Source organism: Nelumbo nucifera, chromosome 5 (assembly GCF_055504915.1).
Source record: "Nelumbo nucifera cultivar China Antique chromosome 5, China Antique-T2T, whole genome shotgun sequence".
Taxonomy (NCBI): domain Eukaryota; kingdom Viridiplantae; phylum Streptophyta; class Magnoliopsida; order Proteales; family Nelumbonaceae; genus Nelumbo; species Nelumbo nucifera.
The window spans coordinates 29,748,448-29,868,265 of record NC_142653.1 but is presented as its reverse complement, the minus strand read 5'-3'; the positions used below and the strand labels follow the sequence as shown (position 1 = coordinate 29,868,265).

The 119,818-nt window shown below is 37.6% G+C and overlaps 4 protein-coding genes and 2 long non-coding RNA genes across 12 annotated transcripts in view; 3 read left to right on the top strand and 3 right to left on the bottom strand.

The window, feature by feature from the left end:
• Positions 1-12,740: 12,740 nt before the first annotated feature.
• On the top strand, positions 12,741-30,556 carry LOC104600075 (protein CELLULOSE SYNTHASE INTERACTIVE 1-like). Of its 2 annotated transcripts, none has more exons than XM_010262897.3 (8): positions 12,741-13,109; positions 13,936-14,096; positions 16,879-16,952; positions 19,937-22,997; positions 23,236-25,780; positions 26,756-27,210; positions 29,794-29,910; positions 30,051-30,556. In XM_010262897.3, the coding sequence occupies exons 3-8, from the start codon at positions 16,936-16,938 to the stop codon at positions 30,189-30,191; spliced, it is 6,336 nt and encodes a 2,111-aa protein (XP_010261199.1). In that variant the 5' UTR covers positions 12,741-13,109; positions 13,936-14,096; positions 16,879-16,935; the 3' UTR covers positions 30,192-30,556. The 2 variants fall into 2 exon arrangements, with proteins under 2 accessions (XP_010261199.1, XP_010261200.1); XM_010262898.3 differs by having other exon boundaries at positions 13,928-14,096.
• On the bottom strand, positions 28,124-29,885 carry LOC148791357 (uncharacterized). The gene is made up of 2 exons (XR_016075886.1): positions 29,769-29,885; positions 28,124-29,336 (listed from the first exon to the last, which is right to left on the bottom strand). It is a non-coding gene; the product is annotated as an uncharacterized LOC148791357 (long non-coding RNA).
• LOC148791356 (uncharacterized) lies at positions 30,350-33,756 on the bottom strand. The gene is made up of 2 exons (XR_016075885.1): positions 33,334-33,756; positions 30,350-33,210 (listed from the first exon to the last, which is right to left on the bottom strand). It is a non-coding gene; the product is annotated as an uncharacterized LOC148791356 (long non-coding RNA).
• Positions 33,757-44,039: 10,283 nt separating this feature from the next.
• LOC104600077 (aspartic proteinase-like protein 1) lies at positions 44,040-92,474 on the top strand. Of its 3 annotated transcripts, none has more exons than XM_019198200.2 (11): positions 44,040-44,180; positions 44,323-44,628; positions 75,118-75,256; positions 78,102-78,343; positions 78,461-78,688; positions 78,827-78,965; positions 79,057-79,124; positions 79,239-79,341; positions 80,722-80,782; positions 80,897-80,968; positions 92,035-92,474. In XM_019198200.2, the coding sequence occupies exons 2-11, from the start codon at positions 44,333-44,335 to the stop codon at positions 92,277-92,279; spliced, it is 1,593 nt and encodes a 530-aa protein (XP_019053745.1). In that variant the 5' UTR covers positions 44,040-44,180; positions 44,323-44,332; the 3' UTR covers positions 92,280-92,474. The 3 variants fall into 3 exon arrangements, with proteins under 3 accessions (XP_019053745.1, XP_010261202.1, XP_088745197.1); XM_010262900.2 differs by having other exon boundaries at positions 44,049-44,180; positions 78,068-78,343; XM_088889071.1 differs by having other exon boundaries at positions 44,078-44,180; positions 44,328-44,628.
• A 9,498-nt stretch (positions 92,475-101,972) lies between these two features.
• Positions 101,973-103,675, top strand: LOC104600078 (heavy metal-associated isoprenylated plant protein 23). The gene is made up of 2 exons (XM_010262901.3): positions 101,973-102,833; positions 102,931-103,675. Exons 1-2 carry the CDS (start codon positions 102,677-102,679, stop codon positions 103,227-103,229), a joined length of 456 nt encoding a protein of 151 aa, XP_010261203.1. The 5' UTR covers positions 101,973-102,676; the 3' UTR covers positions 103,230-103,675.
• A 15,213-nt stretch (positions 103,676-118,888) lies between these two features.
• LOC104600080 (uncharacterized) overlaps positions 118,889-119,818 on the bottom strand; it is an 11,531-nt gene continuing 10,601 nt past the window's right edge. For 2 of the 4 annotated variants that reach the window (XM_010262903.2, XM_010262904.2), the window contains exon 5: positions 118,889-119,818. This exon is cut by the window's right edge and continues 381 nt beyond it. The gene's annotated coding sequence lies outside the window, so the exon portion shown is untranslated. The other 2 variants (XM_088888028.1, XM_088888029.1) reach the window with 2 other exon arrangements.

Sequence of the window (119,818 nt, the reverse complement as noted above, 5' to 3'; positions counted from 1 at the left end):
TTCTGCCAGTCTCAGATTGGCATTTGTCTAGGGAAGATTCACTAAGACCAATCAGATTGGGAATTGTCTAGGTAGAATGAGGTCAGAGACGAAATGAATGTTACAAAAATTCTGTCATCTTGTATGGTTTGAGAGATAGAGGCGAGGAATGTGACGGGTGGGGAAAACAAGAATGAGAGGGTCTGTGTTAATGGTGCTCAAAGAAGCAATGGTGAAGAAATAAAATAGTTTCTTGCAAAAGCAAGAATTTCCCGCAATCGTTGGCGTCTTTCCAGTCTCTTTGTTTGAGATTCTTCTTCCATTTGAGGGTTTTGGTTTGCTTATTTTTCACCTTTTCTTTTTGGTTTGTTTCAAAAATTATATTATGAAAAACTAGTGGAAAAAAATTACCCTTTAATTTTCTCCGCACATGCATGGAGTGCTTAAGTAAACATGCGTTCGGTTTGATTGGAAGTGCACCCCTGCACACACCCATCCGAGTGCAGGAAATGAGTCTGATCTCCTGCCCACCAAAACTCTACCCACGTTTATCTCAGCCACACATGGAGAACACCTCATCCTTTGCATAGTATTATGCAGGGGGAGATGTTCCCAATTCACAGGGGGTAGTGTATTGTGGGTAGGCGTGGAAAGGAGATCCGGAGTCGCAGGAAATCCGATCTCGTTTTTATGTTTTGTCACTGCCCAGCTGTTTAGCTGTTCTTCGGACCGGTTTTGGTTGTCTTTGGCTCAAGACACAGGGCTAATGGGCCCCTATTTGTGGTCTCTGGCTCCTATAACTTACCATGTCGCAGATGTTGAAAGGATAACTATCATCATCGCATGGCCAAGGTCCCACCTTACAGGACCTACACCTGTACAACAAAGACCAGTATGGCTAGGGGTGATCATGGGCCGGACTGAACTTTGTACCTATGATAAGGGCTATAGTTTGGGCCTGATGCAAGTTTCTGGCCTGAAACATAAGCCCGACTTGATTCTGGGCCTGTAGCTTTTACTTATAAAATATTATATATATATATATCATATAATATGCACACAAACCTGGGCCTGAAGAAGGCCCAAGCCCAGAATTTCTGGGCCGGGCTGAAAATGATCACCCCCTAAGTATGATTAGTTTTTTTTTTTTTTCCTGCCATCTGATCCATCCATTAATTTAGCCCCATGATACAGGGGATGAATCTGACCGTGAATTGATGCCAAATTCACGGGCAGGATGTGATTTATATAGGGAGGGGATACTAGTAGACTATGGGAGGACTGTCATTCAGAAATCTGCATTGGGTTGCAGAGTACTTAACCCAATATTTAGAGGTGTACAATTTGTCCAAGTGGGTCGTAACCACCTGTAACAATTCTAACCATCCATATTAATCCCTTATATTAAAATATATATTGGGGTTGTTCTGGATATATTCATTTTATTTTATCTGTTTTTTTAAATAGCAAAAATCACGTCAGGGAAACGAATTCACTGACATGAGTTTCCAGAAAAGCATCTTAAAAACGAAATTGGTCCATTGAAGAAAAACACCACCACCAACAAATATATTACACAAACCGATCAACAAATTTTGAAAATGAAAATTTTAGCTATGAAAAACCAAACCATAAAATTGGAAAAAAAAAACTGTTGACATTATGGAAAGTAGAATGCGTTTTGAATTTTGGATTTTCGAAAAACATCCGATTTTACCACCTTATGGACCTGGCGTTCTAAATTTGGTAACATAGTAACCTTAGAAAACAATTTAGGCTGATCTTTGCCCAGTAAACCTTTAAATCGAGACCCAGTGAAAGGTGGGTCCTGATAATCTTAATTTACTACAGATAGTTGTCCTAAGCATCAGAAGCCCCAGTCTACATGCTACAACTTACTGATTACAGTCACAAAGGTGAACCCAGTAGCCAGGTCCGAGCATGCCTAAAATTTAAGCCTGACCTGATTTAGACGGAATCCTTTTGCAACACCAACAAATAGAAAGAAACTTTCCCATTGTATATAATTGCATTTGATGAGAGCAGAAAATAATGTTTTAAAAATCGATCTGAAACTGAAATCGTTTTGGCCACCGGTTTTTTTGTCAACCATAACTTTTTGATTCAAATGAATGTCCTCTTTCAATTTAAAAAAATAAATAAATAAATAATAATTAAAATAAAATAGCTAAAAACCGTTGTTCGGATCGATGGATCGAGCACCTGATCGAGTCAGCGGGTCTACCGTTGCTTTGAGTATGAGTACTACCAAAAAATAATTTATGTTAAGCTTTTCCAGCATAAAGACAAACACAACCATGAAAAAAAAAAAAAAAAAACACTTTCACCAGAGTGAAAGAAATATATGTAATGGATCTGGGGTCCATCATCATAAGTGGGCCCTAGGACCCATAAGGCACATGCCTGACCAATCATTAACCATATCCTTTGCTGGATACCATGTTTAACTCTCTCTAGCTTCTGTGGTCCTTGGAGGCTATTGGACTTATTCATCGTCCAAGTCAAAAGATGGCCCACTGATTGAACGATTAGGATTGAGGAGCTGATGGGCCGAATCCACTGCCAAAAAGGGCTGGCACTAGGCACCATGTCCATGAGAGATATGACTGCCTACCTCCCAAATGACTAAATAAGGGAATGCCGTAGGCCATTCATTCAATGCTTTTTATCTTTTTCTTTTTCTTTTCTTTTCTTTTCTTTTTCTCTTTTTTATTTTAAATGGATGGATGGATGGTTGGCCGTCCATCAATGCTTATAGCTCATAATTAGGTTTCAGAAATAGATCTCTCCTCTTTCTAATATTTAATTGAACATTTGAACTACCTTTATTTAATTTTTGGTTATCTTCATTTAGACATTAATTTGCTGTATGAAGCAAAGCATAATTAGAGAAACCCAATTATAGAAGACATGGATCCTAACTCCTAAACTGCCAAAAATCAAAACCTTCTAGAATGATTCAGTCCACTAAATCATGATCTCTTGTCTTTGTCTTGAAAGAATTGACCATGAGCTTACCACATTGTTTTAGGAGTTTTAAATTTTCTTAACAAACAGAAATTGTCGAATCGATTATTCATTGTTCCAATTTTTAAAGGAGAATTCATGATGAATTTAGTTTCCTTTTTAATCTGATATGATTTGCAGCCCTTTGTAGTTCTCCAATCTTCAGTGATGAACTGAATGTGCGGTGGTCACTTGTCCACATACCCAGTGAACCCTATTTTTACTCGATCAATATTGACCCACTACCAAACTGTGTCATGGCCCCACCGTACCCCAAACTGAATCATCAGAACCATCCAATCAATGATTTTTCTTTGGGATAACGTAAATCCTATCAATCAATCAGCCAACGTCCATTACTTTCATCAATGCTTGCTTGCTTTTACAAATGCCTTCCCAGTTCCCACTGTTCCCCTATTTTTTCGAACTCATTTAAAATACTTATTTTTTCGATTTTTACTAAAAGAACAAATAGTAACATCAACAAATAAATGTTAATAAAATATAGGATTAATATATATACTTAAAAGTGAGTTAAAATTTGAGATTAAATAGTTTTATAAGATTTTAAGGAATGGAAAGAAGGTTGGATTGGGCCCAACCCCAACTTAAGGTTAGGTTGAAGGAATTTAGTTAGGATTGGATAGATCAGGTTGAAGGTTGAGTTGGGTTAGGATTAAGGTTGGGGGTTTAGGACTTAGGGTTGGCCTCAATCCGACCTAATTCGGCCCAACTTACAGCCCTACTTTGCTTTCACAAATGTCTTCCCAATGTCCACTGTTCCCCTCTGGTTTTCTTTTTTTTTTTTTTTTCTTTAACCCATGAAAGCCGAGGCCAAACAGTTAAACAAATGAATGAGAAAAATGTCCCTACCTTTTTCATTCAAACCAAACGCAGCCTTAACTAACAAGTCCAACAGATTCGTTAAATTCTCATTGTTGTTATGTATTATTATACTATAATTTCAATACAGGTGAGAAATCAATTTCATTTGGTTGAACTATAACGACAAAATTATTAGGCCCTTTATAATTTCATGAATTTACTTAAATCTATCCTATAGCTTATGTTTTATTAAAACACCCCCTATATAGTTTGTAATGATTTACTTAATTGATCTTTCCTTAATAATCATTTGTATTACTGTTAGAAAATGGTCATGCGACTGCCTAAAATGAGTGAAAAATGTTTAAGGGGATGGATCGAAGGTTTTTTTTTTTTTTTTGTCAAAAAGAGAAGCAGCTTCATGTATTACTTGATAGATAATACCTAGGATTGTAGTTTATGATCATTTGACCTTTACATGCAGAATAAACAAGTGCGTGAACAGCTCTATTGAAACTTCTATTTATATGAACAAAAAATATATTTGTGAAAAGAGAAATAAGCTTTCTGAGCTTTGACCAGTGCAGCTGCTCGATCCATTCTACTGGTGATCCCTTGCTACCCAGAAAATGAACTAACTTCTCAGAGTCACTATTTCTTGATCAGTTAAGGTGGAAGCTGCTTCGAGGCCTGCTGTTGGATCAAAGGTTGTTTACTTCAAAAAATACCCCTATTATATTTTTTAATAAGGGCAAGAATGGCATCTTCAGTTTTATTTTCATTTGATTACATTTGTTTGAATGGATATCTGGGTCAAATCCGTTATTTTACACTTCCATCCAACAGAAGGTCGATTAAGTAAATTATTAATAAATTATAGGGAGTGTTTGAGTAAAATGCAAATTATAGGTTAGGTTTTAATAAATTAATGAAACTATAGCAGGGGGTGAAACACATACACTAATACACAGAGTAGCATCGATCAATATCAATCAACCTGATAAGGAGTAGGTATTAGGTAAGGACTAAGGAACCCTTCTCCCATTTAGTTGCACTTCCCCACCTCAACGCCCATCTCTAGCATGTGCTTATTGTTCCCTGAGGCCAAGGCCTTCTTCACAGGTGACATTCTTGCCACGTGGCATACGATGAGTTTGACAACTGGACTACCTATTTAGATTTTCCATATGTGATGACATCATTTTGAGTTGTAGCAAAACTGGCCTCTCTCACATGCCTCGAAAAAGAAAGAAAAAAAAGTATCCATGAAGAGAAGGAAAGCAAAGGCTCAACTAATTCCAGCTATGATTTTTTTTTCATGTTCACGCAAATGACATTCTTGACAGCTGGTAAAGAGTCCCAATCGACTCTTACTAGGCTCTAACTCTTCTACCCTTCTTACGTCCTCAAATGACCCAAATACCCTTCTTTCTTTGCACTATTTCTTATTAGATTGTCACTGCATGATTGCAAATTACAAATATTTTTGCTGCTTCTAATTCATGACTTGCTCAAAAGTACCAGAGGTGGCACTCTAGAGACCGGATTTACTCTTCACACTTGAGGTGCCTCACACGCACATCCTATCATGTATTGGTAACATCTTTCATATTTATTACGGGAGATATTACTAATGCATGGTGGATGTGCCTGTAAGGCGTCTATTTGTGAGGAGCAGATCCCATTACAGCTGATGGAGGGTGATTTGACTCGACCTTTTAAGAAGGCGATACGTGAACGTGATTCAGCATAAGTAACAGTTCAGCGTGACGACATGGCTACAATTGAGTAAAGAGCTCGTTAAAGTCCTCGCAGATCAGCTCGCCACGGAATGAGCTTGCTACAGTGCGAGCTCAAGGACCCCAATATGCTGAAAGGGAACACTCCAAGCTAAATCTATCCCAGCTCGCAAGCTGAGATAATTAGTTCGCTCCAATACTTAGGCAAGATGACCACCTCAAAGGAAACCTCAGGCAGAATCACCTATGAATATCTCCAGGAGCTCGCTATAAGGTAGCTCACTATGGGATATCTTGCTACAAGGCAGCTCGCTATTGAGCGACGTGGCATTTTTAGGAAGCTTCTTATCTGATAATACCGTACCCGTCAGACTGCACCACATCTCCTGACTGACGGCGCAGTCCCTGCCAGCCCAGCGGACTGCACCCACGTCTCTCGACAGGTGGCGGCATGCCTGTCCTTTCCGGGTCATGTCTCTCATTTGATTGGGTAGTACTCTACAACGGTTACCTGCGCAGCCCTGGCAAATAACGGTTGCAACAGAGGGCCAGTGGTGGTTATGCCTGATTTGACAAGAACATTTGTATTTAAAGGCCCCGGTTTCCAAGGGGCGAAGGTAGTTGAACTAATCTAGTGCTATCTGCACTCTTAACTCTCTTTGCATTTCTTACGGCTCTCTCAGAGTTCTAACTTAAGCATCAGAGTATTCCCACCAGGCGAGCTCCCCGGGAATCTTTCACCTTTCTCTTCTTAGGTACCATCTATCGCCAGTTAGGAGTCAGGCGTTCGCCAACTAGGAGTGCCCGGATCGTGTTGCATCAACAACTATGAGCTATAAAGCCACCGTCCAAGGCCACTGTAAAATAGGGTGTTCAACATCAATATATTTCGTGGTCAATTTCTTGAAAAAAAAAATTGCCACGTCAGCAATTAAAAAACGATGAATACTTGAACAGGTTTGTGACAGATTTGTTGCGTAACTTGCGTTAGAGGACAGAGGCGTTTGGTTTGGATGCTGATTACGGTGGAATACAACACAACGGTAAGAAATGCTGTGTCTGATAAATAAAAGGTAGTGTATAGCGGCATCGTTGACTTACGATTTATGTAACACTGAAAATCTAGACTCACGGATTCACCTATTCACTCTTTTCACCTTATCAGTGATCAAGACGTTGAGATGGGCGTAGTTTCAATTATTGCTTCAATATTCTTAGTAGATGAACAGATGCACATGCAACGCGCTACGGACAAGGTGGGCCCCGTAAGAGGAACGCCAAAAAAACCCATAGCTCAACTTTTGTAGATCCCACCGTGTCTGTAGCGAGTTGCATGTACAAGGACAGTACGAACGCAACAGAGCTAAATGAATAACTAGTGTCTATATATCAGCAGGGGTATTCTGGTCATACTACAGGCATTTGTAACTTTTTAATTGAAAGAAGGCATTTGTAACTTATAATTAATCAATATGATAATCCGAGCCTTTGGTGTATCTGAGTGTATAGATTTGTCGGCCAAGTAAGAGAAAAGAGAGAGAGATGACTTCTAGCTGGCTCGGCTTTGTTTGGTTGGCTACTTGGTTTGGCTGAACCATTTTAGCTCGTGTCGTGTGATCCTCATGGGTTTATTTGGATTTTGGAGGCTTGAAAGGCAAGGATAGCTGTTGATCCAACGCGGCAATACTTCTACTCGTAGTTGCTGATTTGGCGGGACAAACGGTCTATTTTTCCACACATTAGACCACTTATCGGTTTTCACTATGACTATGGATGATGTATAACCCAGGCCCGGCCCTCCATGGCTCTGGCCCGGGCATCCAACCATTTTACACCCTGGTTCAACCTCTACACTATTGCCTAGCCTTACCATTACTCCGTTCTGCTTTCATTCTCCTTATGGGATTTTTTTTTTATGAATAATATGTTTTATTTTTTTGCTAGGAGGGAGTAAAATGTGAGGTGAAATGGCATGGCCCCAAATTTATAAGAGAGAAAAATGAAGGTAAGAGAAAGATTGGTAATTGATTCATGAAAGCTACAATAGATTGAAGTGAGATGATGTGGTCTCGACTAGGGGTGCCACTTGGACTGGATTTGGTCCAATATGACTTTATTATGGATGGATCAGGTCTAATCCAATCCAGTGAGTGCTTTTGATCATTTTGAATTAGTTCAATTGTTCAATTCAATGTCTGGACCGTTCAATTTGTTCAAATTGGTTTTAATTTAGATTGGTTCTAACTCAAACCTAACCATTGACGCCCACATTTTTATCTTTTATCAATGAATTGGATATTGGTTCAACTTACCCAATCCAATATAAATCCATTGCAGATGGATCAGGTCCAATCCAATTCAGTAAATACTTTGGACCATTAAGTCTGGACAGATCCAATTCAATACATCTTATTGGTCTGTCCAATCCGTCCAAATTGATTTTGATTTGAACGGATCCAACTCAAAACTGCAGGTCCATTGAACCCCTATTCTCAACTTATATGAGAAAGATTGTTGGTTCTATAAGATGGAGTGAAGGTGAAGTGAAAAGAGGTGGTGCAAATTTTGCATCCAATAAGAGGTACAAACCATTTTATGAGAGTTATATGAGAAATATTGTGATTTGTTGGTTCTATGAGATGAAATGAAGGTGAAGTGAAAAGAGGTGGTGCAAATTTTGGATTTTGCATAAAAAACAGGAACACATCATTTTATGGACAAAACAGATATAAATGTGAATTAGTTTGGATTTACAAAGGAAGCAAAGCCTAAAGGTACAATTTTTACGAGCGATACCATCCCTTGCTCAATGCAAAGGTGCATTAGATATAGAATAGGCACTTGTTTTTGTTAATTGAAAAGAGTAGTCATATAAAATGCCAATAATTGCAATGACTCTATTAGGAAATGCTCATTGACCATGTTAACTAGCTTGCCAACTTAATTTCATTATTATATACATCACATGCACATGCTCATTAATTGCATATAATGTAGACATTAAGGCTGCATTTGGCATTCTTTATTTTAATGACTTATATCCTTGTTATTGTTAAAATGCTTTTATGAACATTAAGTTTTTAACTATAAAAAGGAAATAAGTTCTTAAAATAAAGAATGCCAAATGCAGCCTAAATTGTAGCTCACATTATGCTTTGTCCTTTCTTTGAATTAGGAGTGCAGTTTGGGTCGGCATGGGTTTGGAATTTGTGAAATTTTCAATGGACCTTGAATCCAATTGCACTATAGGTTTAGTTTGGAAAGAATACAAATGTAAATATGTACCGAGCAGATGCATACAAAATAATAAAAAATATAAGATTTTGTACTCTACACATTTGTATTTGCACTCCTTCCAAACTGAGCCATAATTAAAAAGTTTTCATATCTATTATTTGGTGTATATATATATATATAATTTTTTAATTGTGTCATTGTGATACAGTTGTTGAAATCAAAGAACTATTTGAATGTTTTCTCTTTGTAACTGCGGAAGCCATCTACCGAAGTTTCAGTGTCGAAGCATTTAGGAGTGAGAATAAGCTCTTTTTCCACTTCTCGGAGTGATTAAGATCCTCATATTTCAATTTGAAACTATGTTTAGTTATGTCTTTTTTTTTTTTTTGCTTTAAACCCTAATGCTTTTAGAAAATAAGTCATCAGTTGTTCTTTTCCCAGCTAACCAACAACTGGAATGCGTTTGAATGCATGTTTGTCATCTGGTTGATCCGGGAACCAATTTCATTTCACCCTAAAACTACTTTTGGGTCAAAAAATGTTGATTTAGTCAACGATCCGTTAATCCGGGCAGTTGATTCATCAATATAGACAATTTTTTGGCCTTTTATTTTATTTCTTTTTAATTTTTGATTTTTATTTTTTAAATCGGAATGGGCCGTTTACCTGAACTGAATGATCAGACTGTTTGACCCAAAAACTGGTGGTCAGAACGGTTCAATGTCCGGTCCAATTTTTAAAACCTTACATGAACTGAATTGGTCAAAAGTCAAATTAATCAAGTAGTTAATGGATTGGTTTTTATCTATGATTTTCAAAAACCAATAGGGTAATGGTTTGGTTTAAAAAAAATAGCCTTTAATTCGATTAACCAAACCGTAATCACCCCCACTTGTTTTAATTGAAACAATTCAGTTTTAAGGGTGCAACTTAAGCGGGCTCGGATTGGCTTTGTCAAAATTTGAATGGACCTGATAAAATACTAATTAGGACCAACACTACTAGTTTATTTTTTGTTTTTCTTAAACTCATTTGGAACTTTGGGAGATGAATCCGTTTTCACAAGGAAGTTTAGGGTCTGTTTGGTTTGTAGTCGGAATCGGAATGGTTCATTTCCATTCCCTCAAATGGGGGGATGCCATTCCAACAATAATGGAAATGGGATTCCGATTCCACCCAATCAAACAGTTGGAATCAAAATAGCCCATTCCGGTTCCTATTCCAAACCCCTATTCCAGCAAACCAAATGGACCCTTAGTTTAATGATGCAGGGATTATTTTCAATAGATCAATACATAATTTACAGAAAAAGAAAAAAAAACACATAATCATACGGGCTCTTGCAAAAAAGGAAAGGGTAAAATTGTTGAAATCTCCCCTGCAGTTTTGGACCATTTATATAACCTCCTCTAAAGGTTGATAATTACAATCACCTCCCCCTAAAGGTTGATAATTACAATCACCTCCCCCTTGATTTTTTCATGTAAGCCTAGGGGTGGCAACGAGCCAAACTTTTCACGAGCTGTTCAAGCTCGGCTCGGCTCGGCTCGGTATATATATATATACAATAAAAATATTATAATTATTAATTATTATAATTCTTAATTTTTCAAATATCAAATAAAAAATATTTTTATATATAATTTTTTATTTTTATAAAATATTTTTTCTCAAGGTCGAGCTCGAGCTCGAGCCTTGTAGAACAGTCTCGAGTTGAGGTCGAGCTTGGTACAATTCGGCTCGAATCCACCCCTATGTAGGCCCTTTTCATTATAATCTTATAAAAAGTATCAAAATGTCCATACAGTTACTAGTTAGTAGGAATGGCAACAGAGCAGGGCGGGGGGATCCCCATCCCCGTCCCCATCCCCGCTAACGGGGACAAGGTTATCCCCATCCCCATCCCCGCGAGGATCCCCATTCCCCATAATTTTTTATAATGTTAATAAATTTGTTTTTATTTTATTTAAAAAATTAAAATTTGCAATCTATTAAAAAAGATACAACCATATTTTTAAAACATTAATATATAGACGTATGTGTATATATAATGTATACATACATATACACATATATATTAGTAGGGATCCCACGAGAGGGGATCGGGGTCCCCGCGGGGCGGGGAGTGCTCTCCCCATCCCTGCTAACGGGGATGAAAATTTCCCCATCCCCATCCCCGTGGGGGGAAATCATCCCCATCCCTTCCTCATTCGAGATGGATCCCCACGAAGATCGGGGAAATGGGGAAAATTGCCATCCCTACTAATTAGATTGGTTTCTATAAAAATAATATAAACTTTATGAAAACCAAAAAATAGAATTTAAAGTTACATATTTACCTTTAAGCAAATTGATATAAAGGATAAATTTGAAAAATAAATCAATTTTAGAAAAAATATTAAAAGGGATTGGAGTAATGATTCATATGTAAAAAAGAAATTGAAAGTTAAACATTTTAGTGAAATCACATGAACATGCCTTTTTTAGAGGATTATAACAAAAAGGATCTATTTGCAGTTCAGGGAGGTTATCATAATTATATTAGAGGTTTCAGCAAAAAATTACACAAAAAAAAAAGCCTTAATAATATGGGCGTTTGGACACAAAATCTTGAATAACACATGTCACTTATAGTGACTTAAATAATACAAAAATAAATAATAAAAAAAGAATTCAATTAACATCCGAAAGCCAAAATAGAAAAAAGGACAAGGGCATACAGCTGCAATAGCTTGAGACCTTCGGTCTATTGTTGATTGTCATTTGGATTGAGATTTTCTCTATTGGTGATATATGAAACGATTCTCCTGCTATTAGATTCCAATCCAACACTCAATCCACATTCCAACTCCGGCTCGAGAACTTCAGTCCATCACCAATCACCAAATAATGGTTCATGTCACAATTCCAATCCCACCCAAAGGACATTTACTAAAACATCTCTTATAATTTTATGAATTTATTAAAATACGTCATATTTGTATCTTATTAAAACACCTCTTATATATTTTACCTTATGTTTAATCCATCCATTAGATAGAAGCATAAAATTAGGGTTGTCAATAGGTCGATTTCAATCCAATGGATCAGACATAAACCCTAACTGATTGCGTTGGTTCTCGGTCTTGATGTAGTTTCTCAATTATTATCCACTTGGGATTGGGTAGATTATTTTTGGTTCAGAATCAATTATAGTTAGTACTAAACCGATTCAGACCCAATCCAAATTATATACTATTAAATAAATTATATACATAATTTATATTATATTTAATATATATATATTTATTTATTTATTATAATCTGATCTATTAAGTTAGATCCGATTGTCACAACGACCGATCAATTCGGTTATGAATCTAAAAATTACAGACTCTATTAGATCAGATCTAATTTTAGGTCTCAATATTTTATATTAGGTTAATTCCAATTCTAGCTGGTCCCAATGCAGACCTGACCCATTTAAAACCCTAAATAAAATGAAACGAGAGTTTTAACCCTAACGTCTGTTTACACAAGTTCAAACAAAAAAAAAAAAAAATCAGAATGTTGATTCATCGTTGCAAATGAAGAATTTAGAGAGTTTATATCTGCGCCCCACAATGTCCCATACTATATCCCTGCAGTGTATTGAAAACATCTCCCGATATCAGACCCGATGATATTATTATTGGAAAATATTCTTAATACAAGGCGGGGATGCGCTGTGAACGTTGTGGGGGCGCAGATCTGAACTCGAATTTGGAAGCCATAACTAAACATTTCTCGATATAAAATGTTAGAGCCTAAAGGTATTAGAAGGTTAATTGTGTAAATCAACCATGTTGTAATGTTGTAAGGTTTGGTAAATCTGTAAGAATGTCGGGGTGTTTTGGCAAATGAACCAAAAATAAAATAAATAAATGCGATAGAGATTCTTTCCCAAATTATTTCTACTGGTTAAACTGGCGGCTCGCTTGTGCCTGTGCCCTGTGGGAAGCTGCTAAAATGAGCTGAGGCTGAGCCGTAGATTTGTCGGCGGGAGAAAAAGCCCATTCTCGTAATCTGGAACACTGCACTCTACGCAGGAAAAGCCTCCGCAGATCTTAAATAAAATCCATTTAAAAGAAAAAAGAAAAATCTGGCAAATTGCATCTTCCCCCGTCTATGCTGGGGTGAGAAGCCGCTGCTAATGCTCTGTCCGAAGTCCGAACAAGCACTCGGATACCCCATCTTCATCTAATTCTCTGCAAATAAATTCATGCATTTGAGAAGACGTTGCTTCCATCCGCTGTTTTAGTTCCAAAGGACGAGTCTCAGAAGGTGAGGGACGGAACATTCTCTGTAATATTTAGCGAAAAAAGAACATTCTCTGCAATGTTCAGATTTCGATCTTTCTACATTCGCCGCATTTCAATCTTTGAATCTTTCTCTTTTCTTTTCGGATTTAATACTTGCATTGTTCGGAGCTCGAGATGTAGAATTTCTCGTATTTCTTTATGGTCTCTGAATCTCAGCGACATTGATGACTAATCTGGTTGTTTTGTGAAAGATTTTGCGGAGATTGAGTTGTTGAGTCGGCATGCTTTAGCATTTTTTGTCTTGAGAGGTGTAAATATTATTACTTCTCTTTTATTTTGTTGTTTTGTTTTAGTTTTCTTTCAAATTCTTTTGCGTCACTCGATTTTTTAGTGGAAAAGTCGAAGCATTGGCCTTTGAGTTGGAGAACAGCCTATCTGGTGGGTTTTATTTTTCGGTGAATTTGATCATTTCATTATGTTTCTTTCGAATTTGCTGAGATTTGATGTGGATTGAGAAATCTCTGGGATCGGACGATTTTGTTGTTGTTGTTGCTGTGGGGTAGCATAGTCGAAGGGAAAGTTGTGCTCTTCTTGATAGATGACTTTACTAGGGTTTTGCGTGTCACTAGAGATTTTGCTCCTTCCTCTGGATCTGCCATCTTCTTACTCCAGAACTCGGGATTTTGCAGTCCGCAGTCTATTCTGTCATTGGTTTTGAAGATCAACTTCTCGATTAGATTCATTTTGTTTCAGACTTGAGATCTTTGGTTTTTCTAGCAGTTAGCATTCGATATGCATTTTCATGTCTGTTTTCTTTATTTTATATATTGAATTTTCTAGTTTTTCAGGAGGCTTTTCTTTTTTTGATGGTCGCTCCTCAGTAGATCTGGAGGAGAGCAGTGTTCCGGATTGATTTATTTGGAGGTTCAGAACCGCTGTAAAGCTGGCGACGACACTGACGTGGAGGTTTGCTACCAGCAATGGTAGCAGCCATGGAACTAATGACGCGGTACTTCTCCGCTTATATATTTTCTTTCCGGTTGAATGGTAAATTTTGTTTGGGTGTCAAAATGGAGTAATCTTTATAGGCTTAGTATGAAATGACACTGTCTAGATCTCAAGATGCCCTTATTGGTGCTCAAGATTCCTACCGATAGTCTTTGACTGGGATTGTTATAGTTACACTTCTAATCTAATTGCGGTTTTAATTCTAGCTTTGGATTCTCTTTAGACTCTTGTTTCTTTGAGCTGGTACTTAGTACTCTGAAAAAGCAAACCTATCCATTTCTTCTCAATTGTGAGAAACATATTTTTTGATGTTTATTAATATGTTTCTTGGATTCTCTAGACTCTTGTTTTTTTTATGTTTATTAATTGTGAGAAACATATTTTTTGATGTTTGTATGTGCAAATGCTGAGAATCAGCACAGAGATGGTTTATGTGGACACCATTTCTGGGAAATGACATTTCATGCTGTCTCGCAGATTCTTGTTGTAGAAATGTTCTACCACTGCATGATTACTGTCAGTTCTAAAAAACTGTTTCATTTGCATCCATTTAGTATGGTTGTGGATTTTTCTTGACCAGCAGCTCTAAGGCTCTTTCTTCTTTTTAGGTCAGTGAAGCATTGCCTTTGTAATATTAAATGGCCATGCTTCTGAATGAACTGAATTTCCTATTGGCTTTTCTATAATGGAGAAAATTTCATCAAGATGATGTACAAAGTGGATAGCAGACAAATGGTATGAGTCATCCAAGTTGTACCAGATCAAATCCTTAGTTCTTATACTGGAAGAGAAGACTTGTTATGCACGCTTTCCTGATTAACCCCTGATCTTACCAACTCATCAGCAATGACATTCAGCTTTCTAGGAATTTATCTCAGAATAGAAGGATAGGTACCTAAAAGAAGTTCAATCTCATTAAGCATATATAAGTCTCAATTGTCCCAGTGATTAAAAAGACATGTGGCACACCTAAGAGTACAGGCAAAGCGCATTTCAAGGTGTGTGCCTCACCGAGGACATCCCCTTTGAAAAGGTCGTGCCTTTGCAAGCTAAGTGGCTGAGACCCCCGACCAACCCCCCCCCCCCTTTTTCTAATGTTCTCTCATCCTTCTTAATACAGGGCATTCTTCATCAAACATCATTTGATTCCTAATCCTAAAAGATATGGAATTAAAACTAATATTTTTTTTGATAGATGGAATTGAAACTAATATTACAAAGCCAATTTCTTTATTTATAGACCAAAAATTTAGGGCCCTGACATTGACTTGTTTGGGCTTGCCTCAAGGGGCTTGGTGCAGAATTGGCTTGTAGAATTAGGAATGCAAAATGTTTAACATCACATTAGCTACATGAAGTAATGCATTTAGGAGAGAACACATGCTTGAATTGTTAGGCGCTTGAATATGTTCTGTATGTTATGTTTATATATTTTAATTTAATCTAATAGGTTTTTTAAAACATTTAGTTTCTTTTAAATTTAAGTTTGCATTTTTTGATTAGTACTATTTTTAATTTTTTGTTTTTTGAATTTTAAAAAATTTTACACCTTGCCTCAAAAAAGGAGCATGACTTGGGCACAAAAAGCCCCTTGTGTTTTTTCAAACACTGCATTGTCCTCTTTGTATGATCATTTATGGAGCTTGTCATTCTTTTTGGAGAAAGTTCAATCATATTCTATTTATTTTCTGTCAATGTATATGCAAAGTCTAAAGTATTGGTATTTATTGGCCAATATGGTTCAATACATATCTGTTGAGTATACCAACATGGGGTACAAGTGGGCCTGTATCCTTGTGTTATCAGCTTATACTCCCTTGACTGGTCTACGTTGGGTGTGTAGATGCAGTCCCACTCCTCACCGACACTCGTATTCAAGGAGTTCAAATTCAAATTTCCTCCCTCATTAACTTCTGTTTCTTCCCATTAACTCCTATATTTAAGGCTTACAAATTCAAGCAGTTGCTCTCATTAATTACATAGTTATCTCTCTCAACTATTGACACCCCCTAACATTAAGTGCAGTTATTATTATTATCTCCTTTTAATACCATTAATGGCACCTAATTAAATCTTTAGTTTTTCTATCCCCCTAGTTATCTCTCCTCCCCATGATTCCCATGGTATAGAACTACATGCATTTAGGAAGATTTGAACCTAGGTCTCTTGGTTGAAAGGCAACAAATCCATCACTACACAATGCTTAAATTATTGTAGTTACATGGGTTCTAGATTTTTTAACTTTTTCCTATCAACCAAAAAATAAAGTTTTGATTATTAATATTTATAGATGTTAAGTATAAACGAGAATTATATTGGTTTGCTAAGATATACATGCACCTTTTAGTTCTTCCATCATTTCCTGCTGTTTCCTAATTGTATCTTGATGGTTCACACTTCACATAATCTATTGAAATTGTCTTTCTTATGTATATGTACCTTTTTATTTATTTTAGCCCTTTGATTATGTTATTTATGTAGTATTAGGATTCACATGAGTTTTCCTCATATATCCATGAATGTCTTAATTTTCTCATCATATCCATGCATACCCAAGGTATATCCTGATACATCTCTTAAAACTTCCTTTTCGATACTCTTTGCAATACTGATAATTTGGATGTTGTGCACATGTTTGCTCCTTTTCTCCCTATGGTTTTACCAATCTTACATTCTGTTTTTGATAACCAACACCATATTATGAGAAAATTAGAGTTGGGATAAAATTTTATGCTTTTTTGTCTAATGATCATTCCCATCTTTTTTCTTTCTTATGGTAACAGGAAAGAAATGGGGACACAAAACATCAAGACTCAGAACCTCCGACTCCACGTTCAAGCATGAAGATTGGTACAAGGTAAGTAAAAAGTTCACTTTGATAGAAACATTGACAATTTGGCTAAAGCTGATATATCCTTGTTAGCAACCTCTGCTTATTAGGTGATATATTGTTCCAGAAAAATGTTTCTGCTGTTTTTTTTTTTCCTTGCCCAGAAAATAGAAAAAAAAAAGGTATTCCCAAGGATGTTACCAAACACCACTTAAATTTATAACTGGGCTGGTCTTTTAAGAAAAACGAAGACATGAAGCTTTTGTCAGATACTGTATGGATGAGAAATGCTGGAGACTTATGCAAAGCTCCCTCCCTCCAATTAAAGCATATCATGTTTGCTAACCTTTTTATGGCTCACTGCCAAGATGGACACATTTCCCACTAATGGTAATTTCCATGAAGCGGGAATTGTGGTCCATGGGATGGACACATTACTTGTTAGGTTGAGCTAGTCATCCTCAGTCTAACTTTTTATATCTTTTATATTTGTCTTGTTTTATTTTCTGAATAAATCTTCTTTGATCTATGCTTAACCAAAAGAAAGAATAACCATATGAGTGAATGGTACATAGAAAAAATGACATGTGAATATGCAATGGTGTCTGAAACAGCCAGATTTCTAGGATAGAGTGTGCTTGTTAATAGCTTCCAATATGACATTAGTTTTTACCAGTGATTTAAAAGGCGCGCCTAGGCACACAAGCAAGGCGCATTTTGGGGTATGTGCCTTGCCTAGGTCCTAGTCGCACCCCTTTAAAAAGGCGCATGCCTGGTGTGCCCAGGTCCGAGAACCCCCTATTTGCTAATGTTGTTCATTCATTCATTGCAATAAAATATCTTCTTAAAAGGCAATGGAAGTTATAAAATCATGATTTTTTATGTGAGAAATAAGAATTTCAGACCCTAACATAAACTTGTTCGGGCTTGCCTCGAGGGGCATGGTATAAAGGCGACTTATAGAATCAAGAATGCAATATGTTTTACATCACATTAGCTACTTGAAGCAATGCAATTCAGGAAAAAAAGAGATTGTGGGTTTTACATGCTTGAAAATACTTTATATGTTTGCTTTTATTTTTAAATTTTCATTTGAATACACTTTACATGTTATGTTTATGTATTTTAATTTTAGATAATAGGTTTTTTAAAACATTTATTTTAAAATTTAAGTTTATATTTTTTATTAGCATTATGTTTCTTTTTTTTGCATTTTTTTTAATTTTTGGCAATTTTTTGAATTTTCTGACTTTTTTTTTTGTAATTTTGCACCTTGCTTAAAAAGGCGCGCGCCTCGCCTTGCACCTTGCACTTTTAAAACACTGGTTTTTACCCACAGAAAATTTATTAAATAAAGCCTATTTGAATTTTCCTTTAGGCTCAGTTTGGAAAGAGTACAAATACAAATATGTAGAGTGTAAAACCTTGTATTTTGTATTATTTTATATGTATTTGCACTATACATATTTGTATTTGTACTCTTTCCAAACAGAGCCTTGGGAGTTTATGATATTATTATGGATCTTGGAGAGAATAAGCAGTGTTGCATGGACATTGACATGATAATCATTAATTGGAATCAGAGACAAGGAAGGAAACTTAAGAGCACTCTTCTCAGGACCAGTGGGGAATGGAGACTCCTTAAAGGCAGAATTGTACGCAGCCCTACAAGGTGTACAGATTGCAAGAGAGTTAGGATTGGAAAATTTGGTGATAGAAGGGGACTCCAAGGTGGTGGTGGGTTGGCTAAAAAACCCAGATTCAGTGATCTGGGCTTACAGAAATGAATTGGAGAAATTCAAACGGTTAACTCAGCAGATGGAGGTAACTATACAGTGGGTGGGGAGGGAGGCAAATGCTTTTGCTGATTCTCTAGCTAAACAAGGGGTAACTAGGGAACAGTTATACTGGGCCCAATTGTAAATTTATGATGTTTCTGTATCAATGAGTGAGTCTGCACCTCGCGCCTCATTTTGGGATGCTTGTAACGAATTATTTATCATTTGCTTCTAATGAAATCAATTGAATTTTATCTATCAAAAAAAATCATTAATCAGAATCTGACACATGGGTAGGAGTCTGACTTGGTAAGACAAAAGAACATGGACTTGGCAACATGAAATTAATGTATGTACTATAAAAATACTTAATATAATTCGAATTGTAACATCTTATACCTATTTAAAAAAGGTCTTCAAAAGTAACTTGTCAAAAAAAAAGCCTTCAAGTATATCTTTGTTACTCAGTGAGTTCTATATGAAAAATATCTTTCATTATGTACATTAGCTATGCTATTTTGTGTCAAATAAGCAAGGAAAAAAGGGAAATATCACATAGAAGTGTTCCTCGAGAATACATGGAGTGTCAGAAGCCTACCCAATGTCCAACATAGACATTTCACCTGTTTAGGACATTCCATGCAACACTGAGGATAGTAGTGGGCTGCCATATGAAACACAGGTTTTCCTCTTAGCTGCTAATTCTCAAACTTTCTCATTACCATGTTGTGAAAGGAGCTCACTGCAGAATTTGTTCTTAAAGGAAGTCTGAGATACTTTGGATTATCCATCTTCCTTGCAACTGAATAAATAGGTATAAACCGTTATATAATCTTTTGATATATTGATACTTGGCCCAAGTAATCTCATACTTCTTGTATACCCTTACTTTCACCATACAGTTGCATACTCTAATCTTAAAGCAGTACACCTGGGAATATCTTGTAGCTTTAAATAAAGTGAATTTCCAAGTTATTGTTTTGGAATAACTAAAATCTATCTTGTTAATATGCTTCACTTTATTTTTTATGAATTCATGGTAGTGCTTCTTCTATTGGTTCATATTGAATTGTTTTGTTGGAAAGAGGCTCATTAAGTATATGCTTTCCCAAGTCTCTAGGATGATGATGGTCTTTATCTATGCTCTTGTCCATTATCAGTTCAATTTTATGTTGTCTAACATAAAGCAGTATTTGTTAGTAATTGCGATCTTATTCATTCAATTTCCTACAGGGACCGTGGAACAATGGAGGACCCAGATGGGACCTTGGCAAGTGTTGCCCAATGCATTGAGCAATTGCGGAGGAGCTCTTCAACTGTACAGGAGAAAGAGAGCTCATTGAAACAGTTGCTGGACCTTATTGATACACGTGACAATGCTTTCAGTGCTGTTGGATCTCATTCTCAAGCAGTTCCCATACTTGTTTCTCTTCTCAGATCAGGATCACTTGGAGTGAAAATACAGGCTGCTACTGTATTAGGTTCTCTATGTAAGGAGGATGAGCTAAGGGTAAAAGTCTTGCTTGGGGGTTGCATTCCTCCATTGCTTGGTCTGCTCAGGTCCAGCTCTGCAGAAGGACAAATTGCAGCTGCAAAGGCAATACATGCTGTTTCTCAAGGTGGGGCTAAGGATCATGTTGGATCAAAGATTTTCTCAACGGAAGGAGTTGTTCCTGTGCTTTGGGAGCAACTAGAAAATGGGCTAAAGGCTGGAAACTTGGTTGACAACCTGTTAACTGGAGCTTTGAGAAACCTATCTAGCAGCACTGAGGGGTTCTGGTCTGCAACAATAGAAGCAAGAGGTGTGGATATACTTTCAAAGTTACTCACAACTGGACAATCAAGTACACAAGCAAATGTTTGCTTTCTTATTGCATGTATGATGATGGAGGACGCATCTGTCTGCCCTAGAATCTTAGATGCAGGTGCTACTAAACAACTCCTCAAGCTATTAGGGCCAGGTAATGAAGCCTCTGTTAGGGCAGAAGCTGCAGGTGCTCTTAAATCCCTTTCTGCTCAGTGCAAAGAAGCAAGGCGTGAGATAGCTAATTCTAATGGAATACCTGTTTTGATAAATGCAACAATAGCTCCCTCAAAAGAATTCATGCAAGGTGAGTGTGCCCAAGCATTACAGGAGAATGCTATGTGTGCTCTAGCAAATATCTCTGGCGGCTTGGCATATGTCATCTCTAGCCTTGGTGAAAGTCTTGAGTCATGCACTTCACCTGCTCAGGTTGCTGATACATTGGGGGCATTAGCTTCGGCTCTCATGATATATGATAGCAAAGCAGAATCTATCAGAGCATCAGACCCTTTTATTGTTGAGCAGGTATTAGTTAAGCAGTTTAAACCTCGGTTACCATTTCTTGTGCAGGAACGTACCATTGAAGCTTTAGCAAGCTTGTATACAAATGCCATTCTCTCAAAGAGGCTAATGAATTCTGATGCAAAGCGTCTCCTTGTTGGTTTGATCACAATGGCAACCAATGAGGTTCAAGATGAGCTGATAAGATCTCTTCTCTTACTTTGCAACAATGAAGGCAGTCTATGGCGTTCCCTTCAAGGTCGGGAGGGGGTTCAACTATTAATATCCCTTCTTGGTCTTTCCTCGGAGCAACAACAAGAATGTGCAGTTGCATTGCTCTGTCTCCTATCAAATGAGAACGATGAAAGTAAATGGGCCATAACTGCTGCTGGTGGCATACCTCCACTTGTTCAAATTCTAGAGACAGGGTCTGTTAAAGCCAAGGAAGATTCTGCAACAATCTTAGGAAACCTCTGCAACCACAGTGAAGATATACGGGCTTGTGTAGAAAGTGCTGATGCTGTGCCTGCTTTATTATGGCTACTGAAAAATGGAAGTGAGAATGGGAAAGGGATTGCAGCAAAGACATTGAACCATCTTATCCATAAATCTGATACGGGGACAATCAGCCAACTAACTGCTTTGCTGACCAGTGATCTACCTGAATCTAAGGTTTATGTTTTGGATGCCCTGAAAAGTTTGCTTTTGGTGGCTCCCCTTAAGGATATATTACATGAAGGAAGTGCTGCAAATGATGCACTTGAAACAATAATTAAAATCTTGAGTTCTACGAGAGAAGAAACACAAGCTAAATCTGCATCAGTTTTAGCTGGACTCTTTGATTGCCGGAAGGACTTACGGGAAAGTAGTATTGCTGTCAAGGCTCTCTGGTCGGCCATGAAGCTTTTAAATGTGGACTCTGAAAAGATTTTAATGGAATCTTCATGCTGCCTTGCTGCCATTTTTCTTTCAGTTAAACAAAACCGGGACATTGCTGCAGTTGCTATAGATGCATTGGCCCCATTAGTTGTTCTTGCTAATTCTTCAGTTCTGGAAGTTGCTGAACAAGCAACAAGGGCATTGGCTAATCTTCTTTTGGATAAGGAGGTCCCGGAGCAGGCATTTCCTGATGAAATTATTTTGCCTGCTACAAGAGTATTGCGAGACGGCACAATTGATGGAAGAGCCCATGCTGCAGCAGCAATTGCCCGTCTCCTCCAATGTCGCTCAATTGATTCTTCAATATCTGATTGTGTAAATCGTGCTGGGACAGTTCTTGCGCTAGTTTCTCTTCTGGAGTCTGCTAATATTGAATCTGCTGCCACATCAGAAGCACTTGATGCACTTTCTTTGTTGTCAAGGTCAAAAGGACCTACCATGCATATAAAACCTGCCTGGGCTGTACTAGCTGAATATCCAAATACCATAGCTTCAATAGTTTCATGCATTGCAGATGCAACACCCTTGTTGCAGGATAAAGCTATAGAAATTTTATCAAGGCTTTGCCGTGATCAGCCTGTTGTCCTTGGGGATACAATTTCAAGTACTTTGGGCTGTATTTCATCAATTGCAAGGAGGGTAGTTGGTTCTAAAAACATGAAGGTGAAAGTTGGTGGAACTGCACTTCTTATTTGTGCTGCGAAGGTGCACCACCAAAGAGTGGTTCAAGCTCTGAATGAGTCAAACTCATGTGCCTATCTCATTCAATCTCTGGTTGAGATGCTCAATTCAGCACAAGCATCTTCATTGCCAGATCAGGGGGATAGTGAAAACAATGAGGAAATAAGCATTTACAGGCATGGAAAGGAACAAACTAAAAATAATGAAACTGAAAATGGCACATCACTTATTTCTGGTGACAGCTTAGCTATTTGGCTGCTTTCTGTTCTTGCATGTCATGATGATAGAAGTAAAACTGCCATTATGGAGGCTGGAGCAGTTGAAGTTCTTACAGACAAAATATCTCGGTGTTTGTCACAAGCCATTCAGGTATTTCAACCATATGGCTCATCTTGATATTTCACATGAACTGCACAACTTATTTGTTTAGTATGAGTTGTGCATGTATTGCTAAAATATGCTGTGATCTGTGAATAATATTTCCTTTGTTTTTTTTTTTTCATAATTGATATTGCTATGCATTTTCTTGGTATCATTCTTGTTGTTGCATCAATGCTAATACAATTCTTGAGGCTTCTTTTGACTCTGTCCATATAATTTTGTGCAGAGTGATTTTAGAGAAGATAGCAGCACATGGGTTTGTGCTTTGCTGCTTGCAATTCTGTTTCAAGACAGAGATATCATACGGGCACACACAACTACGCGATCCGTTCCTGTACTTGCAAACCTGTTGAAGTCAGAGGAATCAGCTAATAGATATTTTGCAGCACAAGCACTTGCTAGTCTTGTATGTAATGGTAGCAGAGGGACTCTTCTAGCTGTTGCAAATTCTGGGGCAGCAGCTGGGCTTATTTCTTTACTGGGATGTGCCGAGGTTGATATATGTGACCTTTTGGAATTGTCAGAAGAGTTTGCTTTGGTGCCCAATCCAGAGCAGATTGCTCTTGAAAGGTTGTTTAGAGTTGATGACATTAGAAATGGTGCTACTTCTCGAAAAGCAATACCTTCACTTGTTGATTTGCTGAAACCGATTCCAGATCGACCTGGTGCACCTTTTCTGGCTCTTGGGCTCTTGACACAACTTGCAAAAGACAGTCCCTCAAACAAGATTGTAATGGTTGAATCAGGGGCTTTAGAGGCTCTGACTAAATACCTTTCACTTGGTCCACAAGATGCAACAGAGGAAGCTGCCACTGAGTTATTAGGGATTCTATTTGACAGTGCTGAAATACGGAAGCATGATTCTGTATTTGGTGCTGTTAATCAACTTGTAGCAGTTTTACGGCTTGGTGGAAGAGGGGCAAGATACAGTGCTGCCAAAGCATTGGAGAGCCTGTTTTCCTCGGACCATATCAGGAATGCAGAAACTTCTCGACAAGCTATTCAACCCCTTGTCGAGATTCTTAGCACTGGCTTGGAAAGGGAGCAACATGCTGCTATTGGTGCATTGGTTAGGTTATTGTGTGAAAGTCCATCGAGAGCCCTAGCTGTTGCAGATGTTGAAATGAATGCGGTGGATGTTCTTTGCAGGATCCTTTCATCAAATTGTTCAATGGAGCTGAAAGGAGATGCTGCTGAATTGTGTTGTGCCCTTTTCAGCAATACAAGAATTAGGTCTACAGTAGCTGCAGCTCGTTGTGTTGAGCCTCTGGTGTCTCTTCTTGTAACTGAGTTTGGTCCTGCTCATCATTCAGTGGTCCGTGCACTTGATAGACTATTGGATGATGAACAATTGGCTGAACTAGTTGCTGCACATGGTGCAGTCATTCCTCTTGTTAGCCTTCTTTTTGGTAGGAATTACACACTTCATGAGGCTATATCAAAAGCTCTTGTGAAGTTAGGAAAAGACAGGCCAGCATGTAAGATGGAAATGGTAAAAGCTGGAGCCATTGAGAGCATACTAGACATTCTACATGAAGCACCTGATTTTCTCTGTGCTGTATTTGCAGAATTGCTTCGGATACTGACTAATAATACAAACATAGCAAAAGGCCCATGTGCAGCTAAAGTGGTTGAACCCCTTTTCCTATTGCTATCAAGACCAGAATTTGGTCCTGATGGACAGCATAGTGTTTTACAGGTTCTTGTTAATATTTTGGAGCATCCTCAATGCCGTGCAGACTATAATTTGACTCCTCACCAAGCTGTTGAGCCACTTATCCCTTTATTGGATTCTCTAGCTCCAGCTGTGCAACAGCTGGCAGCTGAACTTCTATCACATTTGCTCTTGGAAGAACATCTTCAGAAGGACATGATAACACAACAAGTTATTGGGCCTCTAATACGAGTCCTAGGTTCAGGTATACCCATTCTGCAGCAGAGAAGTATAAAGGCACTTGTCAGTGTTGCAATAATTTGGCCAAATGAGATTGCAAAAGAGGGTGGTGTCAGTGAGTTATCTAAAGTGATACTACAAGCTGATCCTCCATTGCCTCATGCCTTGTGGGAATCTGCTGCTTCTGTTTTAGCCAGTATTCTGCAGTTTAGTTCTGAGTTTTATTTGGAGGTACCTGTTGCAGTGTTGGTAAGATTGCTCCGTTCTGGCACAGAAACCACAATAATTGGTGCACTAAATGCTTTGCTTGTGTTGGAAAGTGACGACTCTACCAGTGCTGAGGCAATGGCTGAAAGTGGTGCTGTGGAGGCACTTTTGGAACTTCTCAGGTGCCATCAGTGTGAGGAAACTGCAGCAAGACTGCTGGAAGTGTTGCTGAACAATGTGAAGATCAGAGAAACAAAAGCTGCTAAGTCTGCAATTGCACCATTGTCCCAGTACCTGTTGGATCCACAAACTCAAGCTCAGCAAGCAAGACTACTAGCAACCTTGGCTCTTGGTGATCTTTTTCAGAATGAGGCTCTTGCTCGAACTACGGATGCTGTTTCAGCTTGTCGAGCTCTGGTGAATCTTCTTGAAGACCAACCCACAGAAGAAATGAAAGTGGTAGCTATATGTGCCTTGCAAAACCTTGTAATGTACAGTCGATCAAACAAAAGAGCTGTTGCAGAAGCTGGTGGCGTTCAGGTTGTACTGGATCTTATTGGTTCAAGTGATCCAGATACATCAGTTCAGGCAGCAATGTTTATCAAACTGCTCTTCTCTAACCATACCATTCAGGAGTATGCTTCTAGTGAAACAGTGAGAGCTATAACTGGTATATTTTCTTATCTCTGTTAGTATTGTAAAAAGTTCTACTTTCAATTTGATCTTTCTTTTTAGCAGATATGTCTGTTACTATTGTAATGGATGTTTGTAGCATTATATTAGAAGTTATGCTTTGTTCTTTCTTCTTGGTTGACCTGTTCTCCAGTGTCTTATAGTTCTAGAAACTTGATTTCCAAGAGAGGAAACATATGTTTAGTTTCTTGCAACTTATGTTTTATTTATGTCATATTGGGTTAGCTTTCCTCCTCCAACAAGCCTCATCCAGTTTTTGTGTTTGACCATAGAATTCCTATTCTCCAGCTCCACAACATTTGGAAATGCTTCTCTGTGCTGCTTATGCCTCCATTTTGCTACATCTAGGGCCATTTCCTTTGTTCGAGAAAGAATAAAATTTTGCCTTTGACTGGTGCATTCACTGGTCTCTTTTTGAATGACTGCATTCCCAAGTGTCTTCAAATCCCATCTTTCTTTCCCATCAATAAAGTTTCCTGATAAGTTAATGATAAAAAAGGACTTGAAGTCAGTTTAGGTGTAATAACAAGGCACCATATTGTGTTGAGATGAGGTGCAGGGGTGGTCTCTGGAGTCTGGACCATGTGCCAGAAAACCACAGGAATATCTGGTTGTTTTTGCATCAAAGCTTCGAAGACTCTCAAGCAGCTGAACTCTCTTTAACCTTCAGATTCATGAATTATTTGAAGCTTTCTCTAATAGGTTAAGAAAATGTTTGATTTTTTACTTGGGAGCATCTATCTATCTAAGGCAGGTTGTATGGAGGTCAGATGTATGGTTTCAACTATAGTTGCCTGAAAGTAAATATTATTGGTTCTTTACATGTCTGTGTTGCTGTTATTGCAGTATTGCATCTTTCTAATATAATTTATGGAGAAGTTACTAAAAGTGCTGTTTCGTGCATGCAATTAACATTTTCTGCTATCCATTTGTTCCTTTTGCCGTCTTTCAGCTGCTATTGAGAAGGATTTATGGGCCACTGGAAGTGTAAACGAGGAATATCTGAAAGCTCTAAATGCACTCTTTAGCAATTTCCCACGTTTGAGAGCTACTGAACCTGCCACACTTAGTATTCCACATTTGGTCACGTCACTCAAGACTGGCTCAGAGGCAACTCAGGAAGCTGCTTTGGATTCACTTTTCCTTCTCAGACAAGCTTGGTCAGCATGCCCAGCTGAAGTCTCCAAAGCTCAATCAGTTGCTGCTGCAGAGGCAATTCCTTTGCTGCAATATTTGATCCAGTCTGGTCCACCCCGATTTCAGGAGAAGGCAGAGCTTCTATTGCAGTGCTTGCCAGGCACATTAATGGTAATCATTAAGCGCGGCAACAATTTGAAGCAATCAGTGGGAAATCCCAGTGTCTACTGCAAACTCACACTTGGAAACACTCCACCTAGGCAAACCAAGGTAAAGTGCTTGAGATCCCATTCATTTATTTCCCATTATTGTCCCCCCCCCCCCCAAAGATCACGTAATTATCAGTTTAACTTTTTAATTCCCTTTTCTAACCACTTTTTTCTAGCTTAGTTGCACTATTATTGACTAAAACTAAAACTGAGATTCAAGATTCCAAGTCCACATTCTTTAATTAGCTTTCTCAAAAAAGGGAGCTATTCTAAAGTAGATTTCTTTTGTCAATATATGTTAAAGGGAGTAATAATCTTGTAGCAAACTTGGTTTGAAGGAAACCTGATATTCATGTTAATTTAGGGTTACCAATCTATATTTATGTGTGGCCACATGGGATTGGAACTCGATGTAATAGGTTTAGAACATTTGGAACAAAAAGTTTTAACAAGGAAATTCTTTGACATTGGACATCGTCCAAGTTTTGACTCACCAATTTCAGAGTCTTGTTCCATGGTTGTGCACTTTTATGAACTAGTATGTTGATACCAGACCTTTCTTCGTCTACATCAAAATATTTGGACATCCAGACTAACAATTTTTTTGACTTGCATTGATGGTGTCTGTTCAAAATGGGGGTTTTAACCTTTGTCACCACAAAGTAATAATACTAGTGCAGAATTTGGGCAGTTCTAGAAGGAGCAAGAACGACCAATTCTATGAACCTTAGGGAAATCAAAAGTGGTGAAAGGATGGCTTTAGAGAAACCAAGAAGGCCCTTGGAATTATAGATATGCAATAAAGGAGGCAAAGGAAATTTTGAGTGATCTCAGTGCCACAGCAATTTGGGCACAAAGGTCTGCAAACTCTCTAACTGACTCATTAGCTAAGCAAGGGTTATCCAAGAATCATTTATTCTGGGGACTACCCCGAAAGGGATTTTTTTTTTTTTTGGGGGGGGGGGGGGGGGGTTGGGGGGGGAGTTCTATTTGTAATTGGGATTAATTTCCCAAGGGAGGGAGATGCTACATTGGCATTGACTGTTCTAGTGTTGGTTAACTGTTTTCCACAGTGAGTTTTGCTTTGGCCCTCATAACAAATCTTTATGCTTTAAGTAATCATATTATTTTCCAAAAAAATGATAATATTAACAGTTGTGGAACATCTTAGAGAAGCTCATGTACCCTCCATTATTCAATGCACTTTTATTTTAGCACAAATTGAAGATTCTCTGTCTCAAGGTGGCTAGTATCTTTTCTGTTTATGATCTTTTAAAACTATATGCCCTAGATGCATCTTGGGATATCATTTTTTTCTGCATTTCCTGGATGAGTATACTCCAAGAATGGCTTCATGAAGGTCACCTAGACCTTTTGAAGAATGGTGCTTGCATTAAACTTTAGGCAGTTATCTAGGTGTCTAGCAGTATTGTTTCTTATAATGACCGGATAATGCATGTGTATTGTGCAACATATCATCTTTCAGCTCTAAATCATCCATAAAGTCTAAAACCTTAGATTGTTTTCCAAATTTTAAGCTCAGTTTGGAAAGAGTACAAATGCAAATATGTACAGCGTAAATACATACAAAATAATATAAAATATAAGGTTTTGCACTCAACATATTTGCATTTGAACTCCTTTCAAACTCAGCCTTAAGAACATATGAATATTTGTTTTAATTTGTCTTACATTTTCTTATGTGGCTTGTATGGGAATTGGAGTAGCCAGTAGTAAAATAAATGATATTATGTAGTGCGACGATAAAACAGTACATATTCATTAATATTAGAAATGACAGCATTCTCATTTAATCAACTTGATAAATTGAATATGCTGTCATATCTATGAAATTGATTATTTGAGAATCCATATGCTTTCTTTGCTGCTTGCAAGTATTTTGTCACATGCCTTGCTATGTGGAACTTGAACTGTTATTATGCCCCCCACCCCAAATATACACACTTTTCATGCAGAAATGCTCAAATGTTAGGATTTTGAAATGTTTAATGCTTGAGTGCATAATGCAAATCACCCAGCTAAAGGGCAGGCCTAGGTTAACCTTGTTGCTTTGACAACCATGGCAACCATGCAACTTTCTTTGTCACATTCATTTGGTGACATTTAGAATGAATTTGATGATCAGATGAGGTGATTGCAGAGTGACCCACGAGCGACCTGTTGTGTCTGTCATGCATGGCATCAAAACATAGAGAAAGCTCAGAACTATTTTGGTTGAATTGTTAAGCCAATTAAATGACAGACACAGTAGGACATTCGTGTTTTTGCTCAAAAAGAGTGCACTAATTAAATCACCACTATTTATTTTGATAGAAAATATACGCTTCATAAGATTTTGTCATCTGTAATGCTTCATGGAGGTGGCAGAGCATGGGGAACCGCCAATTCAATGACCATTCTGTCATTCTTTAATTGTGGGTTTAAGAATGCCAGATTAAGTTTTAAGATGTTATATCTTGCAACATTTAACTGGCAGTATTTTATTGGAGTCCATCCTTGAAGCAGGAGTTTCCATTTTCTCTTGAAACCTCATTTTTTAACCTTCTTTTTACCTTTTGCAGCTAAAGATTACAACACGAATGGATAAAATTTACTGACCTGACTCTTGTCATTTGGTATTCAGGTTGTATCAACTGGTCCTACTCCCGAATGGGACGAGAGCTTTGCATGGGCATTTGAAAGCCCTCCTAAAGGCCAGAAGCTTCACATCTCCTGCAAAAATAAGAGCAAATTTGGAAAGGTAAATGACCTCTTGACTCACCACTCTGGATGGCTTTCAATAAAAGATGAGAATGATCCAAAGAGGAAGTTTCAAAGAGATTGTGGGTTTCGTTGCATCTTGTTGTGGCGGCTGATCAAATTATTGTAATCTAATTGCAGAGTTCATTTGGTAAAGTAACAATCCAAATTGACCGGGTTGTGATGTTGGGAGCAGTGGCTGGGGAGTACACTCTGCTGCCTGAGAGCAAAAGCGGGCCCTCACGGAATCTTGAAATTGAGTTCCAGTGGTCAAACAAATAGCAATCCATATTAGGGTAAACACGATCATTCTTATTTGTTGTAATTTTAACTGTAGGAAAAAAAGAGAGATCAGAAAGAAACAAGGGTGTATTTGATTTTTATTTATAATACCAGTGTATATAGTCTTCAGGGGAGATTTGTCATTATAGTTTTCTCAGCGCAGTGGTAAAACAATGGGTTTATTGTCTCCTTAGGTACAGTTGTTTTCATTTATTCTTTTGTATTTTATCTTCTTTCTTATTTCTCGGGATTAAATTTGGTGAGGAGCAAATGTAGTTTCCTTATTTTGTAATTTGTTATTGATTGTGAGTGTGTTCATAAATTTTGCGGAGGATATCATGGGGATGGCCTTTCTTTTCTTCTCATCTCTATTGTAACTTCTTTGTCAATTGGATGTTGAATTACGCAAAATAAGTGAATGGATTTCTATGGCGTTTCATTCACAACACTTTGTGTGAGGATCTCTCTCTCTCTCTTGGCGAGGATGTAATGTAAGTTGTCCGTTTGGCAAGTCTTTTTGAGAAGATCTCCTTGTAGTTCTAACAGTCAAAAGACTTATTGAGCTTTTGACATAAGATCTGGACAGCCCGAAGACCGTTTGGTAAGTACACATATTTGTCGATCCGCTGGAAGACATTATCAGCATAAGTGTGGGTTATTGCACATTATTATTGATCTGGGCTACTTATGCATGTTTCAGTGGCCCAAAACCATGGTGGATATGGGTCTTATGGGACCCATCTACAATAATAATGTGTGGGCTTCTTATATATTGAGTAATATCTTTCATTTTTCCCGTATGGGGTCTACAAACCATTTGTGGGGCCCACTTGGATTAACTAACAGTATGATAGTTGACCCATCATGGTTGGGTCACAGTGACCCAAATGACAGTGGATTGGGGTATTGTGGTCCCAGTTACCTTGCACTGATTCTAGTATCCAGAACACAGAAAAGAAGAAAAAGAAAAAAAAAATCTTATTGTACAGATATAATTCAGGGTTCAATGGGACTACTTTTTTTTTCTGGTTTCTTTTTTACCCTTCCATTTCTTCTTGTCTTCTCTCAAATTTCCTTTACTTTTTCTTGGTCTGGTAAAAGACTCTCAGTTATCGATACATATTTAAGCTTGCCGGGTTGTGGGATTTGTGGATCCCTACCGAAATATCAAATTGATAAACTCAGGTGGCTTGCAAAGTGCTTTCATGAATATCAAATTGATAAGATTAATACAGAGCAGGAGTTTGAGAAATTGATAAGATTAACACAGCCCACCACCATGTGTCATTGTATACCTTTGTTCTTGCTAATTAATGTAACAATGAAAAAAAACAGTCTCCTTTTTCTTTTGTCACCCAATGACTTGAAAGGAACTTAAATGATTAGGAGATTTATCATGGCTGCTTTAATTTCAATAAGCAACTTAAAATTCTGAACATTTCTCTATTCATTTATGGGCCCACTGCTTGGAGATATTTGGTGTTCATTGATACTTTACTGAGAGAGAGATTATTAATGCGAATCCTCTGAACTTATATTTTGAACAACCCATTCTTTCCAACATACAACGACATTGATAGAGGGCATCTAACCATTATCTTAAGATCCGATGGACCCCAATAATAGCCCATGAGACGGTTAGGATGGCCCACAAAAAAATTGTTCCCTCTATTTATCTCCAATATGGGCCAGCTAGACTTTTCTGACATTATTCTTTAAGAGCTCATATAGTAAGGGAAATACTTTCCATGTTGAGTACAGAGAACCACCTGGTTCACCCTAATTTCAAGTGTTTTCATGCCACACAACCTTCTTGATGGAGGAAAAGATCAAAAGCATAGGTCTGAGTAAGCAAGATTCAAATAACCCAATCAATCAGCCCTAAAAGATCATTTACTTCTTATCAGTCTCTGACATTAAAATCTGCAATCGTAAATCCTTATTACTTGCTATCTAAAGTCTAAACCCTAAGACTACTATTATGAGCCCCAACCATAATAAGATCAAATATCCACAAGAAGCATCCTACATTAAATTTCTTTATCTGATACTTTCAGGTTAAAAATAAAAGCAATGAAAATTAAAAACAAATGTTAAAAATAAAAGCAATGAAAATTAAAAAAAAAATGTATAAGCCACAACATTATACGGAAGAATTAAACATGTAACAGTTTAAAAGAAGTAAATACAACTTTTATTTACCTTAAAAAAAAAAGAGTAAACATATAGAAGTATAAACCTAAGATGTACAGATACAAATACAAAAACAGATATGGGAAATAGAAAATGACTCTTCATTCCAAGACACAGATCCAACCATAGAGGTATGGATATCCTATTTAATAAAAGATCTACTATGCTTTGAATTTAGTTTTTTTTTTCTAATCTAAATATTATTTCAATGCTTATACCTTGTCAAGTTCAATTTAAACTTTTTTATGTTGTTTAGTTTCTTTCACTTTCTCATATTCTCTAGCTATATCTAAAAGGAGGTTAATGCAAGCTAATTTATAGGAATGAGGCTCAGCTGGGCCTGGGAACAAACAGCAGGTGCCCACTTCAATCACTGAAACTGAAATCACTCAACAGAACTAAGGTTTTATCTGCAAAAAATGAGATTACAATAGATCCCAAGAATTTCATACAACTGTACTGTCATGGATCTCAATACAATCACTAATTAGCACATAATTATAAACTGCCATGTATAAAGTTGGATAAATCGCCGAGATATCACCATAATGCAAGCATCAATCACCTCATAACAAATCCATACGCAAACAACAATGGATGATCCAAAAAAAAACCCTAATGCAAACAACAAAGATCTGAGATGTAACCAAACGACATAAATAGCAAACAACAAAGATCTGAGAATGACCTACATAAGGAACAATAGATGTTCCAAAAAAACCCTAACAGTACATATTGGGATGGGGTTGTACCTGTGCAAACCACCACCCGAATGACAGACTACCACCACCGCGAGAAAAACAAGCACCAATTGATTTATAATCTCCTACAAAAGAGAAGAAAAATAATTAGTGAAACCACGGAAGAGAGACAAAGAAGAGGATGGCGACGGCGGAGAAGAAGAAGAAGAAGGAATAGGAGGATGAAGGGGATGGAGGTCGAAGAGAACCTGTGAGAAGTGAGAACGATAGGTGTCCGGTATGCGAATGAGAGGGGTTTTGGGGGGGTTTAGCATCGGGGGTTACTGTTCACATTTGTATGCGTGTGAGAAATCGCACACGTATGAGGAAACTCCAAGAGGGCATAAAAGCCCGGAAGCTATGATCGTAGCTTCCCGAAATCAGCTCAAATTGGGCTTCTCCGGACTTTTCGGCGCAATATTTTTTGGCGGCGAAATCTTGTGTAAACCAAACGGGAATAAACCGATTTTCGATCTTATAAGCTTCTAAACAGACAGAAGATCGCGTAGAAAGACTTGCCAAACGGTATCCGTTTGCTATTATAATTTGTAAGAGAACGAGAAAAAAGCACATCACACGCATGTGAAATCAGTTTCAGTGCTCACACTGTTCGCATAACCTTTTACAACCTTGCATTGGGAATCTCTCTTCAAAAAAAAAACATATAAATATGAAAAATTTCCCAAAGTAGAGCTATAAATGCTGTGCAAACGGTGTGAGCACTGAAGCCGATCTCTACGCACGCACACTTGTCTTCGGGTTTTTTTTGTCTTTGACTTCAATCATTTTATCATATGAACTCTTCATTGTAGTTGGACTTTGGAATATTGAATATGATGTACTAGTCAACATTTCTCCCTGCCTGTTGAAGTAATATGACGGGATTCATTCTCTCTCTCTCATCCACTTGCTTTATGAAAATTTTGAAAAAGGAGTATTGCTAAGAATTATATCACATTCCTTGTCCATTTCTAATGTATTCATAGGAACAGAGATATTAATTGAACATCGGAAATGATAGGACCCTTGCTCAATAATAGGGCGATGAAATTGTAGGGGTGCAATTGAACTGATCATGATCCAATAATTTGAATTTAATTCTCTTTATCGGATTTGGATATTTCCTTGGATTTTTGGACTGAACCAAATCAAACAATCTGTTAAAATTTTCAAAAATAAAGGGTCGGGTCAGATTTGGATATCTGACAACCTTAATGGATTCAAATTTGAATTAACCTGTGAGATTTGATCAGATCTTCATATTGGATCAGATATAAGATTTATATTATCGGATCGGATTCAGATATACCCCGAATCGAATTTGATCCAGCCCATTTGCATCCCTATGAAGTGGAAAAGTTCAAGTCCTTGGGACCATAAGCATTTTCAATAGGTTGATGCCCCTTCAATTTTCCCCCCTTCTCTTATATTTTGTTTTTAATGAAATCTTCATTTTTTCACAAATCCCTTTTTCCCATCATGGTTTTTACTTACAAACTCATCGTGCTTTCTCTTCTCCCTTTTAATAATGCCCTTTGGTTCCCTCTCCATTCCTCTCCTTCTCCATTCTGGAAAATAGAAGGTTCACACTTCACACAACTCAAAACCTTACTCCAATGGAGCGACTTCCAAACTCGCTTGTCTTGTTTTGATGAAGATGGGCCAAAAACCTCCCTTCTTCAGTTTCAATTCTATCTATTTCCAATTTGTTTTTTCTATAATTTGTATGTATGCAACCACATCAAGTCCCCAATTTTTTTAGAAAATGCCCTTAAATGCCTAAACCCCTATTTTTCATAACCTCACAATACAAACTTACATACAAATCTGTCATGGAAAAGATATGATATCAGAAAAACATCTGACCAATAAACTGTAATCATAAACTTGGTAGGGGATCAGGTGTTATTTATCAAAATTCATGGGTGGGTTTTGATTGGTCAAAACTCTTTCTATACCATATATTTCCAACATCATAGATTTTCCCTAAAACAAGATGTGTCATGTCAGCATGGCTCTCCTTTCTCCCCTATCATTTATCTATTTTGTATTTATTTTAATTTTTATTTTTACAATTGAACAAAATTACTTAAGTAGCAAACAACTTTAGTGTTTAAGACTTCTATCTCTCCTCATTAACTCACCATTAATTCTATCTTCTCTTTCTCCTTAACTCCCTTTATTATCTCTCCTTGTTAATCATTCCATGAACTCTAAACTACTCCATTAAATTGTTTAATATTCATTTACTCATTTTCCTTTTTCCTTTTTATTTTTTTTATGTTTTTTCATTTTTATTTTTTTCTCTTTCTTCTCCTCGTTAATCTAATAAACCAAAAGCAAATTGATTTGGGACAATCATTTCAGTCCCACATAAGCCTGGGTCTACATCAAACCCACAAATTTTAAGTAAACAAATATCAGTTTAAATATTAATTGATACAAATATCATAAACAGCTAAATCACCTACAAATAATGAGAGAGAAAGAGAATTCTATGACATAGGCCCCACCCCTTCCATCATTGACGTATTTTAGGATATTTCTATAGGCTTCTTCTATTATTAGCCTAATATATTCTAAAGATAAAGAATTTTACTCTCATCCAAATTCCATTTATCTGTTTCCTATTCAAATTCTATTTAATTTGTTGATTTTTAGAAAATTATAATTTGAAACCCAATAACTAAAATTAATAAAAAATCAACTAAAGTTAATAAAAATATTAAATTTTAGCAAGTTTTTTATCTAGAAACTATTGAAATAATTAATATCAATAGTTCCTAAATTAAAATTTAAAATACATTTTGAATTCTATTTAAAAATAATTAATATTAACAATAAAAAGTAAAAATATTAAATATAATAAAATAAACCATTTGCATTTCATATAAAAATTATAAAAAAATAATTAAAATAATGAAACTAATAATGGCCCAATTATAAATGTCATAAGACTTCTTCTACTTAGGGATGATTATTTATAAATTAGCCCAACTTGGCTAGACCTACAATTTCTAGGCTTAAGCAACTATTATCTTCTTAACTAGTAAACTAGGTCTATTTCAAATCTACACCAAGTCCACACATAATGTGGGTAGTAGCGCTATGAAACAGATTGGATTTAAAGCGTATCTAACTGCATCTGCATTCATATTTGATTGTGAAATCTCTAGAACCGCATTTGTGTCCGATTATTATGTTGGTTTTTTGAGCAGATTTGGATTTAATTTGCAATAATCTTATTGTGTTTAAAAAAACTAATTATTTTTAAAGTATATATGCATAATAAATGTATATAAATATTAAATATTAAATTTATCAATTCTAAAATTTATATAATTATATATAATATCTATATGTATACATAATTATACTACATATAATACATACATTTTTTATTGGACTCAGATTTTAGTTGGAGTGAATGGAGTTAAATCAACATTTGATCCAATTATTAATTGGATGCAAGTTCTAACATCCAAATCTAGGATAATCAGATTCGGAGTCGAATCGGGTATTAGACTTTTCGGAGTCCATTGATAGCTCTATCAGGTAGGGCCCATGCTAAGCAATCCCTAAACTTGACCTAGAAGTTATATACATATATATTTAGATAACAAATTATATAAATATATAGTTAGATTTTTTTAATAATACAGGCAATCTTGTCCTTGTCCTAGGCCTAGACAAATATTATTAGCTTGGGGTGTGGGCCAAGATGGGGCAGGCAACCTTAAAAACTATTAATATACCGTCAAAACTATTAGTAATTTTTTATTTAAAAATAGTTAAAACCCAAAACAATGTATGCATGGTTGTAATTGATTTGGTTTATTCTAATTACAAATGCCACATTGCTCTTAGAGGTGCAACTTGGGGGTTGGGTCAGGTTGAAGATCAAGGTACCAAAGCCCAACCCAAAGTCTTAAACCTTGAGCTCGGGGTTAGATTAATTTAATTATGACTACAACCTAATTTATATATTTACTAATATTTACAAAGTTGCAACATTTATTCATTAATAAAGTAAAATGAATAAAACATAATACGAACATATAATATGGAAAAAGATAATTATTTTACTAAGTACATGCTAAGCACAAACAAATGATGGAAAGGGAATGACATGGTCTTGGACAGTTCTTGATCAAATAATTGGGAGGTTAAAAAATGGAGCAAAAAATAAAGAGTAGTGATTGAAAACTAATTGAATTTCGTATTTATATTAGTCTATGATTCAAAAAAAATACTAATAATATATCTCTCTTCACCATTACGAAACCACATACAGTGAAATTCCCTATAAATAAATCGCAATCACAGGAATGGCGGATTAATCCATGAAATAATGCTGATATCAAATATCTTCACCAACGGAATTATATTATTTTTTTTTGGCTGAATAGATAGAGCCTAATTGCAAATATCCCCACTTCCCATTTACACAAGAGATTATACCATTTAATTAGAGATACCCAGATTCTTCATTTTATCTCAAGTACCTATGTAAAACATAATATGACATGGGTATCAGCTTGTGGTGATGTCTCAAGACTCGGATCCACCAAATCCATGTCTTGTTTGTTCAAAGTGAAAATTTGACATATAATCTATACCCAGTTGGTTAAAGATACACATACACCCAACAATCTATTTAATAAAATACTTGTTTTGGTGAATCTGACTCCTGGACATTACCCTCATTGGAGACCCAATGCCCACACCAAAGTAGGTGTAGCATAGCAACATAAGAACTATAAAATATTTTAGCTTTATATCTATTATTTTGTCCATTTTTTCCCTCTTAAAAATGGAATTTTTTCTTCCACATGCATTTTACCTTCACTTCTTAGTTACATTGTTACTTAATTATTGTTAGGATGATGGCTGAGTTTGCCAGGGATGTCACGTGGCAGCCTTCATGGCTATCCTCTCTTCAGTCACGTCGACACCATGCGTAATGGAAGAGCACAATTAAGGAGTGTCCTACACAGACAAATAAGCGGATTTCGCCGAGGAAAATAAAACCTCCCGAAGACCTCAGCGGAGGACCTCATCCCAACAACCCTGGAAGCCCTATCCATCTATAACATATACACCCAACTATAAATAGGTATTCCCCGCTCGAGGTAAGGGACTTTTGAAATAACACTCTCTGATAATCTCGACACTATCTCTTCTGCTTGGACCAGCATTATTCTATCCTGCTTGGCCCGACCACCTCTTTCTCTATCCAACTAACTTAAGCGTCAGAGTACCTACCTGGGGAGCAACTCCTCAGGCTTCTGACATTTCTCCTGGTTGCAGACCTTAGTATGTGGCCTCATCTTTCCACCTCGACCTCGTCTAGTTGGCAAATTATTTGATTGTGTCCTTGGTTCAGAACACCTCAAATCAGACAAACATCAATTCCTGAAATTGGATATTTGCATATTGTGTCATGCTAGATTCTAGCAAGTAGCAGCCTCCCATAAAGTAAATGAGATATTGACTGATGAAGGAAAGATGAAATCCAATGAAATAAAGGGATAAAGTGTTAGCTATGGATAAAACTACAAGGTGCCCATTTCTTTGCTTTTCAAGAAGCCAGAAGTAAAAGAGAGAGGAAAAACAATGGACTAAAAAAAGGTAAGTTGATGATCAAAAAATGACTCGACTCAAGTACTTCTAAGGTTGTATTTGGTTTCGTGGGATTTTATTGAAAAAATGCCACCACATCAGTGCCACATGGTCATTGGTGTTTATTGCATATAAAGCAAAATGAAACAACTGTTTGGTTTCACCATTTATCAAATAAATGGTAGAATGAAACACTTTGATTTTTGTGCATGGGGCATTTGGGGAAACGTCAAATTCTTGTTTCTCCCAACATTCTCATCGTTTCTTGAAACTAAATGTTGATGTGGTCCACTTTAATGGGCATTAATCTGAGGTGGAGAGTAAAAAAACGTTTAAAGTGAAACCCAACCAAACAACAAAAACAAGAAACGCTTAAAGTGAAATAGTACAAATAAACGGCCTATCTATAAACGCCCACATAACCAAACACATACTAATTGAGCATTCTAGACATTTGAAGATTTTAGTCCCAAAGGCCTTCAAGTATTTTATCACCAGAAGCCTTTAAGTATTTTATCACCGGAATATTTGAATGGTTTTGGATATTTCCAACATACTGTAGGTGTTACATCAGGTACTTGTTTCAATGGTTGTCAAGTTAAAATGCCCCTTTAACTGAAAATTCGTCACAAGAATCAGCATTATGAATAGTCAAAATAAAACAAGATAACAAATTACAACTTAACTCAAGGAATGCTAGGAAGTATAATACCCAAATTAAATAGGGTTTAATAAGATATCCATTTGTGAAGCAAAGTGGGATGAATTCAATTCATTGAAAAAGATACCGCGGAATTAACCACTATCAGCATACTTTGTGTAGGTTGTGTTTGTTTTTAGCGTAAAACTCCATTGACCTTCCAATCTGTATTTGTCGGTGTTTGTTTTGAATGTAATTTTACAACAAAATTTGATGTAAATTCCACTCACGGTAGAGTTTTACACCGATAATCGATGTAAAGATAACATCGACAATCATGCATTTTCACTTTACAACGGTTCACTCATTTAAACCGGTTAGTATTGAAGTCCATTGATGTATTTTTACACCAACAAATATTTATCCCGAAAACAAACACAATCATGGTAGTCATATTGATAATTTGCTTTATCAAAACTATAATTTCGAGGGAGGTGGAGTGAGACACATATGTGATCCTATAAATGAACCAAGTTGTTATTGGGTTGGTACATAGGATGAAGTACTTGCCAAAAGAATATTATAACTTAGAAGATGAGGTAATTCAAATTCATGGTTGTGCTTAATGTGTAGGTACCTGCATCATTAGAGCACCAAAGCATTGATGGAAATTGAAATAAACCATGTTGATGATGAACATGCCTTTAACATTCCTCCTAAAGCTTTATTAGTTCATTAGCCAAAATAGCCTTAAGTCTATGGTCCATGGGACAACTGTCGACATCACCTAGGATAGGAAAACAAAAAGGAATAACACTTGTAAAAAGTAAAAACTCTGTATCAACCTCAACATCCTTTTGATTTTCCTCCCTCATTCATCTAAACAACCAACCCCCAACCCTCTTAATCTCTTAATTATTGAAAAAAAAAGGAACCATTGCTCCAAATCATTAATTTATTCCTCTGTTTTTAATGCAGAGATCCTATCTTAATACTTTTCTTGCATATTCTTGGGTTAATAGTAGATAAGGGAAACTTTTTGCCCTTAATATCGATAAAGAATACTATTTTTATATAATAACCAAAACATGGTATTTTTTTTGGGAAAATATCAAATAAGGGTAATGTTACTGTTGATAGTCTTCCTCTGCCTCTGTGTAAGTCCTCTAGCGATGGCCTACAATTCATGAAGAGAGGAGAGTCACTGAAGAAATAGATGGAAATTCTCGTTGAGCTCAAAGCCAACAACAAATAAAGAAAGAAAACTCTGTTGGGGACTTGAAAGAAAACTCTTCTCTTTTCTATCTCTTGACTGAAGACGATGAGTCTGTTAAGGACATGACAAAGCAAGAACATCTTCAAGACAACTCCATGGTTGAGATGCTGAGTTTGAAAGAAATTAAGTGCGATTCTCATAATCTCCAAGATCATATGAGATTGGAAAATCAATTAGGATGAAAAGAGAGGAAGAAGGAAAGATGAGAACCCTTTCAGGTCATGTAATCAATTACCAACGAACGAATGTGAAGATAAACATCCCACTAATGACGCCTAGTTGTACCCTCTTAGTGATCATTTACTTGGTTTGGGATGATTTGATTAACCAGGTGGACCAGAAGGAAAGAATAAGTTAAATATCAATAAAAAGAAGCTACATCATGCCAAGAAAATGATCAGAGGAGCTTTCACTGAGCTCTATAAAGGGTTAGGTTCGCCATGACGAACAAGATGAACTCATTGCTTATTTGAGGGCAAAGACAGTGATTTGCGGATTCTCTATAAATGTTAATAGAGAAGGGTTCACCATGATCATCAAGACGAACTCATGGCTTATTTGAGGGCAAAGACAAACTAATTTGTGGATTCTCTGTAAACGTTGGCAGATAAGAGTTTGTCATGAGTTATTAACGACAAACGTCACTTGCTCAGCGCAAGTTTACTGAGGAGGAAGATGAATGCCCTTATTTGATATTTTCCAAAAAAATATATATTATTTCGGTTATTATATAAAATATGTTATTTTTATTGATATTAAGGGCAAAAAGTTGCCCTTAACAGCTAGAAACCCCATATTCTTTGCCACCTAAGAAGAAAGTACCCAACTTCTTGCCTTCTTCAACAACTTATTTTAGAATCTTAAAACTCACCTTGTCAATGTCATTTCAATTATCCTTGTAAAATCCTCCCGTGCATGTACGGATCCCCGGTTCCCCGATAGTAAATTAATATTCCAAAAGCTACAATGTCAACAAATTGGGATCAATGCGGGTCCACTTGAATCTAGAGCCAACCCCCCAGTGCTCCAACTCGAATCCAACCCAATTCATCTTAATAATGCATAATTTCCAAACCTGATACCGATCTGATTTGACCCGTAATATTTCGATTGTATTTTTTAAGAGCAAATTTCTTAAGCTACCCTTATTGATTAGTTAATTGACAAATCTACCCTTATCGTTTATATATTGTCTTAGAGTATCCCTAAGTTTTTTGGCAATTGACTAGCTCTACCCCTACCGTTAGCATCTGTTAGTGTCCTATCAAAATCCGTACACATGTGACATATAATGTTTTTTAAACCCAATATTACCCTCCATCCCTATTCTATAAGTCAGGTAAGAATCATCATCAGTGAACAGTTATCATCATTGTTTCAGTCTTCATTGATTCTTCACTTGTGATTCTTCGCCGATAATTCTTCATTGCCATGAGTCATGACTCTTCTTCTTCTCCTTCTCCAAAGCTATATTGTCGTTCTAGTTCCACCAGAGATCGTTTGTCAACTAGGTCAGTTCGTTGAGGGAGGAGCACCAGAGAAATTGTGACTTGTATTGAAGTTGGCCATTGTTGTTTGACACCACTGATCTGCTGTTGATTCACATGGAGCTATAGAAATTAGCGTTCCTGAAGAACCTAGACATCATTGTTGGTGAGAGAACAAAAAACAATTGGAAGAGAAAATTGGACCTTCGCGACAATTGACCTTCTATTGCAAGAAGAGAAAGAGGGGGTTTCCCGTTCCACACACACACACACACACATATACTAGTAATTAAGCACATACATTGCACGTGAGAAATTTTGTTCATATTAATTACTTGAATTTTAGATATATATTTTTTTATATATTATTTTGATTACTTGTACTTTTTATTTTTTAAAGATTTAATATATCATTGGTTAATGCATTTGGCCCAAACCTCTAATCCACAACTCAAAAAGGAAAATAATTTGATTTGTAGGTTGACACTAAATTTTATATTACATTTCCGTCATTGATAATGAGTGTATATTATTTGAGATATACCCAATATTTATTTTTATTAATATATAACATTAGATATGTGCCCAAATTTTTTCTATTTTATTTTTGTTATTATTTATATTTCTATTTTTAAAAGTTTTATTATTGGATTATGACATCATTTCATTTATAGGTTTATTTTAACTTTGGCATTCCATTTTCATCATTAATAAAATTACTTCTTACATTTTATATGTATTTTTGTTTAGTATAATGAATATGCAATATTATATATATGCCAATTTTTGTTTAGTATAATAAAATTAATTCTTACATTGCATATATGTTATTTATTTATTTTTAAATATATTATTTATATTGCATTTTTGTAAATTTATTATATTACTTATTTTCTGTTATAAAAAACAAGTATATATATGATCAAAATAGTTGAAAATATACTTGTGTTTTTTGTGTTTATTTATTTAAATGGTTACATCTTATTTTTCTTTTAATAATTTATTTATTTATTTTTAAAAAACCAGATCGGATTGAGTGGGATCCAAAGATATGATGGTCTCATTGGGTTCGAATTCAAACCCATACTTATGAGATCCGATCGGATCTCCCCTTAACAATGTCGGATCAGATACAACGTCATTCGAATCCAATTAGAATTAGATCGGTTTGCATCCCTATAGAGTTACTTTATATATACAGAATATCATAACTCAATGAGACAGGTCATTTCAAACCCGAACCCAATTTGGGTTAAAAAATAAAAACTATGACCGGACCCTAAAGCCAAATACGCATAACCCTAACCCGACCCACTGACATCCTTATATAGGAGTGTTTTGGTCCGGTGTCTCGTAGCCTGCAACAACCAAACCCCACCACCTTTATAATAAGTGAACGAGAATGAGAGTATAAGGTCCTCTCTCCTGCAACACGTGGTGTCCACGCGCATTCCTCCAAACAGAAAAGGTTATCCGTCTACTGTCGTTGCCACCTTGGGCTTAGCTAAAGTACATAAACAAAATAGAAAATACGATATCACATCTGCGCCCCACAAACACCTCATATGCAGCGGTGCATTGGGAACATCTCCCGAAGTTCTGAGTAGGAGATGTTTCCACTACACGGTCGGATATATTGTGGGGCGTTTTTGGGCCAAGTGTGAATTCAGAAAGTTTCACATTTACTGCCATGTGTTCGCATTACATGGAGAGTGGTTGCGGCGACTGCAAAAGCGACTGTTTCTCTACTCAGCTACTCTCGCTTCCCTTCTCGCTTTTCTGGTTTTCGAGTTTTGCGCCTGCGTTTTCGGGTGCGCAAGGTGCATAGCGCGCGAGATAGCGTTGTCGGGTAAATGAAATCTCCATCCGAAAGTTCGAAACAGTGTTTCTGAAAAGCCCGCATTTCTCGCTCACTCTGATATTCTTTCTGTTTCTGCCCAGCTGGGTTGGTGTAGAATGTATTTACTCTTCCTATCAAAATAGTTGAGAAAGGAAAAGCTTCTCTTTCGTGGTTCGTTTGGATTTGAAAATGTAACTTCTGGAAAATAAACCCTAGATCTCCTTCTCTCTCCGAAACCATAATTTCTCTACTTTGATTGAACCCTCCATTTTCTCACTGACTTCTAACAATCAATTATGGTGCTTACTTTTTAACGTTTTCACTTGGCTTCAGATCAGTCACCATGTCGACTCGATTTGTGGGTTGTTTGTTACTGGCGTTTATTCTCGTGGAGGGCTCTCTGGCTTTCACATTCTCTTCCAAGCTCATCCACCGATTCTCTGAGGAAGCGAAGGCTTACAGGGGTCGTAGAAATAGGGAGCTTCTTCGTTCCTGGCCCAGGTGGAGGAGTATGAAATACTATCAGTTGCTTGTAAGCAGTGATTTGCAACGGCAGGAGATGAAGCGCGGGCCCCAGTATCAGTTTCTTTTTCCATCTGAGGGGAGCAATACTATGTCATTTGGGAATGATCTTGGATGGTTAGTTCGATCACTCATTTGCCGATGCTTTTTTGTTTCTTACTTTCTTGTAAGGCCATTTGTTTTCCGATGTTGGATTGATTCAACCATTGAGTTCATGGGTTCTAAGCCTTGTTTTTTTTTTTTTGTATTTTTCCTTATTTTTTCATTGGTTATTTGTTTTCCCCCCTCCACGAATGAGTTATGCATATTTTGCGTATCCATACAAGCGTTTTGTGGTTTAATGGTGGGAGTATCTGAAAATCGCACATTTAGACTTTACATTCCCATTCATCAAAAAGAAACTCTACCTGTTCATACAGAAGCATTTTTCCCCTAACGGGAATCAGGGCTCAACGCGGGCCTTTTTTTTTGTTTTGGGTAAGTGGTAAAATAGTATCGAATTGGTGTACAGAGGGCGAGACACCCTCGCAAAAATTTACAACGAGCTATATATGTATCAATGTAGCATCTACAGTGTAAGCATTAGACTCGTAAAAAAGACCGAAACCCAATCATCCTTAAATATGTCAACAGTAACTCCAGAAAATTGCTGTATCACTCTCAACCACCGAATGAGTGTCCATTCCACTCTGCAAATCAGCTCCTTCAGTTGGTGTAAACGTGGACCCTAGTTTGAATTCCATTATTTGGAATAGATAGAGTTCATCTTGTGACTACTGACAGGAATCATTGGTGTATGTTATTCTGCAAATTCATTTTAATCTAATGATCATGCCTGGGTCTTATAGTTTGGCTCAGTTAACCTACTACAAGACATTGTATTTGCGTTCTTTTTTTGGGTGATGGGTTGGTAAATATCAGAATCCACGATGTACAAGTCAACTTGGTTGAATCTATTATTCATGGTTGGCCACTTGGTGAAGTTGACTCCAGTTTGAATTGCTTTGGACATTTCCAAGTTGCACACCATAATTAGAGTTCCATTCTCGGTGTTGTGTACTTGTGTTGGTCTATTCATATTTAGATGAACTCTAAAAATGAATTAGTGGTTCTACTTAGAAGAATTGACACTCACAAAAGTGACGTTTCAAAACTGTACGGGACCTTGAACCTCAACAGCTGAATGGTTAATGAATCTACTAACTATTCAACTGTTCATCATTGTAATACCATGAAAGTAAATGGCTGATATTGGAATAGAAAACCCAAATTTTATATTTATAGCTTTATGGGGAGGATTGGGATTTTCTATCTCCTATTTTGTTTAAGAATGTGTTTGATAAAGAACCCACCCAAACAACAGCTAATTAGGTGGCTGGAATGGGCTTAAGCAAGCTGGAATTAGGTTACAAATCCCTTAGTTTGTTACTTTGAGATTTAGCTTAGGTTTATCCAACAAAGTAAGCTGGAGTGAACTTAATAGAGTTTAAATAACCAACAAAAACAAGTGAAAACTGAACCTGTAAGTTGGTAAAAGGGGTTAAACAAGGGCTATTAGGAATGGTTAAAACATAAACATGTTTTGGTTAAGTACTGTGCTGTAAGAGGAAGCTGTAGAGGATTTGGAGTTCTCGCGGGCAAGGAATTGGAAGAAGAACATTAAGATAGAAGTGAAGGATTTGGTACTAGAAGAACTATTCCACCAAAAGGAGGTTACAATGAAGGTAAGGGAAGGAAGAAAATGAACGGTGTTCTTGGTGGGGGAAGCAATTCCGTGGTTTCAAAGCTTCTTGGATGGAGCCAAGCAAGTGAGTTGGTTTGTGGATTGGAAGGAAGAGTCAGCTGAAAACTGCATATAAAGAGTATTTTGTAGAAAGGAGGAATGCTAAAGGGTGGTATGTTAGCTTGACGGAGAGGTTTACGAAAGGAAGGAGATAGATGATTATCATACTAGAAGGGAGAAAGCTGGAAGGGTGGATGAGAATAGCAGATGAGTTATACCCAAGAGTTAAAGTATTGATATCGAGTATTGTATTAGATAACTCGGATACAAACAAAAACATGAAAACACTTGGATACGCTAGGAAAATGAATATTAATTCTATAAATATATTACTAACAATAGGTTTAATGTCAAAATTGTAACAAATAATGTGTAAATACATAAGAATTGTATATTTTGATGGTATATATGAAGAAATATATTACAATTAATATAGCAGAATGCATAGATATCATACAATTTTATTGATATGCATCAATCATGATTCCAAGAGACATATTATTGTAGATTTTTACAAATTAATATATGCACAAAGCCATTATTATCTTATTTTATATTAAAGTCCAAGGCACATATGCAACTATTATATTTTCAATTATTATATCATTTTTTTTTTCTGTTTTACTAATAATTTTTAACGTTAACAAAAATGTAAATGAAAAATTAATTCTCAAAATTTTGGTAAACGATATTTTCATTTTTGTAAACAATAAATATGTTATTATAAAATGCAAATCAAAATATTAATTGATAATTTATAAAAATATATACTCCTAACATAAAATATATCAAATATATTTAAATTTCAAAGATACATATTATATGAAAATTCATAAATTTTAATTACTACAATAATTATTTCATTATTAATGTTTTTATTTTTATGAATTTCTAAAATAAAAAATAATTTTGTTAGTGGATTTGATAGATTCAATTTATATTACATTTTTAAATAATATTTTCATTTTTTGTAAATAATAAATACATGGTTATTTAATGCAAATTAAAATATTAATTAATAATTTATAAAAATTTTGAGAGATATATATATCATGTGAAAATTTGTAAATTTTAAGTATTAAAATAATTATTCTATTATTAATATTTTGAAATTTCTTTAAATTAAATATCAACCTTTTGATATAAATGTTGGTTTGTAGATTATTTATTCCATTGGTTTATAAAATATTAATTTTAAATATTTATTCTTTTTAATTTGTAATTGGAGTTGTTGAAGATAAGTGTATGTTGGTTGTTGGGATTTTATGTAGATATTATGTAATACAAGTGTATTTGGCTTAGTGCTTAAAGATGCATCACTCTAGTCTTGGTCGCTAGGCGAGTTAGGGTTTTAGGTTTGGATCACGCTAATAGTATTTCTTATATTGAATTTGCGCTTCGACGCTTGTTGACAAACCAATGTTCTATATGCTTTCGTATCGGTGCGTATCGGATTGTATTGGATGATACTGCACGATCACATTGATATGATGGCGTATCGGACCTATATGCACGATTGGAAGGATACACTTCCAGTCATAGCATATCCTGTGTTGGTATGACCTGATATCGATACGATACGCCCTGTATCGGGTGTATCGTATTGATATTTTAATCCTTGGTTATACTAGGTTGGATTAAGGCACTGGAACAAAGAAAAGAATGAAGAAGAAAGTAAAAAGATGATGGAAAAAGAAAGCGAAGTGTTGAAAAAGGAGGATATGAAAGATAAGAAAAAGGATGGAAAAGTTGGGAGTGGAAAATGAAATGGATGCAAGGGATATAGTGTCAGTGGTTTCTTGTGTTTCGATACAAAAAATGGGGATAGAAGGAGAGAGGGGGGATTGGGAACGGAAGCTGGTTGTGTCGGAAAAGCAAGTGGTGAAAGACTGGAAGGGGATTCTGGAGGAAGTATATAAAAAGCTAAACCTTGAAAAAAACGGCTATACTTATCCACTTTGATGACAAAACAACTATTCTGGATGTGGGGGAGAAAGAGCTTGACTTCACCATGGTTGAAACACAAGGGTTGGTGACAATAGAAAATTGGTGTCCGTCTTGCAATACGAAAATCTTAGACGGAGGTTGCATCTAGCTGAAACTTTTGGGTTTACTGTTCAACCTTTGAAGGAAACCCATGTTTGAAAAGATTGCCATGGCGTTGGGAGGAGTCCTCATTTCTTTCAAGAAACTAGATTTGCGGGCAGCAAGCTTGAGAGTTGTTGGGGTGAAACCTGAAGCAATCCCTCGTTCTATAGATGTGTTGGCTGAAGGAGGCTGGAGCAGAATCTGGATTGCTTTGGTGGTGGAAGCAACGCTATGGCTTGGGAGAGCAAAGGTTGAAGAAGATGGTGATGTGGCGGGCTGGGTTACATGTGGAGCCGCATAGAAAAAGGAGAAGCGACAAGTAGGAGAACACGTGTTATGCGTATATAAAAACAAAAGAGGGGAGGATGTAGCTATGGTGCCAAATTTCTAGGAAAAGAACACGTTTTCAATTAACGAAACAAATGAAGTGGGATTTAGCCAAAATGAGGGCCTAATGTTAAGAGAGGTTGCGTCGAGGGACAAGGAAAGTCAAATATGATCGGCCAAGACCAATAGTAGTGAACCAATGGGTTATTCTATGTGTAAAGACCCGGTTCAAGAGGATGTGGACCAAGATGCACATGATCTTTTTAGTGAACATGTGAGTTCTAAAAGAGAAGCGGTGATAGACAAGTCACAAGGCCTATCATCATCTCATGGGTCAGTGACCACAAACGAAGGACAAAAGAAGGGGTGGCTACAATGGCAGCAGCGGAGCCGACCATCAATCGAGCACCCCAATCCAAGATTCGCATGAAAAAGACAACGATGGGGGGATGATAGCAATGTGTATTGGAATAGCTCTGTGGTCGATGATGAATGGTTATCATCAAATGAAGATTCGAGCATCGACATTATTCAAGATCATGTAGCTCCACTAGTGTTGGAATTAGAGGACCTATTTTTGGAATATTTTGTCAATTTAAACATTAAAGAATAGGGGAAAATGGAAGGATCGAATGGTCAGGGGTCAAAAATCATGATCTGAAAGTCCAGGGTGACGACTTGTCTCTAGGAAAGAGAAAACCAGAACAAGATCAAAGGCAGGGGAAGGAGATTTCGGCGGTATCAGGGTCAACCCAGGATACCTGTGCAGAAATGCCAAATAGGGGTGAGACACCAAGTTTATCTCTGACTCAGCTACGAGTTATGGATTTCGACCACAACAATGCACTCATAGAGGTTCCACCATTGCAGTAGAATTCGAAAGAGCCCTCGGGTGTAGAGGATGTTAATGAAGGAGAGGGAATGGTGTAACAAAAGTACAATCTATAGAGGATAGGGAAGGGAGGGATATGGACAAAAAGATCAGAGATTTCAATCCCTGAAGGAAGTGTGAGCTTGAAAGTTTTTGGACTTCTGTTCAACTTGTGGCTGGATCATGTCTTTGATAAGATTGCAATAGTGTGTGGAGGAGTTCTGGAAGATATCTGTATTGATGATCTCCACGTGGCGAGGATCAGAATTACTGGGGCTAAACTGGATAGGATTCCTTGTTTAATCGATTGCTAAAGGAAGATGGGGGAAACTTTGGGTGGCAATGGAAGATGAAGCGGTTTTGTGGAATGGAGGGAGAGAGGTTGAAGACGATGTTGACTGGGTTTGGTGGAATCCACGTGGTGCAATTAATGTGGAAGGAGAAGGGGAAAAGGTAGAAGCTGAAAGGGTGGTTGGTGTTAAAATCTTGATGCTGAATAAACTGTGTTCTCATTTTTCGTAAAAACAAATGATGGTGGCAGTGCTGATATCGAGATAGGGGAGGTTGGAAAGGGAGGTAAACTGGTAAAGAAGGCGAAGAGATTTTTTGGGAGAAAGAGGATGTTTTACATTCAGTTTGGGAAGAATTTAGTTACCCAACACTTGAGTCTCTTGGGAAACATGTGGACGAAAAAAGGGGAGATGAGCTGGGTGGAAAACAAATGGGCTTGGGGCAGTGTTGTAATAATGAAGAAGAACCAAGGTTTTGAAGCTCCGGTTCGGGTTTGGGCGACTTGTTTGAGTTTATTGTGGGCATTGGGCTGGCTAGGATGTTCTGGGTTTCTTTTGTCATTTTTTTTTTGTCTTGTCCTCTTTTGTTTTGTTTAGGGGTTTGCTCTAGTTGGGTTTAAATTTAGTTTGGTATTGGTTCTGTTTTGTTTGGTTTTGTTTGTGCCTCTCTGGGTTTTCTCTTTGGGTTGGACTTTCTCTCGGGTGATTTCTTATCACCTTCCTTGTATTTTTTATTTTTTATTTTTAATTTCAATAACTTTTTTCCTTTATCTTCAAAAAAAAAGGTATTCCTTTAAAGCAATGGGCAGAGAAGATGGGATTAAAAATCAATAATCAAACAAAAGATAGGAACCAAAAAAAGGGAGAGGAAGGAGAGGGGAGAAGGTGGAGGAGGTAGAGAAATAAAAAGGGAAAAAAATAAAAAATGGAAGGGAGGAAGAGTGGTAAATATGAGAGAATTTGAGAGAAAATGAATTGATTGTATTGTCTTGGAAGGAGCATATACACAACTTTAGAATTACAGAGCTAACTTACAGGGCGATAAAATAGGAAACTAACTTTTCCTAGAAAACTAATTTCTATATCAGTGGGATTCTCCAATAAAATATCCCATGATTCTAGGAAACTAACTTATGTCTGTTTCCTAAACTGATGGACCTAAAATTATGGAGAATCAATTAGAGAGTCAATCTTCTACTTTCCAACACTCCCCCTCAAGCTGGTGAATATGCATCTTTCATTCCCAGCTTGGAGATAAGTCCTTGGAATGCCACACTGCAAAGCCCTTTTGTCAGCACATCTGCCAGTTGACCATTCGCTGAGACGTATGGAGTGCAAATTAATCTGCTATCCAACTTTTCCTTTATGAGATGCCTATCTATTTCAATGTGCTTTGTCCTGTCATGTTGGATGGGATTGTGAGCAATGTTAATAGCTGACTTGTTGTCGCAGAATAATCTCATTAGACCTTCCCATCTGATCTTTAGGTCTTCCAAAATTATCTTGAGCCATAGTAATTCACATACTCCCTGAGCCATTGCCCTGAATTTTGCCTCCGCACTTGATCTAGCTACCACATTCTGCTTCTTACTCCTCCATGTCACAAGATTTCCTCCAAGGAACGTACAGTAACTTGTAGTGGACTGCCTATCCATGGGAGAGCCTGCATAATCTGCATCGGTGTATGCCTTTAGGGCTAATCCAGTATTTTTTTTAAACAAGATTCCTTTGCCAGGATTAGCCTTTAGATAATGTAGTATCCTATAGACCGCCTGTAGGTGAACCTCTTTCGGGTTGTGCATAAATTGGCTAACTACGCTCACGACATATGCTATGTCTGGCCTTGTGTGGGCAAGATATATAAGTTTTCCTACTAATATTTGGTACATTTCCCTATTCACGGCTGGATCTTCATTTGCTTCTCCCAATTTGTGATTTGGCTCAATCGGTGGGGAGGATGGTTTGCATGCTAACTTTCCTGTCTCTCTTAAAAGATTTGTTACATATTTTTGTTGTGAGATAAAGATGCCTTCTCTGGAATGAGCTACTTCAATCCCTAGAAAATACTTCAATCTCCTAAGTTCTTTTATTTTGAATTCTCTGACTAGGCATCTTCTCAAGGCTTCCTTCTCCTTTTCATCATTTTCTGTCACAATTATGTCATCGACATATACCAGAAGAGCCGTGACTCCCCCTGCATCCGAATGCTTTATAGTGTATGATCTCCCTGACTTTGTTTGTATCCGATGGCAAGCATAACTTTAGTAAATCTTCCAAACCACGCCCTAGGTGATTGCTTGAGACCATATAGTGCTTTCTTCAACATGCAAACTTTATTTCCTTTTAGATTTCCTTTGAATCCCGAAGGAATATCCATGTATATCTCCTCATCTAAATTACTGTGAAGAAAAGCATTCTTTACATCAAATTGCTCCAAGTACCAGTCGAAGTTAGCTGCTAGTGACAACAAAATTCTTACCGTATTCATCTTAGCCACTGGAGCGAATGTCTCCTGATAGTCAACACCATAGGTTTGTGTATATCCCTTTGCCATGAGTCTTGCCTTGTATCTTTCTAGAGAGCCATCTGACTTGTACTTTATCGTGAAAACCCACTTGCAGCCCACGGGTTTGTATCTTTCTAGAGAGCCATAGGTTTGTGTATATCCCATGTTTGATTCTTATCTAGAGCCTGCATCTCTTCTCTCATAGCATCTTTCCATTTCTCATCAGATAATGCCTCAGATAAAGTATTAGGAATATGAATGGTGTTTAGACTAACTAGGAAACTCCTATGTGATGGTGAGAATTTTTTAAAGGACACAAAATTTGCTAAGGGATATAAGGGATGTTTAGTGCATTCTCTTGTGCCTTTCCTAAGGGCAATAGGAAGATCTTGGTCAGATGCTAATTCAGAAGAAATTTTTGGAACTGTATTTACCTCATTCTCAGGATTAGGAATTGAATCTTGAACTTGCACAAGATTAGGATCCTGGTCTCTTCTTGAATATACCTTCAATCTCATAGAGTCACAAAGTTCATCATTCTCTGTCATGGGTCTGGTATGAATGGGTGAAGAAGTTGGTTTGGTTTGAGGTGGTTCGATAGGCGCAGATACGGATTGAACTGGTATAGATGCTGAGTTTGGGAGTTGAGAAACTGTAGGTAGACCAAGCGGGAACAAATCTCTGTCCTTATCTTCAATGAATGACAAGGACTCCCCCTGAAGATAAGGTTGAGTGAAATATGGTGTTTTTTCTTCAAAAGTGACATCAATAGAGACAAAGAATTTTTTGGTAGGTGGGTGGTAACACTTATAACCTTTTTGGGTGGACGAATAACCCAGAAAAATACACTTGACGGCTCTTGGATCTAACTTCCCTCTATTATGGCTATGGACATGGTCAAAAGCAGTGCATCCAAAGATTCTTGGGGTGAGATTATTTGTTGTACGTAGATCGGGATAAAATTGAGAAAGTGTTTTCATTGGTGTTTTAAATCCCAACACCCTCGAAGGTAATCGATTTATAATGTATGCGGCTGTAAGCACAACTTCACCCCAATAGGTTTTTGGAACATGCTGGTGGAAAAGTGAGGCTCGGGTTGTAGCTAGTAGATGACCATTCTTCCTTTCTTCTACTCCGTTTTGTTGTGGAGTATTAATGCAGGAGGATTCATGGATAATCCCTTCTTTTTGAAAATATGGGGATAAAGTTTGGTTGAAATAATCCCGTGCATTATCTGATCTAAATCTTTTGATTCTGACCCCAAACTGATTTTGAATCATGTTATGGAAATTTGGGAGTACACTACTTACATCTGATTTAGATTTAAGAAGAAAGATCCAAGAGACCCTACTGCAATCATCAATAAAAGAGACGAACCATCGTGAGCTAGACACATTTGGAACTGTGGAGGGTCCCCATATATCACTATGGATCAAAAAGAATGGGACTGAACTTCTCTTGTTATTGATTGGAAAGGGCACACACTTGTGTTTTGCAAATTCACACACATCACAATGAAAATATTCAACACTCAATCCTTTAAATAAGGAGGGAAACATAGTTTTCAGAATTCCAAAAGATGGATGTCCTAGTTTAAAGTGATGAAGCCAAATGGTGTCTTTGTTGGATGATGAAAGGAATGACAGAGATAACTTATCCTGGACAATATTTGATTTGCATGATTCTTCAAGATAGTAGAGTCCATTCTTCTCCTTAGCAAGTCCAATCCTCTTCCCTGAATCCTGGTCCTGAAATATACAGTAAGAAGGATAGAAAAGCACATTACAGTTCATGTCATTGGTGAGTTTTTGGATGAATACCAGGTTAGTGGACAATTTGGGAACATGAAGGACATTTTTTAGTGTAAGTGATGGATTAATATGGATATCCCCAAGGCCAGCTACGGTAGTAAGGGAATCGTCTGCAATGGCTATTTTTCGATTGCTTGGGCAGGGGGTATAAGTGCTAAAATGTAGCGAGGAGTGAGTCATGTGATCTGTGGCTCCTGAGTCAATAACCCATAAATCCCTAATAGGTTCATCTGAGACATTTAGTCTGTGAGGAATAGAAAACTTACCTGAGATTGCAAGAGAGCCTGCACCACTAGGTTTCTCCAACGATCCCAGAAGCCCCCTTAACTTTTCGATCTCCTCCTTATTGAACTCGGTCTTGTCTGGAGGCTTTTCTTGGCTCGACTGATTTGTGGTGAAGTTAGCTTGATTTCGACTCTTCTGTTGTCCTCCTCGGTAGCCCCATTCCCTGTTCGATGGCTTACCATTCAGCTTCCAACACTTCTCTTTGGTGCCTTGGTTTCTTGCAATAGGTACATCGAAGAGACTCCTTGTTGTCTCGTGCAGAGGACAAATCTGTTTTCATTCCTTCCAATATTTTCGGTTGTTCCATCCTTGTAGCCATGGCTGAACCTTCTAGTACTTGGGGTTCAAGCATAACCCTCCTATGGCTTTCTTCAGCACGGATTAGAGAAATAGTCTCATTTAGAGATTGTACCTCTTCTTTGCCGAGAATCTGGACCCTAACTTGATCAAATTCTGCGTTGAGTCCTGCAAGAAAGTCATAAATGTGATCTTTTTCGATAAAACTCTTTAGGGTTGCTGCATCCGCTGCACATTTAGTCTCAATGCACCGATATTGATCGAGTTCTTGCCAAAGGTTCTGTAGTAAATTTGCGTACTCGGTAACTGTCTTGCTGCCTTGTTTAGTCGCTCCAGTCTTGACTTTAATTTCGTACACTTGTGCTGCATCACATGCCTTTGAATATGTTTTTCGGACGGCATCCCAAATCTCTTTAGCTGTGGATAAAAGCATACACGTGTCGCTGATTTCAGGGTTCATTGAATTCCATAACCATGACATGATCATGGAGCCAGCTTCGTCCCATGCATCAAATCTTGGATCTCCTTCCTTTGGTCCCGTCCCTAAGAGATGGCTAAGCTTTCCTTTTCCCTTTAAATATGTTCAAACAAACCGAGACCACTTCAAATAATTTTTCCCATTCAACCTATATGCCTCCTAAATGTTTTGCAGGTCGCCAAATGCTTAATGGGAGGAGACTTCTTCCGATTGTGCAGTGGTATTTGATACGGTGGCTTCTGACATATTGGGCGGGCTTCAAGAAAGAGAGAAAAACAGACAATGAAGGTCTGAAAAATTTAGTAAGGGTTGGCGATGAAGGCCTAAAGAATCTTTCAGCCAATGTCCAAAAAAGGTAACTGTAATGCTCCGCCAAACTGAAGAGTGGATCGAAATCTCTCAAAATCAAAACTGATCCAAACCAAACCAAAGAGATTCAGTAAATCTGCTCTGGGCAACACCAGATCTAAGATTTCAGACTGATCCGATGTCTCTACAAAGAGATCCAAGAAAAAGGATGAATCCAATGGTGCAACAGTCCAGAAGAAGAAAAAAATGTAGAGTTCAGATCTGTAGCCGATCTTGGAGAAGAATCAAGGACACTCAAGAACCTCCCAAATACTGTTAGAGAGTTCTTGAACCAGCAGCAACAGAGATGACCGAAGAGATACTATGTGTAGATTAGGTCGTGACCAGCTCTGATACCATGAGAGAATTTGAGAGAAAAAATGAATTGATTGTATTGTCTTGGAAGGAGCATATGCACAACTTTATATAGAATTACAGAGCTAACTTACAGGGCGATAAAATAGGAAACTAACTTTTCCTAGAAAACTAATTTCTATATCAGTGGGATTCTCCAATTAATATCCCATGGTTCTAGGAAACTAACTTGTGTATGTTTCCTAAACTGATGGACCTATAATTATGGAGAATCAATCAGAGAGTCAATCTTTTACTTTGCAACAAAATAGGAAGGAGGAAGGGGTAGGAAAAGGTTCCAGCTTAGGAGTATAGGAAATGAAGATACTAAGTTGGAATGTTAGGGGATTGGGTAGTGCTAATAAAAGGAGAATAATTAAGAAGGAAAATCCAGAAGTGGTGTTGATTCAAGAATCAAAATTACAGGACTTTGATAGGAGGTGGCTAAGGAGCATTTGGAGTAGGGGAATTGGGTGGCTATAGGTACCTTCTTGGGGTGCATCGGGGGGGCTGGTTATATGGGATAAGGATTTGGTAGAGTGCTTAGAAGAGCTAGCAGGCAGCTACTCAATCTCTCTAAAAATGAGAAGTGTGCAGGATAATTTCATGTGGATGCTGACAAACATTTATGAGCCGAACTCATATAGGGAGAGGAATGGGATGTGGGAGGAATTGGCTGATATAAGAGGACTATGGCAGGGTCCATGATGTTTGGGAGGAGATTTCAGTGTAATTAGGTAGGTTAGTGAATCCAACAACCCAAGGCAAAGGGTAACGACCAGTATGAGAAGGTTCAACAACTTCATAAAAACCTTTGGGAAGTAATGACAGGACAGTTTACGTTTACTTGGTCTAATTGCCAAGAGAATCCTACTTTTTCTAAATTAGATAGGTTTCTGATTTCTCAGGAGTGGGAGGTTCATTGGGAGAGTTTGTCAGGAAGAACATTGCCTAGACTTGCATCGGATCATTGGCCAATCTGTATATTTTCAGAGTCAAATGGAGGACCCAAGCCTTTCAGATTTGAGAATATGTGGCTAACTATCCTTGAATTTGTACATGAGGTTAGAGAGTGATGGGAGGTAGATGATACCTAGGTTCAATGGGAAGGAATCATGTTTCATAGGAAACTTAAGAATTTGAAGGAAAGAATAAGGGAGTGGAACATTAGTAAGTTTGGAAGAATTGAGGAATGGAAGTCAAACTTAATAAGCAAAATTGAAGAGATTGATAGGAAAGAGGTGCAGGGGCAAGTTTTAATTTTTCGTTTGCAAGGAGGGAGTAGTTTTTTTGGACTAGGGGATTGAGGGCTGTATGGGGCTGTTTTGGTTTCTTTGTATATCCTCTGTTGGATTCCGGTGATAGAGAAATACACAAAGGTAACCTGGCGAAGCTTTGGATAATGGAGGAGGGAAGATTCGTGAAAGCAACCAAGTGTAGACGAGTGCTGCAGATTGAAGCTAAAAAAATTGTTATGGAAGAACAAAGAATCAAAGGACAACGGTCTTTGAAGATAAGGGAGGAGAGAAGGGCTACTGTTTTCTTGATTGGAGAAGCCCTGCAGTGGCTCCAAGGTTTCGTTGATGGAGCCATATTTTTAGTGAAGAAACAAGGATGGAGAAGTTCGATGTCGTCCTTGGAACGGAAATATGAAGCAATCCTTAGATGGAACCAAAAGGGGTGGTTTGTTACAGTTATAGAAGAGTTTCAAGGAGGGAGGAAACAAATTTTATGCTTGCCAGAAGGCAAGAATAGCTCAGGGTGGAAGTTGTTAACAAAGACCCTGCAAAATTTTTTGATGCTCTTTGTCGAGGGTGTTAAGGATGGTGGTAAAGCGAAGACAGTGGAAGATGAGCAAGGTCAATATGTCGAAACTTGGGTCCCAAAACCTTCCGAGAAAGAAAACATCTCTCTAGTTGTTGTGAGCTCACATGATGCAACCAAACTTGCGATGGAGGTAGAAAAAGGTGTCTGGGCCAATAGGTATGTCATTGTGCTTCAGAAAAAGGTGAACAATTGGCAGGGGGTTCTAGAAACAGTGAAGAAAGAACTTCACATTAAAGCAACGACTAAGTTACTTCCTTTATGCGGAAATAGGGCTATACTAGATGTCGGATATGAGAAGATGGAATTGGCAGCGGTGAAAACAGGGGAAGGTCTGACACTACTCGAGCGGTGGAATATGTCATGTAATGAAATAAAAATCAACGACCAGAATACAAATGTGAAGGTGGCAGGCCTTCTGTTTAATCTCTGGAAGGGGGGAGCGTTGGAAAAAATTGCAACAGCTCTAGGAGGCAAACTTGAAGGATATAGCTTTGATAACTTGTTCACCATGAAGATGAGGATCACCGGGGTGAAGCCATACTTAATCACTCGGTCATGCGAGCTTTTGGTGGAAGGCAGGTGGTGGCACTTGTGGTTTGCAACAGCAGTCGAGGCGTCTCTATGGCAGAGAGGTCGAGAGCTAGAAGAAGAGGATGAGTTGGAAAGGTGTTCCCAGGTGGAAGTAAGAGAGTGGAGAAAAGAGAAGAAATGACGAAAGGGGTAGGGGAATAGTCTTTTTCGCCTGACCAAGAAAGGGGGCAACAAGAGTTGGGTCAAATAATATTGAATTAGTTCCACAAGTGTTGCAGAAGTGGTCAGGTCTGGATATAGGTCGGATCCGGGTTGTGGACCAATAGGAGTTTCGGTTACTCAAGAGGTGGCTAGATGCCTAGATCCGACCTGCTTAAGAGGCCAGAGTGGGTTTCTGGCTCATGTGACTCATTAAAACAGTCACGTGGGAGGAGGTAAAACAAATGAGATGGGGGATAAAAGTTTGGATCTATCATCGTCTTCAACAAAGTAAACCAAGGCCTCTGGTGCGACTAGGTCTGGTTCATGTTCATCTTTGCATTGGTCCTATACAAAGAGAGGAAGAAATAAGCAAGTTGAAAGACCCTTTTGATCGGCCTAATCCAAGGTGCACTAGAACCAGGTCAGAGGAAAAGGAACTAGAGGAAGGGGGCTGGATTGATATTGACGTGGCTGAGGAAGACGACTCTGAAGACGAGGAAGAGTCTATTCTTGGTAGCTTGAATCATAGGTAGATACAAAGGTAATAGAAGATATAAATTTTGGTATTCTGTTTGATGGTGAGACAACAGAGCCAATTTTTTCCACTTCCCATGTTTCGGCATCGACTAGTGATAGTTCGGTTGAGGTCCAAGTTTGCTTGAATGGGCAGCTAGAAAACACTGCTTCAAATTTAGAAGATCCATTACCAATTAGAATTTCAAAGTAGGTTTGCGGTAATAAGATTATCAATGATCACCATAGGTGTAATAAAGGTTTGCTAGGAAGGGATAAGACGCAGAGCTTAGGAAGATTTTCGCAACAAAATTCCTTCCCGGAATTTGGTTCCCAACAGGTCCATCCTATTGAAGACCGTGATTCTCCTCCTTTTCCTGCGATGGGAAGGGAAACAGATTTTATGTTATCCTCCCCCCAAGTATGGCTGTAAATTTGGTTTTGGGTACTAATGTTGGTTCGATGTCTCTTGCCAACTCTCCAGGTTCCCAGCCTCCATATTCGCCGCCGACCATGGATGCAAATAAGATTAACTCTGAAATTGCGGGTGGGATTGGAGCTGTTGAAGAGATGGGTGAAAGAATTTGGGGTTTCATTGAGCATCATTTGGAAGAAATGACAAGGAAGGAGCTAGAGGAAAATAAACACACGGAGAATAAGGAAGACATGAACATGGGGGAAGTGTTGATGGCTGACAAAAAGGAGGAAGATAGGATAGAAAGTATTGTGGAGAAGTTGTGTTGTAAGGTGAAGAATCCCAGTGACCTAAAAACCTATGTAAGGACCAAGAAAACTGAGGTGAAGGTGATAAAAAGGAAGTTGAGTGAGGTGGAGAGATTAAAGCTAGATGTGGAGGGAGATAGAGAGTTTAGTGAAAGGAAGGGTAGGACAAGAGGGGGCAAGAAATTAAGGAGCTGAGGTAAGGGATACAAAATCAAAGTGAGCTAATGAAAATGATCAGTTGGAATGTTCGAGGTTTAGGAAGCGTGAGGAAGAGAGCCATAATAAAGGAATTGTTGAAGAAGGAGAAGCCAGATGTTGTCTTGTTGCAAGAGACTAAGCTTTCATCATTTGATGACAGATGGGCCAGCAGTATATGGAGGTCTAGGGGCATAGGTTGGGCAATGTCACCGTCATGGGGTTCCTCAGGTGGTATGGTGGTACTATGGAAGAAGAACATGTTGCGGGTGTTCCAGTGTCAGAAACACAGAGAAAGGTCTTCCAAGTGGGTAGGTCGTTAGGAAGTGATTCTTTCACCATGTCTACTTCACAACCTTGTCCAAAAAGGGGAAAGGCTTTAAAACCAGTTGCCGCCTGTCAGCAAGTCATTTCCAGTGATTCTAGTCCTACCCCCGTTCTATCAGGTATGGGTGTCAATTCTGTTTTAGGTACTGACTTGTTTGCTCTGCCTGTAACAGATATCCCAGCTTCCCATCCTGGAGGTTCTGATGTAAGAAAGAGGGTGATAGTGGAAGGAGGAGAGAGGGTGTTGGAAGGAAGTAGTAAGGGGGAGGCGGACAGAATTTGGGAGTTGATCTGTACAATGATGGAGGAACAAAATAAAAAGGAAGGACTTGGAAAAAGATGTTGTAGCCAAAATAAGTGTGAGCAGGGTAAAATTCTTCTTCAGACATTGGCTGGAAAGGATGGAGAAAAGAAAGAGGATGATTGCTGTATTAGGATGGGGGGGGGGGGAAGGAGTAAATAAGAAAAAAAGATCTGAAGTGGAAAGGCTAATTTCAGACATTGAGGGGGATTTAGAATTCAGTGGTAGAGGGGATAGGAGGAAGGGCCTAAAATAAGGAGAATATGGCCTCTTATTGGGTTCTTTTGCTACTTTGTCTCGATGAGAATTATTAGCTGGAATGTAAGAGGGTTAGGGAGTGCAAGGAAGAGAAGGGTGATCAAAGACCTACTCCGAAGGGAAAAACCTGATATTGTGCTGTTACAAGAATCCAAATTGATGGAATTAGATGGGAGATGGGTGAGGAGTTTTTGGAGGTCTAGAGGTTTAGGTTGGAGCTCGACTCCTTCTTGGGGAGCCTCGGGGGGGATTGTAACACTGTGGAGGGAGGATGTGGTGAAAGTAGTGGAAGAATTGATAGGCAGATTCTCAGTTTCCATTAAGTGCAAGAATGTAGAGAATGGGTGTGTATGGGTTTTAACCAATGTTTATGGCCCTAATTCCTATAGAGAGAGGAATGAGATGTGGGAGGAACTATATGCAATCAAGGGGCTATGGGATGGTCCTTGGTGCCTGGGCGGGGATTTTAACGTCATTAGATTCTCTGATGAAACCAGTAATCCCCAACAGGTAATCTCAACAAGCATGAGGAAATTTAATGGTTTTATTGAGGATTGTAATCTGAAGGAAATACCTCTGCTGCAAGCCAGTTACACTTGGTCCAACCTTCAGGAAACCCTTTTGTGCTCGAAGTTGGATAGATTCCTATTTAACCTTGCCTGGGTGAATAGTTTGGAAAACTTGGTTGCTAGGGCGTTACCCAGGGTCACCTCCGATCACTGTCCTATCCAAATAGGTACTGAGTCTTTTCCTATAGGACCCAAACCTTTTAGATTTGAAAATATGTGGCTTACCCATCCAGATTTTGTGAAAAAAGTGAAGGAGTGGTGGGGTGAGGAGGAGCAGGGGGTAAGATGGAAGGGGATCAAGTTCCACAAGAAATTAAAAAGGTTGAGAGCCAAAATAAAAGAGTGGAATAGAGATCAGTTTTGTAGAATTGAGGAGCAAAAATTGGGCCTAATCTCTCGAATAGATAACTTGGATGTAAAGGAATCTCACAATGGGCTGACCGAGGAGGACAGAGTGTTAATGAGACAATTAAAAAAGGATTTGGAAGAGGTGTTATTGAGGGAAGAAATCAGTTGGAGACAAAAATCTAGACACAAGTGGGTTAAGGAAGGCGATGGGAACACTAGATTCTTCCATGATTTGGCAAATGGGAGACGAAGAAAGAATTTTGTGACCAAGCTAGAGATAGGAGAGGAGGTGTTTACCAACCAGGATGACATAGCCAGAAAATTTGTGGACCACTTCAAATCGATTTATAGAAGGCTTTTGAGAGAGAGAGGACAGTCATGGAAAGGGTGGATTGGCCAAGAATTGATGAAGGAGTGGCAAGGTGGTTGGAAAGGGATTTCGAGGAAGAAGAGATTAAGAAAGCTGTCTTTATAATGGATAGATCCAAGGCTCCGGGTCCAGATGGCTTTACAATGGGTTTTTATCAAGACTGTTGGGAGGTGTTGAAAGAGGATCTAGCTGAAGTCTTTAAGGAATTTGCAGACAATCACACTATAAGCCCTGGAATTAATGCCACCTTTTTGGCCTTGATACCTAAGAAGAATGATGCCAACCACCCAAAAGATTATAGGCCTATTAGTCTGGTGACAAGCATCTATAAAATTCTGGCTAAAGTGCTCTCATTGAGAATCAAATTAGTCCTCCCTACCATCATTAGTGAAACCCAGGGGGCTTTCATTAAAGGGCGACAAATAATAGATCATATCTTAATTGCGAATGAGTGTGTGGAGGAAATGAAGAGGTCTAGTAAGAGAGGATTCATTTGTAAATTGGATCTTGAAAAGGCCTATGATTTGGTGGACTGGAAGTTTCTATTGGAGGTTATGCAAAACTGTGGACTTGGGGACAAGTGGTGTAGTTGGATCTTTGGGTGTATCAGTACTTGTCACTACTCTATTCTGGTAAATGGTACGGTGAGAGACTTTTTTCCAGCTTGCAGGGGTGTCAGGCAAGGGGATCCACTTAGGCCTTTTTACCTTAGTAGCTGACGTGATTAGTAGGATCATTACTAAGGCTGACAGCGAAGATGCCATTAGGGGTTGGAGAATAGGGAGACACCAAGTCCCCGTCACCCACCTTCAGTTTGCAGATGACCTAATGATTTTTTGTGAAGGAGGTATTAGTGAAAAGGTAGCAAACCTAAAGGAGATAATAAAAGGATTTGAAAGTGTCTCTAATTTGAGAATAAATCTGGAAAAGAGTTGCATAGCGGGTATAAATTTGGAGGTAGGGGAGGTCGAGGCTATTGCGGAGTGTCTTGAGTGTTCCACCTCTGCTTGGCATATGTCATATTTAGGGCTTCCTTTAGGGGCAAATCCTAGGGAGAGTAGATTTTGGACCCCAGTGATAGAAAAGTTTGAGAAGAGATTAGCCTCATGGAAGAGGAACTATATCTCTTTAGGAGGGAGAATTACCCTAATAAGAGCTACCTTGGCTAACTTACCTACCTATTATTTGTCTGTCTTTAGGATACCAGTTAGGGAAGCTAGGAAACTGGAGAAGTTGATGAGAGACTTCTTATGGGAGCCGGGACAAGAAAAAAAGGATCACTTGGTTAATTGGGAAATTGTGTGCAGAAGTAAAGAAGAGGGGGGCTTGGGAATTGGGAGGGTAATTAGAAAGAATCAAGCTCTGTTAGGGAAATGGTTATGGAGATGGCCTTTGGAAAGAGAGAGATTGTGGCATGAGGTGGTGGGAAGCATTCATGGGAGGTCAGAGAACGGATGGAATGCTGGTGTATCGAGGCAAGCTAACCTAGCAGCACTGTGGAAGGCTATTCACAACACCCTTCCTCAATTCCTCAATTTTATTAGGTATGAAGTTTGTTCTGGCAACTCTGTTCTTTTTTGGGAGGATATTTGGGTAGGAGACTCACCGTTAAAGGACTTGTTCCCTTCGCTTTTTTCTATTTCTTTGTACAAAAACGAGGTGGTCTCAAAATTTGTTTCACCTTTGGGAACACTCTTAGATCCTACTTGGGATTTTGGGTTTCGTAGAGGACTTAGGGATGCTGAAATTGAGTCTCTTTCTATTTTGCTTGGTTGTCTTAATCAGGTTTGTTTGGATCCCTCCAAGCCAGATAAGAAAGTTTGGACTCCTAGACCCATTGGAACCTTCTCTTGTGCTTCTTTCTTCAAGTCCATCTCTCAACTTTCTTCTCACCAACCCTTTCCGTCTAAAGAAATTTGGTGCAGGCCAGTCCTCCCAAAAATTATGGCTTTTTGTTGGGAAGTATTCCATGGGAAAGTAAACACTTTAGACAACCTACAAAAGAGAAGACCTTTTCTCTGTATTTCTCCTAATTGGTGTATCCTCTGTAGAGTTCACGGTGAGGATTGTTACCATCTACTAGTATCTTGTCCCTTTTTTGCAGACCTTTGGGCTTGGCTACTTTCATTGTTTGGGGGTAGTTGGAGTCTACTAGCAGAAGTTCACATGCTCTTCAACCATTCTACCTTTTATTGGCCTACAAAAATAGGGAGAATTATGTGGAGATGTGCTCGTGTTGCTTTGACTTGGACTCTTTGGGAAGAAAGGAATCTCAGAATTTTTCAAGACAAGGAAAGGAACAACCAAGATTTGAAAGACTGTGTGTTAAACAGGGCAATACGGCTGAAGACCTTGGAAATCTTCCATCAATTCTCCTTTAATGACCTTTGGAGAAATTGGTCAGCAGTAGCAAGGTGCTCATCTTTAAAGGACAAATCAATTACAAGCTGGTCTCCTCCACCCGAAGGCTCAATAAAGTTGAACTTTGATGGAAGCAGCATGGGTAATCTAGGATTATCCGGAGTGGGGGGTGCTTTGAGAAATGAGAAGGGAGAGATTTTGTTGCTCTACTCAGGTCCCTTGGGAATTGGGAACTCCATCAGGGCAGAACTCTTAGCTGCTGTACAAGGGGTGCAATTTGCAAACCAGATGGGGGTACAACACCTAATAATCGAGGGGGATTCCAAAGTGGTGGTGGGTTGGTTAAAAAATTCTCAAGAGGCTATGTGGCGATACAAGAATGAAATGAAGAAATTTAGTTGGTTGACAAGGAATATGTTGGTCACTGTACAGTGGGTGGGGAGATCAGCAAATACTTTGTCAGATGTGTTAGCTAAGCAAGGGGTAAATAGGGAAGAATTATTTTGGGCTCAGTTGTGATTATTGTTTTTCTTTCCTAGTTTACTTGTAAGACTCAAGGAGGGGCTGCAGCTCATGCCTCTCGTTGGGATGATGTATGAACTCACTCTAAAGTTGCTTCTGAATCAATAAAATTATTATTCATCAAAAAAAATTTCAAAATGAAGAGGATGGTTTTGAATGGGTACTAACATGCATTTACGGACCTAATGGGTATAAGGAGAGGAATGTGGGAAGAGTTGGAAGATATACGAGGATTGTGGGATGGACCATGGTGTATTGGAGGGGACTTCAATGTGATAAGATTTGTTGAGGAGTCTAATAAGATGAGACAGAGGGAAACCACAAGTATGAGGAAGTTTAATGAATTCATAAACAATTGTGAACTGAAGGAGTTGTCCCTTGTGAGTAGTAACTTCACTTGGTCTAATATGCAATCAAACCCAATTTGCTCTAAGCTCGATAGATTTTTATTTACAGTGGATTGGGAAGCTCATTTGGGAGGGTTGGTATCTATGGCTTTACCTAGGTTAACCTCGGATCACTGGCCTATTTCCTTATCGAAGGTTGAGCTAAGAGGAAATGGCCCAACCCCGTTTCGATTTGAGAACATGTGGCTCAGTCACCAAGGGTTTAGAGAAAATGTAAAGGATTGGTGGATGGAGATTAATACTAGTGATACGTGGGAGGGTATGAAATTTTAGCATAAGCTTAAAGAGTTGAAAGCAAAGACCAGGATTTGGAATGCTCAACAATTTGGCAGACCAGAAAAGAAAAAAACAGGAGGTAATTGACAATATTGAGATATTGGATAATAAAGAAAATGATGGAAGCTTTGGAGAAAGAGAAAAGCAAGAGAGAGAGGCTAAGAAAGGAATTGGAGGATATTCTATTTAAAGAAGAGATTTCATGGAGGCAGAAATCTAGGCAAACCTGGTCGAAGGATGGGGATAGAAACACAAAATTCTTCCACGCCTTAGCCAATGACAGGAGGAGGAAAAATTACATTTCCAAATTGGAAGTTGAAGGGGAGACTATTGATCAACAATCTGAAATTGCTAGTGCCATTGTTAACCTTTTCAAGTCGATATTCAAAAAACCTCTCTTTAGAAGACTTGGTGTGGAAGGGTTGGAGTGGCCAAGAATTGAGGGTGATCAAAAAAGATGGTTAGAAAGAAGGTTTGACTTGGAGGAAATAAATGAAGCAGTTTTTTCAATGGATAGATCTAAAGCACCAGGTCCAGATGGATTTACTATGGCTTTTTACCAAGACTGTTGGGACTTGTTGAAGGAGGATATCCAAAAGGTGTTTGATGAATTTTTTAATAGAGGAGTAATTAATCCAGGATTAAATTCTACCTTCATCGCTTTGATCCCGAAGAAAGTAGGAGCAATTCAACCTAAGGACTTTAGGCTCATCAATCTTGTAGATAGTCTTTACAAAATCATTACCAAGGTGCTATCAAGAAGAATTTGATCAGTGCTTCCCTCTATTCTCTCCTTAAATCAAGGGGCCTTTGTATAGGATAGGCAAATCTTGGACCAAATCCTTATTGTCAATGAGAGTGTGGATGAGTTTAAGAGATCTGGAAAGAAAGGCCTGATTTGCAAGTTTGATTTAGAGAAGGCTTATGATTTGTTGGCTGGGATTTCTTAGTGGAAATAATGAGGAATTTTGGTTTTGGAGATGGGTGGTGCAAGTGGATTAAGGGTTGCATTAGTACTTGTCATTACTCACTTTTGGTTAATGGCATAGTGGTTGACCATTTTCCAGCCATTAGAGGCATTCGATAGGGACCCTTTGTCTCCGTTCTTGTTCACTCTAGTAGTAGAAGTGTTAGGAATTCTTTTTCAAAGAGCAGATTTGAGGGGTTTGGTGAGAGGATGGAGAGTGGGAAGAGAAAGAGTACTCATCACTCGCTTGCAGTTTGCCGATGATACTGTTCTATTCTGTGAGGGAGGTGATTTAATTTGGGTGAGAAATTTGAAGGAGGTGATACAAGTATTTGAGAAAATGACAAATTTGAAGGTTAACTTTAATAAGACTTGTGTAGCAGGTATCAACATGGAAGGTGAAGAAGTAATTGAATGCGCAACACTATTGGGGTGTGAGGTATGTTAGTGGCCTATGACTTATTTGGGTTTACCTTTGGGAGGCAACCCTAGAAGTGTGAATTTTTGGAACCTGATGGTGGATAGATTCTCAAAAGGGATTGCTTCCTGGAAAAGGAATTATCTATCTATGGGTGGAAGAATAACTCTGATTAAATCAACATTAGCAAATTTGCCAGTTTATTTCCTTTCGGTCTTTAGGATGCCTGTGGGGATTTGTAGAAGGATAGAGAGGATAATGGGGGATTTTTTATGGGAACCAGGAGAGGAAAGGATGGATCATAGGGTGAGGTGGGAAATGGTGATTAGAAGTAAGAAGTTAGGGGGTCTAGGAATTGGGAGCATTTTAGAAGAGGAATACAACTTTGTTGGGTAAGTGGTTATGGAGATTTCTGGTGGATCAAGACAAGCTGTGGATAAAAGTGATCAAGAGCATTCGTGAGCTGACGACAGATGGTTGGGATGTTGGAGTTTAGGCTAGAGCTTCAGCAAATGCACCTTGGAAAGCCATCCATGCCATTCTTCCTTGTTTTCTACCCTTTGTCAGGTATAATTTGTGTTTTGGAAATATGGCAAGGTTTTGGGAGCATGTGTGGGTGGGGGAGGCATATCTTAATGATCAATTTCCTTCCCTATTCACCCTTTCTAGGTACAAAAACTTAACTGCCTCATCTTTAGTTTCTTTCGTTGGCTCAGGAAATCAAATTAATTGGGATTTGGGTCTCAGACGAGGTCCCTAATTCAGCTACTTCAAAAGGTTTTCTTAGATCCGTCAAGGGGGATTCCCGAATTTGGACCCTTTCTTCTTCTGGTTCTTTCAGTTGTGCCTCCTTTTTCAATGCCCTGGCCCTTTCTTCAGTTTCTCCCGCCTTTCCCTTCCCTTCTAAAGAGGTGTGGGGAAGTCCGTTCCCACCTAGGGTCGGAGCTCTTTGTTGGGAAATAGCTTTGGAAAGAATTAATACCTGCGATCATCTTCAAAAAACGAAGCCTTTTTGGTGCTTGTCCCCGCACTGGTGTACCCTTTGTAAAGCTGGCGGTGAGTATTGCTTTCATTTACTTATATCCTGCCCTTGTATTTCTTCTATTTGGGAGTGGTTTCTCTCTTTATTTGGGTGCAGGTGGACTCCTCCTTCAAGCATTCGTAGCCTCTTCACCTATGCAGTTGGTAGCCGGATCAAAAAGAGGGGAAAAATCTTGTGGAAATGCACTAAGGCAGCAGTTTGTTGGACAATTTGGGAGGAAAGGAACCAAAGGATATTTGTTGAAAAGGAAAGTAGCAGGGACACAATTATAGAAGTAATCTCCATGAGGGTAGCACAATGGGTAAAAACAATGAATCTTTTTTAGGATGCTTCAATAGAGACCATCATGAATAATTGGCAGGAAATAGCAGTCTCGGCTGCTAGCAGAATCAATGTCCATCCGATGTGGCTCCCTCCGATGGAAGGATTTATCAAACTCAACTTTGATGGGAGCAGTGAAGGAAACCCAGGGCCATCAGGGGTTGGTGGTATGTTTAGAACAAAGGCAGGTTTAGTTATAGCTCTTTTTTCGGGACCAATTGGAGTTGGAGATTCCTTGAGAGCAGAAATTTTGGCCATCCTGGAGGGGGTAAAAAGGGCTAAGGAGTTGAATATAAATAAGTTGATTATAGAAGGTGATTCACAAGTGGTAATTGGCTGGATAGAGAAGGCAAACGATGGGTTATGGGCATACATTAATGAAAAAAGGCATTTTAAGTGGCTGACCCAAGGAATGGATGTGCGTGTCTGGTGGGTCAAAACTCAAAAGATGTGCTAATTCATTTGCAGATGCTTTGGCCAAACAGGGGGTGGGAAGAAGCCAATTGTTTTGGGCTACTATGTAATTTTATTGTTGGGGGGGGTGGTAAGAGGGTTTACCTCCCCCCACCCTTGTATTTTAATCTTCTTTATATAAATTAATGAAAGTTTTCCGCTATTGATAAAAAAAAGAGGGGCAGGGGCTGTTAGTAGGGGGAAAGAGAGGAAAGGAGGTTAATAAGAGAGCTGGAAACCACCTTGATGAGAGAGGGAGTAGCTTGGAAGCAGAAATCTAGAGTCAAATGGATCAAGGAGGGTGATGGAAACACAAAATATTTCCATTGGATAGCAAACGGGAGAAGAAGGAGGAATTTCATTTCTTTTTTGGAACTAGAGGATGGAGTTGTGACATATCAACTGGATATTGTGAAAGCATTGGAAGATCAGTTCAAATCAATTTACAGAAAGCCTATTTTTGGAAGATGGGAGATGGATGGGTTGGAGTGGCCAGCTTTGGATGCTAACTTAAGTAGGGACTTGGAGAAGCATTTTGAGGAGGAAGAAGTAAAGGAAGCAGTTTTTTTCCTTTGATAGATCAAAGGCACCTAGACTGGATGGATTCACTATGGCCTTTTTACCAGGACTGTTGGGAGTGAATTAAAGAAAATTTAATGAAAGTTTTTGAGGAGTTTTATCATAGTTTTATCAGTAGGGGTGAATGCTACTTTCATAGCCTTAGTCCCTAAGCAGCCTGGTGCTTGTCACCCTAAGGATTTTAGATCAATCAGTTTGGTGACAAGTCAATAAAAGATTTTATCAAAGGTTGTGTCTTGTCTGGTGAAAAAGGTTCTTCCAACACTCTTATCTCAACATCAAGGGGCCTTTATTCAAGAGAGACAGATTACAGATTAGCTATTTATAGCTAATGAGTGTGTGGAAGACTTTAGAGGTTCAGGGAGAAAGGGCATAGTGTGGAAATTGGATTTAGAGAAAGCTTATGATTTGGTAGATTGGGGATTTTTAATTGGGACCATGAGGAGATGTGGGTTCGGTGAGAGGTAGTGCAAGTGGGTGAAGGGGTGTCTACAAACTTGTCGTTTCTCAGTGCTAGTGAATGGGGTGGTTAAAGGTTTTTTTGGTGCCTTGAGACGAGTTAGACAAGGTGACCCATTATCTCTGTTTCTCTTCACTATCATAGTAGAGGCTTTTGGTAGAATGATTTTGAAAGCAGATGAAATGGGTTTAATAAGGTTTGTAATTAGTGGTTTTCTTCTCTCGGGCTTATCCTTCTGCCCACAACTTCTTGTTGTATATGCTTTTTTATTCTAATCATAAATTGTGTTGCTGATAAAAGAAGGGTTTAATAAAAGGATGGAAAGTGGGGAAGGATAGGGTAGTGGTAACACACCTACAATTTGCAGATGATATAATAATTTTTTGTGAGAATGAGTGAGATGAAGGTGCTAGTAACCTAAGGAGGTTAGTCTACTTGTTTGAGAAAGTGACAAATTTGAGGATTAATCTCAACAAAAGTGTGGTGGTTGGGGTTAACTTAAGAGCAAGGAGTGATTGAGAGGTGGGTAGGGGAAATGGGATGTTTAACAAGTGATTGTCCTTTGAAATATTTAGGACTCCCACTAGGTGCAAACCCTAGATCCGTTGACTTTTGGGCCCCAGTAGTGGAGAGATTTGAAAGGAAACTTGCCGGGTGGAAAAGGAATTACATTTCTCTGGGAGGAAGGATCACTCTTATCAAGTCTATTTTAGCAAACCTCCTTGTGTATTATTTATTGGCGTTCGGCATGCCTATGGTTATTGTTAAAAAATTAGAAAAAATAATGAGAAATTTTCTGTGGGAACCAGGAGAGACCAAGAGAGGTAATCTAATTAGATGGGAAGTAGTGTGCAAGAGGAAAGAAAGTGAAGGACTGGGTTTAGGGAAGTTGAAGGAGAAAAACTTGGCCCTTTTAGGAAAGTGGTTGTGGAAATTTCTTCTGGAGGTAGATAGACTATGGCATAGGGTGATAGCCAGCATTCATGGGCTCTCAGAGAATGGGTGGGGTGCTGGAACCTCTAGCCGAGCTTCTAGTGTATCACCATGGAAATCAATCCAAAAGCATATTCCTAGTTTCCTCACTCATATCAGGTATGATCTCAACTCAGGGAACAAAATAAGGTTTTGGGAAGATTTGTGGGTAGGGGAGGTGCCTCTGAAGGTCTCCTTTCCTTCGTTGTATGCTCTCTCTTCTTTCAAGGGTAAACCCATTTCAGATTTCTTAATCCCCTCCCCTTCTCTATTTGGGTATGGGTGGAGCTTGGGCTTTCGCAGAAATGTTAGGGATTCTCACTTCTCAGTTGGATTTGGTGTCAAACCTTGTGCAAATGCTTGATGGGGTCTTTTTAGATGATAGCAAACAAGATTGTAGAATCTGGTCCTCTCACCCATCCGGTGTTTTCATCTGTGCTTCCTTCTTTAAAGTTCTGGTATCCTCTGATTCTGTTCACTATTCTTTTCCAGTTAAAGAAGTGCGGTGTTGTCCTATCCCTCCTACAGTGAGTGCATTCTGTTGGGAGGTCTTTCATAGTGCAGTTAACACAGAGACCTGGTTGGTGTCTGTCCCCGAACTGGTGCTATCTATGTGAGTCAAACGGTGAGACTGCCTATCATATGCTGATTTCTTGTCCTATGCTAACTGTGTTTGGGAGTGAATTTTCTTTCTTTTTGGGTGCAGGTGGAATATCCCAGAGAGTTTGGACAGGTTGTTTGATGCTTCTACTTTCAGATGGCCAAGAAAGAGGGGTAGGATATTGTGGAGATGCACAAGGGCAGCTGTGCTGTTGTCCCTGTGGGAGGAAAGAAATTTGAGGATATTTGAAGGAAGAAAAAGGAGCAGAGAAGCATTGATAGATGGAATTACAGCCAAAGTGGCTTTCTGGATTAAATCCTTGAAACTCTTTCTCTGATTTTACATACGATGATCTGATAAGGAGATGGAGAAGTATTGCAGCACTGCCCTCTTCTAAGAAGAAAACTACAAGGGAATTGACTCCCCCCAGAAAGTGGGACTGTTAAAATGAATTTCAATGGAAGTAGCTTTGGTAACCCAGGCTCATCTGGTATAGGAGGGGTGTTCAGAAATGAAAGGAGGGAAGTGGTTGGAATGTTTTCAGGTCCATGTGGACAGGGGGATTGGATTACAGCTGAACTGACAGCAGCAGTGTTTGGTTTGCAGAAGGCAATGGAGATGGGGGTGAGAAAAGTTATGGTTGAAGGGGATTCTAAAGTAGTTATTAGTTGGCTAAGAGAAAAAGAGCAAGCTCCATGGTTTTTAGAAAAGAATGCAAGATGATAAAAAGATTTACAGATGGTATGCAAGTGGTCTTTCAATGGATTCCAAGATCGGCTAACAACATTGCAGATCAGTTAGCAAAACAGGGGGTGTTCAAGGAAACTTGTTTCTGGGCTCGGATGTAATTATTAAAGTAAAGTTGGGTGCTTGTTTGTTTGTTCTGGTTTTCAGGGGTAACCGATGCTACCCTTGTTATATCTTTTGGCTTTAATCATTAATAAATTCTCTATTATTCATAAAAAAAACAAGGGCTATAGGATTTCTAAGTGAAACAAAAGCTAGTTGAGGTCTAGAGAGGTTATTGGGACTTGGAACAATAAATATGCAGTCTCTAATTTTATAAGAGAAATGTAAAAAGCCTAGAAACAGAAATAAAGAAGAAAGAGAAGACAGTGAGAGAATAAAGAAGAAATAAAGGAACTAGAGGGATAGATCTGCAAAGGAAAGAAGGTTGTGCCAAAAAGAAAAAAAAGAAAAGAAGAACAAAGTTTAAGACAAATGACAGATTCAACCAATATTAATCAAACATCAAGGAAAGAAGAAAGAGGAAAACAACGAGAGAATAAAGAAGAAATAATGGAAATTAGGGGATAGGGTCTGCAATTGGCAGAATGGTTGGGCCAAAATGAGTTAAGTTTAGGATAAATGGCAGATTCAACCAATATTAATCAAACATCAATAAAATACCAGTTGCAAGGATAAATAAGAGCCTAATGGAGTCACCACCATTATCTTTAGAGTCGGTCCCTATAGATGGAGTCAAACACCAAACCATAAAATTATAAGAACAATTCAACTTTCATTCGTTCATTCTCAAAGAGTCTTCACACTGAACACCAAATCTATTTGACATCTACAAGATAATTAAACAGTGAACCACTAATAAGAAAAATTAATTGAAATATTAGATCTAACAGGTTTTCACAATCTCTATCAAATTCTTGATTGATTTATTTGATTGGGCCCGACTTGAGCTGGCCAAAACTGCTAGAATTGGTCCAAGTTCATAGGCTCTCTTGGGTGTCTTGAATTGGGCTGCAAGTATGGGCTGTGAGGCCCATGATTTTAGGACTGGGCTTTCTCTTTAGCTATTTTCCACTCTACAAGTGTTGTTCCAATTTGTTTAACCTGAATAGCAAAAGTGAAAAATACCAATTCAAAAAAAAGCAAAAGCAAAAAATTAAATGTTTTTTGATTTGAAGGCAAAATCTTATTATTTTTCTGTGGGATGGGCAGTCTGGTATACTGACAGCTCCATACCTATCTAATGTTTGCTTTGAGGAAGAAACTGCATATTGTTAATGTATATATTGCATTATATATACTGTCATGTACGTACTTCTTTTTTGTATTGATATCATATCGATCACTTCCCTCCCCCTCCCCCTCCCCTGGTCCTTTTGATGATTTAAATGCTCCTGAATAGGTAATTTGTTAGCCCATGATTGTTTCGAGTCAATAGTCTGCATGGTTCAAGCATCTGAGCTTGTGATGCCATCAATTTAGGCTCTGTTCGGCATTGTTCCTGCCTATTTTTGTTCCTGAGGAAGTTCCCGTTCTAAAACAAGAATTTTGTTTCTTGTTCTTGAGGAATAATTGAGGCATTTGGCAATATTCTTCATGAACAGATTTCTATTCTATAGAAACAGAAATAATGTTTGGATAGAACTATTGATTCTTAAGATTAATTCTTCAAATCCATACCCACACGAATGATTGAGAATACCTAAGTTCTTATGATTAGAGAAAATGAATGAGAATACCTGAGCTCTCATTGCTGAAGAAACAAATGAAGAGAGAGATCATCGCCGGTAGGAAAAAAAACTGACAATCAACGTCTGGTACATGTGTTGGCCTACGAAATCCAATAATGGGTTGTTGCTGGAGAAGATACAACCAAAAAAAGAAAAAAGTGAGAGGTGGTGACAATCGTACCTGGTGATCGCTGCCGGAGAAGAACAGGGAGTTGAAAAGAAGCTCTCTCTGGTCTGCGTCTTGTGACAAACAAGTTAGGGCTGGAAAAAGATGATCGTTCGAACAAGCTAGGTCTTTAGAAAGCCAAACTTATGTTTTTTGTGATAGTCCCTGATCATTCAACAACAGATTGATAGAGGGCAAACCGACAAATGAACCACTTGACTGATGCTCTGACACAAAGCCAAAGAACCAAAATTATGTAAACACCTCTGGTTACACGTGAAGACGTCGTCATGCGTATTCATTAACTTGAAATGACGTTGTGGGAGTACCGTGTTTCTCATTTGGTGTTATTTCGTCATTTCTCTGGAATGCGGTTTTGGAGCTTGGTTTCCGAACAGGAATAGATTGTTATGGTTTTTGAACCAGATGTCTTCTTGTTTTGTGGGAATATTGGGAACGCGAGAAACATTCCCGTGGAGCGATGCCAAACGGGGCCTTACTAAATATTATTTGCTTTTTTGGATATGAATATATATTTGTCAATTTGCACTATACTTGATAGCTGAAACTTCTGGCATTTTGTTTCTGCCAGTATGGTGGAAATTTACAGATAATATAAGCAAAATAACATGTCGGTTGTGTTCTTTGTTGTTACATAGCAGTTTATGGCTTTATATTCCCTTCACTATAACCCTTAATTTTTATTGCTTTTTTTTAATACAAGTAACCCTTTTATTCATACTGTTTTATGGTTTTAAGTAAGCTACCATTGTTAACTATATCTTATGCATTTGTCTTAACATGTCGGTTGTGTTCTTTGTTGTTACATAGCAGTTTATGGCTTTATATTCCCTTCACTATAACCCTTAATTTTTATTGCTTTTTTTTAATACAAGTAACCCTTTTATTCATACTGTTTTATGGTTTTAAGTAAGCTACCATTGTTAACTATATCTTATGCATTTGTCTTAACCAATCTGCAGGTTACATTACACATGGATTGATATTGGGACGCCCAATATTTCCTTTATGGTGGCATTGGACACTGGGAGTGATCTTCTTTGGGTTCCATGTGATTGCATACAATGTGCTCCATTCCATGCTAGTTATTATAATGGTTTGGTATGTTTGTCTATAATCTACTGTTTGTTCTAATTAATCCATATAACGCATGGGGTTTTGCCTCTCTGCCTTTGGATGCCATCTGATTCTTTATTATATGATCTTTATATTTGTTGCTTATTTATTTATTCATTAATTTGATTATCAATGTTAAGCAGGGATTCTCTACCCCCTTGGCTGTTCCCAGGCAACCACAATCCTTGTTACCCTTTGTCTTTCTAGAGTATCTGCTGGGTTATTTGCCACTTTTGAAATCCATTTGAACAAGTTCAGATTAGCTCTGAGTGCCTTGGCCTCTCTATGAAAGTATTTGAGAGACCAGAGACCTTCTGTACCTGAGGAAAGCTATCGAATCACCACTTGACAGTCCTTTTTCACTGGCAGTCCATTTCACTCTGATGAAAGAACTTAGCCCTAGTGCCTGAAGTAGGGAAATTACTTTCACACTTGTTGATATTCCTTCCCCAGCTGTTCTTGAATAACTTGGTGGAATATTTCCATCATCATCTCAGTGTTTACCGCAGCAACCATCAAATTTGTCTTTATCTTCCCCTCCCTGGAGATAAGTTAGACAAGTGGCATGTTTCTGCTGTCTTATTTGAAGGATGAGTGGGAAAACTAGAAAAGACAGGGTCAGAAATGAAGTTATTTGAAGGAACACAGGAGTAACTCCAAAAGGGTGATAAAATGAGGGAAAGTAGACTAAGATGATTTGGTCAAGTGAAGAGAACACCAAGCACCAATAAGAAGCATAGTTGTCAAGGTGGTGGCTAGGTGCAAGGTGCCCATGGAGGGTTGCCTCAATTAAGTGCTTAGCTATTTTCTATATGGCACTATAAAAAAATTATATATATATATTTATATTTTTATTTTTTGAGATTATAATAGCAAATAGACCATACACTAAATTATTCATTTTGTGGGTTTAAATACTAGTTTCTTTTTGTTATTTTCTTGTTTGTTAGGGTTCAACCAACACACATGTTGGTGTATATTGTCTTGAACCCTTTAAGACACCAAAACCTGAACCAATAGGGAAGGAAGAGCTTAGAATTTGTCCAATCTATACATTCTTCTTTTTCTTTTGTTCTTTCTTCTTTTTCTTCCATCCTTTTCTTTTTCTTTTACTAGGACAAAAAACAGGGCCCCATATATTTTCTTAATTTTCTTTTTCTTTCTTCCTTTCCTTCTCATGAATATGTTGATTTTATATGATGGGTCCTAATTATAACATGATTTCAAGCACTTTGGGGGACAAGTCACCACTAAGGGTGATTTGAGGTGCTTGGCACTGTATCGTTCTTGTAAACATATCCAATTCTTTTTTCAAATCAATATAATTACCTGTTACCAATGAAAAATATATGCTGATTTTCTATGTTTTAATATGATATTTCTACTTACTAGTGAAAGATGCTTGCTTTAGAACCTAGGGAATTTCCCTAGGTTTCCAGGTCTTTATTTTATAGAAAACCATTACCTAGGCACCTAGGTTACAAGGTGCACCCTATTGCCTAGCCTTGCTTTGTTGCCTTGAAAACTATGGTAAGAAGAATTATTCTGTTACACGTTGAAGGGGCTAGTAGAGCTAGGGACATACCAAAATAATACATGATTTGAATTAGTAAGAAATGATTTAGAGGTTCAAAATTAACAATCGATATGGCACTGAACAGAACTAGAGGCCGGTGCTTGGTGTAATGGTAAAATCTCAGGCTGGTAAGTGTAAGAGCATGCTTTAGTCTGAGAGTGGCCACTTTGTGCAAAAATATGCCAAAGGTTAGGACCATATCCATTCTACCCCTCCCAAGACCCCAGTCTGTTCATTTTATTAATGAAGTTCAGAATTGAGACTTGCATGCTGCAACATACCGAGTATGTTTTGTTAATTCTTTAGTAACAAATCAGGCTGGGTAATTTCTGATATGATGACCTGAAAAGGAACTGACTAATTCTTGACTTCTTTGAAGTGCTGGAATGATCTGGATCAGATCAGGTTTATGTTGTGGATATGTTGTATGAACTCTTCCAAATGGGCAACATGTCAGTTTTGTACACGCATTGGAGTCCAGAACTCCATGGAATCTTGAGGACATTTCTATGGAACATTTCCTTTTTTTTTTATATCAAATGTTACTTGGTATCAAGGACAACATATTAGATTCTCTATTTTGTAGGTATGCAATGTTAAAATTCAAAAATGATGAACTATTTTAATGCTATATATTTTTCCATAGGCATGTCCATGAGTCCATGTTTTTCATCTTGCTAAATCAGACTCTTGGACATGGATCAGCTTCCAATTCTCACATCCATGTCCATTTAACACTGGTTGAGAATGCTGGTCCAAATCACATTTTGTCAAAATGCATATGGATATTTAGAGTAGTAACTTTAAACAAGCCAATTCATTGATTGACATAGAACACTTGGAATGGATATAAAATGACAGGTGCTGTCAGATCACATTTTGTCAGTCTTTTTGTCTTTATATGCTGGATACATTTTTATAGCACCAACCAAAGAAAATGCATATGAATATTGTAACTTGCTCTTGCTTTTATTTTTTATTCATTCTCACTTTCCAAAAACATTCTCGTCAATGAAAATGCAATTTGTATTGGAAAGCATGAAAGATGATTCCTAAAGGCATATCCAAGTGCTCTTTCAGGTTTTATTTTAATTTCTTCTTTCAGAATACACACTTGACATAGCTAACTTACTAATTCATTTATTTGAATGACATGCTGTAGTTTTTCTCCTAAGACTTGGTAACAGGTTTAGCACTTATTCCAAATGATTGATTGGCAGGTGCTCCCTGGTATTTGGGGCATCTATTATGCAGGATAAAGATCTTAGCGAGTATAATCCATCTGGATCAAGCACCAGCAAGCATGTGAATTGCAGCCATGAGTTGTGTGAATTGGGTCTGAACTGCAAAAGTCCCAAACAACCCTGCCCATACATTGTTAACTACTATTCGGAAAATACATCAAGCTCTGGATTGCTGGTTCAGGACACATTACACTTGGCGTCAAGCAGTGACCATATGTCCCAAAATGTGGTGCAGGTTCCAGTAATTATGGGGTGTGTTCTGTTGCCATCTTCCATTATTCAAGTTCTGTCTTGCTATTGATAACCTTGGCAATGATCTTAAGTACTCATCCCCAATTTTATGGGGATTTTTATTTGTTTTTAATGCAGTTGTGGTAGGAAACAGAGTGGTCGTTGTCTGGATGGAATAGCTCCTGATGGTGTTATGGGTTTGGGACTTGGAGACATATCCATTCCAAGTTTCATTGCAAAAACTGGATTAATTCGGAATTCTTTCTCAATTTGTTTTGGCGATGATGATTCAGGGAGAATTTTCTTTGGTGACCAAGGTTTTGCTACACAACAGTCTACTCCCTTCTTGCCACTGGAAGGAAAATAGTATGTCTAATTTCATTTAGAAACTTTCTTTTTGTGGATTGTTGGTTTTCCCTTTTTTGTCTACCTTAGCTAGTCTTTGGGCTCTTGGGTACTGTTATATCTTTGTGTTTTCGGTAATTAGTGGGTGATTTGGTTCAGTATTACATACATTGTTGGAGTCGAAGGTTGTTGTATTGGAAACTCTTGTCTCCACCAAACAGGCTTCCAAGCACAGATTGATAGTGGGTCATCCTTCACATTTCTCCCAGATGAGGTTTATCAAAAAGTCGTCACTGAGGTTATTTTTGCCTTAAACTCTTACTGTGCTTTTCTTTTTCTTTCTATTTTTTTCCTTTATATCTTAAAATGGTTACTTCTCCTGATAATAGTTTGACAGGCAAGTTAATGCAACAAGGTCATATAAAGGCTCCCTCTTGGACTACTGCTATGAGCCCAGGTACATTTGTGACTTAGGTGTAGAATTTTTGAATCTTTCTTCAATATCCTGGTTCTGATTGTCTGCTATTTTCTTCCATATTCTTTTTCTGATTGTTAGCTGTTCTTGTGATAGCACTTCACAGGGTTTGCTCAATATTCCTGCTGTGATTCTCATGTTTGCTCCAAACAACAGCTTTGTGGTCCACAATCCCACTATATTCATTTATGCCAATCAGGTATATGATCTAATGATTGATCTTTCTTCACCTAAGTGGCTGAATCCAAAGCATATGGATTTATTGATCCTTAATATTTTTTGCATTAAAGTTTGAGAAGGAATAAGAAAACATTACTGGCTTACACAGAAAATTGTTATAATTAATTGATTATTGTTCTGAACTTGGGAGTAACATGGTTAGTTTAGTTTAATTGAAACTCCTGCATGTTACCCTTTGGACCCATGTGATTTTGTCTCTAAAAGTGTCAGTAGTTTCTTTAATCTCTTAGTTCATTGTCCTATGCCTTTGATTTTCTTCTTTCTTTTGTTTTTTGCCATGATCAAGATCATCTAAGCCTTGCTCCAAGTATGTACAGTTGTCCCAACTATTGCTTAACTTTTGGGATTTAAAAAAATGTTTGAGGGGTGGGGTGGTCCTCTTGGTCCCTCTCCCCATCAAGCAGTCAAGTTAAAACTTAATGTTTGTGCCATTTATCAGCCACAGGTTTGGAATAAACTTCTTTGGTCTCTGGTATTTTTTAATATTCATTTTTCTTACTTCACTTTTTCTTTTGGATTAATAACAGATCAATAGGAATTTATTAAGCGATGAAAGGAATACAAGGGTAAAAGCACCAATGACAGGAAACTTGAGTTGCTAGTATAATGCCATATTGCTATATCCCATCATCAATTGAAACTCACAGCACTCTTTCAAGTGATAGACCTTAGTCTTCACCTCCATAGTTGGCTTGGCTCCCAACACAATTCTCCCCTAAAGAACCCTTGTCTAGCGAGTCTGCTGGTGCATTAGTTAACAGTTATTGGACCCAGATGAGTGAAATCACTCGTGCATGAGGGCAGAACTTCCCTCATGTTGTAATATGATTTCCATGGGCCTTCCCAACCATCAAGCATTTATCCTACCACCACTTCAGTCTTTTTCAACTGCTAGTTGGGTGTATCTAAAAGGAGGTGCCAATTGCAACCTTTGAAAAAAGTAACTAAGCTTCAACTTCAACAGTATCTTCTTTGCCTCTACACCCTGAGTAAACCTCTAGTCTAAAGGGTATTTTCCTTAAAATATATTTTGCCTTTTCAAAAAAGTGATGGGAAAAATGAGAACAGTGGAGGTAATTTTTAGGACCACGGAATGACAAAGGAAAAGATGTTGATAACAATGATTTGTTCACATATTTATCTGTTGAATATGTTAGTGTAACCGCATAAACTTTGTTTTCAATGCACAACATTTCCAGTGATATATTGCAGCAATTGCTTCTCAGTGTCCTAAGTGTATGGGCATAGAATTACTCTCAATGTTCCAAAGCTTTAGTTGAGTGTGTAATGGTTTTTAATATCAGAAGTTTGTTTAAATTACATGGACTTTATTGTGCAGGATGTTGTTGGTTTTTGTTTAGCTATACAACGAACAGAAGGAAATTTTGGGGTTATAGGACGTAAGTTGAAATCTCTTCCTGGGGAATCATTAATGTTCTTTCTTTACTGTGTTGTCAATTTCCCTCTTTTCCCTTATTTTTTACTGTTTTTTGAATAAAAATCTTCTAATGCAGAGAACTTCATGACGGGTTATCGCTTGGTGTTTGATAGAGAGAATTTGAAGCTTGGTTGGTCACGTTCCAATTGTGAGTACTCAGACTTCTACATGTTTTTAAAATGTTAAGCTAAAATAAATGGTCTCTATCATTTCTTTTTTTTTGGTTTTAAAAATGGTCTCTATCATTGATTCAAAAGAAAAGGGTCTCCATCTTATATGCTGTAAAGAACTAGGAGTGGCAAGGCAGTAAATATTTGCATGTAGTTCTCTCTCCCACTCCTTTTTTACTCTATAGGTGTTGTGGTGGTGTTAATAGTGAATTTTAAGTCACATATGCTGATGGATAAATAATTGATGCTTGCCTGCTAGTGACGAAGTGGTAGATTACCTGCTACCACTTAAATTTAAACATCTTAGTTGAAAGATGAGTTGTGTATTTTACAAATTTGAACTTCATAATAAATGAAAATTATCATTTTTTTCCCTTTTACTGACAGTAATTGGTTTATGAGGAGTTGATCATAACTCATGATTCTTGAGTGCCATAAGGCCCCCGTTTTGAATTATTGTGTATATGTGGTTAAGGCTGCATACATTTGTCCCTCCCGAGACCCTGCATTGGTAGGGATGGCAATTTTCCTTGTAAAATTGGGGCCCCACCCCACCCTGCCCTGAATGGGGTGGGTTTTCCCCAATCTTAAATGGGGACAGGGAACATATTTTTGCTTTGAACCAGGGATGGGGGCGGGGACGGGGTTTGCATATAATTCCTTGAACCCACCCTGAACCCGATGGATGGTAAATTAGTAAAATAGCCCTAGGTTTAGTATTATTTTTTAAAATATCTCTAAGTTTTCCCCAAATTCCTAAAATCCTAGGATCCCATAATTCCATTTCTAAAATACCTCCAAATTGTCATAATCCAATTCCTATAATAGCCCCAAATTCCCATAATTCTATTTCTAAAATATCTTGAAATTAAATGTATTTTTAGGTGGTTATTTCGGGGTGGGGAAATTTGGGGATTCTCGGTCCCCAATGGGGGTGGATGCCTTGCCCCAAACCCACCCAATTGCCATTCATGCACATTGGTGGCGGAAGCCTCGTGCATTGGGCTGCCCTTTATGTGGTAAAGTAGGGATGGCAATTTTCCCCATCCCCGCTAGGTACCCGGCCTCCCCGACCCAATGGAGTCAGGGATGGTGATGGGGATTAATAGGGATCCTTGTTTAGGGACGGCAATGGGGATGGGATTGAAGTCCCCAGCCCCGCCCTGCCTCGACCCCAATTATATATATTAATTATTGTTTACATTAAATATATATTATAACATTATTTATAACATTATCTATATTATATATGTATCGAAATATATTTAAAATATTATTTAGGGTAAATCTCTTAAACTACTCCTACTGTTCACGTAATTGACATGTGGTACCCTTACTGTTTATCTATTGTCTTGCGGTACCCTTAAATTTTCTGACAAGTGTCATCGTTGTTAAGTGCTAACGGAAGGAAACGAAATGTTGAATTTGCCCTTTATTATTTATCAAATTTTCAAAATAAAACCCAACTAATAAAAACCCCTGGTTTCCAAGTTTTTTCAAAGCTTTACTTGATACCATCACCGGGGCTATCTAACAAGGCCCCGGTTTTCTGTTGGAAGTTGCAGCGGTCCCGGTATATGCCTAATCCAAACCAATTTTTTAATCAAATAGCAGCTTTCACATTCGTCCTCTCTCTCTCTCTCTCTCCGTGAAAAACTTCTACCCTTGTATTGTCTGTTGCTGATTTTCAACATACCCAGCATCCTTGTTCTGTATCAGAAGTCAATATTAATAACGCTTTTTACTGATAAAGTTTGCTGCAAGATCAATAGTGAACGAGGTGCCTCTTATTTACCTCCACATTACTGTTAGAATCGATTAATCTCTCCGCAACAAGAGAAAGCAATTTTTGTAGACACTTAAGATGTATTGACACTCAAATTCAAGTTGTTTTTCAAAAGAACATTACCTATTATACAGGAATAGTTTTTCATTAAAAACAGAAGACAAATTTGAAAAAACAGACGAAAACGAATTGATGAAATAAATAAAATATCATTCTGTTAGAATCATATCATCTAGTAAAAAAAAGCATTGGTGTCAAGTGTTGGGAGGACACTGAAGGAGTCAGATTGTTGAGAAGATGGTGAGGAGTCAGATTTCTTCTTTTTCTGTGTGTAAAAGTGTTGGGAGGACACTGAAGGGAAGAGATCCAACAAAGTAAGGAACACTATTCTCACCAGAACTAGTGTCTTAGAATAGCCATCTTCCCACAGAAGCAGGGGAAAGATGAAAGTGATGCACCAAGAGGATTTTCAGAGGAGATGGAGTGGACTTGGGGGGTTTTCTGAAGAGAGATGAATTACAGAAGTTCTTGATCGACCAAGCTGCTGTGCCTGAGAGTACCCACAGAAACAAGAACGGCACGGAGGAGATGCCAATGACCGAAGAGAATGAATCTGAAGTGGTAACCTGAAGCAGAGACAACTCTTGTCTGAAGCGGTAACATGAAGAGAACGAATCTGAAGCGGTAACCTGTAGCTGTAAATGTCAACTCTTGTCTTCTTGTAGAAAAAAGGACAAATTTGTTTCAATCTCCAAAACTCGGTCTCTACGGCAAGCAACCATCTCGACCAAGAAAGCACCTTACAACGCTTTGCTAACGGTTTCAAACTGCAACCTCAGTCTCCACAGCAAGCTGCAGTTGAGAGTAACTGTATGGAATTCAATACCGGTGACTGCCCACAACCAAGGGGGATCGTTCTCGGTGAAAATTCAACAGTGGTATGGAATTCAATAACGGTGACGGCCCGCAATCGCCTTACCCCTGTTTATTGTGAGCATGGCTTGGCTGCAAGATGAAATGATTTCGAGGAATGGCTCCTTCAGTGGGTCTCCGACGGGGAAGCAGACTGACCTGAAGAAGATCATGATTCATGATACTCAGTGTTGTACCCATTGTTATCAGTCAAGCCTACGAGTTCGACTACTCCGGCACCCGGGCATGCAAGGCTCTCAAGGAAGAAGGATACAAAATGATTCTCATCAACTCCAACCCGGCTACAATCATGACCGATCCTGACATGGCAGATAAGACCTTGTCCCTTGACATGGTGGTGTTTCGTCATCCGGGAGGTGGCCGTGGTGTTCTGTGGTCACTGCAATTGTCATTGGTGATGATGTTTTAACAGCGGGGTGAACAATAAGGGTATTTTAGGAATTTTAAAATAATTAACACACGTGATGTCACATGTGAATGGAGTGTGGCGAAAAATTAACGGCGCAAGGGAGGTGTTAGACAATTGTCAGAAAACTTAAGGGTACCGCAAGACAATAGCTAAACAATACGGGTACCGCGTGTCAATTACGTGAAAAGTAGGTGTAGTTTAAGAGATTTACCCTATTATTTATAGTTTAAAATTTTCCTTTATTTTAACTTTTTAAGTAAATCTATTTTCCAAAAAAATATTTTTGATTAAAAATTTTTGAGGATTTGGGTCCCCACAGGGAACTCGTCTCTGCCAGGGATTGGGGATGGAGGGTAGCTTTTATCACTGATTCACTGGAAGGGGTCGTGGTTGGGGATGGGGATGGGGATTTGTTTCAAAGTCAGGGTCGGGGGTGGGAATATGGGCCCTAGTCCCCACCCCAAACCCGCCCTGTTGCCATTGTGAGTAAAGCTATAGACTTGCTTGTGTTTTAGGTTAGGTAAAGAGCATATTCCTGTGTCTTATTTAGTGAATTGGTGTTAGGATTTGGGATGGAAGAAGCATATTCTCGTGTCTTATTTGAAGTTGCGATTTGGGATGGAAGTAGAAGAATGAACTTTTGTGATTCAAAGTTCCTCTTGCGTTTATGTTATATGGACTGGAGTATGCAGGGGGGAAAGATGTGTATTAGCTCAAAATCCATGGGAGTCACAACCTGCTACTTACATTCACAGGAATGTGTTACAATGGATTAATGGAATCAATGAAGGGACTCTTCTCTCCTATCAAGCCTGGCATTCAGTGATTTTCCTATCAAGATTTATTTCTTGTTGCCCTGTGCTAGATTAGTTTTGTAGATGAATTGGTGCTCAATGGGTATCAATGTGCCCCATTTTATGATTGGTTTGTACCATGTGTCTAAGGTGTAGCCCATCTTTGAAATCATGTTGCATGCTTTGTTCATTCTCTACCCCTCACCCCTTTCTCTGCCACTTACACATCTTTTTTTATTTTATTTTTTCTGTTTTAAGGGAGGTGTAAGCATGGAAATGAGCCAATTGACATTACATCTTTTAGGGGTGAGCTCTACTTGTGTTTTTTGGTCTGCCCATCCATTTTGTATGGGAAGTGAGCGTGATTCACAATTAGATAGAAAGATATAAACTGAGTTTTTTAGATTATAATGACTTTATTAATGAAACCTTGCCAAAAATTAGATTCTTCAGCTAGGAAACTGCATTTATGAGAAGAGGAGTTCAGGAACTCTCTCTAGCAAGGTCACCTTTTCTTTTCAATTCTTTTTTAGAGTCATTTATATCCAAGGTTGGATCCAACAATCTCTGCTATTTGTGAGTTCTTTCATCTGTTTGAAGTTGATTGAGTTTGCCCTTCTTCAGTCGGGTCCTAGCCTGGCCTGCGTTTCTACAAGGAGATAGAGGAATTATTTATGGAATGACATTTTTGCTATTTGTTGAAGTCATAGTTGTCAAGGTGACGCCTAGCGACAAAGCAGCCTTTGAGGCTCACCTCGCCTAATTGCCAAGCAGTTTTTTACTTCCTACTATAAAATACTTCTTTGTTCATTCTTGTTTTGAGAATATAATTATAAAATAGACATTGTTAAACTAAAATAATCATTTGTGTGTTTATATACTAATTTCTTTTTATTGTTTTCTTATTTATTAGGGTTTAATCAACACAAACATTGCTAAATGTTGTATTGAACCCTCAAAGACTTAAAACCTGAACCAATAAGGAAGAACTTAAATTTTATCTAGTCAGCACATTTTATTCGTCCATATATTCTTCTACTTCTTCTTCTTCTACTACTACTGCTACTTTATACTTTAATATGAACTTTATACGTTTCTTATGAAAATTATGAATAAATTTTTTTTTGATCAATAACACTTTCATTAATTCATCAGTAGAAAATTTACAAGTGGAAGACAAACACACTTATCTTCCAAGTGTCACAAAGAACTTCAAGAAAGGAAAAAAGAAAATACAAAGATACAAAGACACTAACGTTACAGCTTGGCCCAAAACAAAGAATCCCTTTCTGCCCCTTGTTTTGCTAAACCGTCAGCTAGGGAATTAGCTGATCTTTTAATCCAACATGTCTTAACTTCCATCTCCCGCACCAGCCATTTGAATTTCCTGTTCTCATTATTATACTTCCATAAATCATTTTGATCTTTAGTCAGCCACCCTATCACCACCTCTGAATCCCCTTCAATTATAAGTTTCTTGATGTTCAATTCCTTAGCTTTCCGGACTCCTTCCATAACTGCACATATCTCAGCTCTAAGGGAGTCGCCCACTCCAATTGGGCCTGAGAACATAGCGGAGATGACCCCATTTTCATCCCTAAAAACACCCCCGATCCCCGATTGTCCTGGGTTTCCCCTACTACATCCATCAAAGTTTAATTTCAAGAATCCACTAGGTGAGGGGGTCCAAGCCACACTCATTACTGACTTGGTCTGCGTGCAATTTGCAATTTCACCCCACTTCCTCAACATGTCATCCACAGTGTAATCTGTGAATATTTCCAAAGATTTCAGCCACTGTACCGCCCTAAAATGTATGATAGCCCTCAGATCTGCTATTCCTCTCTGAGTTTCTGAGAATATTCTGGAGTTTCTTTCTTCCCACAGTGTCCAACATACTGCAGCCCTTAGTCCTCTCCACATTGTCCTTCCCCTTTTTAACCGCCACCTGAAAAAGGAAGGGGAGAAAAGGCCCTGCATGTCTGATGGGGGATTCCAGCTGCATTCAAATAAGGAGAAAGCCCAATCCCACAATGACCTCGCGAAGTGGCAAGGCACCATTAGGTGAAAACCAGTCTCCTCATCTGCTTTACACAGAACACACCACTGAGGTGACAAGCAAGTATTGGGTCTCTTCTTTTGGAGTAGATCACCAGTGTTGATTCTTTCCAGATAGGCTTCCCAACAAAAACTACCAACCCTAGGAGGTATAGCTCAGCACCAAACCTCACCAACAGGGAAAGGGGACAAGGTAGGACAGGTGGATTGACTTAAGACTTTGAAGAACGAAGCACAAGAGAAAATGCCATTGGGGGTAGGTGTCCAAATTCTAGAATCCGCCCTAGTGGGGTCTAAGACAACGTTATCAAGAAGTGCAAGAAGGCTCGAAATACAGTCGAAGTCTGAGTTCCTCAAATCCCTTCTTAGACCCAAGTTCCACCCAATCCCAGAAGTGGAAGAGGACGAGGTGGTGAAAGACGAGATCGGCTCATTTTTCAAATCAGAAAGAGCATACAAAGACGGAAACTGATCCTTTAGAGGGGCGCTCCGCACCTAGGTTTGTTCCCAAAATTTTATGGAGTTACCGGAATTCAAGTCATACCTGATATTAGGAAAGAAAACTGGTAGCAGGTCATGAATGGCTTTCCAAGGAGAATTGCTTGTGATCCTAGCTCTGATTCCAACGTCCCATCCATTGTGCTCCAGCCCATGTATACTTGCCACTATTCTAGCCTATAGCTTCTCCTTCTTCATAGGAAACCTCCACAACCACTTCCCCAGCAGAGTCATATTCCTTCTCCTAATACTCCCAAGCCCCAAACCACCACACGACTTACTCCTACACACTATTTCCCAGCTAACTCTATGATCCCTCTTCTCCTCTCCCGGCTCCCACAGGAAATCTCTCATTATCTTCTCTAATCTGTTAGCAATCTTCATTGGGATTTTAAACACCGACATGAAAAAGATGGGTAAGTTAGCAAGCGTGGCCTTAATTAGTGTAATTCTCCCACCAAGAGAGAGGTAGTTCTTTTTCCAGGATACCAATCTTTTTTCAAACCTTTCCATCACCGGGTTCCAGAAACTCACTCTCTTGGGATTATCACCTAATGGTAATCCTAAGTAGTTCAAAGGCCACCCCGAAACTTCACACCCCAACACTTCAGCACTCTCCCTGATCTCTCCCTCCTCCAAATTCACCCCCACTACACAGTTTTTCCCAAGGTTAACCTTCAAATTGGACATTTGCTCAAACAGTTGTATCACCGACTTTAAGTTCCTGATAAACCTCACATTACCACCTTCACAAAACAGAATCGTGTCATCAGCAAACTGTAAGTGAGTGAGGGGGGTTTTCACCCTCCCAACCCTCCATCCTCTAATGAGCCCCCTAGAATCTGCTCTGTGAATCAGTTTCCCCAAAACCTCCGCAATTAAAATGAACAAGAAAGGAGAAAGGGAGTCTCCTTGTCTTATACCCCTGCTGGCTGGAAAGAAATCTACCACTGTCCCATTCACTAGCACTGAATAATGACAATTTCGGACACAGCCCATGATCCACTTACACCATCTATCGCCAAACCCGAACTTAGTTAAAACTTTCCTCAAGAACTCCCAGTCCACCAAGTCATAAGCCTTTTCCAAGTCCAGCTTACAGACCACTCCCTTCTTCTTATCCCTCTTAAAGTTCTCCACACTCTCATTGGCAATTAAAATCTGGTCTGTAATTTGTCTTCCACTCACAAAAGCTCCTTGATAGCGTGCAATGATATCTGGCAGTACCTTCTCCAGCCTCAAAGACAACACTTTTGCAATGATCTTATACAAGCTATTAACCAAGTTTATTGGCCTAAAATCCTTCGGTTGGGATGCATCTTTCTTTTTTGGAATTAAGGCTATAAATGTAGAGTTCACACCCGGATTGACAATTCCTCTCCTGAAAAACTCCTCAAACACCCGCAAGAGATCATCTTTCAAGATATCCCAACAATCCTGATAAAAAGCCATTGTAAACCCATCCGGCCCTGGAGCTTTTGTTCTATCCATAGAAAACACAATCTCCTTGATCTCTTCTAGATTAAAGCTTCTTTCCATCCTTCTCCTGTTCTCCACCCCTACATCTGGCCAATCCAAACCTTCTACCCACACCCTTCTACTCACAGGCCTTCTTAGAATAGATTTGAAGTGCTCCACACAGGCCCTGGCAATCTCCTCTTGCTGTACTAACTCAACTCCATGTACTACCAATTTGGAGATAAAGTTCTTCCTTCTCCTGCCATCTGCTAGAGAGTGGAAATACTTAGTGTTTCTATCTCCCTCTTGCAACCATTTACACCGAGATTTTTGCCTCTAGCTAATTTCCTCCTTGTGCAGGCAGTCCTCTAACTATCTTCTCAATTCTCTCCCGAGGTCATTGTCTTCCTCTCCAAATTTTCCCCTTTCCTCTTTAAAGTCAAGGCTTTCAATCTTCTTCATCAAGTCTCCCTTTCTTTCTTTTGTCCTCCCGAACTCCATCAAATTCCACTCCTTGATTCTTGCTTTCAAGAATTGTTTCTTATGGAATGTCATCCCCTCCCACTCCACCAGCGGGTTACACTCATGCCACCACTCCCTCACTTTGTTAGGAAACCTTGGATGAAGTAACCACATATTTTCAAATCTAAAGGGGGTAGGACCTCCACACCTTCTTTCCTCCTTACATAACACTATGGGCCAGTGATCCGAGGTCACCCTTGGGAGAGCTCTAGAAGCCAAGGTTCCCCAATGTTCTTCCCAATCCAAAGAGAACAAGAATCTATCCAACTTAGAGCAAATGGGTCTAGATTGGAGATTTGACCATGTAAATGCCTTGTGTGCTAGGGGAATCTCTTTAAGGTCAAAGGCATCCACAAAACTGTTAAACTTTCTCATGCTTTTTGTCACCCTCTGGTTAACCTTATTGGACTCTTCTGAGAATCTAATCACATTGAAATCCCCACCCATGCACCAAGGCCCATCCCACAACCCTCTAACATCAGCCAGTTCCTCCCACAGCTCCTTTCTCTCTCTGTAGTCATTCGGTCCGTAAACATTTGTGAGCACCCACATATAATCATCCTCTTGCTGCTTAAACTTCATGGATCCATGTTACCTAGGGAACTACCCTAGGATCTATGTTTTCAACATAAAAAATTATATTAAAGGATTTCTCAAGGAAAAAGGATGCCTTTTGCATCTGTATTAATACTAGAATTCTTTGATAGATTGGACTCTAGCAATGAAAAGAGTCAATGTTTTAAAAACCGACCTGGATGTTGAACTGTTTTTGCCTCTTGGGTCACGGGTCACTGGTTCGACTATTTGGGTCAAATGGGTCAGACTGTACCACATTAGTTAAAAATGGGTGAAATGGGTCAGCCATGACCCTTGGGTGGTTCGGTCATACCCCAATAAGCGTTTTTGTTAAAAACTGGTGAAAAATGGTTGATTGGCCGGTTTAACCGGAAAACTGGTGAATTGGTCCCGGTTTCATAAAACCGTCTAGGTCCTTGAACAATTGAAATTTTAAAATGTGTTTAAGAGGTGAACCCATGACCATTTTTATATATTGCTTAATTACCATTAACTTACTTCTTGTTTTAATTAATGACTTTTTATTGTACATATTACTTTATTGCGCACGTATTTTAAAGAAAATGTAAATTACGAGACTTGAACCCTAGTGGGTGATTCTATTAGAGCTGAGATTTCAGCTGTTATTGAAGGAACTCAAAGGGTGCTTGAACATCATCAAATTGGTCAGAGGGTGACTCTAACTGATAGTGGATTGGCTCAAAAAAGATACAACTAATTTTTGGAACTACAGCAATGAGAGGAGGAAATTCAATTGGTTGACTAAGAATATTGAGGTGAAGATGAGTTGGGTTAAAAGAAATGCCAACTCCTTTGCTGATGGGTTAGCTAGCTAAACAGGGGGTGGCTAAGGACTCTTTATTTTGGGCTTTCTTGTAATTTTTCCTTTGTCTTCTTGTTTTGGATAGGGGAGATAAGAGATGTTATCTCCCCTTTATTGTACTCTTTATCTTCCCTCTATTATTAATGAAATCTTTGAGTTATTGATAAAAAACCCTACTCATTTACTTTAAAAATTAAAGAACTTGCTATCTATCCATCATATTTAAATATATTAAAAGTTGTAAAGTATATTATATATAGTATTTGTGTGACCCGTAATATATATATATGCCACTCATCACGGTTTGACCTCCGGTTGAACCTCTGATCCGTGAACCTCTCACTTTTCCGGTTCTATGCCTGGTTCGGTTCTTTGAACATTGATATTTTTTAATTCAGTTTTTAATTTTTTTTTATTTTTAAAAAAATGCTAAAAAATGCAATTTGAGGCCAAAAAAGGGTTTTTTTGGGCGAAAATAATGGGGCAAGGTGCCTTTGGCCCCTTAACATCCAAGGTTCTCAAAAAGTTGCCCAAAATAAAAAAAACCCAATTGGACATCCGAGAACAAAGTTATGGCCTCCAGAAGTTTGCACCTACATTGAGTGTGCAACCGTGAGCCAGTGAGCAGGCTGAATGGGTCAATTTCAGCCACCCACGTTGGACGGTTTTTGATTAAGTCAATAGGCTTTGATCAAATTCTGGGTTTAAGCCAAACTGGACCTGGAATCATGGCTGGGTGGTGGTTTGGATGGTTCAACAAGTTTGGGGCAACGATGGATTGAAAACACTGCAAAAGTCTTGCTGATTTTCATATATTGCTTAGTGGCGCTTATTTTTTCTATTTAGCTGAGTTTCATGCAAAAGTGGCCATGTAAGGGGGACCATATGAAATATTGGTAAAAAAGGTGGCCATATAAAATTGGATTTTAACAGTATTGCACGAAACATGGACTATTTTCTCTTGTCAATTCATATTTTGATATATTTTTTGCTCAATAGTTTTTATATTTTTCATTTTTGGTTGGAATCTCTTGCACTATATAGTCCTTTTGACTGGAAATTAGCATCTAGATCCTCTCAACAAAAAAGACGAAAAAGGCTCATTTTTGTTGCGCCATTCGCTGCCACTGTACCTACCTGTTGCTATACTTGTGCGGAACTGAAGTGTCGATACAATTTTCTTGCAGGTCAAGATCTCACTGATGGAAGGAGTATACCTCTTACGCCACCTCCATATGATAGACCTGAAAACCCATTACCGACAAATGAGCAACAGAGAACCCCCAATGGGAGGGCAGTTGCTCCAGCTGTTGCTGGAAGGGCTCCCGTCAAGTCAGCTGCCTCACGGTTGCTTGGCATACCTCATTGTCTTAGGGTGAGGTTGCTCTTGCTGCTTCTACTGCTGATATGCCTATTTGTTTCAGCCGTCTAATTTGGGACAGTTCATAATCCATCTATTAAGTTACACATGTAAATTGAATGTCTTCAAATTTTGTGTTATACCTGATATTTCTTCCTTCCAACTCTTGCTTTCATATGAGGCCATTGAATTGACTGAGGCGTTTAATCTCACTCGCTCTCTGCCTGTCCCCCGTTTTGGGTGTATATTTGTTTTCATTGTTGTTCAGTCTTTTTTTTTTTTTTTTCTTTTTGAATGTAATTCAATCATTATTTGTACAGTTGTCTTGGCTGATTTTCTCCTGACAAACTCGTTGAGTACAACCCGTGATCCAGCTACTGTTAGGGGGGTCAATGGACCGGGTTTGCATTGGACCCTATCCGAATCAAAATCAAGTTGGAATGGGTTGGAGGGGCCAGTCCAGACTTAATGGCCTAAAGTATTTATTGGATTGGGTTAGATCTGGTCCATCTGTATTGGATTTATGTTGAATTAAACCAATATCCGGTCCATTGATAGAAGATAAGACTATAAGAGTATGGGTGTCAATGGACGAGGTTTGGGTTGGATCCCATCTAAATTCAAATCAATTTGAACTGAATGGATGGTATTGACATTGTTAGATTGGATTAGATCTAATCCATCTGTAATGGACTCTTATTGGATCGGGTCGAGTTGGAATGGGTAGCCCTCCCCAAACCCTTAGACCCCCCAATCTCAGGTGAGGGTGGGATTTTATCCCATGCTCCGCCATAACCAGCTAAAAAATTTACGAGCAGGTTAATGGGCAGTTGGGCACTTTTGAGTCGGATAAAATTAGTGTGCACTTTGGAGTCTGAAATATTAGCAAGAAAAAAAACGAAAAACAATTTTTTTGCTATTTCATTTTTATTTTTTTTTAAACTTGTGAACAAAATGGTCAAATCAAATAATAGAACTGTTCAACTTGTGCTCTAATGACAAAAATGATGGTGTCCAGTTAGACCGGCAACATTGATAATACAACAAGTCAACAATCGAACATTGAAATAATAAAATCGGGAAAAAAAGTCATCTTGTAACAAAAGGAACAAATATTGATATAATATGTTAGATGCAGGGCGCATTGTATAGGTTTTCGATCGGGATGACAATTTTCCCGTTTTTTTTTATTTCGCTGGCATCTGTCTCGAATGGGGTGGGAGTGGGAATGGATTTAAGGGTCGAGGGATAAAACTTGAGATTTATGTTTTTTTAAATGAATAATTGATGATTTTATTTTAACATTTTTAAAAATATGATTAAATATGTATAAATATATCTAAGTTTATTTTGATAGGATTGTGAATCATAATTATTTTTATTTAAAAAAATTAAAATAATATAGAAAAAAATAAAATGAATTTAACATTATAAAATAAAATGGTGGAGGAGTGGGAATCCTGGTGAGCCACTGAGCCCAAAGCTGGATAACCCTTCTAAACAAAATCTATTTCGTTATATTGACAAACATTGCATGGTTGCTAGGTTTTGATCAAATCTTGATTTTGGAAGGCGTGGCAAGACAATCTACTAGACAGTCTAGACTTTTACTAATATATTAAAATATTACAGCAAAAGAAGATATAGAGAGAACAAATTTATTCATTTATCTAGGTATAAATAGAATTGGGGCCGGGACTACTAGTCACCATGACCTAATTTCCTAAATGCCGACAGTTTAGTCTCTTTGTCATCTTTTTTCTACAATAGTAATTTTTTTTTTCGCTAATTCAGGAGAATTCCATTGAGACCAAAGCCCAACAATACAATAAATAGGATTCTCTCCCTTCAAAAAAACGAAGAAAGGTAGGATTCTAATTCGAGACATTAGGATTAGAAACAGTAGGGGCCCTTTTTACCAATGTTCAGAGACTTGGACCCAGCATAGAATCGAAGGGAGAGGTTCACGGGCCAGAGGTTCAACCAGGGTTGAACCGGAATGATGTGGCATTTATATATGTGTGCCTGTGTAATATGGGTTATATAAATACTATAGATAATATATTTTGTAACTTTTAATATGCTTAAATATGGTGGATGGATAGCAAATTCTTTAATTTTTAAATCAAATGACTAAGGTTTAAGTCTCATAATTTATATTTTCTTTAAAATACATGTGCAATAAAGTAATATATACGAGAAAGAATCATTAAAATTTACAAGCAAAGAGGTGGATCAGTGGTAATTAATCAATATACAAAAATAAAAGGCCATGGGTTTAAGTCTTCTTGAACTCATTTTAAAAATTTCAAGTATTTAACAGCCCAGGCGGTTTTATGAAAGCGGCATCAATTCACCAGTTTTCTGGTTAAACCAGTCAGTCAGCCAGTTTTCACCAGGCTTTTGGTAAATGAGGTTATTGGGGTGTGAACGAACTAGTCAGGGCTCAGGGTCACAGTTCAACCAGTTCAACAGTCCGGCCCAATTTTCTGAACACTGATTTTTACTACCGAATGGTCGAAGCCTTCAATGACCAGGGCACATGCCCCTCTCTCTTGTTGATGGCTGATATAGTTAGTCACCAGCAATGCAAAACATTACTCCATCCATGCATCCTTCCTCTTTATCAACAATATAGCATGTATTACTATAACTCTAGTAGCCAATCATCTTTAAGGCTTTCATCTATCCTCGTATTAATTCTCTTGCTTCTCTTTCTCGTTCATTCCTTGGATTATCTCTCTTCATTAATCATGTCTTAACTATCTTTCCTTTAATAATTCAATCCACTAATTCTCCCTTCTTAAAATTACATCATTAAATTGCTTAAGATTCATTGATTATTTTTAGTTTTTCTTTAAAAAAAATAATAATAAACCAAACCCACTTTGCTTAAGGATGATCATTTCAGTCCAGTCCAAGTTGAGGCCTGCATTAGGTCCACAAATTTCAAAGTTGGGCCTGGGCCTAATACTTAATGCTCGATGTAGGCCCAAATATTATATGATCTAATCTATACTATTTTAGAAAGCACATGTAGCCTCAAGAATATTTCTAGAATTTTCTAAAGACAAAATTTACCCCTCTATATTTAAATTTATTGATAAAAAATGAGGACAAATAGGGTAATTGGGTCAAATGGATCAACAATCTATGTTGCCACAATTAAATAAAATTTTCAAAAATTGATAAAATGTAAAAATATAAAAATTAAGAAAATGGGAATATTTTTAACATCATATATTTGACATATTAAACAATAATAAGTATGATAAATAAGAAATATTTTTATTAATAATGGAAATGGAATGTAAAATTTAAAACCAATTGGAAATAAAACTATTTGCCTATTCTCTCTCATTAGGTTTAATATCTAAGGTATATTCTCTCATTAAATCCTATTTTTAAAATATATTTATTCCATCATTAAATTCTATTAATTAAATCCACAATATTAATTTTAATAGTATAAAAATAAATATATTTTGAAAAGTAATTTGAAAACAAAACCATTTTCTTTCTTTCTAGTGGTGGGTAAGTAATTCAACCATTTGGGGTCAAATGGGTTAATAAATAATACCATAATTAAATAATAAAAAATTAAAATAAATAAAATATATAATACAAAAGAAAGAATTGGACATATCACTAATGTTGTAGATACATTATATAAAATAAAAAGAAGTATGAATTGTAAGTAGTATTTTTATTAATGATGAAATTGGAATGCCAAATTTAAAATCAACCTAGAAATAAAATGATGTATAGTCCAATAATAAATTGTTTAAAAATAGAAAAATACAAATAATCACAAAAATAAAAATAGAGAAAATTTTGGACACATATCTAATGTTATATATTTATAAAAAATAAAAATTTGGGTACATCTATAATAATATTTATTCATTATATTGAACAAAAATAAGTATTATATATTTATACATAGGAATTAATAATTTTATCATTGATGAAAATGTAATACAAAATTTAATGTCAACCAAAAAATCAAACTATTTTTCTTTATGGGTGGTGGGTTAGTAGTTTGGGTTAAATGAATAAATTGATGATATGATAGTTAAATAATAAATCTTTAAAATGTAATAAAAAGTACAATTAATAAATTGATGATATGATAGTTAAATTTATGTCAAATAAGAATTGTGTGATAAGTAAAAAATATTTATATAATGTAGATGAAATATATAACTTAAAACTAATCCAAAAACAAAGTATCCAACTTTTCAGAGAAACTCATAATACCATAATTGAATAATAATTATTTAAAAAAAAAAGATGAAAGACCAAATGAAAAAGTAGAGAATTGTGTCAAAAAAATTCGGGAACATTTCTAATGTTATATATTCATCATATTAAATAAAAATAATTATTAAAATAAAAATATGACAAAAATGAAATACAAAATAATAATAATAATAATAATAATAATAATAATAATAATAATAATAATAATAATAATAATAATAATAATAGTAATAATAATAATAATAATAATTGTTATTGTAATTTAAAATTTCCATGCACAATGCACATGCACATTTACTACAAGCATTTAAGTTTATTTTTAATCATATTATCATTTTTACTATTTTTTATTTAAAATTCAAATAATTAATATGAAGAAAAATTTCTCACATGCAATGCATGTACTTAATTACTAATATATAATAAAAAGAAAATTTGAATTTTGAAATATATTTTTTCTTGTAATACTTGTTCATTGATTAAATTTAAAGACAGAATTATTTGAACAACCACTTTTACAAATATAAACATTATAAAGATATCATTTATTAAGTTTTATGGCATGGACGTAAAACCAAGGCAAATATCAGAAGGATGAAAGGAGACAGGAACCTGGGACTCGGATGGGCCGGATCCTTGTGAAATCTGCCAGGGAAAAGCTAGCAAAAAGAACCCAAATGCCAATGTGTAGTTGTTAGTAATGGAAGTGGAATCAACGCCCGTCAATGTCAAACTCAAATGGAAGTAGAGAGTTGAGAGATCTTTTGCCAACAAAACAGTTCCAACCCTCTGCCAACTTCATCTAACACCGCACATCATTAGATGGGACCCATCATGTTTGAGATCCTCATAGTGCGGTATGAGATCTTGTGTTGGTAGAGGATTGAAACGTGTTTTAATTTGTTGGCAGGTGATCCAGACTCAGGTAGTAGAGCTACCAAAATGAGTTCGGATCTCCTGTCCATACAAATTTTGCCTATGTCTACCCATATAATATCACAGCCACACATAAAGAACATCTCATCCTCTTACATAGTTTTATGTAAGGAGAGATTTTCCAATTTACGGGAGTAGTGTGTTGTGGGTAGAAGTAGAAAGAATTATCATGGGCAGGAGATCCGAAGTATACCAAAACAAAGCAAGACCCCGGAATGGACACAAACAAACACTCACCAGTCACCAGTCACCACACTGTGACTGGTCGTGTTACCAAATACCAATTTAAAGCATGGTTTTTAAAAATGAACCAGTGACCGAACCGGTCAGGGGTCTGGTTACCGGTTCGAACGGTCTGACTGTTCGACCCGAACGGTCGGCCCATTCTGACAAAAAATAAAAAAAGTTTAAAAAATAAAAATTGGAAAGCGGTCAAAACTGTTCGAATGATTAACCAGCCAGTTCAGCGGTTTGCTAGCCAAAATCAACGATTTTGAGGAAAAAAACGGAACCAAACAGGCCCGGTTTTTCAGGTCCAACCGTCCGATCCGGTCCGATTTTAAAAACAGTGATTTAAAGGCAGTTTCATTTCACGTCTTTTTCAACTTTTCTTTCTCTTTTTTTTTTTTACTTTATTATTTATTCTGTGGGCTACAGGAACTAGGAAGTAGGTAAGGTTTACTTAGCAGTGCCAGTCTGGTTCTTTGCTTTCCTTTTTTTCGGGTTTGAATAGGTATTTTTGATTTTTGTCGGTCTTTACTTTATACAGTGTATGGCGATCATTGTTAATCGGGTGGCTCCAACGACCTAAAATTTGTTTGATATTGTAAGCAATTTATTGAAGAAACATTATATAAGCTCAACAGTAAATAAACATCGGTGTGCTAGGAAAATATAAAAAAATAAATAAAATTTTCTCTAACCATTAGCTTTCACACAAATTTGTTTAATATATATATATATATATATATTACTAAATAGCATTTTAGAATAAATGGTTATATAACAATTAAATTAATATCTTTTTTTTTTAAATAAATACCCATAAAATCAAACATCATCCTAATAATTCAGACCAGGAGGAACCTGGTGGGATATAATTAGCTGTATGGGAACTGAAAGAAATCTAAAAAGTGGATAAAGGTGAAATGGATGGACCACTCCACAGTCCACAATTCACACCAGTAGAGGGCAGAGGCAACTCATCAATCAATCAACAGAACCTTCTTTTTTCTTTTTACCTGCTAAGGAATGAAAGCAATTAAAGACAACTTTGTAGTACAGTAGCCTAGCAAATTAAAAGTAATGTCAAAAGAAACCAAAAGAAAAGGGAGTTGGGCGAAATGTAGATATAGATTACTTGTTTACAAGTACAAACTATTGAGCCAAACCCACCACTCACAAGTCACAACTATATATATAATCACCCAGATAAGGTGATTGATCCTCTTTATTATTGGCTTAATTTGTCTCTCCCGCCCATTTCAATTTTCAACCGTTTCCAAATAATACCTTCCTTTTTCCTTTTCAGGAGCAAAGTTCTTCATTGCTTTTAATCAACACTTCCATTCTACAAACATTCATTAATCAATCTATATTAGTAAACAGAAACGGGGAAATAAATGTGGTGGACAGGTGTCAGGAAATTCTTCACAAAGGAGGACACGTGTCATACTCTTCAAGTATTCGTTTTTGTCTTCTCTGTTGATTGAATGAAGAAAAGGAAAAAGAATGATGAAGAAAAGAAAAAGCTACGTACACGGGCACATGCATGTACAAAATGAATCGGATTCAACAGAGGGAGTGAGGGAGGGAGAGACTATAGAGAGGAGGCAGCCGGCAGATAAGTGAATTTTACTCGTCCGGACTCCGGACTCCGGACTTCGGACGGGCTGTACCGGGTACGGTAGACCAACAAGGATGCCACGCCATGTACTGACATTTCCGTATTATATTAGTCATTAGCGCTTTATTTGGTTTGAAAGAAAAGATAGGAAAAAGAAAGAAAAGGTAGGAAAACCATTATAAACCATGTATAAATTTTCTTACCTTTCCCTACCGTTTCTTTCAAACCAAATATAGACTAGGGGGCCGCAACTCGCAAGGAAAATGCTGCCACCGTGGTCACTGCTGCAGAAGTGAGTCGGTCCTTAAAATTGGAAGGGTAAATTGCTGGAGTTTTTTGAATCTCCCCTGAATTTTTTATGATCATAATAATCACATCTCCTGATTTTTTTATATAATTGCAAGTAGACCCTTTCTAATAAGAAATATCAAAATTTTCAAAATACCCATATAATTATTATTGAGGCTGATTTTTACAGAAAAACAATATAAATTAAACTTTTTTTGCCAAAATCCTTTAACAAGAACCCCAAAATGTACAAAATATCCATACAATTACTAATGAGTAATGAGGTTAGTTTTTATAGAGTAAAAAAAAAAACAAAGAAAGCTTTATAAATAATAAAAAAGAGAATTTTAAGTCACAACTTTACCCAGCAATTGATACGAAGGCTCAGTTTGGAAGGAGTACAAATATAAATATATAGTGCAAAACTTTACATTTTGTATGAATTTGTACTGTACATATTTGTATTTGTATATGTTTGACATTGATGCTGTAAACTACTGATGTGTGGGTTAGAAGCACCGTTTTTCTGAGAAAACAATGTCTTTTTTTGTTTAGAAACGTTGCTGTCAGGTAGGATGTTTCCTGGAGCAACAACAATATTTTTTGTTTGGCACCAATGCTCCAGGAAACATTTTCAGCATTGGTACCTATTATCCAGTGCCACATCATGTTCCTATCACTGCCACCTCATATCCCTGTTGGCAGTAATGAGTTGCAGCTCCAAGAAATGCCAAATTCGGCGTTTCTCCAAGCCACGCCTTCTCGATTTCCAAGATGTGGCTTGGAGCATCAATTTTTTATGGAAGAATGGTTCCAAACAAACAGGCATTTCCTGAAGGACCGTTTTTTTCCAACGTAGCACTGATGTGTCACTGTTTTCTGGAGCAGCGACATTGATGCCAAACGGACACTTTGTACTCCTTCCAAACTGAGCCGAAAGGTAAATTTGAAAAATAAATCAATTTCAGAAAAGAGTTTGAACATGTTTGAACTAACCATTCATATGAAGAGAAAATTTGAAAAATAAACTTTTTGATCAAAAGGAACTGCAGCTATGTCAGAAAGTTTAGGGGAGCTGATTGTAATTATCAAACCGCAGGAATGGTTTCAGCAACAACCAGAAACTTAAGGAGAGGTTTCAGCAACAACTAGAAACTTAAGGGGAGGTTTCAGCAATTTACCCAAAATTAAAATCATGCTTTTCACTTTTCAGAGCATCATTGACTTAGATGGTTGGACCGTTTAGCCAGTAAACCATCCAATCAATCGGTTTCCATTTCACCCTTAACCCGTTCCTTGGCCAAAAACTATTGACTTGATTAACGGTTTGCTGACTCAGATGATTCAACCATCAATCCGTTTGACTATCCGTTAAAACCGAACAAACTGCTGACCTGGAAACTAATGGCCAAAACAGTTCCGATTCTGGGTAGATTTTTAAAACATTGATTAAAACAGTATTTTGAGCACCACCCGACATAGGAACAAAGTAGGGGGCTTATTAATACAGAATCTCATATTAATAACAAAAGGAACACAAGAGATAGGAGCTGGGCCTCAATTATGGATTTATGGTTATGGAGATAGGCTTCCAACTGAGCTGGGCCTCTGCTTTTATCTACATAGCCCAGACATAAACAGGTGGGGGGTGCCAAAAATAAGTATGCCTTCTACTATATTATAACAAAACCCCAAACGTTACTTAAGGATGCAATTCCATTGAGAATCTTGATTCTTGACAAAGTAAAGCAATCAATGAGATATTCCTTTACAATTGTTGTTGATATAGTTATAATCAACAAATTAAGTGTGATGATGCCAATACGAAGACCAGAAGTCCTTTTTCCAGCACTAAGCTTTCTAGATTTCTTTTTGTATGTCACTCCCCTAATGGCCTAATCTCCCTCTCTCTCTTTTATTTGAAAAAACCTGTTCACTAATTATTGTTCCTTTGATTGCGAAGGAACATATAGAGGAAAGTCTGAAGTCTCAACGTTATGGTAGGTCCAGAATTTTAAAATTTTGAATTGGAATTGAATGACCCACAAGCGTTGCGCCACCTGTATGTAGTTACAGGCAACCAGACGCGCTTGTGGCTTTAAATTTGATTTCATGGGCTCCTTTTTCAGGAGTCAAAACAACACACAAGTTATAAGCTAACAGCTCCAGGCACCCAACGGCAGCCCCAGTCAATCGTCTTAACATCCAATGGCAGCTCCCTTGCCACTAGGCTTCAAGATCAAGTGAAACGTGGCAACTAATTAGCGATGTGCCATGAAAATCCAGCTCACTGTTCACCCCATTTTCTTTTGATTAACTTAAAAGAGTGAAGAATCGACCACAACATCTGCATCAACTTTCAACATGTCTATTTCAAAGGGGCATGCTCTCAAAATTTACTGTTAGACCAAGTTATAGACAGCTTTCGTGCACCCAAAGTTTTAAAATTTTCTCAGTGGCACAAGAAAGCACAACTTCATATTTTTTTCTGTGTTTTGAGACCAAGGTCTCTCCTAGAAAAAATCTGGTTTCCTCCTTGGCTTTCCTCCCTCTTTTTTTTATTGCTTTTCAAGGGGTCACCACCCCACCTTTTCCCTACTTTTTAACCTGTTGAAAGGCCTATATAAGGAGGGGTTCTGTGTAAAGAAGGATTCGAAGGAAGTAAAGGGTTTCAAGAGCAGCCTTCAGAGAGCCTTTTTTGCTCCAAGGCAAGGAAGGAATCCATAGTTTTACAAGGAAGCTTCCTGCACTTTCTAGGAAAGCCTATATCCAGGGTTGTATATAAATCTGTCTCAGATTTTTTTCAGAAGCCCATCTGCTGCTGCTGATTCTTCTCTCACCCATCATCTCTTTTAAACTCTCCTTCACAACCTGCTCATCAGTAACAGCCATTCTCAAGTCCCAACCTATTGGTTCCCAAAAATCCATCAAAGTAATCAAGATATCTGGAGTATCTTTTATCCCTTTTAACCTATCTATCATCCTTTCTTCTGCATTTTCTTCATGTTCAATTAAAACTAAAGGAGTCCATTAAGGTCCTTTTCTGCATTTCTGTTGAACTACTTGACTTGGGTTTTCTTTCCGTCTATCTAAATCCATCAAATCTCGGGTTTATCCCGAAGCTTCTGTCTTAAACATGGGAGTTGGAGGCACTTTGGAATATTTCTCTGGTTTAATGAGCAGTGGCCATAAACACAAGAAAAAGAAGCAGTTGCAGACTGTGGAGCTTAAGGTCAGGATGGACTGTGAGGGTTGTGAACTCAAAGTCAGAAAAGCCCTCTCTTCACTGAAAGGTAATTGCTGCTTTCACTTTCTCTTCTTTCTTTCTCTCTGGATATGATTGTTCTATGATGGTTCATGGGGTTGAGATGACACTCTTGCCTTTTTCAGGGGTTAAGTCTGTGGATATGAACATGAAACAGCAGAAGGTGACTGTAACTGGTTATGTGGATGAAAAGAAAGTATTGAAGAAGGCTCAGTCGACAGGAAAAAAGGCTGAGATTTGGCCTTATGTTCCTTACAACCTTGTCGCTCATCCTTACACTGCTCAGGCTTATGACAAGAAGGCACCTCCTGGCTATGTCAGGAATGTTGAGACCATTACTGCTACAGCTACCGTTCACACACAAGAAGAGAGGTACACCTCAATGTTTAGTGATGAAAACCCAAATGCTTGCTCTATCATGTAGATGCAGCAGAGAAAAGAAAAGAAATAGAGAGGTTGAGGTTGCTCTACCACATCTGAACTCTGAAGCATTTCCCTACCCATCACTGTAAAAATCCAACCTGAGCTTTTCTTCATGGAGTTGTATGAGAATATTAACTAGAGTGATAAGGGAGGGGCCTTGGTGTTGTTGAGTGGGGTCTCTGGAGCGCCTGTCGTGGACCTGGTTGGTGCTCTAGAAAGCTCCTTGGTATAGAGAAAATAGTGTATATAGGTTGTTATTTGTTAAGAGACAGCTGCCATCTCTGCTTTTACGTTCCTACTTTCTTTTTTTCCACTGGTGATTGTCCTCTTCTCATGCATGATGTTATAATATCTCTTTTCTGTTTGGTGGGGATTCTCTTGTCTATACCCGTATCTTGTCCATACATTGTTTCCCAATGAATGAAAAGAAAAACAAAAGAACTACAATTAAAGGGTGAAAGTTAACAAGCAGATTAGCAGCCAGTGAGGCTACCAAATTCTATATTAAACAAAGTGGTTAGTTCATACTGATCATCGATTTGCAGGGTCTTAATTGGAACCCCATACAGAACAAGAAAAGTTTTTTTTTTTCCTTGAACTAAAACGAATCCCCAAAAGCAGGAAACTGTGACAAATTCATATTGATTTGACTGCAATATTACCCTAAAGGCCTAAACCCAGTAGTAAGGGAAAATCAAAGTTCCACATAAATCAGTACAAAACGTAAAGAATAGGAGGACAATGGAAGAGGGAACAAAGAAAAGAAATTTCTTGGAGCATACGTTGAAGAGGAAAAATTATAAAAACAAATGAAGAGGGATCCTTTAATCTTACGTACTCATACTTCCTAACAAATGAAGAGGGATCCTTTTTAAGTATCCCAAGGGGTTATGATTCAATTTCAAATTTGAGGCCATAATTAACAACTTGAAGAAGATAAAGATTGCTCCCTGACAAAGGGTGTTTCATCAACAAACAAAACATGTGTTATTTCCCACCAAAAAGAGATTGTGTTTTGCCCAGTTGCACTATATTATTAGCGCTTTGAATTCTATCTTTTCCTATTCACTAGTGCTTTATGTTTTAATGGCCTTTTCATCTTACAAATTAATCACTGAAATAATTTCAATCGAGTGACATCACTGTGTTCTGTGGATGAAATAATTGAGGATATTTATGTCTTTTTGGCTTTAAACATATAAAAAAATAGGTCAATTTTTCTGGATGTTAGGGGTCCACTAGCAGATAGCTTACAAGTATGTTGAGGGAAAATATACATTATGCAATTCAAGTGGATAACTACAACCTTAACCAAATAGCAGAAAAGCTTCTTGGGTCCGAACCAGTACCCACTTGCCACTTGTCATGTTTACACATTCTGGATCCATTGTTGATCACGATCAGATGCTTTTTTAACCATGTGATGAGAGCCAGCAGTTTTGGGAAAACCCAAATTTGAAGTTGCAATCAGATGATCCCAACGTTGATTTGATTTTATGTGCTACCTTTAGATGGGACCCATCAGATCCCCACCTTTGCCTGCCAGAGATAGCTAGCTGTCTGTATGGTGGCTTCCTAGACTAGACAGACCCCTGGCCCTGGGCTGTCTGAGACTTCCTCATGACAAAAGGTGTCTGGTCCAGGAATTTTCGTTAGTTTGCTAGGTACTTGGGTCTCACCAAAAACATGAGTAAGGTATGCCAGTATGAAAATCAGGATGGTACAATATTCTCTACAATTTTTGCTTTATACTGAATGAGTTTACGTGCAGTGATGCGCCTTAAGGTTATGTTTGGTTTGAAGAAAAATGCATGAAAAGGGAATGGTAGAAAACCTTTACAAACCTTGTATAGGTTTTCTTGTCTTTCCCCTCCTTCTCTACCTTTTCCTTCAAACCAAACATAGCCCAAAGGCTTAAACTACTCTGCTTGCATCTTTGCAGTAGAGGTACCATAACACCAAATCCTCCATGAACTAAACTAGTATTTTGCTTCTGACTATGGTATCTAAAAAATTGATAATTAATCAGATGGTATTCATCAAAATTTATAGGGGGTTAAATTTGTTCGGTATCAATCCCTTACCCAATGGTGGCTTCGAATTGAGGGAAACTCAAGTGCAAATAAGGATCCCATAATATGGGAGAAGGAGAAGCTCTGTTTCTTATTGTGGTTCATTTGGAAAAATAGATGCAACAAAGTCTTTCAGGACAAACTAGACCCCCCTGGGAGAGTAGTTGAAGATTTTCCTTCAGAATTATTCTCCATTTCCCTTCTTATCAAAAGAAAAAAAAAGGTTGGCTTGAATGTGGTGAACCATCAAATACAAAAGCCTGACCAGATGATGCATCCATTAATGATGTGATTTGCATTAGCAGATGTGCATCCGTTACCATAAAAAAGAAAAGGAGGATCTGTATCATGTTTCCATTAGTTGTCATTCAATTAAATTACGGAATATGAATATTACTTCCCACGGCCTACCTAGTTGACTCACTTGAAACGCGTGTTGATTGGGACCGAAAGCAAACACTTTACAAAGCACTAATACCTAAAGAATGTAACCTTTTAACTATTGCTAATGTGCTTGATTGCAGTGTACAAATAAAACTTTAGTAGTTCCATGTGAACTAGGTTATGGATCCATAACATTGAGAATAAAATACTTCTAAAAGAGAATGAATGCTTTTACAGAGAGAATGTTCTAGAACCAGATCCTGCTTGATCAAAGTCACAACCCTTTAGCACCTGAACTTTTAATGCTTTTTGGGTTTTACTCAGAAAAAATCTCAACTTCCTTGTTGTCTTGCTTCACATAGGCTCAGTTTGGGAGGAGTACAAATACAAATATGTACAGTACAAATACATACAAAATAATATGAAGTACAAAGTTTTGCATTCTACATATTTGTATTTGTACTCCTTCCAAACTAAGCCATGGGTTCAATCAAATGACTCAGCAAACTATCCATTCTATCAGTCTTCCTCAAAGGGCACATTATCTATTCAATGTTAAAATGTGAACAATGATGAAAGGTTGGCTGTTAGGATCATTTACAGGATCCATTGCATACAGTGTTCTCACCATGAGAATCAAAAAGGACCTTGTATGCCAATCCAGTAGTTAGCTGGATTTCCTCTTACAAAATTATGAAGAATCATTTGCAGGATAGATCAATTGGGCAGGAAAGAAGCTCACCAGTAAATATTTGTCATGGCCTTTCTATTCTACTTGGTTTCATGTAACCTGTTCTTCCTTGAGTTGGTGTTTTACTTGTAAAGTGCAATCAAATTAATATCATAAACAAGCGTTGCATTGGCAGGTATGTTGCAGTCACCTATGCAATATATATAATTGGGAATATCAATATTTGTAAATACCCTCATAATAGCAGCTCCACTGTGTATTTTATTCATATTTGGTAAGAGGGGATCTAAAATAACTTAAGTGAAAATATTAGCAAAGCTGATTAGATGTAAGATTTTTGTGTCCTTAAATAGATGTCCAATTTGATGTCACAAGGTGGATCCATATGAAGATTGGTGGAATGTGATTCAAATTTTCTTATTTTTGCAATTATTTTATTATGTACAATAAGTTGTGGACTTTTGATGATTTTACAATGTATACTAAATTTCAAATTTATATTTTATGGTAAACCATGGTTTTATGTAATTTTGTTAAGTCCAAGAGTTGGCTAGGAATTTAGTACAACTGTTTTAGGATTATCGTAATCGAGTTCTACTTTGTTTTGTAGTTTAGATGAGCTTTGTATAAATTGAATCAGACAACAAGTATGTTGTATACTGGTTAGAATAGGCATTTGAAGATTTCTTTCTTAGTTACAAATAAGAAGGCTGTGCTAAAGCACCTTAGTTCTTGAAAGTTTTGAAATATAGGAAAGTTGTGTTAAAGCAGGAGCCTAGGTGTTAAATAGATGATTTCCAAGTGATTTAGATTTTGAAGCATATAAGATGACTAGAGATGTTGTATTGTAAGGAAACCTTTGAATAAATCTGAAAGTTCTTTTCTTTGTGTTATCACATTTTCATTGAAGCTCTTGAACAATGTACATCATAATCTCAAATGTTTTTGTTGAATTATCTTGCACTTTTATAATTACTGTCAAAGACAGTCCCATCTGCAAACCTTGCAGTGTAGTGAATCTGTTAAGCAAAACACAGAATAGAATCAATTTGGTTCCCATTTACCATCCATATGCTAAATTAGTTACTTTTTTATCAGCAAAGAAAATTAGAAGAAAAGTACAAGCTTCCACCCCTAGGGCAACAGGTAGATGACACTGAACCTCAAAGAAGCAGCAAAGAAAAGTGAAGCAGAAAAGGCACCCAATAATCAAACTAAATTGCCCTGGAAGAGATACACTCCAAGATAAACTACTAACTCCAACCAATTCCTGATGCAGGAATTCCCTTGTCCAAGCCATCCTAAGAGTCTGGAGAGGAGATTCCCAGCTATACATGATTGCAGCCTAGCATTTGGATAAAACCTCATCCTAATCTGTGCATTCAACCATATTATTACCTAGAATAAATACATGCCTTTTATTTCTCAAAATACCACTACTACTGCAATACTTCTAGAACCCAGCACAAATAATTGGCTGGACAGATTAATATCATACGTTTAGTCCTTACACTTTTAATTGGCTGGATTTTATCCCACACAACTTGCACCGCTCCCCTAGCAAGACTACTAGCTATTGAGTATGCTGTTTTGGGAAATGAGATGTTCACTCTAGAACCCAAGGCTGTTACTTTTCTGATGTGATAATATGTAATCCTAGACCTGTTAGAACTGGAATGCATCTGATCAAAGATGACCTGGTAGTCTTGCTCCCCTAGCAAGACTACCAGCTATTGAGTATGCTGTTTTGGGAAATGAGATGTTCACTCTAGAACCCAAGGCTGTTACTTTTCTGATGTGATAATATGTAATCCTAGACCTGTTAGAACTGGAATGCATCTGATCAAAGATGATCTGAGATTTGCCCTCTATGTTGTTGGATTTCAAAGGATAACATTGGATTTAGACAGTTAGACCTTGAAGTTGGGTGAAATTCTTCTCTTTATCATAGTAATTGGACCTGAGAATAACCACAACAATATCTTCCCCATGAACTCTGAAAAACTTCTAGTTCTGAATTGAACAAGCTATATCTTTATGTGAAAAACTCTTGAGAATTAAAGGCACCAGCAAGGAGTTTTGAAAAAGATGGCAGTAGAATTTACTGTTGGCTCAACAAACAAGATGCTATAGTTAAAAGCATTAGGATAAACAAAGATACTGTCGAGAAGGTTCAATAAGGAAATAAATAAAATAATCAGTGAGGTTCTCAAGGAAGTACAACCTATATTATATAGTAATCTCCTGTAATAATGTTGTGACAAGCCACTTCATGCAAGAAAAAGGCTTCAAATGGATAGTCATCCTAGGATTCTAGTCAACTTTCATCCAGGTATCTGGTTGAATCACATTGTAGATAGAGTTCTCTAATTGACTTGTAAATGGCTTCATGGTATTCAGAAGTTTTGATTAAGGAAATGCTTCTTGGAGTCTGGCGACTCTGACCCAAGATTCAAAATTTGAAGCAGGGATTAAAATTGCAGGAAATTCTAAGTGGTAGTGTGTTGACAGTGTTGTGGTTGTCTGCAACTCTGACAGGCCTATAGGCGATATTGTTGTCCAATAACTCTGCAATTTAGCTCCCATGACTAGTTGATGTATGCATTTATAAGTCTGTGGTGGATTAGAACTAAACTGACAAAACACCTATAATGGACATCCAAGGTTGGAAATTTTGATAAAATATGCCCGGTATGGGGTATATAATATCTTATCTTTTCAATACCAATACACCTATTTAAAGGTGTTTTTTTAAGAAATTATTGTTTTAATCATTAAAAGTTAAAGCATATAATAATATGCCCAATCATCAAATTTTGAAAAAGAAATAAAATTGAAAATATTGGGATTATCAAAATTTTGAACTCCAATCCATAATCTTAAATACTAATGATATCAAACACAGTACAATGGTCGTTCAAGTAAAACAGACAAAGAACATGAGGTTCCCACCATCTGAAACTTAATAACCTCACAACATCCTAATATGGTAAAGATTCAAACTCCTACAAAATAAGCTTAACTGCCTGGCCATAGGTGCAAATTGCAAACACATTAACTATTAATTAGGAGCAACAACCCCAAACCCCTGAGCCCAGAGAATATGTTCACTTACACACACTCTAAGCCTTGGACTCCAAAATCAAGTAACATCTCTGTTTAGATCTCTATAAGATAAGAGAAAATGCTGAATTAAATTTTGTATATCAATTTATATCCAAGAACCAGTTTTGTCACTGAGATATTGCGTAAAGAATGGTTCAAGCTTAAGAAATAATGAATGAGAACCTCCAAACACCAAATACCTAACTAGCAAAAAACAAAAGCATTTGGTACGCAGCTGAAATTCCAATAGAATGTTCTAATTTAATTTGTAAATCTAAATTTTCAGTTGAAACTTCCCATTGCCAAATAATACCGTCACAAAACTTCAAATGTCATATGTCTTATAATTTTCAGCTGATACTGAAGAGTTCTATTAATTTTATCCTTGAACATTTAACTCCTGTTTGTAATTCATTTGCCCACCTCAACCAAAAAGTAACAAGGATATATATCATGCATTAGAAAAAGCCAAAGAAAAGTTGACAGGTACAACAAACCTCAAAACTATCAATTTGGAGCAACTGAACTAGCACCGAAACACAACACAAGCGGCATCTCAAGTTCCCATAACAAAGTATTGAGTAAATAAAGAGAAAAAAATGCAACGAAGAGAGCAGAATCACCTATGTTAGTTCCTAACTCACATTGAGAAGCTCTCCGAGAGGAGCCACGGGTCCAGTTCCTACAGCAACGCCGCAGAAACCAAGTCCAGACGGCGCGAAGCTGAGCTCACAGCACGGTTCAGAAACAGTGTAGTAGTACTCAATCCTGGTTGCATTAGCATCCAATGGCACAGAAAACACCATTGAGGCTGCTAGACGGCCAAGACCCGCATCCAAAATCCGCCTTTTAATTGCAGATTCTGACTCCAGAGAGACCTTTGATTCTCCACTCGAGAATCGAGATGAAGAAGGAGATATTGTTCTGAAGGCGAAAGTGGGTTGGATTTGAAGGCTTGCAGAAGGCCAGGCCTAGGGACTGCCGTTGCGATGGTTAGCGTTGAAACCGCCAACTGTCTTTTGAGTATGGAATGTTTCCATTCAATATCTGGATTCTGGAGTTCGTGTGCTATTTATCACACGCCCTATCCTACTCCGGTCCCTCATCCACAGTTTCGCTTTCACCTCACCAGTCACCACATGGTTAAGCATCGAGCAATGATTGCATGTTATCACCTGACACTGAGCTTTGAGAAATCAGTAACGACTAATGAGAACTGACTACTGAGTAACACGTGATTTTGAATCAGTAATGACTAATGGCAGCGTCGTAGATCGGAACCGTTCATTTTAAAGCCTATCCAATAAAACATACGATTTCAAAGATCTTTGCATTTCACCGTTTATTTATCGGATTGGAAATGGGTTGAATCAAATCCGGATCCACGAGAACTCTGCTCACGTTTTTCGCGGTCATAAATGGAGAACATCTCATCCTTTGCATAGAATTATGGGGGGAGATGTTCCCAATTGACGGGGGAAATGTATTGTGGGTAGCGTGGGCAGAGTGCTCGTGGGCAGTCGGTTGAATCACCCATTGCGTCAATTAAAAAGGTTGTGTTAATTGGTTATGAATAAAGAGAAAATCTATGATATGGAAAAAGTATCTTTTCTATATCGTAACGGATGAGATGGACCAATCAACATTCGCCTTCTCTGTTTTGATGATACGGGGGTTATTATACGTAATCGGCTTTAAAAACAACCATTTAAATTGTATTTTAAAAAAGAAAGACGTTAACGTCTTCACTGTTAAACGTCACCCGGAAGCCGCTCTAGCAGATGGGGGTGCACGATGACCGGAATAGCTCACTTCTGAAGGTGAAGAACGGCTGCCTTGGATGGCTAGTACAGGGGGCCTCTGACAAATAAAGACGGTCAGGAGCAAGAGAAGTCGTCTACCGGATGGCGAATGAAGGAGCACGGGGAAGAAGACAGTCGGGAGCAACAGAGAAGTCGTCCTTTTCGAACAGAATTTATTTTTCCTTTTTTTGAGCACGAGGAAGAAGATGGCAGGGAGCAATCTACTGGATGGCTAATGGAGGAGCACAGGGAAGAAGACTATCGTCGTTTTCAAACGGAGGAATAGAGGTGTCGATTTTCGAACAGAGTTCTTCTTCTCCTGTTGTTGCGTTCAGGGGTATAGCGGTAATAATTTTATGACGGTGGAGAACAATCTACTGGACGATGAATGGAGGAGCATGGGGAAGAAGACAGTCGTTTTCGAACGGAAGAACTGAGAAGTCATCGATTTTTGAACAGAGTTCTTTTTTTGAGCATGAGGATGAGGAAAAAGACGGTGGGGAATAATCTACCGGACGACAAATGGAGGAGCACGGGGAAGAAGACAGTCGTTGTTTTCGAACAGAAAAACTGAGAAGTCGTCGATTTTCGAACAGAGTTCTTCTCCTGTTTCAATTTTTTTTGAACTACCAAAAAGAGCCTTCATTTCATTATTATTTCATAGGTGGTGAGCAAAACTAGAAAGCAGAAGCTCTCGCTCATTTGTTTTCTTTCTACAAAAAGGATCACAATTGATGTTTACTCACTCTAGTACGTACTAAGTAGCAGCAGCAATAGTAGTAGGTCTATCTCCTACATCCTACAAATTACAGTTTATCTAAAAAAAAGCCAGCTCCTTCGGCTCCTTGTCCATCTGTTTCCTCACGTTGTGTTCTTTCCTAGCGGTGAAGTTCCTCTTGTTATCCTGGGTGTTTATCCTGAATACAATTATCTGCAGATTCTCTTTCTCGGAAGCAACGACGGTGAACACATGCCCTAGTGGAATTATGAAACCTGTATTTGAAGACACACGAGAACTGGCCTTCTCATACTATATACCTCATCACCTTCTCCTTCTCTTCCTCTCTGGTTCTGACTGGAGATGTGTGGGCACGCCATCTCCCATCATCCACTCCCTTTCACTACAAAAGCTATCCTGGTCGACCTCGTGTTGTACAAGGGAGCTAGCATTGCTCCGGCTCCTTGGCTGATGTTGCTAAATATGACGGAGACGTCGAGGTCCTTGAGATGCTGGTAGTCGTTGGGTTGGGCCTCGTAGAATAGGGCTGCAACTTGGGTTGGGCCGGGACCGAACCCAACCCGGAAAAGTCAGGTTGGGTTGGGCCGGGTTGATGATCAGGTTAGGGTTGAAATTCTTGAACCCGACCTTAGTTCGGGTTGGGTTAGGGTTAACCCCTCGGGCAACCCGACCCAAGACCCTATAGTCTACTAGTAGCCCCCCTACATATTATCATGCCTTTCTTTAAGTTATTCACATGTACTTGACTACTTGTCTTTTCCTTGTCTTGTAATTTTTATGTGTGACCTATCAAATAGATTTAAATTATTTATTTGATCCTATGAATTGTTATTAATTATTTTATTTCCATAATTTTATGTTTCATTATTGTTGATTTCATAAATTTATATTTTTTAGAAAAATTCTATCATGTCATAACTCATGATAAATAAATACTTATTTTTCTACTAGATTTTAAGGGATGGGAAGGTTGGATTGGGCCCAACCCGAGCCCAACCCAACCTGAAGTTGACATCGGATTGGGTTAGGGTTGAAGGAATTAGTTAGGGTTAGGGTTAGGGTTGAATAGGTCGGGTTGGGAGTTTAGAACATCAGGTTGGGCTAGGATTGGCCTCAACTCGACCTAACCTGGCCCGACTTGCAGCCCTATCGTAGAGTTGTCCATAGCTGTTAGAATAGATGGGGCTTCTTCAACAGGTTGAGCGGGCCCCTCGTCTCACTTTTGTGTATGCTCCACCATCGCCCGCCCTTTGATGATGAAGAAGCCTGCTCGCTCATGGCCTTAATCTGCTCCTTTGACGCCTCCCTCATCACTCCCTTCCTTTTCTCTCCCAACATCCTCTTGTCTTTTGGAGTATTTAGAGCGGCTTCCAGGATTTCATTGCTAAATGCAGTGTAGAATGATTCCCCATCTTCGCTGCTGGCGCTGAAGAATTTTGAGACGTGGCCAGGAGTTGAGATGGTCCTGAAGAGTGTGACTATTTGGAGGTTTTCGTTGTCGTCTCTGTTCACCAAGTAGATCATCGGTCCAGCAGGAATCCTAGCTATATCTCCACACTCAAGATTGTAGGATTCCCTGTTATCATTGCGCACCAAGTTGATTGTTGCCTTCCCCTTAACAATGATGACAACAACATCTGCATCCCAGTGGTGGGGGATCAGGAAAGTGTTAGGTTTGGCTTCCAGGATAGCCAAGCGGTAGTTATCTAGACCACTCAGAATCTTGAATCGAGAGCTGAATCTCTGCTCGTCGAAGAACTAGGGGTTACTCTTATGTTGCTCCTGTTGCTGCTCCTCCTCTCGGCTGCCTTCTCTTTGCTTGTTATCTCTTTGGGGTTTCAGTGGGTAAGCTAGTGACAAAGCTACCAACAAAAGGAAGAGAGAGAGAGGAGGAAGAAACACAAAGGAAGCTTGGCATTGATCGCCATGACTGAAAGAGAGAAAGCTTTGGTGGATGGATTCTCTTGTTTCGAATTGCATTGAGGGGTATAACTATTTCACTGACGGGGAGGAATTGGAAAAAAAAAATTCATATTTTTTTTGAATATTTTAAAATTTAATTATAATATAAAATAATTAAAATTTAATTATAATATAAAATTCATATTTTTTTTGAATATTTTAAAATTTAATTAAATTCGGTAATTGCTGCAAACATGGCATTATAAGGGATTTTCTATACAATATGTTTTCCATATCATAGTGGGACCCCATTAACTAGCCATTTCCTCATTGTCCCTTCATTAAAATTCAAGTAAATCATTCACCTAATTATCAAATCCAGCCAACATGCCCATTTACTTGGCGGGCTGGAAATGGGTTAATCACCCATTAGGTCAATTTAAATGGGTTGGGTCGGGTTGAGTTATGAATAATTATCGGGTTGAGTTATGAATAATTATTGAGTTAACCACTAATGGTACAAGTGCAAATTCCTTATCCATTTTTTTTAATTTTTTCATTTGATTGAAATAATTTATAATTAATGTATTAATTTTCTATTATTTATTAATTAAAATTAGTTTTGATTTGAATCAACATAGTTCACCCAAATTTAGAGGTGTAAATCAGGTCAGCCCAACATGGCCCGTGTGCGGCCCGTGCAAAGTGCAGGCTAGACCGGCCCAGGTGGGTTGTGGGCCGTATAGTGGGCCTGGCCCATGTCAGGTTGGGCTACGGTTTGGGCCGAACCGGGCCAAATTGTTTTTTTTTTTGACATTTTGCTTTTTATTTTTTGCTAAAATACTTTACTTAATTCAATAATTCCTTTGAGCTTTGGGAACAAATTAGAAAAATAAAAAATCTAACAAAGAAATTAAAAAAATACTTAAATACTTAACAAAATACAAAATAGACAACAAATTGAAAAAAAACAGGAATTTTATTTCTTGAATTTGAACAATACAATGGTCAACGGACAATGGATGAATGAAATAGAGAAAAGGGAATAAAATATAAAAAAATATAATACAATTATAAATTGAAAACAAAAAATTACATTGTTGAAAAAATAAGAACTAATATAAATAAAATTGAAAAAAATTACAATAATTTAAAAAATTGAAAAATTGCAATAATTGAAATAATGAAATATTGAGTATATAAAAGAATAAAAAATATTGACTTCATCATTTTTCTTCAAGTTCCACCTCTGCCTGCATATTCATATAATCATATCTACCTGCATATTCATAAAAATATTGTCATCATCTACTTTAGGTGAAACATTAGGTGTAATGTCATGCCTTCCTTTATCTTGTAATTTGTCTTTAGCATCCAATCAATCTTTAAAGTAGATGCACATCTCTAGACTTTCATCATTCATATAGGTTCTCTTATTGTTCAGTACCCTAATACCTGCACTAAAACAAGACTCCAATGGAACTGTAGACATCACACGGATTAGTATATCACGTACCATGGTGGCAAGGACTAGATAGTTTTTTTCATGTCCTTTCCACTAAGCTAAAATATCAAAATTATCCCATCCCTCGTTGTAGGAGGAATCAATTAAAGTAAAAACACTTGCTTGTAAATAAAAATTAAGTTTAGTAAATGAACTTGTTGATGAATTTGGTAATAGGTTTCTACCTCTTATGTAGTAGAGACTGAATTGTCTCTACTACTAGAAATGGAACTAGTTGTTTTAGAAGTGGAACTTGCGACTGTACAAGATTTGTTATGTCCATCCACTTGAGATTCATATAAACTATAGATTCAAATAATAAATTATTTTTTTTTTTTATTTCCAACTTCAATATTCATATTTTCACAATATGGTTCAACTGAAATTCCTAAACCATCTTTCTTAATCCTAGGATTTAATATTATAGCTAAGCAATAAAGGGGAGAAATTTTCTTCAAATATTTTTTAAATTTATTTTTCATTATTTCAATAATACTTTGAAATTGTGGATTTTTCTTATATTTTGCAAAACGTTCACTAATTATAAATTATTGATTAACTAAAATACAACTAGTTGAGTAATAAACACCTAAAAGTTCATTAGTTGCATCATAAAAAATTTGTAAAAGATCTTTTATACAAATTGTCATTTCCCAATCTTCCTCAAGTATAGGATTGTGTGGCATTTTTGCATTATAAAAATCACTAAGAATTTGTTTGTAAGCAATACAACTTTCTAACATAGAATAGGTAGGATTCTATCTATGTTGAACATCTAATATAAAATGTTTATATTTTAAACCATAATTTTGACATAAATATTTAAATTCTTGTTTTCTTGCTCTGGAATTTTTAATATATATTATACAATTTCTAATTTTAGAAATATGATGAGAAATAATATTTAAACATCTTGAATAAATAAATTTAAAATGTGACATGTGCATCTAATATGAAATAATTCACCATCTAAAAATGGTTTTAATTGAGATTTTAAAATATATTGCTAAATCATTATTACTAGATTTATCAAAACTAATAAAAAAAAGTTTATTTTCAATTCCATAAATATGTAATGTATTTAAAATACTTATAGCAATAATTGGGCCAGTATGTGGCCATTCAAGCCTAGTAAAATTTAAATTTTTTTTTTATGTAAAAGCCATTTTTCATCAATAAAATGACCGGTAACAGAAATATAACTTATGTTAAATCTAGATGTCCAAATATCAGAAGTAATTGCAATTTTAGAATTAAGATTTGATAACATAGAAATTAAATTTTGTTTATATGAATAAAAATTTTTTAAAGCATTTGTTCTAATAGTATTTCTATAAACTTTTTTAATCAAGTTTTGTATTTTTCAACTAATAAAAATGGATGTTCAGTATGCACAATATATTTTGCTAATTCTTCCCTCGTTTTTTCTTGGGAATATTTAAAAGTACAAAAAAACTAACTTCCTATTTGTGCTTGTGATGTTTCTTTTCTTTCATCCAATGGCATTTCAAATGTCTGTCCAAGTGGCTAGTACCGCCACTACTACTATAGTTACAGTCACTAATACATTTTTGACAAACGGCTCTCTTTCCCTTCCCCTCAACCTCCTCTATTTTAAATATTGTCCAAATCGGGCTAATAAACCTAGTGTTTTTTTTATTTCCCCTACCTCTAGTAGTAGTAGTACTAGGGGCATAGGAACGTCGAAAATATCAGTATCATCCATATTGGCGCTAACACTATCATATTGCGACTGAACATCGACATCCATCGACATTGACTACGTTGGGGAATTGGTGTCGAGAGCAGAAGGAGAAGCTGGCCATTTTTTTCAATTATAAAAAATAAAAATTAATTGAATTGCACTTACCTAGATTGCTAGTTCGGAATTTCAACTTGATATCAATGGTTGAAGCCTCCAAGTCTCCAAAATTGCTAACTTGAGATACCCGAGCAAACCTTCTTCTTGTTGAAACTTGAATCAAGTTGAGAAGTGGAGAGTATGAGAGTATATGTGAGAGTATGATGTATGGGAAGAGGTTGAGATTTGAGAGAGTATAAGAGACTAAGAAAGTATGAGAATGGTGGAGGATAAGGCTATTTATAGGAATTGAAAATAATTTAATTCTCCAAAATACCCTAAAAACTAGTTGTCTTTTAGTTGTTGGGAGGGGTATTTTGGTCATTATAAAGTTATTTATCACTTTACCTAAATACCCCCCCCCCTAAACCAACTGTTATATAGTTGTTAGGGGGTATTTCTATAAAACACCACAAAAAAGTTGAAACTAGTCGGGGGGGGGGGGGGCGGTGTCTCCAATGGCTAGTTCTTTGGACAGGTTGAGAATGGCCCGCTGCGGGTTGGGCCGTGCTAGCCTGCGGGCCACGGGTGGCATGACACGACAGTGCGGGCCATGCTGGCCTAACCCGATTTACACCTCTACCCAAATTGACATAAATCCAAATCAACCCAACCCGAGTCTGGACCAAGCTGGCTCAGTTCAGCCTAGTTTGAATATGAACAAACCCAATCACCTCAGTTTAATCTGTTTGGGTTGGCTAGCGCAACCCAAACCAAGCTTGATCCGGCCCAGTCCGAATCCGGTAATCCTACCCCACCCAAATTTGGACTGCTCTAATCTGGGGTGCCTAGCTGGTTAACTTGGCCAGTATAGACCGACCAACTCTGTCTAAAAACCTACACAACCCGATATAAACCGGTCGATCTGACCCAAAACCGGATCGATTTGGACTACCCACCTTGACCCGACTCGAATCAGTCGACTCAGACCCAAAGATTTTCACAACCCGATATGGATCGATCTGAGTCAACTCGTCATATGTTGAACTAGTCCAATTTGGTCCGATTGGACCAATCGAATCCAAATGGTTTGACCACTCTTGATGTGATTAGCTCAAAGATAATTCCAATTAGATAGTTCAAATTGGTCTGGCCAATTTGAACCTAAGTGGTTTGGTCAAACTCAAAACCCAAACATAGTGAAATGGCTTCAAATGATTAATTGCTTTTTATTCTTCTTGTAAAAATAATGTGCATATAATGTAATTTGAACCTTCCACCACTTGTGTAAACAACTGCCAAGCTATAACCAACTTAGGGTGCGTTTGGTTTGCGGATAAGACCAGAATCAGAATCGGAATCATCTATTCCTGGCATCTGTTTGGTTCAGGCAGGAATCGGAATCGGATTCCGATTCCTGCTGTTTGGTTCGACTAGAAGGTGGAATTGGAATCAGCCAAAATTTCCAATTCTGCCCCTGTTAAAAGAACCTCAAAAGCATCCACTAATTATATATTTTCAACATATACACACATTGGCAACCTGCTACCAAGTGCATATATGGAGAAAATGCTTATCTTCTTTCATATCATGAACAAGATCCACATCCATAGGATCATTTGAAACAAATGTATTTACAGCAACCACAGGGGAAAAGTTCATATTACTGGGTTTCATAACTTCATTATCTATTTGGAAGTTTATGGTATTTACATTGTTCAAGTAACTTGGAGAACACATGTCATGATCACTATCAAGAAGTTGATAGACCATTTTATTTTGCACTGTTTTGACATCAAATCCAAGTCCTTTCCAAATGGATGCAACCAGTAGCCATGATATATCAGAAGAGAACTGACCGCAATGTAGTATAGCTCTGCGCGTGAAGGAGTAGTCTTCAGAATAGCTCCAACGATAGTAGACATCTTCTGAAGGTTTTCTCTGAAGTTTTTGTAAGATACCAATATTTTCAAGTTTTACTTCTCTGATTTCTTCCCCAAGTGTCATCTTCACCATGTTGTGAGGTTCTTGGGCTCTATAGCATATTACATAAAACCGGCATGCACAACCAGATTCATGGGGCTTCCTCTCAATTGAACTTATCTTAGCATCAACATATTCAAACATGAGAAAAATATTTGCTTTAAACTAAACATCATTCTAAGACCAACCCTCTGTTCAATGGGTTAATCATCTGGACCAATATTATGGCATCAAAACCATTATTGAAATCAAGCACATATAAAGAAAGATGTAAATCATGTTCCATATCCAAATAAAATTCACAAATGCACAGGTGAAAATAAAAATAAGAAATAATTAGTCATCATTGAAGTATATAACACTCAGTTATGTTTATTAGCTATTTAGTTATGACAGATTATATCACTGGTTGCAACATTTTGCCATTTCCCTACTTGTTGCTAGCACCTAATGACAATATTAGTTTATTAGTTATGTTTTAGTTAATTCTTTAAGTATCTTGAGGCTACTGGCAAGAAATTTGATCATATAATTCATTGGTAATGTCTACAACAACAATATCTCAAATACCAATCAAAGATAACAGTGGAAAAAAATTGTTAGAAAC

Excerpts from the sequence above, each read along its gene's own strand:
- LOC104600078 (XM_010262901.3), top strand. The coding sequence starts at position 102,677 with ATGGGAGTTGGAGGCACTTTGGAATATTTCTCTGGTTTAATGAGCAGT. Across the intron at positions 102,834-102,930 it reads AGCCCTCTCTTCACTGAAAG|GGGTTAAGTCTGTGGATATG; the intron begins GTAATTGCTGCT and ends TGCCTTTTTCAG.
- LOC104600075 (XM_010262897.3), top strand. Across the intron at positions 25,781-26,755 it reads AACAGTGAGAGCTATAACTG|CTGCTATTGAGAAGGATTTA; the intron begins GTATATTTTCTT and ends GCCGTCTTTCAG. Across the intron at positions 27,211-29,793 it reads CTCCACCTAGGCAAACCAAG|GTTGTATCAACTGGTCCTAC; the intron begins GTAAAGTGCTTG and ends TTTGGTATTCAG.
- LOC104600077 (XM_019198200.2), top strand. The coding sequence starts at position 44,333 with ATGTCGACTCGATTTGTGGGTTGTTTGTTACTGGCGTTTATTCTCGTG. Across the intron at positions 78,344-78,460 it reads CAGGTTCCAGTAATTATGGG|TTGTGGTAGGAAACAGAGTG; the intron begins GTGTGTTCTGTT and ends TTTTTAATGCAG. Across the intron at positions 78,966-79,056 it reads ATCAAAAAGTCGTCACTGAG|TTTGACAGGCAAGTTAATGC; the intron begins GTTATTTTTGCC and ends TCCTGATAATAG.